The sequence below is a fragment of the Bufo bufo genome, chromosome 1, assembly GCF_905171765.1.
Source record: "Bufo bufo chromosome 1, aBufBuf1.1, whole genome shotgun sequence".
NCBI lineage: Eukaryota > Metazoa > Chordata > Amphibia > Anura > Bufonidae > Bufo > Bufo bufo.
In genome coordinates, this window is record NC_053389.1 from 389763703 (window position 1) to 389907881 (window position 144179).

Consider the following 144179-nt stretch of genomic DNA (forward strand, 5'->3'; position numbering starts at 1 on the left):
CTATATATAGTCGCAATTTCGAATATTCTAGATTTTGTTTTCATTAGTAACCTCCCTTCTTGCTTGTGGGCCAATGAGAAGGCTGAAATGTCTTTGTCTGAGCTTAGCAATATCCCTAGCAACCAATAGGAAAGTTGCCTACCCCTTACTATATAAGAACCTCCCCAGCAGCCCTTGTATGCAGTATTTTGCAGATCTGAGAGAGACAGCAGTGTTATTGCTATGCTCTCTGTTTTCCTGTTTAATTACATTAGTTAGTTAGTTAGTTAGCTTATATACACTCACCTAAATAATTATTAGGAACACCATACTAATACGGTGTTGGACCCCCTTTTGCCTTCAGAACTGCCTTAATTCTACGTGGCATTGATTCAACAAGGTGCTGATAGCATTCTTTAGAAATGTTGGCCCATATTGATAGGATAGCATCTTGCAGTTGATGGAGATTTGAGGGATGCACATCCAGGGCACGAAGCTCCCGTTCCACCACATCCCAAAGATGCTCTATTGGGTTGAGATCTGGTGACTGTGGGGGACATTTTAGTACAGTGAACTCATTGTCATGTTCAAGAAACCAATTTGAAATGATTCCAGCTTTGTGACATGGTGCATTATCCTGCTGGAAGTAGCCATCAGAGGATGGATACATGTTATCATTCTGTTTACGCCAAATTCGGACGCTACCATTTGAATGTCTCAACAGAAATCGAGACTCATCAGACCAGGCAACATTTTTCCAGTCTTCAACAGTCCAATTTTGGTGAGCTTGTGCAAATTGTAGCCTCTTTTTCCTATTTGTAGTGGAGATGAGTGGTACCCGGTGGGGTCTTCTGCTATTGTAGCCCATCCGCCTCAAGGTTGTGCATGTTGTGGCTTCACAAATGCTTTGCTGCATAACTCGGTTGTAACAAGTGGTTATTTCAGTCAACGTTGCTCTTCTATCAGCTTGAATCAGTCGGCCCATTCTCCTCTGACGTCTAGCATCCACAAGGCATTTTTGCCCACAGGACTGCCGCATACTGGATGTTTTTCCCTTTCCACACCATTCTTTGTAAACCCTAGAAATGGTTGTGCGTGAAAATCCCAGTAACTGAGCAGATTGTGAAATACTCAGACCGGCCCGACCGGTGTGTGTGGCCTTCACGTGCCTGTATGACCTCCCTACAACGCCTGTGCATGCTCCTGATGAGGTAGCGGACGGTCTCCTGAGGGATCTCCTCCCAGACCTGGACTAAAGCATCTGCCAACTCCTGGACAGTCTGTGGTGCAACGTGACGTTGGTGGATAGAGCGAGACGTGATGTCCCAGATGTGCTCAATTGGATTCAGGTCTGGGGAACGGGCGGGCCAGTCCATAGCATCAATGCCTTCGTCTTGCAGGAACTGCTGACACACTCCAGCCACATGAGGTCTAGCATTGTCTTGCATTAAGAGGAACCCAGGGCCAACCGCACCAGCATATGGTCTCACAAGGGGTCTGAGGATCTCATCTCGGTACCTAATGGCAGCCAGGCTACCTCTGGCGAGCACATGGAGGGCTGTGCGGCCCTCCAAAGAAATACCACCCCACACCATTACTGACCCAATGCCAAACCGGTCATGCTGGAGGATGTTGCAGGCACCAGAACATTCTCCACGGCGTTTCCAGACTCTGTCACGTCTGTCACATGTGCTCAGTGTGAACCTGCTTTCATCTGTAAAGAGCACAGGGCACCAGTGGCGAATTTCCAATCTTGGTGTTTTCCTGCAAATGCCAAACGTCCTGCACGGTGTTGGGCTGTAAGCACAACCCCCACCTGTGGACGTCAGGCCCTCATATCACCCTCATGGAGTCTGTTTATGACCGTTTGAGCAGACACATGCACATTTGTGGCCTGCTGGAGGTCATTTTGCAGGGCTCTGGCAGTGCTCCTCCTGTTCCTCCTTGCACAAAGGCGGAAGGTAGCGGTCCTGCTGCTGGGTTGTTGCCCTCCTACGGCCTCCTCCACGTCTCCTGATGTACTGGCCTGTCTCCTGGTAGCGCCTCCATGCTCTGGACACTACGCTGACATACACACCAAACCTTCTTGCCACAGCTCGCATTGATGTGCCATCCTGGATAAGCTGCACTACCTGAGCCACTTGTGTGGGTTGTAGACTCCGACTCATGCTACCACTAGAGTGAAAGCACCGCCAGCATTCAAAAGTGACCAAAACATCAGCCAGGAAGCATAGGAACTGAGAAGTGGTCAGGTCACCACCTGCAGAACCACTCCTTTATTGGGGGTGTCTTGCTAATTGCCTATAATTTCCACCTGTTGTCTATCCCATTTGCACAACAGCATGTGAAATTGATTGTCACTCAGTGTTGCTTCCTAAGTGGACAGTTTGATTTCACAGAAGTGTGATTGACTTGGAGTTACATTGTGTTGTTTAAGTGTTCCCTTTATTTTTTTGAGCAGTGTATATATATATATATATATATATATATGATACAGATGGTAAGTTGGAGATAGTCAGTGTAGGTTAGTCAGTGTAGGTTAGATTAGAGATGGCCTTGTAGTTCGACCGGCGGTCGTTACTGGGCAAACTTTACTTGTTCGCGATTCGCCGAACATGCGAATATATGGCGATATTCACACCGCCATATTTTTTTGCATAGCGCCAAACTTTGACCCATGACACATCCATCAGGTGGGACAGGACAGCCAATTGAGATGTTTCAACACATGGACACACCCCTACCCTATAAATAAACCCAATCTGGCAGCCATTTTACATTCTGTTTTTTGCCAGTGTAGGGAGAGGTTGCTGTGTGGAGCAGGGACAGACTGTTAGGGACAGTAAACGCTAACTAATAGGACCACAAAGTCTTTTTAAGGACTGGTATAGGTGTGCTATCAATAGGTGTGAAATACAGAGGGGTGTGATATACTTTTAATATACTTTCTAACATAGAAAGTATATTATAGTGCATTTGTATTGTGCAGCAGTTGTGTGTGGTTCTGCAGCTTAATAGAGGGACAAACGCTATTGGAATAACTAATTGCAACTGGTGACATATACCTGTTGCCCCCCAAAAAACTGATTAAGGGGTGAAATATACCTGCTTCCACAAAATACTGATTGAGGGGTGTGATACACCGACTTCCACAGAATATTGATTGAGGGTTGTGATACATCTGTTTCCACAAAATACTGATAGAGGGGATAGATATACCGGCTTCCACCAAATATTGATTGAGGCCTGCGATACACCAGCTTCCACCAAATATTGATTACGGGGTTTGATATACCAGCTTCCAGCAAATACTCATTAAGGGATTCTATATACCTGTTTCCAATTCTGATAGAGGGGATTTATATACCAGCTTCCACCAAATATTGATTGAGGCCTGCGATACACCAGCTTCCACCAAATATTGATTAATGGGTTTGATATACCAGCTTCCAGCAAATACTCATTAAGGGGTTCTATATACCTGTTTTCATAAAATACTGATAGAGGCTATTGATATACCGGCTTCCACCTAATATTGATTGAGGCGTGCAATATATCTGCTTCCACAAATACTGCTCTTCTATAGGGACTTTGTAACAGGGTCATTTTGAAAATGACAGGCAGAGGAAGAGGCAGGCCATTCCACAGGGATTGTAGGAGTCGGGCAGGTGCACCAGACCGGAGCCTAAGTGGGAAGTTGGAGAAGGTGCGTGCGATTACATCAAAGGGAGCACCAGAGTTGGTTGAGTGGCTCACTCAGCCTTCCGCTTCTGCACCCTCCTCATCCTCTCTATCTGCACCCTCTTCACTCTCTGCTGTGTGCACCCCCAAAGACACCACCACCACCATAGCCCCACCACTCAAGTCAGATGAATTATTTTCCCATCCTTTCCCAGACCTTACTGATGCACAGCCATTCTTGGCATCGGACCAGAAAGAGGAGGTAGCAATAGAGATGTCGCGAACATAAAATTTTCCATTCGCGAACGGCGAACGCGAATTTTCGCAAATGTTCACGAATAGGCGAACCGGGCGAACCGCCATAGACTTCAATAGGCAGGCGAATTTTAAAACTCACAGAGACTCTTTCTGGCCACAATAGTGATGGAAAAGTTGTTTCAAGGGGACTAACACCTGGACTGTGGCATGCCGGAGGGGGATCCATGGCAAAACTCCCATGGAAAATTACATAGTTGATGCAGAGTCTGGTTTTAATCCATAAAGGGCATAAATCACCTAACATTCCTAAATTGTTTGGAATAACGTGCTTTAAAACATCAGGTATGATGTTGTATCGATCAGGTAGTGTAAGGGTTACGCCCGCTTCACAGTGACAGACCAAACTCCCCGTTTAACACACCGCAAACAGTCCATTTGCACAACCGCAAACTCCCCATTTGCACAAGGTTGGATACCAAGCTAGCCATGTCCCGTTCCTTGTTCTCACTGATGTCATTGAAGGTCTCTTCCTCCACCCAGCCATGTACAACACCAAGGGTCCCCGAAAGGTGACAACAAGCCCCCTGGGACGCCTGCTGTGGTTGGTCTTCCACCTCCTCAAAGCTACCTTCCTCATCTGACTTCTCTTCTTCAGACTCCTCTCTCTGCGTTGCCTCTCTCTGCGTTATTATAAGGTGTGTTAAGTAGTACTATTCCTATCAGTTTAATCCCTGTTACGTCCCCTATCAGGGGACGTGTGTATGGCATCGATTTTAAGAACTGGGAGATGGAAAAAGATGCTTGGTCGGTCCTCCTACTTCAAATTTGGGGCACTGCGTGTGCAATCTAATGTGTCACCAGATAGGAGTGGTGTGTTAAGTAGTTCTATTCTTATCAGTTTAATCCCGGTTACGTCCCCTATCAGGGGACGTGTATGGAATAGATTTTAGACAACCGCAAAGAGTTGTCAATAGTTGACACACTCATGAGATAAATTTTATACCTCTATGCGTCAATCTTGGTGTAGTTATGACTGTGCTTGTGCGCACGTTTGGGAGATTGCAGGCGATGAAGGTTTTACAAAGCCTATGGTTGTGCTAAAGTAGTTCAGTGACTGTTAAGTGACCCAAAAAACAATGATTCTGCAGTGTGGGCCCATTGTTGGCCTAATAGGCTTTAATGATCACCTTAGATGATCACAAAGAAAATTATTGTTTTTTGTATGCAAAATTATCCAGCCGATCGCTTTTGGTCTGTTCACAATGAAGCAACGACCTTATCATCTGGGGTGTGCCAACATTGCCATTGCCAACACACTCATAGAGGTGGTCGCTTCATTGTGATACGCAAGCCCCTTCACCGCGACAAGGTAACGATCACGAAGGGGAATTGACTAGGGATGAGCGAACCCGAACTGTATAGTTCGGGTTCGTACCGAATTTTGGGGTGTCCGTGACACGGACCCGAACATTTTTTGTAAAAGTCCGGGTCAGGGTTCGGTGCTTTCTTGGCGCTTTTTGAAAGGCTGCAAAGCAGCCAATCAACAAGCGTCATACTACTTGCCCCAAGAGGCCATCACAGCCATGCCTACTATTGGCATGGCTGTGATTGGCCAGTGCAGCATGTGACCCAGCCTCTATTTAAGCTGGAGTCACGTAGCGCTGCACGTCAGTCTGCTCTGATCAGTGTAGGGAGAGGTTGCAGCTGCTGTTAGGGCCAGATTAGACAGTGGTTAAGGCCTCATGCACACGACCATATTTTTTTGCGGTCCGCAAAAAGGGGTTCAGTTTTTCCGTGATCCGTGACCGTTTTTTCGTCCGTGGGTCTTCCTTGATTTTTGGAGGATCCACGGACAAAAAAGTCGTTTTGGTGTCCGCCTGGCCGTGTGGAGCCAAACGGATCCGTCCTGAATTACAATGCAAGTCAATGGGGACGGATCCGTTTGACGTTGACACAATATGGTGCAATTTCAAACGGATTCCTCCCCGATTGACTTTCAATGTAAAGTCAGGAGTTAATATACCATCGGATCGGAGTTTTCTCCAATCCGATGGTATATTTTAACTTGAAGCGTCCCCATCACCATGGGAACGCCTCTATGTTAGAATATACTGTCGGATTTGAGTTACATTGTGAAACTCAAATCCGACAGTATATTCTAACACAGAGGCGTTCCCATGGTGATGGGGACGCTTCAGGTTAGAATATACTAAAAGAACTGTGTACATGACTGCCCCTGCTGCCTGGCAGGTGCTGCCAGGCAGCAGGGGGCAGCCCCCCCCCTGTAGTTAACACATTGGTGGCCAGTGTGGCCGCCCCCCCTCCCTCCCCTGTAGTTAACTCATTGGTGGCCAGTGCGGCCGGCCCCCCCCTCCCCTGTAGTTAACTTGTTGGTGGCCAGTGGGCCTTCTCCCCTCCCTCCCCCTCCTAATTAAAATCTCACCCCTATCATTGGTAGCAGTGGAGTGTACCGATCGGAGTCCCAGTTTAATCGCTGGGGCTCCGATCGCTAACCATGGCAACCAGGACGCTACTGCAGTCCCGGTTGCCATGGTTACTTAGCAATTTGTAGAACCATTATACTTACCTGCGAGCTGCGATCTCTGCGTCCGGCCGGGAGCTCCTCCTACTGGTAAGTGACATGACCTGTCACTTACCAGTAGGAGGAGCTCCCGGCCGGACCTGTCACTTACCAGTAGGAGGAGCTCCCGACCGGACGCAGAGATCGCAGCTCGCAGGTAAGTATAATGGTTCTACAAATTGCTAAGTAACCATGGCAACCGGGACTGCAGTAGCGTCCTGGTTGCCATGGTTACCGATCGGAGCCCCAGCGATTAAACTGGGACTCCGATCGGTACACTCCGCTGCCACCAATGATAGGGGGGAGATTTTAATTAGGAGGGGGAGGGAGGGGAGAAGGCCCACTGGCCACCAACGAGTTAACTACAGGGGAGGGAGGGGGGGGCCCACTGGCCACCAATGAGTTAACTACAGGGGAGGGGGGGCCCACTGGCCACCAATGAGTTAACTACAGGGGAGGGAGGGGCGGGGGCCGGCCACACTGGCCACCAATGTGTTAACTACAGGGGGGGCTGCCCCCTGCTGCCTGGCAGCAACTTCCAGGCAGCAGGGGGCAGTCATGTACACAGTTCTGTTAGTATATTCTAACCTGAAGCGTCCCCATCACCATGGGAACGCCTCTGTGTTACAATATACTGTCGGTTCAGAGTTTTCACGAAGTGAAAGCTCAGCTATAAAAAAAGCTTTTATGCAGACGGATCTTCGGATCCGTCTCTATAAAAACTAACCTACGGCCACGGATCACGGACACGGATGCCAATCTTGTGTGCATCCGTGTTCTTTCACGAACCCATTGACTTGAATGGGTTCGTGAACCGTTGGCCGTGAAAAAAATAGGACAGGTCATATTTTTTTCACGGCCAGGAAACACGGATCACGGATGCGGCTGCAAAACGGTGCATTTTCCGATTTTTCCACGGACCAATTGAAAGTCAATGGGCCCGCGAAAAAAAACGGAAAACGGCACAACGGCCACGGGTGCACACAACGGTTGTGTGCATGAGGCCTAACTCTGCAAAAACACTTAATTCAGTGATCGATCTACAGCTGTGGATCATTGAACTGCTGCTATTTAATTGCTCACTGGTTTTAGGCTGCCCAGAGCGTTTTTATGTCACTTTTTTCTTGGGTGATCGGCGCCCATTTTGTGTCTTGTGGTGCGCCAGCACAAGCTGCCACCAAGTCCATTTAACCATCAATAGTGTGGTTATTTTTTTGCTATATCCTACATCAGGGGCTTGGCTGTGCTTGCTATTTTATTGAGGGGTAAAATACAATTGCCAGAATAGCAGTCCCCTAAATCTGGTGTTTCAGCTGTGGCTATCCAATTGTAATACTGTCTGCTGTCTGCCGAAGCACTGTTTTTGTTCTGGGTTGAATACAATTCCCAACTTAGCAATTCCCTAAATAATTTTTTTCTGCTGTATCAGGCCAAGTTTAAATTGATCCATAAAAGGGTATATTAGATTTAAGGTGCGGATAGTGTCATCCTCAATAACTTCACACGCTACCGTGCATTTCCAAGTTTAATTCTGTCCGTAAACGTATACCTGTCACCCAGCGCCTAAATAATAGGCCTAGAATTTATATTCAGCTAAATCTGTGTTTATTGCTGAGGCTGGTCAATTCATTTAGTGTCCGCCAAAGCACAGTTTTTGTTCTGGGTTAAATACAATTCCCAAAATAATTTTGTTCTGCTGTATCAGGCCAAGTTTAAATTGATCCATAAAAGGGTATATTAGATTGAAGGTGCGGATAGGGTCATCCTCAATAACTTCACACGCTACCGTGCATTTCCAAGTCTAATTCTGTCCGTAAAAGGGATACCTGTCATCCAGCGCCTAAATACTAGGCCTACAATTTATATTCAGCTAAATCTGTCGTTACTGCTGTGCCTGTATTAGTGTAATACGGTACCTAAATAGATAGCCAGATAGTGTTAGGTGCCTGTAAAAAAAAGGCCTGAATTTGAATTCAATACATTGGGCCAAATAATTTTTTTCTTATTGTGGTGAACGGTAACAATGAGGAAAACATCTAGTAAGGGACGCGGACATGGTCGTGTTAGTGGACCCTCTGGTGCTGGGAGAGGACGTGGCCGTTCTGCCACAGCCACACGTCCTAGTGAACCAACTACCTCAGGTCCCAGTAGCAGCCAGAATTTACTGCGATATTCGGTGGAGCCCAATGCCGTTCTAAGGATGGTAAGGCCTGAGCAGGTACAGGCATTAGTCAATTGGGTGTCCGACAGTGGATCCAGCACGTTCACATTATCTCCCACCCAGTCTTCTGCAGAAAGCGCACAGATGGCGCATGAAAACCAAGCCCATCAGTCTGTCACATCACCCCCATGCATATTAGGGAAACTGTCTGAGCCTCAAGTTATGCAGCAGTCTCTTATGCTGTTTGAAGACTCTGCGGCCAGGGTTTCCCAAGGGCATCCACCTAGCCCTTCCCCAGGGGTGGAAGAGATAGAATGCACTAACGCACAACCACTTATGTTTCCTAATGATGAGGACATGGGAATACCACCTCAGCACGTCTCTGATGATGACGAAACACAGGTGCCAACTGCTGCGTCTTTCTGCAGTGTGCAGACTGAACAGGAGGTCAGGGAGGAAGACTGGGTGAAGACTATGCAGGGGACGATGAGGTCCTAGACCCCACATGGAATGAAGGTCGTGCCACTGACTTTCAGAATTCGGAGGAAGAGACCGAGTCAACAGCGTAGCAAAAGAGGGAGCAGTGGGCAAAAGCAGAACACCCACCACCAAGAGCGTCCGTCTGCTATTGGCCACCGCCATCTGGGACCCAGCACCCCAAAGGCAGCTTCAAGGAGTTCCCTGGCGTGGAAGTTCTTCAAACAATGTGCTGACGACAAGACCCGAGTGGTTTGCACGCTGTGCCATCAGAGCCTGAAGCGAGGCATTAACGCTCTGAACCTTAGCACAACCTGCATGACCAGGCACCTGCATGCAAAGCATGAACTGCAGTGGAGTAAACACCTTAAAAACAAGGAAGTCACTCAGGCTCCCCCTGCTACCTCTTCTGCTGCTGCCGCCTCGGCCTCTTCCTCCGCCTCTGGAGGAACGTTGGCACCTGCCGCCCAGCAAACAGAGGATGTACCACCAACACCACCACCACCTCCGTCACCAAGCATCTCAACCATGTCACACGGCAGCATTCAGCTCTCCATCTCACAAACATTTGAGAGAAAACGTAAATTCCCACCTAGCCACCCTCGATCCCTGGCCCTGAATGCCAGCATTTCTAAACTACTTGCTTATGAAATGCTGTCATTCAGGCTGATGGACACAGACAGCTTCAAACAGCTCATGTCGCTTGCTGTTCCACAGTAGGTTCTTACCAGCCGCCACTACTTCTCCAAAAGAGCCGTGCCTTCCCTGCACAACCAAGTATCCGATAAAATCAAGTGTGCACTGCGCAACGCCATCTGTGGCAAGGTCCACCTAACCACAGATACGTGGACCAGTAAGCACGGCCAGGGACGCTATATCTCCCTAATTGCACACTGGGTAAATGTAGTGGCGGCTGGGCCCCAGGCGAAGAGCTGTTTGGCGCACGTCCTTCCACCGCCAAGGATCGCAGGGCAACATTCTTTGCCTCCTGTTGCCTCCTCCTCCTACTCAGCTTCCTCCTCCTCTTCTTCCACCTGCTCATCCAGTCAGCCACACACCTTCACCACCAACTTCAGCACAGCCCGGGGTAAACGTCAGCAGGCCATTCTGAAACTCATATGTTTGGGGGACAGGCCCCACACCGCACAGGAGTTGTGGCGGGGTATAGAACAACAGACCGACGAGTGGTTGCTGCCGGTGAGCCTCAAGCCTGGCCTGGTGGTGTGCGATAATGGGCGAAATCTCGTTGCAGCTCTGGGACTAGCCGGTTTGACGCACATCCCTTGCCTGGCACATGTGCTGAATTTGGTGGTGCAGAAGTTCATTCACAACTACCCCGACATGTCAGAGCTGCTGCATAAAGTGCGGGCCGTCTGTGCGCGCTTCCGGTGTTCACATCCTGCCGCTGCTCGCCTGTCTGCGCTACAGCGTAACTTCGGCCTTCCCGCTCACCGCCTCATATGCGACGTGCCCACCAGGTGGAACTCCACCTTGCACATGCTGGACAGACTGTGCGAGCAGCAGCAGGCCATAGTGGAGTTTCAGCTGCAGCACGCACGGGTCAGTCGCACTGCGGAACAGCATCACTTCACCACCAATGACTGGGCCTCCATGCGAGACCTGTGTGCCCTGTTGCGCTGTTTCGAGTACTCCACCAACATGGCCAGTGGCGATGACGCCGTTATCAGCGTTACAATACCACTTCTATGTCTCCTTGAGAAAACACTTAGGGCGATGATGGAAGAGGAGGTGGCCCAGGAGGAGGAGGAGGAGGAAGAAGGGTCATTTTTAGCACTTTCAGGCCAGTCTCTTCGAAGTGACTCAGAGGGAGGTTGTTTGCAACAGCAGAGGCCAGGTACAAATGTGGCCAGACAGGGCCCACTACTGGAGGACGAGGAGGACGAGGATGAGGTGGAGGAGGATGAGGATGAAGCATGTTTACAGCGGGGTTGCCACCCTGCTGGATCCCCGGTACAAAGACAATGTGCCCACAACACTTCCTGCACTGGAGCGTGATAGGAAGATGCGCGAGTACAAGCGCACATTGGTAGACGCGCTACTGAGAGCATTCCCAAATGTCACAGGGGAACAAGTGGAAGCCCAAGTCGAAGGCAGAGGAGGAGCAAGAGGTTCTCCTATGAGGGCAGGGTTAGCATGGCAGAGATGTGTAAAAGTTTTGTCAACACGCCACAGCTAACTGCACCACCACCTGATACGGAACGTGTTAGCAGGAGGCAACATTTCACTAACATGGTGGAACAGTACGTGTGCACACCCCTCCACGTACTGACTGATGGTTCGGCCCCATTCAACTTCTGCGTCTCCAAATTGTCCACGTGGCCAGAGCTAGCCTTTTATGCCTTGGAGGTGCTGGCCTTCCCGGCGGCAAGCGTTTTGTCTGAACGTGTATTCAGCACGGCAGGGGGCGTCATTACAGACAAACGCAGCCGCCTGTCTACAGCCAATGTGGACAAGCTGACGTTTATAAAAATTAACCAGGCATGGATCCCACAGGACCTGTCCATCCCTTGTGCAGATTAGACATTAACTACCTCCCCTTAACCATATATTATTGTACTCCAGGGCACTTCCTCATTCAATCCTATTTTTATTTTCATTTTACCATTATATTGCGGGGCAACCCAAAGTTGAATGAACCTCTCCTCTGTCTGGGTGCCGGGGCCTAAAAATATCTGACAGTGGCCTGTTCCAGTGTGGGGTGGCATGAAGCCCGATTCTCTGCTATGACAGGAAGCCTGAATCTCTGCTATTGGACCTCTCTCCTCTGTCTGGGTGCCAGGGCCTAAATATCTGACAATGGACTGTTCCAGTTTTGGGTGACGTGAAGCATGATTCTCTGCTATGACATGAAGCCTGAATCTCTGCTATGGGACCTCTCTCCTCTGTCTGGGTGCCGGGGCCTAAATATATGACAATGGACTGTTCCAGTTTTGGCTGACGTGAAGCCTGATTCTCTGCTATGACATGAAGACTGATTCTCTTCTGACCTGAAGCCTGATTCTCTGCTATGGGACCTCTCTCCAATTGATATTGGTTAATTTTTATTTTATTTTTATTTTTATTTATTTCCCTATCCACATTTGTTTGCAGGGGATTTAACTACATTTTGCTGCCTTTTGCAGCCCTCTAGCCCTTTCCTGGGCTGTTTTACAGCCTTTTTAGTGCCGAAAAGTTCGGGTCCCCATTGACTTCAATGAGGTTCGGGTTCGGGACGAAGTTTGGGTCGGGTTCGGATCCCGAACCCGAACATTTCCGGGAAGTTCGGCCGAACTTCTCGAACCCAAACATTCAGGTGTTCGCTCAACTCTAGAATTGACACATGTATGTGCCTTTTTTTTTGTTTGATTTTGGAAGCCACAGTGCAGCACCAGAGGCCAGAAAATTTTGGCATGTACACATGCCTGAAAAAACAGGTATTGTTTCAGCCGCTGCTGTAGCAGCGGCCAGAAAAATGTATGTTTCCCAGGCAGAAAGTGCCCTAAAACATTGCAGCTTGAACCCTAGTTGGTGGCGGATAAGTCACGCAAGTCATCCGGCATTCAGAGATAAAATACAGCAGCGTGTGGACCATTTTTAGCCCAATCAGCTAATCTCATCAGGCCTTTTTTAGTCGAATATATCGCCCACTGTCAGTCACTTCGGGATCCATCCCTTATTCATCTTAATAAAGGTGAGGTAATCTAGACTTTTTTGACCTAGGCGACTTCTCTTCTCAGTGACAATACCTCCTGCTGCACTGAAGGTTCTTTCTGACAAGACACTTGAAGCGGGGCAGGCCAGAAGTTCTATCGCAAATTGGGATAGCTCAGGCCACAGGTCAAGCCTGCACACCCAGTACTCAAGGGGTTCATCGCTCCTCAGAGTGTCGATATCTGCAGTTAAGGCGAGGTAGTCTGCTATCTGTCGGTCAAGTCGTTCTCTGAGGGTGGACCCCGAAGTGCTGTGGCGATGCGTAGGACTTAAAAAGCTCTGCATGTCCTCCATCAACAACACATCTGTAAATCATCCTGTCCTTGCCGGCGTGGTCGTGGGAGGAGGAGGATTACTTTCACCTCTTCCCCTGTTAGATTCCCGTTGTGCTGTGACAATACCCTTATACGCTGTGTAAAGCATACTTTTTAATTTATTTTGGAACTGCTGTTTCCTTTCCGACTTGCGGTAATTCGGTAACATCTCAGGCACTTTCTGCTTATACCGGGGGTCTAGTAGCGTTGACACCCAGTACAGGTCGTTCTCCTTCAGCCTTTTTATACGAGGGTCCCTCAACAGGCACGACAGCATGAAAGACCCCATTTGCACAAGGTTGGATGCCGAGCTACTCATGTCCCGTTCCTCGTCCTCAGTGATCTCACTGAAGGTATGTTCTTCCCCCCAGCCACGTACAACACCACGGGTACCAGATAGGTTGACTATGAGCACCCTGGGATGCCTGTTGTGGTTGGTCTTCCTCCTCCTCCTTAAAGCCACATTCCTCCTCTGACTCCTCTTCCTCACAATTCTCTTCCAGCATTGCCGCAGGTCCAGCAAGCGAGGCTGTCGCAAATCAAGCGCCTCACTGGCATGTTGTTTCACCGCTGGATATCTGAAAAGTGCACCATGGCCGTGTAGGCAGGGGCAGACTGACCGGTCGGGCACTTCGGACATGGTCCGAGGGCCCGGCCGGGATGGGGGCCCGCCGCAGAATAACATTACGTGTTAATGTTATGCTGGCCTGGTAATGGCAGCGGGGTCCAGTGCAGTCACTGTATTCTATTAAACCGGGCCCCGCTCACTGTAATTCATATGTGAACAACTTGAAATCCTCTGCGATCCTCTGAGCTCTCTGTACTCACAAACTCAGTAGCAGGCCGGGCGGCAGCGCACCTCTTCCTGTGTCCCGCCCTGTATGTCCATATATGGATGCCTGTTGTGGTTGGTCTTCCTCCTCCTCCTCAAAGCCACATTCCTCCTCTGACTCCTCTTCCTCACAATCCTCTTCCAGCATTGCCGCAGGTCCAGCAAGCGAGGCTGTTTCTGGTGGTGATGGGGATTACAACTCTTCCTCTTCACGCTCATCTACGGCCTGATCCAGCACTCTTCGCAGGGCACGCTCCAGGAAGAAAACAAATGGTATGATGTCGCTGATGGTGCCTTCGGTGCGACTGACTAGGTTTGTCACCTCCTCAAAAGGACGCATGAGCCTTCAGGCATTGCGCATGAGCCTTCAGGCATTGCGCATGAGCGTCCAGTAACGTGGCAAAAAATTTTACGACTCCGCAGAGCACCCTGGTCATACAAATTATCGTTAATGGCTTTTTCTTGTTGGAGAGGGCGGTCAAACATTAGGAGTGTTGAATTCCAACGTGTCGGGCTGTCGCAAATCAAGCGCCTCACTGGCATGTTGTTTCACCGCTGGATATCTGAAAAGTGCACCATGGCCGTGTAGGCAGGGGCAGACTGACCGGTCGGGCACTTCGGACATGGTCCGAGGGCCCGGCCTGGATGGGGGCCCGCCGCAGAATAACATTACGTGTTAATGTTATGCTGGCCTGGTAATGGCAGCGGGGTCCAGTGCAGTCACTGTATTCTATTACACCGGGCCCCGCTCACTGTAATTCATATGTGAACAACTTGAAATCCTCTGCGATCCTCTGAGCTCTCTGTACTCACAAACTCAGTAGCAGGCCGGGCGGCAGCGCACCTCTTCCTGTGTCCCGCCCTGTATGTCCATATATGGATGCCTGTTGTGGTTGGTCTTCCTCCTCCTCCTCAAAGCCACATTCCTCCTCTGACTCCTCTTCCTCACAATCCTCTTCCAGCATTGCCGCAGGTCCAGCAAGCGAGGCTGTTTCTGGTGGTGATGGGGATTACAACTCTTCCTCTTCACGCTCATCTACGGCCTGATCCAGCACTCTTCGCAGGGCACGCTCCAGGAAGAAAACAAATGGTATGATGTCGCTGATGGTGCCTTCGGTGCGACTGACTAGGTTTGTCACCTCCTCAAAAGGACGCATGAGCCTTCAGGCATTGCGCATGAGCGTCCAGTAACGTGGCAAAAAATTTTACGACTCCGCAGAGCACCCTGGTCATACAAATTCTCGTTAATGGCTTTTTCTTGTTGGAGAGGGCGGTCAAACATTAGGAGTGTTGAATTCCAACGTGTCGGGCTGTCGCAAATCCAGCGCCTCACTGGCATGTTGTTTCACCGCTGGATATCTGAAAAGTGCACCATGGCCGTGTAGGCAGGGGCAGACTGACCGGTCGGGCACTTCGGACATGGTCCGAGGGCCCGGCCGGGATGGGGGCCCGCTGCAGAATAACATTACGTGTTAATGTTATGCTGGCCTGGTAATGGCAGCGGGGTCCAGTGCAGTCACTGTATTCTATTACACCGGGCCCCGCTCACTGTAATTCATATGTGAACAACTTGAAATCCTCTGCGATCCTCTGAGCTCTCTGTACTCACAAACTCAGTAGCAGGCCGGGCGGCAGCGCACCTCTTCCTGTGTCCCGCCCTGTATGTCCATATATGGAGTCTGTGCTTGTGTATTCTAATTTAGCCTATATTTCAGAAAAGTTTCTGCTGGGATTCGAACCCACGACCTTCTGTATCAGAGGCAAAGCACCTAACCACACGGCCACACTGACTGAAAAAATATGAGACTTCTACTGTTATAGCTGGCTAAGTGTACATCTATACACATGACTGCTGCCCTAACACACCCAGCACTAATATATCTCTATATGACAGCTATGTCCCAGCACACTCATCTCTGCTATATCTCTATATATGATAGTTTCCCACGCACACCCAGCACTGCTACATCTAATACACATGACAGCTGCACCAGCGCACTCAGCTCTACTATATCTCTATATATGACAGCTGCCCCAGCAAACCCAGCTCTGCTACATCTATACACATGACAGCTGCCCAAACACACCCAGCTCTGCTACATCTATACACATGACAGCCTCCCCAGCACACTCAGCTCTGCTATATCTCTATATATCTACTGTATAGCAATACTTAGAGATATATAGATGTAGCAGAGCTGAGTGTGCTGGTGCAGCTGTCATGTGTATTAGATGTAGCAGAGCTGGGTGTGCTGGGGCAGCTATCATATATAGAGATATAGCAGAGCTGAGTGTGCTGGGACAGCTGTCATATAGAGATATAGCAGTGCTGGGTGTGTTTGGGCAGCTGTCATGTGTATAGATGTAGCAGAGCTGGGTGTCCTGGGGCAGCTGTCATATATAGAGATATAGTAGAGCTGAGTGTGCTGGTGCAGCTGTCAAGTGTATTAGATGTAGCAGAGCTGGGTGTGCTGGGGAAGCTATCATATATAGAGATATAGGAAAGCTGAGTGTGCTGGGACAGCTGTCAGAGATATAGCAGTGCTGGGTGTGTTTGGGCAGCTGTCATGTGCATAGATGTAGCAGAGCTGGGTGTGCTGGGGCAGCTGTCATATTGAGATATAGCAGTGCAGGGTGTGTTAGGGCACAGTCATGTGTATAGATGTACACTTAGCCAGCTATAACAGTAGAAGTCTCATATTTTTTCAGTCAGGCATTTTATACTGGTACATTATGGGGGGGCACTAGCAGGAAGGGGGGAGAGGAGCACTATGGGGGAATTTACTGGGGGCACTATATAGGGGTATTTTATACTGGGACATTATGGAGGCACTATGGGGACATTAGCTAAACTGGGGGCATTACAAGGGGGTATTTTTTGCACTGTCACATTAAAAGGAGAATTATTTCTACTAGTGGGGGGGCATTATGCTGGGCTTTATTTTTCCCTTATCGTATGACCCCCTAGTAGCAGTACCAGCCTCACCCTTCTCTGCGACCCCACTGCCCCTTCTCCAAATCCTTATTATGAAATCTTTCTCATTAGGATGAAACACAACATCAAATCCGCCGAGCCCCCGGCCAAAGTGTGGAAGTGGTGTCAGAGATCCCCAAGGGCCAAGCCAAGTAACTGTAAGTTTTCATATGAAATATGTTTATGTTATACACATATAGCCTACACTGTGCCACACAATATACAGTATACCGCTACACTGTGCCCCACAATATACCGCTACACTGTGCCCCACAATATACAATATACCGCTACACTGTGCCCCACAATATACAGTATACCGCTACACTGTGCCCCACAATATACAGTATACCGCTACACTGTGCCCCACAATATACAGTATACCGCTACACTGTGCCCCACAATATACCGCTACACTTTGCCACACAATATACAGTATACCGCTACACTGTGCCACACAATATACAGTATACCTCTACACTGTGCCACACAATATACAGTATACCACTACACTGTGCCACACAATATACAGTATACCACTACACTGTGCCACACAATATACAGTATACCTCTACACTGTGCCACACAATATACAGTATACCGCTACACTGTGCCACACAATATACAGTATACCTCTACACTGTGCCACACAATATACAGTATACCTCTACACTGTGCCACACAATATACAGCATACCTCTACACTGTGCCACACAATATACAGTATACCGCTACACTGTGTAGTATGTTCTATAAGCACCATTGTTTTGTGGTGGTGGACAGAAAATAATCTGGAAGTGCCCCTCCCGAGACCAGGCTCTGACTGCTAGAGGGGGTCTGCTGAGCTAACGGATGCCCCCTATGGCAGCAGCACCACCATAGCCCCCATATATGGCAAAAAAATTATTGCTTCGGGGGGGGGGGGGGGTGACACCATTTTTCTACCGCACCGGGTGACACCAGCCCTAGCAACGCCACTGGCTCCGCCTGCTTCATTCATAAAGTGGGAGGAGCAGGCGCGTGACGTCAGTGAGTTGCGCTGCCACCCAGCCTGCTACTGAGTTTGTGAGTACAGAGAGCTCAGAGGGAGAGGATCGCAGAGGATTTCAAGTTGTTCACATATGAATATTAGTATTACAGTGAGCGGGGCCCGGTGTAATAGAATACAGTGACTACACCGGGCCCCGCTGCCATTACAACACCAGATGCCGGCCCCCAGACCCTGTATAGGGGATCATTCACTCACAGGGACACTGTTATGGGGGGATCTGTGGATGACACATATATAGCATAAGGTGCTATATACACTGCTCAAAAAAATAAAGGGAACACTTAAACAACACAATGTAACTCCAAGTCAATCACACTTCTGTGAAATCAAACTGTCCACTTAGGAAGCAACACTGAGTGACAATCAATTTCACATGCTGTTGTGAAAATGGGATAGACAACAGGTGGAAATTATAGGCAATTAGCAAGACACCCCCAATAAAGGAGTGGTTCTGCAGGTGGTGACCTGACCACTTCTCAGTTCCTATGCTTCCTGGCTGATGTTTTGGTCACTTTTGAATGCTGGCGGTGCTTTCACTCTAGTGGTAGCATGAGACGGAGTCTACAACCCACACAAGTGGCTCAGGTAGTGCAGCTTATCCAGGATGGCACATCAATGCGAGCTGTGGCAAGAAGGTTTGGTGTGTATGTCAGCGTAGTGTCCAGAGCATGGAGGCGCTACCAGGAGACAGGCCAGTACATCAGGAGACGTGGAGGAGGCCGTAGGAGGGCAACAACCCAGCAGCAGGACCGCTACCTCCGCCTTTGTGCAAGGAGGAACAGGAGGAGCACTGCCAGAGCCCTGCAAAATGACCTCCAGCAGGCCACAAATGTGCATGTGTCTGCTCAAACGGTCATAAACAGACTCCATGAGGGTGATATGAGGGCCTGACGTCCACAGGTGGGGGTTGTGCTTACAGCCCAACACCGTGCAGGACGTTTGGCATTTGCAGGAAAACACCAAGATTGGAAATTCGCCACTGGCGCCCTGTGCTCTTCACAGATGAAAGCAGGTTCACACTGAGCACATGTGACAGACGTGACAGAGTCTGGAGACTCCGTGGAGAACGTTCTGGTGCCTGCAACATCCTCCAGCATGACCGGTTTGGCATTGGGTCAGTAATGGTGTGGGGTGGCATTTCTTTGGAGGGCCGCACAGCCCTCCATGTGCTCGCCAGAGGTAGCCTGACTGCCATTAGGTACCGAGATGAGATCCTTAGACCCCTTGTGAGACCATATGCTGGTGCGGTTGGCCCTGGGTTCCTCCTAATGCAAGACAATGCTAGACCTCATGTGGCTGGAGTGTGTCAGCAGTTCCTGCAAGACGAAGGCATTGATGCTATGGACTGGCCCGCCCGTTCCCCAGACCTGAATCCAATTGAGCACATCTGGGACATCACGTCTCGCTCTATCCACCAACGTCACGTTGCACCACAGACTGTCCAGGAGTTGGCAGATGCTTTAGTCCAGGTCTGGGAGGAGATCCCTCAGGAGACCGTCCGCCACCTCATCAGGAGCATGCACAGGCGTTGTAGGGAGGTCATACAGGCACGTGGAGGCCACACACACTACTGAGCCTCATTTTGACTTGTTTTAAAAGGACATTACATCAAAGTTGGATCAGCCTGTAGTTTGTTTTTTCCACTTTAATTTTGAGGGTGACTCCAAATCCAGACCTCCATGGGTTAAAAAATTTGATTTCCATTTTTTTTTTTTTGCTGTAATTTTGTTGTCGGCACATTTAACTATGTAAAGAACAAAGTATTTCAGAAGAATATTTAATTAACTCAGATCTAGGATGTGTTATTTTTGTGTTCCCTTTATTTTTTTGAGCAGTGTATGTGTCACCCACAGATCCCCCCCACAACAGTGCCATCCACAGAGCCCCCACAACAGTGCCATCCACAGAGCCCCCACAACAGTGCCACCCACAGAGCCCCCACAACAGTGCCACCCACAGAGCCCCCACAACAGTGCCACCCACAGAGCCCCCACAACAGTGCCACCCACAGAGCCCCCACAACAGTGCCATCCACAGAGCCCCCACAACAGTGCCATCCACAGAGCCCCCATAACAATGCCACCCACAGAGCCCCCATAACACCTTTTGGTTCAAAATATTTTTTAATTTGGCTATTCCCCACCCCTCTTGTAATTGTTCCGCTACTTGTGGGCTGCGCGGGAATGAGTTCAGTCACTTCGGTGGGCAATCCCGTCCTGCAGCGCGTGATCCCGCAAGACCCGCCGCTATAGGTCACAGGTCTCGCGGGATCACGCGCCGCAGGATGGGATTGCCCACCGAAGTGACTGAACTCATGCCCATGTAGCCCGCAAGTAGCAGATCAGTGGAACAAGTACAAGGTGGGTGGGGGGATGATCTGTGGGGTTGCCCAGACGGCTAGGCCCTTCACAGTAGTTATTAACCCCTTTCAGCAGTCCCCCATTCACTGAAGGGGGGACTGCTGAAAGGGATTAATAACTACTGTGAAGGGGGCACTGCTGAAAGGGATTAATAACTACTGTGAAGGGCCTCCCCCCCTTTCACAGTAGTTATGCCCAGACTGCTTCTAACAGAGGCTCACTAATGGACGCTGAGATTGAATCAATGCTTTCCTATGGGGAAAAATCTGACCCTGGAGGTCAGCATGCAGAGTGTGAGGACGTCCAGCGTCAGATACCAGACCAAAAGTCTGTTTTAATCCAGGAAGCCCTCAGGTGGCTGCCAGCCACTAGAGGCTGACTTATTGCTGGAACGTAAACAATGCAGTTTCTCTAGAACATTGCAGCTCGATTTGCAAAAGGGACACTGTACCCAGACCACATCAATGAGCTGAAGTGGTCTGGGTGCCTTTTGTGTCGCTTTAACTTTGAAATCTTATTAAAGATTGTGTAGGGTGTGGCTGGAGGCGGGACAAGGGTGGGGCTTGCAGAAGAACATGGGTGGGGCCTGTAAGGGGACCCTGAGGGTTCTCAGTCCGCCCCTGCGTGTAGGAACACCTGGAATGGCCACACACCTTCCTGGCCTGCTTCAGGACGTCCTGTAAGCCTGGGTACTTATGCACAAAGCGTTGTACGATCAGATTACACACATGTGTCAACTTGCCCAAATTCAATGCCGCCAAAAAAATGCTTCCGTTGTCACACACCACTTTGCCGATCTCCAGTTGGTGCGGAGTCAGCCACTGATCCACCTGTGCATTCAGGGCGGACAGGAGTGCTGGTCCGGTGTGACTCTCTGCTTTCAGGCAAGTCAACCCCAAGACGGCGTGACACTGCTGTATCCGGGATGTGGAATAGCCCCTGGGGAGCTGGGGGGGTGCCGTTGATGTGGAGCAAAACGCAGCAGCAGAAGAGGACTCAGCCGAGGAGGTTATAGAAGAGGATGGAATAGGAGGAGTAGAGGAGGTGGCAGCAGGCCTGCCTGCAAGTCGTGGCGGTGTCACCAACTCCTCTGCAGAGCCACGCATTCCATGCTTGGCAGCCGTCAGCAGGTTTACCCAATGCGCAGTGTAGGTGATATACCTGCCCTGACCGTGCTTTGCAGACCAGGTATCAGTGGTCAGATGGACCCTTGCCCCAACACTGTGTGCTAGACATGCCATTACTTCCTTTTGCACAATCGAGTACAGGTTGGGGATTGCCTTTTGTGCAAAGAAATTTCGGCCGGGTACCTTCCACTGCGGTGTCCCAATAGCTACAAATTTTTGGAACGCCTCAGACTCCACCAGCTTGTATGGTAAAAGCTCGCGGGCTAAGAGTTCAGACAAGCCAGCTGTCAGACGCCGGGCAAGGGAGTGACTTTGTGACATTGGCTTCTTACGCTCAAACATGTCCTTGACAGACACCTGACTGTGGGCAGATGAGCAGGAACTGCTCAAGGCGAGAGATGGAGTCGCGGATGGTTGAGAGGGGGCAAGGAGGACAGCAGTGGTTGACGTGGCTGAAGATGCTGGACCAGGAGGAGGATGGCGGCTTTGAGTTTGTGTGCTGCTTGTACTCATGTGTTGATCCCAAAGGCATTTGTGATGTGCGATCATGTGCCTTTGCAAAGCAGTTGTACCTAGGTAGGTGTTGGACTTCCCACGACTCAGTTTCTTTTGGCACAGGTTGCAAATTGCATCGATGTTGTCAGAGGCAGACACACAAAAAAAATGCCACACTGCTGAGCTCTGCAATGACGGCATTCTGGTGGTGGCAACATCATGCGTTGATTGGCGTGCTGTCTGGCTGACCTCGGGTGCCGATGCATGCTGTCTGACTGTGCCACTCTCCCTGCTTCCAACTCGTCTCCTCCTCCTCTCTGTCTTCCTATCTGAACTTTCCCCCTGTTCTTCTTCTCTTCTAGCGGGCACCCACGTGACATCCACAGACACATCGTCATTATCAACCGCTTCACTTGTACTGTATCTGACAACTCAGCAAAGGAAACAGCAGCGGGTACAACATCATCATCATCACACTGTACGTCCATGTGTGTAATGCTGCCTGACTGAGACATATCCCTGTTATCTACATACTCTGGCAATAATGGTTGTGCATCACTCATTTCTTCCAACTGATGTGTAAATAACTCCTCTGACAGATCAAGTGAAGCGGCTGTGGTGCTAGTGTTGGTGGTGGTGGCAGGCGGGCGAGTGGTAACTTGAGAGGTGCCCGAAGCTAAGCTGGAGGAGGATGGTGCGTCATGGTTCCGAGCGGAAGCTGTAGAAGATTGGGTGTCCTGTGTTAGCCAGTCAACTATGTCCTCAGAACTTTTCAAGTTCAGGGTACGTGGCCTCTGAACACTGGGCATTATTCTAGGGCCAAAGGGAATCACAGCACCACGACCACGACGGCCCCTGCGGGGTGGCCTGCCTCTGCCTGTCATTTTTTTTTTTAGATTAGTTAAGTTGTACTATGCGTGCAAGCTACTGTGGACACCAGATATGAGTGGCACTGTGCACTGGCAGAAGTTGGCAGAGTAGACGCTGTAGGCCTGACACACACGCTTGCAGACAACTAACTGCTATTCAATCTATTACAGTCAAAATTGTTTTTTTTTTTTAAATGTACACTACTGTTACACCAGATATGAGTTGCACTGGTGTCACACTGTGCCCTGGCAGGCCCTGAAATGCACGTGTGAAGGAAACTGACTGATATTATTTCACAGTCAAAAAAGTTTTTTTCTTTTTTAAATGCAAGCTATTGTGACACCAGATATGACAGGTGGCACTGGGCAAGTGGGCACAGTATACGCTGTGAGCCTGACACACATGCTGGCAGGCAACTGCAATTAGATTACACAGGAAAAAAAAAAAAAAAGCAGACTGATGTTCTAGCCCTAAAAAGGGCCTTTTGGGGTGCTGTCCTTACGGCAGAGATCAGATGAGTCCTTCAGGACTGTAGTGGACACTGAATACACTGGCCTAGCTATTGATTTCCCAGCAGCAGCTACACTGTCCCTCCTCTCACTAAGAATGCAGCTTTCGAATGAATCTAAAATGGATGCTGTCCAGAAGGTGGGAGGTTCTGGGAGGGAGGGTCTGCTGCTGATTGGCTGGAATGTGTCTGCTGACTGTGAGGTACAGGGTCAAAGTTTACTCAATGATGACGATTAGGGGGCGGACCGAACATCGCATATGTTCGCCTGCCGCGGCGAACGCGAACAAGCTATGTTCGCCGGGAACTATTCGCCGGCGAACTATTCAGGACATCTCTAGGTAGCAACGGCCGCCACCCAGCGGTCTGACGACAGTACCCAAATCAGCTCAAGGAGGGAGGTCCCCGCTGTTGCTGCCTACTCCGAGATCTCTAATGTCAGTGGTGGTGAAGGTGACGATGATGACGTGTCTATGGATGTCACGTGGGTGCCCACAAGAGAGGAAGAGGAGGGGAGCAGAGAGAGAGAGAGAGACAGAGCAGCAGATAAGGGGTAGAAGGAGGAGAAGCAGGCAGAACTCGCAGTGCAAAGGATGCAAAAAGCAGACTGCAAATGTATCTGGAACGAGCCATCCACCATGCACAGTCCCATCTGGAGCTCCCAGGATGCCGGCACATGGCTCCGCAGTGTGTTTTTTTTTTTAACGTGTCAGCTGCTGACAATAGTGTTGCCATCTGCAGCCTGTGCTGTCAACGCATAAGTCGCGGTAAGCCCAATGCTCACCTAGGGACGACCACCTTGAGAAGGCACCTGGCCTCCCATCACCGAGCCCAGTGGGAGCAACACCGTCAGAACCCACAAAGCCACACTCCTGGCGCTCCAAGTCCTGCCTCTTCTCCTTTTCCTCTCTCCTCCCATTTGTCCTCCACTCCACCTTCCACCGTGCAGTCGTTGCGTTCATCTGGCAAAAGGCAGGCTTTCGTGGCCCAAATGTTCAAACGCAAAGGATGATGACGCCGGATAACCTTTTTGCTCAACGGCTGATCGCTGACTTGCTAGCCCGCCAACTACTGCCATATAAACTGGTGGACTTGGAGGCCTTTAGAAAATTTGTGGCCATTGGCACACCGCAATGTAAGGTCCCCGGAAGAGAATATTTCTCCCAGAAGGGCATCCCAGAGCTATATGGCCACGTTCAGCGGCAAGTGAATGTATCTTTGGCACACAGTGTCGGTGCCAAAATACATCTGACCACAGACACGTGGTCTAGCAAACATGAGCAGTGAAGGTACATAACTTTTACTGCCCACTTGGTGAACCTTCTGACGGCTATCAAGCATGCAACTCGTGGATTTGGTGTTACCGCCACAGATTGCATGCATGCCTGCCTCTTCTCCTCCTCCTACTCCATCCTCAGTCTCTTCCTCGGCTGACTCCTCCTTTTCCACTGCTACCGCCTCTTCCGCTGCACCCCCCAAGCTCCCCAGAACCTATTCGACGTGCCAGGTGAGACATTGCCATGCTGTGCTGCGGCTGTTGTGCCTGGAAGCCAAGAGCCACACTGGTCCTGCACTCCTTTCAGCTTTGCGGTCACAAGAGTGTGGAGTAGTGATGAGCGGGAGGTGCCATATTCGGTTTCGCGATATTTCGCGAATATTCGCATGAATATTCGTGTTATATTCGTCGAAATCGAATATTCGCAATTATTCCAATTATCGCGAAATTATTTTTTCGCATATTGCGAAAATTTATCTTGATAGTATAAGGCAACGTTCCTATGCTAATGACTATGGCTAGGCTAATATGTGTATTTTACGAAATTTCGTAATATTGCTCTAACTTCGTCTCTTAGAATATTACGAATATTCTAAAAGACGAAGTTAGAGCAATATTAAGAACATTTGCAAAAGTCGAAATTGCGATGCGAGTAATATAACACGAAATAGTCGCATGAAGATTTAAACTTAGCACTGCTATATTCCATATTCTAGCCTAATATGGAATATAGCTGTGTTAAGTTAGCACTGCTATATTCCATATTAGGCTAGAATATGGAATATAGCTGTGCTAAGTTGAAATCTTCATGCGACTATTTCGTGTTATATTACTCGCATCGCAATTTCGACTTTTGCAAATGTTCTTAATATTGCTCTAACTTCGTCTTTTAGAATATTCGTAATATTCTAAAAGATGAAGTTAGAGCAATATTACGAAATTTCGTAAAATACACATAGATTGTATTTAAGCTAATATACTGCTATAGTAATAATTTTTAATAGTGTACATATTTTACAAAACTTAAGTTCTGAAGAGGCAAAAAAAATTACAGGAAAAAAAAGGGATTATAGCACTATATTAGCTAAATTACAATCTATATGTGTATTTTACGAAATTTCGTAATATTGCTCTAACTTCGTCTTTTAGAATATTCGTAATATTCTAAGAGACGAAGTTAGAGCAATATTACGAAATTTCTAAAAGACGAAGTTAGAGCAATATTAAGAACATTTGAAAAAGTCTAAATTGCGATGCGACTAATATAACATGAAATATTCGCATGAAGATTTCAACTTAGCACAGCTATACTCCATATTCTAGCCTAATATGGAATATAGCAGTGCTAACTTAGCACAGCTATATTCCATATTAGGCTAGAATATGGAGTATAGCAGTGCTAAGTTGAAATCTTCATGCGAATATTTCGTGTTATATTACTCGCATCGCAATTGCGACTATTGCGAAATTTCGTAAAATACACATATAGATTAGATTGTAATTTAGCTAATATGGAATATAGCAGTAAGTTGAAAACGCCACTGACTGGAGCAGCCAGGAAGCCAGGAATCCAAAGGACAGGTAAGAACAACTTTAGGGAAGTGGGAAAGAAAAAATATAATAAAAAAAAAAAGAAAAAAAAAGAATATTCTATTTCGCGAATATATAGAACGATATTCTAAATATTCGCGAAATCTCTAAATTGCGATATTCGAGAAAAAAATTCGCAATTCGAATATTCGCGCTCAACACTAGTGTGGAGTTAGAAAAAGGGGGGGGGGGGGGAGGAACAAACTAAAGAGATTAACAAAAAGGTGGATAGGGACTACAGATTCTCCTTTGTAACTAAATTCTGCTCCATGTCCGATAACATTAAGAAAATGGTAAAAAAGAATTGGGGAATTCTAAAGAATGACCCGATATTAGGAAAAACGATACCAACGAATCCCTCCTTTATTTTTAAAAAAGCAGCAAGTATCAGAACAAAACTTGTGCACAGTGCCATCCCCCCAATAAATATTAAGACCCCAAAAAAATGGAGGAAAATTCATCTGGTGCGGATTTTGCGCAGGTTGTAAGAACCGGAATTCGAAAGAACGGCAGAGATACACCAATTCTATAACATCAAAAAAGAATGGGGCTGATTTCCGTATAAGAGGCGATTGCTCGTGCGAAAAAGAGGGTATGGTATACGTGCTGGAGTGCCCTTGTGGGCTCCAGTACGTGGGCAGGACGGACAGGAAACTGAAAGTCAGAATACAAGAACATCTACGTAATATAAAAAAAGGCCTGATGACCCACAGTGTATCAGCACATTTCAAATTAAAGCATGATAAAAATCCGCGAGGTTTAATATTTGTGGGAGTAGAAAGCGTTAAACATCATTGGCGAGGAGGGGATGCTTTGGCACAGATTAATAAGAAAGAGGTGGAGTGGATCTATCTATTAGGGACCCTACAACCAGGAGGGCTTAATATCGAATTTGATTTGAAACCTTGTATACTGTTACTTGTTCCAATTAGCGTAGTCTGGCTCTCCACCACCGCGCCTCCTAAGGACCTGTGGGTGACGTCGTGGGGGTGGAGCGATGATGCCCCAATAGACGCACGCCGGGGGAGGGAGGCGGGGTTGAGGATACCCGGATTACGCTATAGGAGGAATTAGGTGGAGATTTATGGATATAAGATCTAGGAGTGGGCAGTTATATACTTATTTTATGCTTTAGTAGTCTGTCCGCACCCATGGTGGTATCTGTCCTTCTTTTGCTTGGCTTCTCAAGGACCTGTGGGTGACGTCATGGTGGCCGAACCGTTTAATTGGGCGGTGCTGCCACAGGCTATGCACGACAGAGGAGGGAGGCGGGGTAAGGGATACCCGGATGACGCTATCAAGAATGGGTGGGGGACACCAGCATTATGCACTAGGAGTGGGTGGATACAAGGAACGGCAATGTAGATTTTGGGTATGTGATGATATAATTACAATGCGAATAAGGCTGAAACATAATATGTAATGGTGCGGCAACCAAAAGGATATATATGTGGTTTATTTTTGTAATAGAGGGAATTGGTCCCCTATTTTTGATCTATGTTTTTATCTATGTTTTTTATGTATGATTTTATTTATGACTTTTATAAAAGAGGAAGTGATTTTTTCCTTATTTTTACATCTAATGTGTTTGTGAATGCATAAAGGAATGTTAATGACAAAATGATAATGTGAGATGTACAACTGTGTTTTATAAACTGCTGCATGTTCCGGAACCACACCGGCTAACTGATTAAGATCAGCTGGGCTATTTAAGGGCCTGAGTGCAAGCATGCGCAGTAGATGCCCCTGAGGAAGCGAGGCAGCGAAACCCGGGTCGGGCAGGAACCTGACGTTCTGACATTTGTATTATATGCTTTTTGTCTACCAACTCTTGTGAGTATAATAAAACCTTTTAAGAAAAAACTGCAAAGGGTGCTTCACTATTCTGCCTATCCCATTTGAACCCTTAGAGGAGGAGATCTTTTGAAGATTGGATCCTTTGGGTGTTGGGAAAAAGGGGCTCATCCTCTGCTATCCACGTTTATCGGGAGACTCGGTCCAGAGCAGCGCGGTTCCAAAACCCTTCACAAGCCGATCAGTGGCTAACCCCGCTCAATTTGACAGTTGGTAAAGCTGTGTGTGACAACGGTGCCAATCTGCTGAGCGCGCTGAAATGACACACGTGCCGTGCATGGCACACGTCCTGAACTTAGTCACGCAGCGATTCGTTGCCAAATACCCCGGGGTCCAGGACGTCTTGTGGCAGGCCAGGAAGATCAAGCAGTCGAGGAGCAGGAGCTGGAAGATGAGGAAGTCGCAATGCTGAATAAATTCCCAGGGGGCTATTCCATCTGAGACAAGTCAGGAGGAGTCTGAAGACGAGTCAGAGGAGGATGGTGCCTGGGGGAAGGAGGAGGAGGAGGAGGAGCAAGAAGAGCAGGCTTTAAACTTTTTGGGGATCCCTGTTGTTGTCTGTGGCTGGGGGCAAGAGACCGAGGAAGACATTCTCCTGGGTGATGAGCAGGAGCCAGGGCGCTCCACCGCTTTCAATTTAGTGCAAATGGGTGCCTTCATGCTCCAGTGTTTGAAGAGGGACCCCCATATAAAAAGCATAAAGGGCAAGGACTAGTACTGGGTGGCAACGCACTTTGACCCCCGATACAAACACAAAATGGAGGACATGTTACCAGCATCACAGAGGGCTATCAGAATGCAACATTTCCAGGCCTTTCTGCGAGAGATGCTGTATTCTGCTTTTGCAGGCGCTGGCAGAGAAATTTTCACCCAAAGAGAAACAGTTGCGGGTACCAATTCTACCGTGCATGCAAGAAGAGGGCGGTTTGAAGATGTGTTTGTCACTTCGGATAAAAGATCATTCTTGCATACAAACCCATCGACAGCCGCCCTCTCGATTCACCCTCAGAGATTGCCTAGACCGACAGGTGTCCGACTACATCTGGTTAACGAACGATGTGGGCGCTCTGAGAAGCAAGGAACCCCTGGACTACTGGGTATGCAGGCTTGACCTGTGGGCAGACCTGGCACAATTTGCCATGGAACTCTTGGCTTGACCCTCGTCCAGTGTCCTGTCCGAAAGGACGTTTAGCGCAGCAGGGAGGATCGTGACCGATAAGCGCACTCGCATAGCTCACGACTAAAAATGAATGAGGCATGGATCTCGGAGGAATTCAACACCTGTGACGACAACGTTTAATTAAATTTCCTCATGCCAGCCCACACATATCCGCCACTACCCAGAACAAAGAATGGTCCCTGTCTTATCTAAATACAGTCATAAAGGCCTTTTCTGTCTGGTGAATGCCTAATGTTTGGGGCCTGTACTCCACTGGCCTGCAGTAAAATTGATATCCAATCACCGTCTAATATACCTCCAGCCACATAATCACTTGATCTTTTCTGTACAGTGAATGCCTAATTGTTGGGGCCTCGGAGGAATTCAACACCTATGACAACCACGTGTTATCGAATTTCACCTATCATCATTTGGGGTTTATTTAAGAGGGGGGATTTCGTTAGTCATGTGTTTAATACAATTTTATATTTTTAGTTATTTTAAACATATGTATTTGACATGTATTTGCACTGGTCTACAGTAAAATTGTTATCCGATGACCGTCTAATATACCTCCAGCCACATAATCACTTGATCTTTTCTGTCCAGTGAATGCCTATTATTTGGGCCTGTACTCCACTGGCCTGCAGTAAAATTGTTATACAATGACAGACTAATATACCTCAAGTCACATAATCACTTGATCTTTTCTGTACGATGAATGCATAGTTTTTGGGGCATAAAATCTAACTGGCCAACAGTAAAATTGTTATACGGTGACCGCCTAATGTACCTCCAGCCACATAATCACTTGTTCTTTTCTGTACGGTGAATGCCTAATGTTTGGGCCCAGTACTCCACTGGCATGCAGTAAAATTGTTATCCAATGACCGTCTAATATACCTCCAGCCACATAATCACTTGATCTTTTCTGTCTAGTGAATTTCTAATGTTTGGGGCCGGTACTCCACTGGCCTGCAGTAAAATTGTTATACAATCACTGCCTAATATACCTCCAGGCTCCAGCCACATAATCACTTGATCTTTTCTGTCCGGTGAATGCCTAATGTTTGGGGCCTGTACTCCACTGGCCTGCAGTACAATTGATATCCAATGGCTGTCTAATATACCTCCAGCCACATATTCACTTGATCTTTTCGGTACGGAGAATGCCTAATTGTTGGGGCCTCGGAGGAATTAAACACCTGTAGCGACCACGTGTTATCGAATTTTACCTATTATAATTTGGGGTTTATTCAAGAGGGGGGGGATTTCGTTAGCCATGTTTTTAATCCAATTTAATATTTTTAGTTCTTTTAAACATATGTTTTTGACATGTATTTGTACTGGCCTGCAGTAAAATTGATATCCAATGACCGTCTAATATACCTCCAGCAACATAATCACTTGATCTTTTCTATACGGTGAATGCCTAATGTTTGGGGCCTGTACTCCAGTAGGCTACAGTAAAATTGTTATTCAGTGACCGTATAATGTACCTCCAGCCACATAATCACAATTACTTTTATGTCAAGTGAATGCCTAATTTTTAGGCCCGTACTCCCATAGTCTAAAATAAAAAATTTCTAGGCTCCAGCAGGGCACATTTTTGAGAATTAACCTTTAAGACACATAAAAATGGCCCATGATTAAAAGACATATATTTTGTGGGAATTATTGTCATTGATCCCCCTCTAGTATGTCACTGTCCATGTTATGGGACTATTTGTGCACTTCTAGTAAGTAATTGGTGGCTTCAAATATGACCGGAAGTTTTTTTAGGTTCTCCTGCCATTAAAGTGAATGGGGCCCACCGTAAACTTGCAGTTCGCGAACATTTGATCGCGTTCGCGAATCGTCCCGGCCGATGTTCGTCCATAACTAGGATAGATAGCAATATATAGTGCATCTGATAGGTTCTGCTCTCCATACATACATGCTACATATATAGTGCTGTATGTATGTATGCTACATACATACATAGTGCTGTGATGTCACAAGTTCACAACAGACCTGTCACGGATGGTGTTGCAGAAAACAAGAAGTAACAAAGATCCGACTGACTTGATCCCAAACTAAGGAACATATGGGTAAGCCCTATAAAAGCCCTAGAGCTCTCCCTGACTGCTCAGCCCATGCAAAGATCTTTATGATAGAAAATTGCATGTCCACGTACCTAGACTGAGTGACACCTGAAAACCCTATAATAGTGAGGGGACACGACCACCGACTCCCTGTACTTAATACGGAGGGAGTCAGGGTCACCTAGAATCAAGTCAACAGGAAAACACTAATAAAGGAATAGATTTATCTGAGGAACCAGCAGTTGCAGCTTCTAGCAGTAAGCACAATCCAGGAAGTAGTATAAACCGCAAAGTGAGGCAGTATGGGAGGGGATATAAAGGGAGGCAATCACTGCTAATAGATGACAGCTGGGAGAGGAGATGACAAAACGAAACCAAAACAAAAGAACATCATGCAAGAGGTACTGAAGAACGTCTGTCAGAGCTTCTCAGAGATCTGGCGGTGATAGTACCCCTCCCTTTACGAGTGGACTCCGGACACTTAGAGCCCACCTTCTCAGGATGGGACCTATGAAACGCCCTGATAAGACGAGTAGCCTTAATGTCCGCCACTGGGACGCACATCCTCAGGACCATAACCCTCCCAATGAACGAGGTACTGGAGAGAACCACGGATAATACGAGAATCCACAATCCTAGAGACCTGAAATTCAAGATTACCATCAACCACAATCGGAGGAGGAGGCAAAGAGGAGGGTACAGTGGGTTGGACATAAGGTTTTAATAGGGACTTGTGAAAAACATTATGGATCTTCCAAGTCTGAGGAAGATCAAGACGGAAAGCAACGGGATTAATGACAGACAAGATCTTGTAAGGCCCAATAAACTTAGGACCCAACTTCCAGGAGGGAACCTTCAAATTGATATTCTTAGTAGACAACCACACCAGATCACCAACATTCAGGTCCGGACCAGGCACACGTCTCTTATCCGCCACACGCTTATATCTCTCACTCATGCTCTTTAGATTATCCTGAATCTTTTGCCAAATAGATGACAAAGACGAGGAGAATCTGTCCTCATCAGGCAAACCAGAAGACCCCTCTCCAGAGAATGTCCCAAACTGCGGATGAAACCCATATGCACCAAACAATGGTGACTTATCAGAGGACTCCTGACGACGGTTATTTAAAGCAAACTCAGCAAGGGACAAAAAAGAACACCAATCCTCCCGATTCTCTGCCACAAAACAGTGCAGATATGTCTCCAGATCCTGATTGACGCGCTCTGTCTGGCCAATCGACTGCGGGTGGAAAGCAGAAGAGAATGACAACCGAACCCCCAAGCGAGAACAGAAAGCCTTCCAGAATCTGGAAACAAACTGCGTGCCCCTATCAGAGACTATGTCTGAAGGAATGCCATGCAATTTGACAATGTGATCAACAAATGCTTGCGCCAGCGTTTTAGCATTGGGTAACCCAGGAAAGGGAATGAAATGCGCCATTTTGCTAAAACGGTCCACCACCACCAGAATCACAGTCTTCCCCGAGGAACGAGGCAGGTCCGTAATGAAGTCCATGGACAGATGTGTCCAAGGACGGGAAGGAATAGGTAACGGGAGGAGAGGACCCGATGGCCGTGAATGAGGGACTTTGGCACGAGCACAGGTCTCGCAGGCTGCCACAAAAGCCTCAACCGACCTACGAAGAGCCGGCCACCAGAATCTCCGAGCAATGAGATCCACTGTGGCTCTACCCCCCGGGTGCCCAGCAAGGACAGTATCGTGGTGCTCCTTAAAAACCTTGTGTCGTAAAGCGAGAGGCACAAACAACCTCCCAGGAGGACAAAGATCAGGAGCCTCTGCCTGGGCTGCCTGAACCTCTGCCTCCAATTCAGGATAAAGAACAGAGACAACCACCCCTTCAGCCAAAATGGGACCCGGGTCTTCAAAGTTTCCCCCTCCTGGAAAACAACGTGACGGGGCATCCGCCTTCACATTCTTAACCCCAGGGCGGAACGTGACAACAAAATTAAACCTTGAAAAGAACAAAGACCATCTGGCCTGTCTCGGGTTCAGACGCTTGGCTGACTCCAAGTAGGCCAGATTCTTATGGTCGGTAAACACGGTAATAGGGTGTCTGGCTCCCTCTAGCCAATGGCGCCATTCCGCAAAAGCTAACTTGATGGCCAACAACTCCCTATCTCCCACATCGTAATTTCTCTCTGCGGAGGAGAGTTTCTTCGAGAAAAAGGCACACGGTCGCCATTTGGCAGGAGAGGGACCCTGAGACAAGACCGCACCCACACCCACCTCAGAAGCGTCCAACTCAACAATGAAGGGCAGAGAGACATCAGGTTGTACCAAGATGGGAGCGGAAGCAAAACTCTCTTTGATACTAGAAAAGGCCTTACGCGCATTTACCGAACAGGAGGAAAAATCGACCCCCTTTTTAGTCATGTCAGTGAGTGGCTTAAAAGAGGAATAATTCAAAATGAACTTCCTGTAATAACTGGCAAAACCCAAAAAGCGCATCAGCGCCTTCTGATTCTCAGATAGCTCCCAATCAAGCACAGCGCGGACCTTCTCGGGGTCCATGCGAAAACCAGAAGCGGAGAGAAGAAAACCCAGAAAATGAATTTCTGGAACTGCAAACACACATTTTTCCAGTTTATCGTACAATTTATTCTCCCGCAGAATGAGCAAGACCTGACGTAGGTTGTCCCTATGAGTTTTGAAATCAGGAGAAAAAAATCTAAATGTCATCTAGATACACTAGTACAAATTTCCCCATTAAATGATAAAAAATGCTATTCACAAAATGTTGGAAGACGGCTGGAGCATTCATCAAACCAAAAGGCATAATCAAATTCTCAAAATGGCCCTCAGGGGTATTGAAGGCCGTCTTCCATTCGTCCCCTTCCCTGACCCTGACCAGGTTGTATGCCCCTCTTAAATCCAACTTGGAAAAAACTTTATCCCCAACAATCTGGTTAAACAGGTCCGGGATCAGAGGAAGCGGATAAGGGTCACGAATTGTGATACTGTTCAGCTCCCTGAAATCCAGACATGGTCTTAAAGAACCATCTTTTTTCTTAACAAAAAAAAAAAAAAAACAGCGGCAACGGGTGACTTCGACGGTCGTATGTGCCCTTTCTCAGGCTCTCAGAGATATAAGTACGCATAGCGACCCTTTCAGGTTGGGAGAGATTGTATAAATGAGATTTAGGCAGCTTGGCGCCTGGGATGAGATTAATAGGGCAATCGTACTCCCGGTGAGGGGGCAGCTCCTGAACACCACTCTCAGAAAACACATCCAAAAATTCAGAGAGAAAAGATGGTACAGTCTTAGTAGAAACCTCTGAAAGAGACGCCGAGAGGCAATTCTCTCTGCAAAAGTCACTCCAACAATTTATTTGCCTCGCTTGCCAATCAATGGTGGGGTTATGTTTAGTGAGCCAGGGTAGCCCCAACACTAGAGGAGTAGGTAATCCGCTTAGGACGAAACATGACACATCCTCAACATGAGCATCACCCACAGTCAAACAGATATTGTGAACTATGCCCTTTAACGATTTTTGAGAAAGTGGAGCGGAATCAATAGCAAAAACAGGTATGTCCTTTCCCAAAGTGCATACCTGGAAACCATGTGTTATAGCAAATTGATTATCAATGAGATTGACAGCTGCTCCACTATCTACAAAAATCGCACAAACAATGTTCTTGCTCTCTAGCGCCTCCCTGGCAGGTAGGACAAAACGGAAAGTTTTTAGAGGACTTTTTTCTTTTTGTTTCTTTATTACCCTCAAAAACCTCCCTGAATCTCCTAGATGGACAAACATTTGCCAAATGATTTATACCTCCACAACAGAAACAAACCCTCCTCTGAGAGCTGAATCCTCTATTGTTAGAGGCAAGCAAACCCAACTGCATGGGCTCCTGCTCAGAGGGGATTGAGAGAGACTGAGGCTCCTGCGCACAGAATGAGAGCACCCCACTGTCCTTGGACTGGATATGACAGGAAGGAGTGATCTCCCCTCTCTCTCTAAGACGCCTGTCAATACAAACAGCCTAAGACATGGCAGACTCCAAGGAGGTAGGTCTCTCATGAAAGGCAAATGCATCTTTCAATCCCTCTGAAAGACCATGGCAAAATTGACTTCGGAGTGCAGCATCATTCCAACCAGTATCAGCTGCCTATCTCCGAAATTCTGAACAGTATATCTCTGCGGACTGTTTACCCTGGCATAAAAGACGCAGTTTAGATTCAGCCAGAGCAATACGATCCGGGTCATCATATATCTGACTCAGGGCTACAAAAAATTCATCCACCGATCGGAGGGGCCGTGCCCCCACCGGTAGCGAAAAGGCCCAAGACTGAGCGTTATCCCTGAGCAGCAAGATGATGATCCCCACCCTCTGCTCCTCATCACCAGAGGAATGGGGGAGTAGGCGAAAATGGAGTTTGCAAGCCTCTCTAAAACGAACAAAATTCTCACTACCCCTGGAGAACGTATCCGGAAGCAAGATCTTAGGCTCAGAACAAACTCCATGAACGCAAGCAGAACTGGTCACCTGAAACTGAGAGACAGTTTTACGGAGATCTGCTACCTCCAGTGAAAGACCCTGCACGCGGTCAATCAAGGCTGAAACCGGATCCATGCTTAAGACGGTTTTGGCAGTTTATAATGTCACGGATGGTGTTGCAGAAAACAAGAAGTAACAAATAAAGATCCGACTGTCTTGATCCCAAACTAATGAACATATGGGTGAGCCCTATAAAAGCCCTAGAGCTCTCCCTGACTGCTCAGCCCATGCAAAGATCTTTATGATAGAAAATTGCATGTCCACGTACCTAGACTGAGTGACACCTGAAAACCCTATAATAGTGAGGGGACACGACCACCGGCTCCCTGCACTTAATACGGAGGGAGTCAGGGTCACCTAGAATCAAGCCAACAGGAAAACACAAATAAAGGAATAGACTTATCTGAGGAACCAGCAGTGGCAGCTTCTAGCAGTAGGCACAATCCAGGAAGTAGTAAAACCGCAAAGTGAGGCAGTATGGGAGGGGATATAAAGGGAGGCAATCACTGCTAATAGATGACAGCTGGGAGAGGGAGAGGAGATGACAAAACGAAACCAAAACAAAAGAACATCATGCAAGAGGTACTGAAGAACGTCTATCAGAGCTTCTCAGAGATCTGGCGGTGAAAAGACTAGTGATGTCCCGAACTATTCGCCGGCGAACAGTTCACGGCGAACATGGCTTGTTCGCGTTCGCCGCGGCGGGCGAAAGTATGCGATGTTCGGTCCGCCCCCTATACATCATCATTGAGCAAACTTTGACCCTGTACCTCACAGTCAGCAGACACATTCCAGCCAATCAGCAGCAGACCCTACCTCCCAGACCCTCCCACCTCCTGGACAGCGTCCATTTTAGATTCATTCGGAAGCTGCAGTCTTAGTGAGAGGAGGGACAGTGCTGCTGCTGCTGATTTAATAGGGAGAGCGTTAGCTAGGGCAGTGTTCTGTGTCCACAGACTCATCTGCTGTAAGGACAGCGTCCTGACAGCACCCCAAAAAGCCCTTTTTAGGGCTGGTACATCAGTCTGCTTTTTTATATATATATATATATATATATATATATATATATATATATATATATCACACACATACACTGCTCAAAAAAATAAAGGGAACACTTAAACAACACAATGTAACTCCAAGTCAATCACACTTCTGTGAAATCAAACTGTCCACTTAGGAAGCAACACTGAGTGACAATCAATTTCACATGCTGTTGTGCAAATGGGATAGACAACAGGTGGAAATTATAGGCAATTAGCAAGACACCCCCAATAAAGGAGTGGTTCTGCAGGTGGTGACCACAGACCACTTCTCAGTTCCTATGCTTCCTGGCTGATGTTTTGGTCACTTTTGAATGCTGGCGGTGCTTTCACTCTAGTGGTAGCATGAGACGGAGTCTACAACCCACACAAGTGGCTCAGGTAGTGCAGCTTATCCAGGATGGCACATCAATGCGAGCTGTGGCAAGAAGGTTTGCTGTGTCTGTCAGCGTAGTGTCCAGAGCATGAAGGTGCTACCAGGAGACAGGCCAGTAAATCAGGAGACGTGGAGGAGGCCGTAGGAGGGCAACAACCCAGCAGCAGGACAGCTACCTCCGCCTTTGTGCAAGGAGGAACAGGAGGAGCACTGCCAGAGCCCTGCAAAATGACCTCCAGCAGGCCACAAATGTGCATGTGTCTGCTCAAACGGTCAGAAACAGACTCCATGAGGGTGATATCAGGGCCCGACGTCCACAGGTGGGGGTTGTGCTTACAGCCCAACACCGTGCAGGACGTTTGGCATTTGCCAGAGAACACCAAGATTGGCAAATTCGCCACTGGCGCCCTGTGCTCTTCACAGATGAAAGCAGGTTCACACTAAGCACATGTGACAGACGTGACAGAGTCTGGAGACGCCGTGGAGAACGTTCTGCTGCCTGCAACATCCTCCAGCATAATCCGGTTTGGCATTGGGTCAGTAATGGTGTGGGGTGGCATTTCTTTGGAGGGCCGCACAGCCCTCCATGTGCTCGCCAGAGGTAGCCTGACTGCCATTAGATACCGAGATGAGATCCTCAGACCCCTTGTGAGACCATATGCTGGTGCGGTTGGCCCTGGGTTCCTCCTAATGCAAGACAATGCTAGACCTCATGTGGCTGGAGTGTGTCAGCAGTTCCTGCAAGACGAAGGCATTGATGCTATGGACTGGCCCGCCCGTTTCCCAGACCTGAATCCAATTGAGCACATCTGGGACATCATGTCTCGCTCTATCCATCACAAACTGTCCAGGAGTTGGCAGATGCTTTAGTCCAGGTCTGGGAGGAGATCCCTCAGGAGACCGTCCGCCACCTCATCAGGAGCATGCACATGCGTTGTAAAAAGGTCATACAGGCACGTGGAGGCCACACACACACTACTGAGCCTCATTTTGACTTGTTTTAAGGACATTACATCAAAGTTGGATCAGCCTGTAGTGTGTTTTTCCACTTTAATTTTGAGTGTGACTCTAAATCCAGACCTCCATGGGTTGAAAAAATGGATTTCCATATTTTTTTTTTTCTGCGATTTTGTTGTCAGCACTAGGGATGAGCGAACCCGAACTGTACAGTTCGGGTTCGTACCGAATTTTGGGGTGTCCGTGACACGGACCCGAACATTTTCGTAAAAGTCAGTGTTCGGTGTTCGGCGCTTTCTTGGCGCTTTTTGAAAGGCTGCAAAGCAGCCAATCAACAAGCGTCATACTACTTGCCCCAAGAGGCCATCACAGCCTTGCCTACTATTGGCATGGCTGTGATTGGCCAGTGCAGCATGTGACCCAGCCTCTATATAAGCTTGGGTCACGTTACGCTGCACGTCACTCTGCTGATTGAAGCATAGGGAGAGGTTGCAGCTGCGACGTTAGGGCGAGATTAGGCAGTGATTAACTCCTCCAAAAGACTTCATTCTGTGATCGATCTGCAGCTGTGGATCATTGAAGTGCTAATATTGACTTGCTCACTTTTTTGAGGCTGCCCAGAGCGTTTTTAGATCACTTTTTTTCTGGGGTGATCGGCGGCCATTTTGTGACTTGTGGTGCGCCAGCACAAGCTATCACCAAGTGTATTTAACCATCAATAGTGTGGTTATTTTTTGGCCATATACTACATCAGCTGCAGGCTGAGCCTGTGTCACCGAAGTGCATTTAACCATCAACAGTCTGATTATTTTTTGGCCATATACTACATCTGGTGCAGGCTGAGCCTGTGTCACCCAAGTGCATTTAACCATCAACAGTGTGGTTACTTTTTGGCCATATACTACATCAGGGGCAAGTTGAGCCTGTCACCCAGCGCCTAAAAAATAGACCTGACATTTCTATTCAACCAAATCTGTACTGTTTTAGCTGGTCAAGTTATTTGTAGTGACCGTAAAAGCACACTTTTTGTTCTGGGTTGAAAAACTATTCCCAAATTTGCCATTCTCAAAATAACTAGTTTCTGGTATATGAGACCTACTTGAAATCTATCCCAAAAAGGATATCTTACATTGAAGGTACTGATAGTGTCATTCAGAAAAACCTAAGACACACGCTACCGTGCAGATAGAAGTCTGATTCTGAGATTAAACCTTAACCTGTCACACAGTGCAAAAAAAAACAGGTCTCACATTTCTATTCAAGCAAATCTGTACTGTTTTAGCTGGTCAAGTTATTTGTAGTGACCGTAAAAGCACTTTTTTTTTTCTGGGTTGAAAAACTATTCCCAAATTTGCCATTCTCAAAGTTGTGGTGAACGGGAACAATGAGGAAAACATCTAATAAGGGACGCGGACGTGGACATGGTCGTGGTGGTGTTAGTGGACCCTCTGGTGCTGGGAGAGGACGTGGCCGTTCTGCCACAGCCACACATCCTAGTGTACCAACTACCTCAGGTCCCAGTAGCCGCCAGAATTTACAGGGATATTTGGTGGGGCCCAATGCCGTTCTAAGGATGGTAAGGCCTGAGCAGGTACAGGCATTAGTCAATTGGGTGGCCGACAGTGCATCCAGCACGTTCACATTATCTCCCACCCAGTCTTCTGCAGAAAGCGCACAGATGGCGCATGAAAACCAAGCCCATCAGTCTGTCACATCACCCCCATGCATATCAGGGAAACTGTCTGAGCCTCAAGTTATGCAGCAGTCTCTTATGCTGTTTTAAGACTCTGCTGCCAGGGTTTCCCAAGGGCATCCACCTAGCTCTTCACCAGGGGTGGAAGAGATAGAATGCACTAACGCACAACCACTTATGTTTCCTGATGATGAGGACATGGGAATACCACCTCAGCACGTCTCTGATGATGACGAAACACAGGTGCCAACTGCTGCGTCTTTCTGCAGTGTGCAGACTGAACAGGAGGTCAGGGATCAAGACTGGGTGGAAGACGATGCAGGGGACGATGAGGTCCTAGACACCACATGGAATGAAGGTCGTGCCACTGACTTTCACAGTTCGGAGGAAGAGGCAGTGGTGAGACCGAGCCAACAGCGTAGCAAAAGAGGGAGCAGTGGGCAAAATCAGAACACCCGCCGCCAAGAGACTCCGCCTGCTACTGACCGCCGCCATCTGGGACCGAGCACCCCAAAGGCAGCTTCAAGGAGTTCCCTGGCATGGCACTTCTTCAAACAATGTGCTGACGACAAGACCAGAGTGGTTTGCACGCTGTGCCATCAGAGCCTGAAGCGAGGCATTAACGTTCTGAACCTTAGCACAACCTGCATGACCAGGCACCTGCATGCAAAGCATGAACTGCAGTGGAGTAAACACCTTAAAAACAAGGAAGTCACTCAGGCTCCCCCTGCTACCTCTTCTGCTGCCGCCGCCTCGGCCTCTTCTGCTGCTGCTGCCGCCGCCTCGGCCTCTTCCTCTGCCTCTGGAGGAACGTTGGCACCTGCCGCCCAGCAAACATGGGATGTACCACCAACACCACCACCTGCGTCACCAAGCATCTCAACCATGTCACACGGCAGCGTTCAGCTCTCCATCTCACAAACATTTGAGAGAAAGCGTAAATTCCCACCTAGCCACCCTCGATCCCTGGCCCTGAATGCCAGCATTTCTAAACTACTGGCCTATGAAATGCTGTCATTTAGGCTGGTGGACACACACAGCTTCAAACAGCTCATGTCGCTTGCTGTCCCACAGTATGTTGTTCCCAGCCGCCACTACTTCTCCAAGAGAGCCGTGCCTTCCCTGCACAAACAAGTGTCCGATAAAATCAAGTGTGCACTGCGCAACGCCATTTGTGGCAAGGTCCACCTAACCACAGATACGTGGACCAGTAAGCACGGCCAGGGACACTATATCTCCCTAACTGCACACTGGGTAAATGTAGTGGCGGCTGGGCCCCAGGCGGAGAGCTGTTTGGCGCACGTCCTTCCGCCGCCAAGGATCGCAGGGCAACATTCTTTGCCTCCTGTCTCCTCCTCCTACTCAGCTTCCTCCTCCTCTTCTTCCACCTGCTCATCCAGTCAGCCACACACCTTCACCACCAACTTCAGCACAGCACGGGGTAAACGTCAGCAGGCCATTCTGAAACTCATATGTTTAGGGGACAGGCCCCACACCGCACAGGAGTTGTGGCGGGGTATAGAACAACAGACCGACGAGTGGTTGCTGCCGGTGAGTCTCAAGCCCGGCCTGGTGGTGTGCGATAATGGGCGAAATCTCGTTGCAGCTCTGGGACTAGCCGGTTTGACGCACATCCCTTGCCTGGCGCATGTGCTGAATTTGGTGGTGCAGAAGTTCATTCGCAACTACCCCAACATGTCAGAGCTGCTGCATAAAGTGCGGGCCGTCTGTTCGCGCTTCCGGCGTTCACACTCTGCCGCTGCTCGCCTGTCTGCGCTACAGCGTAACTTCGGCCTTCCCGCTCACCGCCTCATATGCGACGTACCCACCAGGTGGAACTCCACCTTACATATGCTGGACAGACTGTGCGAGCAGCAGCAGGCCATAGTGGAGTTTCAGCTGCAGCACGCACGGGTCAGTCGCACTGTGGATCAGACACACTTCACCACCAATGACTGGGCCTCCATGCGAGACCTGTGTGCCCTGTTGCGCTGTTTCGAGTACTCCACCAACATGGCCAGTGGCGATGACGCCGTTATCAGCGTTACAATACCACTTCTATGTCTCCTTGAGAAAACACTTAGGGCGATGATGGAAGAGGAGGTGGCCCAGGAGGAAGAGGAGGAAGAGGGGTCATTTTTAGCACTTTCAGGCCAGTCTCTTCGAAGTGACTCAGAGGGAGGTTTTTTGCAACACCAGAGGCCAGGTACAAATGTGGCCAGACAGGGCCCACTACTGGAGGACGAGGAGGACGAGGAGGAGGAGGATGAGGATGAAGCATGTTCACAGCGGGGTGGCACCTAAAGCAGCTCGGGCCCATCACTGGTGCGTGGCTGGGGGGGAAACGCAGGACGATGATGATACGCCTCCCACAGAGGACAGCTTGTCCTTACCTCTGGGCAGCCTGGCACACATGAGCGACTACATGCTGCAGTGCCTGCGCAACGACAGCAGAGTTGCCCACATTTTAACGTGTGCGGACTACTGGGTTGCCACCCTGCTGGATCCCCGGTACAAAGACAATGTGCCCACCTTACTTCCTACACTGGAGCGTGATAGGAAGATGCGCGAGTACAAGCGCACGTTGGTAGACGCGCTACTGAGAGCATTCCCAAATGTCACAGGGGAACCAGTGGAAGCCCAAGGCGAAGGCAGAGGAGGAGCAAGAGGTCGCCAACGCAGCTGTTTCTCGGCCAGCTCCTCTGAGGGCAGGGTTAGCATGGCAGAGATGTGGAAAAGTTTTGTCACCACGCCACAGCTAACTGCACCACCACCTGATACGGAACGTGTTAGCAGGAGGCAACATTTCACTAACATGGTGGAACAGTACCTGTGCACACCCCTCCACGTACTGACTGATGGTTCGGCCCCATTCAACTTCTGGGTCTCCAAATTGTCCACGTGGCCAGAGCTAGCCTTTTATGCCTTGGAGGTGCTGGCCTGCCCGGCGGCCAGCGTTTTGTCTGAACGTGTATTCAGCACGGCAGGGGGCGTCATTACAGACAAACGCAGCCGCCTGTCTACAGCCAATGTGGACAAGCGGACGTTCATAAAAATGAACCAGGCATGGATCCCACAGTACCTGTCCATCCCATGTGCAGATTAGATATTAACTACCTCCCCTTAACAATATATTATTCTACTCCAGGGCACTTCCTCATTCAATACTATTTTTAATTTCATTTTACCATTATATTGCGGGGCAACCCAAAGTTGAATGAACCTCTCCTCTGTCTGGGTGCCGGGGCCTAAATGTGTGACAGTTCCAGTGGTGGATGACGTGAAGACTGATTCTCTGCTATGACATGAAGACTGATTCTGTGCTGACATGAAGCCAGATTCTCTGCTATGGCATGAAGAGACTGATTCTGTGCTGACATGAAGCCAGATTCTTTGCTATGGCATGAAGAGACTGATTCTCTGCTGACGTGAAGCCAGATTCTCTGCTATGGGACCTCTGTCCAATTGATATTGGTTCATTTTTATTTTTTTAATTTTAATTCATTTCCCTATCCACATTTGTTTGCAGGGGATTTACCTACATGTTGCTGCCTTTTGCAGCCCTCTAGCTCTTTCCTGGGCTGTTTTACAGCCTTTTTAGTGCCGAAAAGTTCGGGTCCCCATTTACTTCAATGGGGTTCGGGTTCGGGACGAAGTTTGGTTCGGGTTCGGATCCCGAACCCGAACATTTCCAGGAATTACGGCCGAACTTCTCGAACCCGAACATCCAGGTGTTCGCTCAACTCTATTTAGCACATTCAACTATGTAAAGAAGAAAGTATTTCAGAAGAATATTTAATTAATTCAGATCTAGGATGTGTTATTTTTGTGTTCCCTTTATTTTTTTGAGCAGTGTGTATATATATATATATATATATATATATATACACACACACACACACACACACACACACCTAAAGAATTATTAGGAACACCTGTTCTATTTCTCATTAATGCAATTATCTAGTCAACCAATCACATGGCAGTTGCTTCAATGCATTTAGGGGGGTGGTCCTGGTCAAGACAATCTCCTGAACTCCAAACTGAATGTCAGAATGGGAAAGAAAGGTGATTTAAGCAATTTTGAGCGTGGCATGGTTGTTTGTGCCAGACACACTGGTCTGAGTATTTTACAATCTGCTCAGTTACTGGGATTTTCACGCACAACCATTTCTAGGGTTTACAAAGAATGGTGTGAAAAGGGAAAAACATCCAGTATGCGGCAGTCCTGTGGGCGAAAATGCCTTGTGGATGCTAGAGGTCAGAGGAGAATGGGCCGACTGATTAAAGCTGATAGAAGAGCAACGTTGACTGAAATAACCACTCATTACAACCGAGGTATGCAGCAAAGCATTTGTGAAGCCACAACACGCACAACCTTGAGGCGGATGGGCTACAACAGCAGAAGACCCCACCGGGTACCACTCATCTCCACTACAAATAGGAAAAAGAGGCTACAATTTGCACGAGCTCACCAAAATTGGACTGTTGAAGACTGGAAAAATGTTGCCTGGTCTGATGAGTCTCGATTTCTGTTGAGACATTCAAATGGTAGCGTCCGGATTTGGCGTAAACAGAATGAGAACATGTATCCATCCTCTGACGGCTACTTCCAGCAGGATAATGCACCATGTCACAAAGCTCAAATCATTTCAAATTGGTTTCTTGAACATGACAATGAGTTCACTGTACTAAAATGGCCCCCACAGTCACCAGATCTCAACCCAATTGAGCATCTTTGGGATGTAGTGTAACGGGAGCTTTGTGCCCTGGATGTGCATCCCTCAAATCTCCATCAACTGCAAGATGCTATCCTATCAATATGGGCCAACATTTCTAAAGAATGCTATCAGCACCTTGTTGAATTAATGCCACGTAGAATTAAGGCAGTTCTGAAGGCAAAAGTGGGTCCAACACCGTATTAGTATGGTGTTCCTAATAATTCTTTAGGTGAGTGTATATTGCAGTTGCCTGCCCGTGTGTGAGAGGCTGCAGGCCCACAGACTGTACTGTGTGCACACCACTCATATAGGGTGTCACAGTACCTTGCAGATAAAAAAAATTCAGATTATAATTTAAAAAAATATATAATCGCAGTTGCCAGACAGTGAGAGGCTGAAGGCTCACAGACTGTACTGTGTGCACACCATTCATACAGGGTGGCACAATACCTTGCAGATAAAACTAAAGTCAATTTAATTTTTCTCTGTAATAAATATAATCGCAGTTGCAAGCCAGTGTGTGTCAGGCCCACACAGACTGTACTGTGCCCACTGCCCACCACTTATATAGGGTGGCACAGTAACTTGCACGCATAGTACCACTTATCTAAAAAAAAATGACAGGCAGAGGCAGGCCACCCTGCAGGGGCCGTCGTGGTCGTGGTGCTGTCATTTCCACTGGCCCTGGAATAATGCCCAGTGTTTAGAGGCCACGTACCCTGAACCTGAAAAATTCTGAGGACATAGTTGACTGGCTTACACAGGACACCCAATCTTCAACAGCTTCCGCTAAGAACCTTGACGCACCATCCTCCTCCAGCTCAGCTTCGGTCACCTGCTCTCAAGTTACCACTCTCCCGCCCACCGCCACCACCACCACTACAGCCACCACAGCCACCACAGCCGCTTCACTTGATCCGTCAGAGGAGTTATTTACACATCAGTTGGATGAAATTAGTGATGCGCAACCATTATTGCCAGAGGATGTAGATAACAGGGATATGTCTCAGTCAGGCAGGATTACACACATGGACGTACAGTGTGATGATGATGATGATGTTGTACCAGCTGCTGCTTCCTTTGCTGAGGTGTCAGATACAAGTGAAGTGGTTGGTGATGACGATGTTTCCGTGGATGCCACGTGGGTACCTGCTCGAAGAGAAGAAGAAGAGGGGGAAAGTTCAGAAGGGGAGACAGAGAGAAGGAGGAGACGAGTTGGAAGCAGGGGGAGGTCGTCGCAAGGAGCTAGTGGCACAGTCAGACAGCATGTATCGGCACCCGGGGTCAGCCAGACAGCACGCCAATCAACACATGCTGTTGCCACCACCAGAATGCCGTCATTGCAAAGCTCAGCAGTGTGGCATTTTATTTGTGTGTCTGCCTCTGATAACAGCAATGCCATTTGCAACCTGTGCCAAAAGAAACTGAGTCGTGGGAAGTCCAACACCCACCTCGGTACAACTGTTTTGCGAAGGCACATGATCTCACATCACAAACGCCAATGGGATCAACACATGAGTACAAGCAGCACACAAACTCAAAGCCATCATACTCCTCCTGGTCCAGCATCTTCAGCCACGTCAACCACTGCTGTCCTCCTTGCCCCCTCTCAACCACCCGCCACTCCGCCTCTCACCTTCAGCAGTTCCATCTCATCTGCCCACAGTCAGGTGTCTGTCAAGGAAATGTTTGAGCGTAAGAAGCCAATGTCACAGAGTCACCCCTTTGCCCTGCGTCTGACATCTGGTTTGACGGAACTCTTAGCCCGCCAGCTTTTACCTTACCAGCTGGTGGAGTCTGAGGACTTCAAAAAATTTGTCGCTATTGGGACACCACAGTGGAAGGTACACGGACGAATTTTTTTTTAAAAAAAAAGGCAATCCAAAAACCTCTACGCTGTTATTGAAAAGGAAGTCATGGCATCTCTGGCATACAGTGTTGGGGCAAGGGTCCATCTGATACCTGGTCTGCAAAGCACGGTCAGGGCAGGTATATCACGTACACTGCGCATTGGGTCAACCTGCAGCAGAGTTGGTGACACCGCCACGACTTGCAGGCAGGCCTACTGCCACCTCCTCTACTCCGGCTACTCCATCCTCTTCGATAACCTCCTCAGCTGAGTCCTCTTCTGCTGTGGCGTCTGGCTGCACTTCAACTGAATCCCCCCAGCTCCCCAGGAGCTATTCCACATCCAGATATGACAGTGTCACGCTGTCTTGGGGTTGACTTGCCTGAAAGCAGAGAGCCACACCGGATCAGCACTCCTGTCCGCCCTGAACGCACAGGTGGATCAGTGGCTGACCCCGCACCAACTGGAGATCGGCAGAGTGGTGTGTGACAATGGAAGCAATTTGTTGGCGGCATTGAATTTGGGCAAGTTGTCACATGTGCCGTGCATGTGTGTCTAAGTAGCCAGGCTTACAGGACGTCCTCAAGCAGGCCAGGAAGGTGTGTGGCCATTTAAGGCGTTCCTACACGGCCATGGCGCACTTTTCTGATATCCAGCGGCGAAACAACATGCCAGTGAGGCGCTTGATTTCCGACAGCCCGACACGTTGGAATTCAACACTCCTAATGTTTGACCGCCTGCTCCAACAAGAAAAAGCTGTCAACGAGTATTTGTATGACCGGGGTGCTAGGACAGCCTCTGCGGAGCTGGGAATTTTTTTTGCTACGTTACTGGACGCTCATGCGCAATGCCTGTAGGCTCATGCGTTCTTTTGAGGAGGTGACAAACCTAGTCAGTCGCACCGAAGGCACCATCAGCAACCTCATCCCATTTGTTTTCTTCCTGGAGCGTGCCCTGCGAAGAGTGCTGGATCAGGATGTAGATGAGCGTGAAGAGGAAGAAGAGTTGTGGTCACCATCACCACCAGAAACAGCCTTGTCATTATCGCTTGCCGGACCTGCGGCAACGCTGGAAGAGGAGTATGAGGAAGAGGAGTCAGAGGAGGAATGTGGCCTTGAGGAGGAGTAAGACCAACCACAGCAGGCATCCCAGGGTGCTCATTGTTGTCACCTATCTGGGACCCATGGTGTTGTACGTGGCTGGGGGGAAGAACAGACCGTCAATGACATCAGTGAGGAGGAGGAACGGGAAATGAGTAGCTCGGCATCCAACCTTGTGCAAATGGGGTCTTTCATGCTGTCATGTCTGTTGAGGCACCCTCGTATAAAAAGGATGAAGGAGAACGACCTGTACTGGGTGGCCACGCTACTAGACCCCCGATATAAGCAGAAAGTGGCGGAAATGTTACCAACTTACCGAAAGTCAGAAAGGATGCAGCAGTTCAAAACCAAACTAAAAAATATGCTTTACACAGCTTATAAGGGGGATGTCACAGGACAACGGGAATCTAACTGGGGAAGAGGTGAAAGTAATCCTCCTCCTACCACGACCACGGTGGCAAGGACAGGACGCTTTACAGATGTGTTGTTGATGTGACATGCGGAACTTTTTCTGTCCTACACATCGCCACAGCCCTTCGGGATCCAGCCTTAGAGAACGACTCGACCGACAGGTAGCAGACTACCTCGCCTTAACTGCAGATATCGACACTCTGAGGAGCGATGAACCCCTTGACTACTGGGTGTGCAGGCTTGACCTGTGGCCTGAGCTATCCCAGTTTGCGATAGAACTTCTGGCCTGCCCCGCTTCAAGTGTCCTGTCAGAAAGGACCTTCAGTGCAGCAGGAGGCATTGTCACTGACAAGAGTAGTCGCCTCGGTCAAAAAAGTGTTGATTACCTCACCTTCATTAAGATGAATGAGGCATGGATCCTGAAGGGACTGACAGTGGGGGATACGTTTGACTAACAAAAGGCCTGATGACATGCCTTGGCCTCAAAATGGTCCCCACGCTGCTGTATTTAATGTCTGCATACCGGATGACTTTCGTGAATTCTCCGCCACCAACTAGGGTTCAAGCCGCAATGTTTTAGTCACCTTTCTGCCTGGAAAACATCAATTTTTCTGGCCGCTGCTACAACAGCGGCTGCAACAATACCATTGTTTTTCAGGCATGTGTACATGCCTAATTTTTCTGTCCTCTGGTGCTGCACTGTGGCTGCAAAAACAAAACAAAAAAAGTCACATACAAGTGTCAATTCCCCTTCGTGATCGTTAGCTTGTTGTGGTGAAGGGGCTTGCGTATCACAATAAAGCGATCATCACCTCTATGAGTGTGTTGGCAATGCTGCTACACCCCAGATGATAAGGCCGTTGCTTCATTATAATCAGACCAAAAGCGATCGGCTGGATAATTTTTCATAGAAAAAATATTAATTTTCTTTTTTTATATATATTTTTTTAAGTTGTATGGGTTTACATAAGATAAAAAAATCATAATAAAGTCTCTTAATAGTTTATTAAAAATAATGCAGACAATTTAAAAAATCCCCATCAATTCCAATACAAAGCAAGTACAGAGCTCAGAACTAAATTATTTCAGGATGTCGTAATGGTTCGTTAATTCGACAATGGTTAATCAATTTGACACACGTCCCCAGATAGGGGACGTAACAGGGATTAAACTGATAGGAATAGTACTAGTTAAGATACCACTCATATAGGGTGTCACAGCACATTGCTCTGTGCACACGCAGTGCCCCAACTTGGGAATAAGAAGACCGACCAAGCTGCTTTTTCCATCTCCCGGTTCCTAAAATCAATTCAGTTTGGTGTATCAGAGTTTGGTCTGTCACTGTGAAGGCAGTCAAAGGTACCCGGCCAAATTTTTTTTTCACAAAAGGCATATCCTGATATGGGACGTAACAGGGATTAAACTGATAAGAATAGTACTAGTTAAAACACCACTCATACCGTGTGGCAGAGTACATTGCACGGCGCACGCGCCGTGCCCCAAATTGGAAGTAACAAGAAGGATGCACACAGATAAATCACATTTCTGCAAGGAGTTTGTCAACTTTTGACAACTGTTTGCGGTTGTCTAAAATCCATTCAATACATGTCCTGATAGGGGACGTAACAGGGATTAAACTGATGAGAATAGTACTACAGAAAATACCACTCATATCGGGTGTGAGAGTAAATTGCACGGCGTAGACGCAGTGACCGTGGATTCAAACAAAGGGGAGGGAGCCAGCGTTTTTTTTAACCCATCTCCCCGTTTGAAAAATCAATTCAATTCACCTTTCGGGGACCATTGGTGTTGTACGTGGCTGGGTGGAGGAAGAAACCTTCAATGACATAAAGGGACATGGCTAGCTTGGTATCCAACCTTGTGCAAATGGGGAGTTTGCGGTTGTGCAAATGGACTGTTTGCGGTTGTTTGCGGTGTGTTAAACGGGGAGTTTGGTATGTCACTGTGAAGCGGGCGTAACCCTTACACTACCTGATCGATACAACATCATACCTGATGTTTTAAAGCACGTTATTCCAAACAATTTAGGAATGTTAGGTGATTTATGCCCTTTATGGATTAAAACCAGACTCTGCATCAACTATGTAATTTTCCATGGGAGTTTTGCCATGGATCCCCCTCCGGCATGCCACAGTCCAGGTGTTAGTCCCCTTGAAACAACTTTTCCATCACTACTGTGGCTAGAAAGAGTCTCTGTGGGTTTTAAAATTCGCCTGCCTATTGAAGTCTATGGCGGTTCGCGAACATTTGAGGAAATTCGCGTTCGCCGTTCGCGAACTGAAAATTTTATGTTCGCAACATCTCTAGACAAAACCTGTTAAAATGTGAAGTTGCATGTATTACGCCAAAATATTCGCATCATTAGTGCCGATTTCGCAATAGCGAATATATTGGAGCACTCTATCTGCATATAAAGTTATTGTAATGTTCTGCCGTGCCAACTATTTTCTCCAGTCTCAGGAAACTTCTAGCAGCTTGAAAAATGTAGCTATAGTGACCCACTCCTGTATTTCGCGCGTATTACGCCAATATTACATTGGCAATTTTTCATGATCAAGAACATAATCTTGAATTTGCGAATATATGACGAATATTCTACCAAATATTCGCAAAATATTGCAAATTCGAATATTGCCCCTGCCGCTCATCACTACTCCCGAGCATCAGTCTCCGCTCAGTCACGTTCTTCGGGCTATCTAGCCGAAATATATTTCTCTTCAGCCAGGAGCTGGTCAAACTTCTTCTGTTTCTGCTCTAGGTTAGACATAATTTGCTTCTGGTGGTCCAGGTCCACCATCAGATCATCCAATTCTCGCTGAAATTTGTTCCTGGTTTTCTCCAACTTTTTGTATGTCAGACCCTTTTTCTCCAGGCGCTGAACCATTAACTCCATGTTTTTCAACAGTTTCTTCTCAGCTTTTCGCACAAGCTTGTGGGAAGCTCCCTGCTTTTGGGCCTCCGGTTCCAGCTGCTCCTCGCTCGGCTCTGCTGCAGCAGATATAGGAGTATCACCATTCTCTTTCTCAGCTGACCCTTCTGAAGCCTTCTTCAGTTGCTCTGTGAACAAAGCTAGTCCCTTCGCTAACATTTCTAGGGACCGTGTGGAGAGAGAGATCATCCTCCTGTTTGCAGCTGTACTGTCCTGTCAGGTCATCTACAACTGTCTGGATATGGGCTTCAGACACTAGGCTGACATCACCTGACTTAACTCTCATCTCATCAGAAATAACTGTCACCTGGTCTCTACTAGTAACCACCTTAGTTTCGCAGGACCTTGACATGGTAGCTTAACTCTCTGAGATGCTATCACAGCACATACGTCACATATACCACTCATGTCATTATTAATTCTGACCTCTAGGGGCACTGATGAGCTAATCCCCACCTGGGACACTTCCTTAGTAACCATAAAACACTGTGGAGACTGCATATCCACCTCTGGTACGTGCGGTACACCCTCTAGCACTACCATATTTTCCTGCATATTCACCAAACGCTGAGTTGGAGCAGTGCTTCGCTCCACACTACTTATATGCAATTCTTCAAATCTCTTGATCAAGTCATATACTTCTTAATGAAAAATAGCAGATGAAGAAAATAAAGCTTCATCATCATTTACATTTTTACCACCAGGGGCTGCTTCTCCTCTGACCATAACCTGCAACGGAAAAGGCATGTTATCAACATCACATATTTCACATGACATCCCACTTTCATTATGCAACTCGGCACAATTACCTTGCACCATATCCGCACATCTATCATTTGCGGCGCAGTCTCCAGTCCTGGTGTCTCAACACCTCCCAGCTCGGCTGATAGCAACTGCTGCCGGTTCACACCAGAGTTCACAGCTTCTGAAGCCCCAGGGCACTGGTCAGCAACCTGCCCAGTCTCCATAGCCGTGCTCACTGTCACTTTGTCTTTTACACAAGAAAACGGAAGTCTTACCCACAGACGTCACTGCTTCAGCAGTCCCAGGCGATGAGGGAGTGCCAGGAACATCTTCCCCGAGGTCACCGTCCTTCTCCAGCCTTTGATTCCTGGTGACCTGACTCCTGACCATAGGACAATCAGGTGCACACTTTGTGACTTGACGGCATCTCCAGTAGCACTCTTTTTGTTACAGGACAGCTGCCTGCCATCGTGGTTGGTTGCACCTAGCAACCGCATCATGTCTTCTCCGCACATACTCTCTAGGATTCTGTACACCCGAGCCGTAAACACTTGAACTCGAGAGCCGCACCACTCTCCACCCCTTTCTTCCCAACGGTTGCCCTTGGCAACGGCACATATAACCTTTTTGTCTGGTTTTCCAGCCGCATCACCAACACTTTGGACTTTTAAAAATTGTCCACTCAGCTTTGCAGGCTTTTTCTCTAGGGCCCACTGCAAATGCGCCCTCAAAGCCTCAGCACAGCTGTTACCCTGGGAAGTACTTTGGGTTAGGAGTTCTCTTTGTCTTTCATAATCCTCCATGAGTTTTTTATGCTCCTGCTGCCATTTCAGGTGCCTTTGTTTAGCCTCCAGGTTGGCCTGCCTCAGCTGCTCGTTAGATTCTCCATTTACCCCATAGCAACAGACAGCCCAGGCACCAGAAAAAGTCCACTTTATAACAGAAACCCCGGCATGTCTCACTCTCTAGAGACAGTTTCAGCATTTACAGTCTCTTTTGCATCGCAGACATCACAGTTTCTTTCACAAGGCTGCTGGCCCTTTAAATCCACACAGCTTTTGCTTGCAGCACAGCAGTATTCAGAAACACCTGCTCTTCCCGTTGACCCTAGCAATAATTTGTCTTTTTCATTCTGTGGTATCCTTTCAGCATGGATGCAGCACGCATCCTCCACCAATTGTGAGGGTGTAGCTCTATCTCCGGGGTCTCAGTCACAGAATTCTCGCTGACAACCGTGTTGATTGTCCAAACAGTGCATTTATTTTGACACCAGCACCAAGAAACACAGTACAAAATGAAAACCTGCCAGTCTGGGCTCTACCTAAACATATAACATAATTCCCTGACTCACCTATACAGAGCGCAGTTCACACAATCTCTCTGGTGCATCTTTCTCTGGTGCCAGTAGTCCACCAGGCTGTAGCATGGCCAGTCCAGAATATCTCCCAGCCTCGTGGTCTCTCAGTCTTGCCCAGCTGAGACCACATTCACAGAGCCTCACCAGGCCTCTGTTTGCCCACCCCTCCTAACTGACACCCTGGGAGGATCTTTATCCCAGTTTGATTATCGCAGACCTCACCTACGATCCTCTCTGGTTCAAGGGAACACCCGTGCTGGACGGGTGTGGATTGGCAGTTTCCCTCCCAATCCTATCTGCCAATCCCAATAAAATCCGGCCAAGACTACAACAACAAGAACCTTGTCTCAACAACCTACATGCTGCTGAGACTATTACATCCCGGACTTTAGCTATCCCACCCAGCTGAGGTATCTCAGTAGAATATACACCTCTATATCACACAGTACATTTCCATGGGATAACTAAACGGGACTTATGGTGGAAATTGTACCTGCCATCTGCACTTGTTTTGTTGGGAGTTTAGTGCAGGAGCAGTGTGTGTGAACAGAGGAGACATCACATGGAGGTGATTTGCCTGGTCACATGACCCTTCATCAGCAGCCATCTTATGGACAGGACCTCTGTGTTGACAGCACAGCTAACAAAAAATATACCTTATGAAATATAGAAAACTGTGCAGAGTATGAACAAGGGCAATATTAGTAAGTGCCATATAATCATTTCACATACTCATTGGTCAACAATAACCAGAAAGTAGCCAAACCCTTTAAGTGATGATGTGGTCTGTAAAGCACTGTGGTATATGTCAGTGCTATATAAGTAAAACAAAAAAAAAAAAAAACATTGTTCACCCTCACCATTCCCTTGTGGTTGCTGTTCTGATTATCACTTGGTTTCTGCAGGTCTCAGCCAGTGATTGACTGAGTGGGAATCTCTGACCATTTGCTGCATTTCAAGCCTGGAACAGCAAGAGGAGGCCAGCAGGAACGGGATGAGAGTCAGGACATCAGAAGCAGGATATTGGTGTAGGAGAATAATGCTGGACTGTTTTAAACCCATTCGGAGCCTTACTTAATAAAGTTATTCCACTGGACCACCCTGGTGATTACATGTCATGTCAGTGTAAAAATGAATGTACAAAAATGTATTTGGAGTTGTAGTTTCACAATAGCTGGAGTGCGTAAGGTTCCTACCCCTGGTCTATTCTGTCAGTACTAAAAACTAGACATCCCTGTAATAATAAAACAGGATTCAGTATTTTGTATTCCCTACAGTTACCCTTGCTGAATTTCTAAATAAGCTAAGTACTATCTTTCCCTCACATAGCACATATGCATTGCAAAACAACTCTGTCATACAAGATAGAGCTGCTTGTTGATTTCTTCATGTGAAATTTTAAAAATAGAAATGTATTATCTGCCGAATATTTCTGCAAGTAAAGATTATCCTCATATACATAATTAAATGTACATTTATTCTCGGAGAAACAAATATTTGTGTTAAAACTTTGACCAAACCAGCATAATGTGCCCATTATTTTAACTATTGTAATTGGGAAAGGCAAAGATGCACTCACAGAACTAACTACTCAAGTGTGAAGAATCTTGAAGTCCAACACTGTCCCCTAGTGGTGCAGTTGGTAATAGCATGTGAAGGATTTGCAAGGTCAAAATATTTTATGTACTGTATGTATTTATACCCTAAAATGGCAACGATCATGCTATAATGGTGGTGTAATTTATTATCATATCATTCACCAGTCAAAATGCCAGAAAAATAGAAGGCTAAATGCCTTTTTCTATTTCTCTTGCTCAATCTTTCTATTTTGTAACACTGTGGTAAAGGCAGAGTTTTCATCTCTCATTGAGTGGTTTGGGGAAAATGAGCTGCTAATAACTAGCAATTATCTATGTATGGTCCAGTTCTTCATGTGTTTTTGCTACATGTGTATATGCATCGCTAAACAGGTACTGTATTACTTACTGAACTACTGAATATACTGTAGATATACAGAAAATAACTACAGTATATAGGTCATTAGTGAAATAAAAACTAAGGACTTAAAGGGGTTGTCTCACTTCAGCAAATGACATTTATCATGAAATTAATACAGACCACTTACAAATGTATTGTGATTGCCCATATTGCTTCCTTTGCTGGCTTGATTCATTTTTCCATCACATTATACACTGCTCGTTTCTAGTGGTTACAACCACCCTACAATCCAACAGTGGTGGTCATGCTTTTACACCATAGGAAAAGTTGTGGGCCTCTCGAGTGGCCCGGACCATGGCAGCGTACATAGGAACGCACACCCAGCAATTTCCATCCTAGACACCTCGTATCTGCACTGCAGTGGTGGTCATAACTAGAGTTGAGCGAACACCTGGATGTTCGGGTTCGAGAAGTTCGGCCGAAGTCAATGGGGACCCGAGCTTTTCGGCACTAAAAAGGCTGTAAAACAGCCCAGGAAAGGGCTAGAGGGCTGCAAAAGGCAGCAAAATGTAGTTAAATCCCCTGCAAACAAATGTGGATAGGTAAATGAATTAAAATAAAAATAAAATAAATAAAAATTAACCAATATCAATTGGAGAGAGGTCCCATAGCAGAGAATCTGGCTTCATGTCAGCAGAGAATCAGTCTTCATGTCATAGCAGAGAATCAGGCTTCACGTCACCCACCACTGTAACAGTCCATTGTCAGATATTTAGGCCCCGGCACCCAGGCAGAGGAGAGAGGTCCCATAACATAGAATCTGGCTTCATGTCAGCAGAGAATCAGTTTTCATGTCATAGCAGAGAATCAGGCTTCATGTCACCCAACACTGGAACAGGCCACTGTCAGATATTTAGGCCCCGGCACCCAGGCAGAGGAGAGAGGTCCCATAACAGAGAATCTGGCTTCATGTCAGCAGAGAATCAGGCTTCACATCACCCACCACTGGAACAGTCCATTGTCAGATATTTAGGCCCAGGCACCCAGGCAGAGGAGAGAGGTCCCATAGCAGAGATTCAGGCTTCATGTCAGTAGAGAATCAGTCTTCATGTCATAGCAGAGAATCATGCCTCACGTCACCCACCACTGGAACAGTCCATTGTCAGATATTTAGGCCCCGGCACCCAGACAGAGGAGAGAGGTCCCATAACATAGAATCTGGCTTCATGTCAGCGACTCAGCAGAGAATCAGTCTTCATGTCATAGCAGAGAATCAGGCTTCATGTCACCCACCACTGGAACAGGCCACTGTCAGATATTTTTAGGCCCCTGCACCCAGAAAGAGGAGAGAGGTCCCATAACATAGAATCTGGCTTCATGTCAGCAGAGAATCAGTCTTCATGTCATAGCAGAGAATCATGCTTCACGTCACCCAACATTGGAACAGTCCATTGTCATATAATTTAGGCCCCGGCACCCAGACAGAGGAGAGAGGTCCCATAACAGAGATTCAGGCTTCATGTCAGCGACTCAGCAGAGAATCAGTTTTCATGTCATAGCAGAGAATCAGGCTTCACGTCACCCACCACTGGAACAGGCCACTGTCAGATATTTTTAGGCCCCGGCACCCAGACAGAGGAGAGGTTCATTCAACTTTGGGTTGCCCCGCAATATAATGGTAAAATGAAAATAAAAATAGGATTGAATGAGGAAGTGCCCTGGAGTACAATAATATATGGTTAAGGGGAGGTAGTTAATGTCTAATCTGCACAAGGGATGGACAGGTCCTGTGGGATCCATGCCTGGTTCATTTTTATGAACGTCAGCTTGTCCACATTGGCTGTAGACAGGCGGCTGCGTTTGTCTGTAATGACGCCCCCTGCCGTGCTGAATACACGTTCAGACAAAATGCTGGCCGCCGGGCAGGCCAGCACCTCCAAGGCATAAAAGGCTAGCTCTGGCCACGTGGACAATTTGGAGACCCAGAAGTTGGATGGGGCCGAACCATCAGTCAGTACGTGGAGGGGTGTGCACAGGTACTGTTCCACCATGTTAGTGAAATGTTGCCTCCTGCTAACACGTTCCGTATCAGGTGGTGGTGCAGTTAGCTGTGGCGTGGTGACAAAACTTTTCCACATCTCTGCCATGCTAACCCTGCCCTCAGAGGAGCTGGCCGTGACACAGCTGCGTTGGCGACCTCTTGCTCCTCCTCTGCCTTTGCTTTGGGCTTCCACTTGTTCCCCTGTGACATTTGGGAAGGCTCTCAGTAGCGCGTCTACCAACGTGCGCTTGTACTCGCGCATCTTCCTATCACGCTCCAGTGCAGGAAGCAAGGTGGGCACATTGTCTTTGTACCGTGGATCCGGCGGGGTGGCAACCCAGTAGTCCGCACACGTTAAAATGTGGGCAACTCTGCTGTCGTTGCGCAGGCACTGCAGCATGTAGTCGCTCATGTGTGCCAGGCTGCCCAGAGGTAAGGACAAGCTGTCCTCTGTGGGAGGCGTATCGTCATCGTCCTGCGTTTCCCCCCAGCCACGCACCAGTGATGGATCCGAGCTGCGTTGGGTGCCACCCCGCTGTGAACATGCTTCATCCTCATCCTCTTCCACCTCCTCCTCATCCTCGTCCTCCTCGTCCTCCAGTAGTGGGCCCTGTCTGGCCACATTTGTACCTGACCTCTGCTGTTGGAAAAAACCTCCCTCTGAGTCACTTCGAAGAGACTAGCCTGAAAGTGCTAAAAATGACCCCTCTTCCTCCTCCCCCTCCTCCTCCTCCTGGGCCACCTCCTCTTCCATCATCGCCCTAAGTGTTTTCTCAAGGAGACATAGAAGTGGTATTGTAACGCTGATAACGGCGTCATCGCCAGTGGCCATGTTGGTGGAGTACTCGAAACAGCGCAACAGTTCACACAGGTCTCGCATGGAGGCTCAGTCATTGGTGGTGAAGTGGGGCTGTTCCGCAGTGAGACTGACCCGTGCGTGCTGCAGCTGAAACTCCACTATGGCCTGCTGCTGCTCGCACAGTCTGTCCAGCATGTGCAAGGTGGAGTTCCACCTAATGGGCACGTCGCATATGAGGCGGTGAGCGGGAAGGCCGAAGTTACGCTGTAGCGCAGACAGGCGAGCAACGGCAGGATGTGAACGCCGGAAGCGCGAACAGACGGCCCGCACTTTATGCAGCAGCTCTGACAAGTCGGGGTAGTTGTGAATGAACTCCTGCATCACCAAATTCAGCACATGCGCCAGGCAAGGGATGTGCGTCAAACCGGCTAGTCCCCGAGCTGCAACGAGATTTCGCCCATTATCGCACACCACCAGGCCGGGCTTGAGGCTCACCGGCAGCAACCACTCGTCGGTCTGTTGTTCTATACCCCGCCACAACTCCTGTGCGGTGTGGGGCCTGTCCCCCAAACATATGAGTTTCAGAATGGCCTGCTGACGTTTACCCCGGGCTGTGCTGAAGTTGGTGGTGAAGGTATGTGGCTGACTGGATGAGCAGGTGGAATAAGAGGAGGAGGAAGCCGAGTAGGAGGAGGAGGCGACAGGAGGCAAAGAATGTTGCCCTGCGATCCTTGGCGGCGGAAGGACGTGTGCCAAACAGCTCTTCGCCTGGGGCCCAGCCGCCACTACATTTACCCAGTGTGCAGTTAGGGAGATATAGCGTCCCTGGCCGTGCTTACTGGTCCACGTATCTGTGGTTAGGTGGACCTTGCCACAGATGGCGTTGTTCAGTGCACACTTGATTTTATCGGATACTTGGTTGTGCAGGGAAGGCACTTCTCTCTTGGAGAAGTAGTTCCGGCTGGGAACAACATACTGTGGGACAGCAAGCGACATGAGCTGTTTGAAGCTGTCTGTGTCCACCAGCCTGAATGACAGCATTTCATAGGCCAGTAGTTTAGAAATGCTGGCATTCAGGGCCAGGGATCGAGGGTGGCTAGGTGGGAATTTACGCTTTCTCTCAAATGTTTGTGAGATGGAGAGCTGAACGCTGCCGTGTGACATGGTTGAGATGCTTGGTGACGGAGGTGGTGGTGGTGTTGGTGGTACATCCTCTGTTTGCTGGGCGGCAGGTGCCAACGTTCCTCCAGAGGCGGAGGAAGAGGCCGAGGCGGCAGCAGCAGAAGAGGTAGCAGGGGGAGCCTGAGTGAGTTCCTTGTTTTTAAGGTGTTTACTCCACTGCAGTTCATGCTTTGCATGCAGGTGCCTGGTCATGCAGGTTGTGCTAAGGTTCAGAACGTTAATGCCTCGCTTCAGGCTCTTATGGCACAGCGTGCAAACCACTCGGGTCTTGTCATCAGCACATTGTTTAAAGAAGTGCCATGCCAGGGAACTCCTTGAAGCTGCCTTTGGGGTGCTCGGTCCCAGATGGCGGCGGTCAGTAGCAGGCGGAGTCTCTTGGCGGCGGGTGTTCTGATTTTGCCCACTGCTCCCTCTTTGTCTTTTGCTACGCTGTTGGCTCGGTCTCACCACTGCCTCTTCCTCCGAATTCTGAAAGTCAGTGGCACGACCTTCATTCCATGTGGGGTCTAGGACCTCATCGTCCCCTGCATCGTCTTCCACCCAGTCTTCCTCCCTGACCTCCTGTTCAGTCTGCACACTGCAGAAAGACGCAGCAGTTGGCACCTGTGTTTCGTCATCATCAGAGACGTGCTGAGGTGGTATTCCCATGTCCTCATCATCAGGAAACATAAGTGGTTGTGCGTTAGTGCATTCTATCTCTTCCACCCCTGGGGAAGGGCTAGGTGGATGCCCTTGGGAATCCCTGGCAGCAGAGTCTTCAAACTGCATAAGAGACTGCTGCATAACTTGAGGCTCAGACAGTTTCCCTGATATGCATGGGGGTGATGTGACAGACTGATGGGCTTGGTTTTCATGCGCCATCTGTGCGCTTTCTGCAGAAGACTAGGTGGGAGATAATGTGAACGTGCTGGATCCACTGTCGGCCACCCAATTGACTAATGCCTGTACCTGCTCAGGCCTTACCATCCTTAGAACGGCATTGGGCTCCACCGAATATCGCAGTAAATTCTGGCTGCTACTGGGACCTGAGGTAGTTGGTTCACTAGGACGTGTGGCTGTGGCAGAACGGCCACGTCCTCTCCCAGCACCAGAGGGTCCACTAACACCACCACGACCATGTCCGCGTCCCTTACTAGATGTTTTCCTCATTGTTACCGTTCACCACAATAAGAAAAAAATTATTTGGCCCAATGTATTGAATTCAAATTCAGGCCTTTTTTTACAGGCACCTAACACTATCTGGCTATCTATTTAGGTACCGTATTACACTAATACAGGCACAACAGTAACGACAGATTTAGCTGAATATAAATTGTAGGCCTAGTATTTAGGCGCTGGGTGACAGGTATACGTTTACGGACAGAATTAGACTTGGATATGCACAGTAGCGTGTGTGTGAAGTTATTGAGAATGACCCTATCAGCACCTTGAATCTAATATACCCTTTTAGGGATATATTTAAAGTAGGCCTGATACAGCAGAAACCACTAATTTAGAAAATTGATAGGTTGGGAATTGTATTTCAACCCAGAACAAAAACTGTGCTTTGACGGACACAAAATAACTTGAGCAGCTACAGCAATAGCCACAGATTTAACTGAATATAAATTTGAGGCCTATTATTTAGGCGCTGGGTAACAGGTATACGTTTACGGACAGAATTAAACTTGGATATGTACAGTAGCGTGTGTGTGAAGTTATTGAGAATGACCCTATCAGCACCTTGAATCTAGTATACCCTTTTAGGGATAGATTTAAATAACCTCACTATTGATGGTTAAATGGACTTGGTGGCAGCTTGCCCCTGATGTAGGATATAGCCAAAAAATAACCACACTATTGATGGTTAAATGGACTTGGTGGCAGCTTGCCCCTGATGTAGGATATAGTCAAAAAATAACCACACTATTGATGGTTAAATGGACTTGGTGGCAGCTTGCCCTTGATGTAGGATATAGCCAAAAAATAACCACACTATTGATGGTTAAATGGACTTGGTGACAGCTTGCCCCTGATGTAGGATATAGCAAAAAATAACACCACTATTGATGGTTAAATGGACTTGGTGGCAGCTTGTGCTGGCGCACCACAAGCCACAAAATGGCCGCCGATCACCCCAGAAAAAAAGTGACAGAAAAACGCTCTGGGCAGCCTAAAAACACTGAGCAATTGAATAGCAGCAGTTCAATGATCCACAGCTGTAGATCGATCACTGTCTTAAGTGTTTTGGAGGAGTTAATCACTGCCTAATCTCGCCCTAACGTCGCAGCTGCAACCTCTCCCTACACTTGTAACTGCAGAGTGACGTGCAGCGCTACGTGACCCAAGCTTATATAGAGGCTGGGTCACATGCTGCACTGGCCAATCACAGCCATGCCAATAGTAGGCATGGCTGTGATGGCCTCTTGGGGCAAGTAGTAAGACGCTTGTTGATTGGCTGCTTTGCAGCCTTTCAAAAAGCGCCAAGAAAGCGCCAAACACCGAACCCGAACCCGGACTTTTATGAAAATGTTCGGGTTAGGGTCCGTGTCACGGACACCCCAAAATTCGGTACGAACCCGAACTATACAGTTCGGGTTCTCTCATCCCTAGTCATAACCCCTGGAAACAAGCAATGTGTAATGAGATGGAAAAATGAATCCAGCAAGCAAAGGAGGCAATATGGACAACCACAATACATTAGTAAGTGCCTTGTAGTAACTTTCTATACAAGAAAAATACCATTTGCTGAAGTGAGAAACCCCTTTAACCAGGATTGTAGCTAGAACTGACTGGGCCCCACAGCAAACATTTGCCCCCCACAACTTTTTCACAACCCTCCAGTTACAGATGAGCAAAGTTGTCAAAAATTCTATTCAGCTGGTTTACCGAATTTTCGGAAAAATTTTTGTTCGATCCGAATTTATTTGTGGTAAATCGCATTAAAAAAACAGCTATTTCCTGGCTGCAGAGAGCCTTTATAGTGGTTTAGAACACTGTGCCTTGCAGTAACACGCATAGGGAGTCTGCTATTGTAGTGAAACAATACTGTGAGTCACTATGACATGTACAGTGCCTTGCAAAAGTATTCACCTCCCTTGACTTTTTTTTGTGTTTAGTTACATTACAGCCTTAAGTTCAATGTTTTGTTAATCTGAATTTTATGTGATGGATCAGAACACAAAAGTCTTAGTTGGTGAAGTGAAATGAGAAAAAATATATAAATAAAACTATTGTTTAGAAATAGAAAACAAAAAATTGGCATGTGCATATGTAGTCACCCCCTTTGTTAAGAAGCCCATAAAAAGCTCTGTTGCAACCAATTGCCGGACCGTGGTATGGTTACACAGACGCTAAATTATGCAGTGGGTCAGGATATGTGTATAATAGTCTATTGTTTGTTCGTGATGCCAATTGCAGCGTGCGCAGGGTACAGTTGCAGGGCCCTTTAAGGTGTTGTAACTCACGTACCAAGTTAGGAATACCAGAGTGGTGCAATGTCTCTGTATGGTAGTAGTAATGATGTTAATGGTGTCTCCTACCTGTGTACGGCTGGACTCCTGGATCCTGGCTCACTTGCAAAAAAATGAGTGTGGTGCTAGTAGAAGTAATTGAGGAACTTGCAGCAGTAATTGAGATCCAGACTTTGAATAAAGTTCAAACTTGTCTTTACTAGATGCATCTTTCATTCAAGTGAGATACAGCATTAGTCTTTGGTCCCAGCAGGTATTGGCAATGTGTGGTAGGAATCTGGCTTCTGCTCCATCATGTGCCTGGAGCTTTTGCAGGAAAAGACGTCTGCTTGTTGCTCTGTAATGTGGCAGGAATTTGGCTTCTGCACTGACTATCTTCTGTCTGGGGACTGACTAGCTGAGGAGGAATTTGGCTTCTCCTGGGGTCTCTGGACGGTACTCACAGTAATCTTCACAGAGTATGCTTCTTCCTGAAGTTCTGGAATTTGTCTGCTTGCTTCTACCAGCTGAGGCTGCAAGGCTCAGGCTGGGGATGATGATCAATTGTCTCAGCCGAGACAGGATCCTGGCTTTGGATCCCTATATCTGGGAGCTCCTACACGCACAGCCTTCCCCTAGCCGGGGTGGCTGGCACACTAACCTAACTTCCTTCTCTCCCCATGAGGCAGGATATGGGCAAGCCCACTTTACTCATAGAGGGGGAGACTGAACTGGAATGTACTATTCCAGCTCAAAAACACTAAACTGGCTCTAAGTCCCTGCTAACACATTGCTGCCACCTGCTGGTGAACAAGGAAATTACAGCAATATACATTTACAAGGCTTAGAATGCACATATGTGAGAAAATTACGTGAAATTACACAAGATGACAATGTTAATGCCCTTAACAGGTTGTAGCGGGGTAAAAGAGTTTAGTAACACAACTTTGGGGTGTTACATTATTACCTTTTGAAGTCACATAATTAGTGAAATGATGTCCACCTATGTGCAATCTAAGTGTCACATGATCTGTCATTACATATACACACCTTTTCTTGAAAGGTCTCAGAGGCTGCAACACCTAAGCAAGAGGCATCACTAACCAAACACTGCCATGTACAGGTGAAACTCGAAAAATTAGAATATCGTGCAAAGTTCATTTATTTCAGTAATGCAACTTAAAAGGTGAAACTAACATATGAGATAGACACATTACATGCAAAGCAAGATATTTCAAGCCTTTATTTGTTATAATTTGGATGATTATGGCTTACCGCTTATGAAACCCCAAAGTCTCAATTTTGAGGTACCCTTTGCTCAGGGGGTATGGATTCATTAGCTGACTAGATTGTGACACTTTGAGCCTTGAATATTGAACCTTTTCATAAAATTTATATTTTAAGCTGCATTAATGCAATTCCTTTTAATTTGCATTACTGAAATAAATGGACTTTTGCACAATATTCAAATTTTTCGAGTTTTACCTGTAGACCAAGAAACTCTCTAAACAAGTAAGGGACAATGTTGTGGAGAAGTACAAGTCAGGGTTAGGTTATAAAAAAAATATCCAAATCTTTGATGATCCCCAGGAGCACCATCAAATCTATCATAACCAAATGGAAAGAACATGGCAAACAGCAAACCTACCAAGAGACGGCCGCCCACCAAAACTCATGGACCGGGCAAGGAGGGCATTAATCAGAGAGGCAGCACAGATACCTAAGGTAACCCTGGAGGAGCTGCAGAGTTCCATAGCAGAGACTAGAGTATCTGTACATAGGACGACAATAAGCCGTACGCTCCATAGAGTTGGGCCTTATGGCAGAGTGGCCAGAAGAAAGCCATTTCTTTCAGCTAAAAACAATAAGGCATATTGTAAGTTTGCAAAAAGGCATGTGGGAGACCAGGGCCGGCCTTAGGTGTTCAGGCGCCCTGTGCGAGCTAACCTTGTGGCGCCCCCCCCCCCCCCCAAAAAAAAAAAAAAAAAAACACTGCTTGTTGCTGGCATCATGGCATAGGCTGGCTGACTATCCAACCAAGTAGTTACCAGCCCGCACACCCCAAAGGCCGGTGTAATGTTATACTTCCCTACTTCGTGAGATTTCCCTACCTTCGTCACTTCCGGTCGCACCGGACATGACGTGAGGAGGTGTGCAGTGCCGCGCAGGCGCACAACGACAGGTTAGGGAAATTTCACAGCAGAGTGCGCATGCGCCAGGAGCCTCACCGGCAGTTAGGGTAGGGAAAAACTATGGGCCAGTGCGCAGGCGCAGTGATCGGATGGATGTTCTCAGCTGGACACCGGCCGACACTGCGCATGCACCGGGAGCCTCACCAGCGGTTAGGGAAGGGAAAAATTACGTACGGGCCAGTGCTTTTTCCCTACCCTAACCGCTGGTGAGGCTCCCAGCGCATGCGCAGTGTTGGCCGGTGTCCAACTGAGAACATCCATCCGATCACTGCACCTGTGCACTGGCCCATAATTTTTCCCTACCCTAACCGCCGGCGAGGCTCCCAGCGCATGCGCACTCTGCTGTGAAATTTCCCTAACCCGTCGTTGTGCGCAGTGCGCCCCCCCAATATAATAAACATTGGTGGCGCAGTGCGCCCCCCCAACACCCCAGTATGATAAACATTGGTGGCGCAGTGGGCCCCCCAATATAATAAACATTGGTGGCGCAGTGCGCCCCCCCAACACCCCAGTATAATAAACATTGGTGGCGCAGTGCGCCCCCCCAATATAATAAACATTGGCGCAGTGCGCCCCCCCAATATAATAAACATTGGTGGCGCAGTGCGCCCCCCCAACACCCCAGTATAATAAACATTGGTGGCGCAGTGCGCCCCCCCAACACCCCAGTATAATAAACATTGGTGGCGCAGTGCGCCCCCCCTCAATATAATAAACATTGGTGGCGCAGTGGGCAGTGCCAATGAGGGTTAAAAAATAAAAAAAATAATTAACTCACCTCCTCCAATTGATCGTCTCCTGTTCTTTCTTCACGACCTGTCAAAAGACCTGTGGTGACATCACTGTGCTCATCACATGATACATCACATGATCCATCACCATGGTAATGGATCATGTGATGAGCTCAGTGACGTCACCACAGGTCCTGAAGAAAGTACAGGAGACCGGCAGCTACGCGATCAACTGGAGGAGGTGAGTTAATTTTTTTAATTATTTTTTAACCCTCATTGGCACTTCCCACTGAGCCACCAATGTTTCTTATACTGGGGGGGGGGCGCACTGTGCCACCAACGTTTCTTATACAAATACAGGAGGCGGGTGCCGGAATCAAATAGCCGGCACCCGACCTTTGTGACAGGGAGCTGCGATCAGCGGCAGTTAACCCCTCAGGTACCGCACCTGAAGGGTTAACTCAACTGCAGCTGATCGCAGCTCCCTGTCACAAAGCTCGGGTGCCGGCTATTTGATTCCGGCACCCGCCTCCTGTATTTGTATTACAGGTCAGTTATCTTCATTGGTGGCGCTGTGGCCACAGCCCCTCCCCTCCTCCTCCTGTCTCTCTTCTTATTGGCAGCGGCGGGGGCAGCAGGCAAGTCAGACACAGGGGAGGAGGAATCAGGTCAGACAGGGGAGATGGAGGGGGCGCCCCGAGGGAGAACACAACCTGCCGCATATTACATTGCGAGCTGTTGGCCGCCCAGCGCCCCTGTTGCTATGGCGCCCTGTGCGGCCGCACAGCCCGCACACCCCAAAGGCCGGCCCTGTGGGAGACTCCCAAAATGTATGGAGGAAGGTGCTCTGGTCTGATGAGACTAAAATTTAACTTTTCGGCCATCAAACAAAACTCTATGTCTGGCGCAAACCCAACATATCACATCATCCAAAGAACACCATCCCCACAGCCGGACTTGGAAACTGGTCAGAGTTGAGGGGAAGATGGATGGTGCTAAATACAGGGATATTCTTGAGCAAAACTTGTGCCACTCTGTGCGTGATTTGAGGCTAGGATGGAGGTTCACCTTCCAGCAGGACAATGACCCCAAACACACTGCTAAAGCAACACTTGAGTGGTTTAAGGGGAAACATGTAAATGTGTTGGAATGGCCTAGTCAAAGCCGAGATCTTAATTCAATAGAAAATCTGGGGTCAGACTTAAAGATTGCTGTTCACAAGCGTAAACCATCCAACTTGAAGGATCTGGAGCAGTTTTGCAAGGAGGAATGGGCAAAAATCCCAGTGGTAAGATGTGGCAAGCTCATAGAGACTTATCCAAAGCGACTTGGAGCTGTGATTGCCGCAAAAAGGTGGCTCTATAAAGTATTGACTTTAGGGGGGTGAATAGTTATGCACATTGACTTTTTGTGTTATTTTGTCCTCTTTGTGGTTTGCAGAAATAAGATAATAATACACTTAGTAAAGTAGATGCAAGCATTATATATGGACAAAGTCCTCACTCTGATATGATAAAATCTGAGACACTTAGCCAATATATTTTGATCAAAACACATCTGATCCCGCCTACCAAGCGCCAAGGTGGTCTCAGGTCAGGCGGGTCCTACGCTAAACCTACCTAAGCCATTGCTTGAGGGAGTGGCACCTTCAAGTGTGAATGCGCACCTGCTTTATCTTGTGAGTAGCATTCCTCTGCACTTTTGCCCTTCCTATCCAATAGGGCGCCTTGAATAGGTGGTACATATAGGTGTGCTTGCTCCTCATCCCATTGGTTGCTTGATGCACATGGAGGTGACTAGGAGCAGCACACCATATGTGCGGCGTCTGCGCTCCTGAAAATAGAAGCCCAATGGCTTAGGTAGGTTTAGCGTAGGACCCGCCTGACCTGAGACCACCTTGGCGCTTCGTAGGGGGGCTCAGATGTGTTTTGATCAAAATATATTGGCTAAGTGTCTCAGATTTTATCATATCAGAGTGAGGACTTTGTCCATATATAATGCTTGCATCTACTTTACTAAGTGCATTATTATCTTATTTCTGTGATTTTCTTCAATAATATGGCAGTGACATCCGCAGATTTGTATATCACACCGTGCAGGATGATTTTATCTTAGTTTTTTCTGTGATTTTTTTCTCTTTGTTGTTTGCTTCACAATAAAAAAAAAAAAAACATCTTCAAAGTTGTGGGCATGTTCTGTAAATTAAATGATGCAATTCCTCAAACAATCCATGTGTCACAAGCAGACAGCTGAGAAGCTCTGACAGGAGCCGTTCAGATCCTCCCCCTTGAGTTTCTTTGTTTTGGTTTCTGTTCCTCACCTCGTTAGGCTATCTCAGCTGTCATGCAGTCAGACTCATTACCTCCCTTTATATTCTCCCCCATAAGGTAGTTGGGTGTGGCTGATACTACTTCCTGGAATGAGTGTGCATGCTGACTTCAGCTCCCAGCTCCCAGCTCCCAGTTCTCAGTTCACAGTCGTCTTCAGATAAGTGCTGTTTTGTATTTATGATTTTCTGTTGTCTGGATCCAGGTGACCCTGACTCCCTCCGTGTCTGTGTAGGGAGCCGGTGGTCGTGTCCCCTCACTATTGTAGGGCCTTCAGGTTAAGATAGCCGAGGTACGTGGATATGCGCCCATTCACCTTTAGAGTGGTCGCATAGGCTGAGCATTAAGGGAGAGCGGCAGGTCGATTGCAGGGGTCTCCCTTTATGTTCCTTAGTTGTGGATCCAGTGAGTCATCATTTGTTATTTGTATCATCTTGTTTCCTGTACACCATCCGTGACATTATCAGCCACCAAAACCGTCTCAAGCATGGATCCGGTTTCACTTTTGGCTGAACGCTTCCAGGGTCTTTCATTGGAGGTAGCTGATCTCCGTAAGACTTTTTCTCAGTTTCAAGTGACCGGTTCAGCTTGCGTTCATGGAGTTTGTGCTGAGCCTAAGATTTCGCTCCCGGATACGTTTTCCGGGGGTAGTGAGAATTTTGTACGTTTTAGAGAGGCTTGCAAACTCCATTTTCGCCTTCTTCCCCATTCTTCCGGTGATGAAGAACGGAGGGTGGGGATCATTATATCGCTGCTCAGGGGTAATGCTCAGTCCTGGGCCTTTTCCCTGCCGGAGGGGGCACAACCCCTCCGTTCAGTGGATGAATTCTTTTTAGCCCTGGGTCAGATATATGATGATCCGGATCGTATTGCTCTGGCTGAGTCTAGACTACGTCTGTTATGCCAGGGTAAACAATCCGCAGAGATATACTGCTCAGAATTTCGGAGATGGGCAGCAGATACGGGTTGGAATGATGCTGCACTCCGAAGTCAATTTTGCTATGGTCTTTCTGAGGGATTGAAAGATGCATTTGCCTTTCATGAAAGACCTACCTCCTTGAATTCTGCTATGTCTCAGGCTGTTCGTATTGACAGGCGTCTTAGAGAAAGAGGAGAGATTTCTCCTTCTTGTCATGCTCAGTCCCGGGACAGTGCACCGGTGTCATTCTGTGCACAGGGGTCTCAGTCGCTGTCAGCCCCTTCTGAGCAGGAGCCCATGCAGCTGGGGTTGATTGCCTCTGACAATAGAGGATTCAGCCCGCAGGGGAGGGTTTGCTTTTGTTGTGGAGGTATAAATCATCTGGCAAATGTTTGTCCCTCTAGGAGATTCAGGCAGTTTTCTGGAAGTAATAAAGAGACAAAAAGGAGGAAATCTTTTAAGAATATTCCGTCTGTTACTATTGGCAGGGTTGAGGCGGAAATTGAAGAATTGTCTTTTGCTTGTAGTTCCCGTTTTGTCCTGCCTGCTAGGGTGGCGCTAGAGAGCAAGAGCATTTTTTGTGAGATTTTTGTGGATAGTGGAGCAGCTGTCAACCTCATTGATAACCAATTTGCAATAACTCATGGTTTCCAGGTTTGCACTTTGCGAAAAAATATTCCTGTTTTTTCTATTGATTCAGCTCCACTTTCTCAGAAATCATTAAAGGGCATAGTTCACAATATCCGTTTAATTGTGAATGATACTCATGTTGAGGATGTGTCATGTTTCGTCCTTAGCGGTTTGCCTACTCCTCTAGTGTTGGGGCTACCCTGGCTCTCTAAACATAACCCCACCATTGATTGGCCAGCGAGGCAAATAAATGGTTGGAGTGACTTTTGCAGAGAGAATTGCCTCATAACATCTATTTCTGAGGTTTCTACTAAAACTGTACCACCTTTCCTCTCTGAATTTTTGGATGTTTTCTCTGAGAGTGGAGTTCAGGATTTGCCTCCGCACAGGGAGTATGATTGCCCTATTGATCTCATCCCAGGTGCCAAGCTGCCTAAATCTCGTTTATACAATCTTTCCCAACCTGAGAGGGTCGCGATGCGTGCTTATATCTCTGAGAGTCTGAGAAAAGGACACATACGACCCTCAAAGTCACCTGTTGCCGCTGGTTTTTTCTTTGTTAAGAAAAAAGATGGTTCTTTAAGACCTTGTCTGGATTTCAGGGAGCTGAACAGTATCACTATTCGTGATCCGTATCCGCTTCCTTTAATCCCAGATTTGTTTAACCAGGTTGTTGGGGCGAAAGTCTTTTCCAAATTAGACCTAAGAGGGGCATACAACCTGGTTAGGGTCAGAGAAGGAGACGAATGGAAGACGGCTTTCAATACCCCTGAGGGCCATTTTGAGAATTTAGTTATGCCTTTTGGTTTGATGAATGCCCCAGCCGTTTTTCAGCATTTCGTCAACAGCATTTTTTATCATTTAATGGGAAAATTTGTATTAGTGTATTTGGATGACATTTTGATTTTTTCTCCTGATTTCAAAACTCATAAGGAACACTTATGTCAGGTCTTACTCATCCTGCGGGAGAATAAATTATACGCGAAACTGGAAAAATGTGTGTTTGCGGTTCCAGAGATCCAATTTCTGGGGTTTCTTGTCTCCGCTTCTGGTTTTCGCATGGACCCCGAGAAGGTCCGCGCTGTGCTTGAGTGGGAGCTTCCTGAGAATCAGAAGGCGCTGATGCGTTTTTTGGGCTTTGCTAATTATTACAGGAAATTTATTTTGAATTATTCCTCTGTTGTTAAACCACTCACGGATATGACCAGAAAGGGGGTAGATTTTTCTTCCTGGTCGGTAGAGGCGCGTAAGGCCTTTTCTGATATCAAGGAGAGTTTTGCTTCCGCTCCCATCCTAGTACAACCTGATGTTTCCTTACCCTTCATAGTTGAGGTTGATGCTTCTGAGGTGGGGGTGGGGGCGGTCTTGTCTCAGGGTTCCTCTCCTGCCAAATGGCAACCGTGTGCCTTTTTCTCAAAGAAGCTCTCCTCCGCAGAGAGAAATTATGATGTGGGAGATAGGGAATTGTTGGCCATCAAGTTGGCTTTTGAGGAATGGCGCCATTGGCTAGAGGGAGCCAGACACCCTATTACCGTGTTTACTGACCATAAAAATCTGGCCTACTTGGAGTCAGCCAAGCGTCTGAACCCGAGACAGGCCAGATGGTCTTTGTTCTTTTCAAGGTTTAATTTTGTTGTTACGTTCCGCCCTGGGGTTAAGAATGTGAAGGCAGATGCCCTGTCACGTTGTTTCCCGGGAGGTGGGAATTTTGAAGACCCGGGTCCCATTTTAGCTGAAGGTGTGGTGGTCTCTGCTCTTTTTCCTGAATTGGAGGCAGAGGTGCAGGCAGCCCAGTCAGAAGCTCCTGATCTTTGTCCTCCTGGGAGGTTGTTTGTGCCTCTCGCTTTGAGACACAAGATTTTTAAAGAACACCATGATACGGTCCTTGCTGGGCACCCGGGGACAAGAGCCACACTGGATCTCATTGCTCGGAGATTCTGGTGGCCTGCGCTTCGTAAGTCAGTTGAGGGTTTTGTGGCAGCTTGCGAGACTTGCGCTCGTGCCAAGGTCCCTCACTCACGGCCATCAGGTCCTCTCCTTCCTTTGCCCATTCCTTCCCGTCCTTGGACACATCTGTCCATGGACTTCATAACGGACTTGCCTCGTTCCTCGGGGAAGTCTGTGATTCTGGTGGTGGTGGACCGTTTTAGCAAAATGGTGCACTTTATCCCTTTTCCCGGTTTGCCCAATGCTAAGACGCTGGCGCAGGCATTTGTTGACCACATTGTCAAATTGCATGGGATTCCTTCTGACATAGTCTCTGATAGGGGCACGCAGTTTGTTTCCAGATTCTGGAAGGCTTTCTGTTCTCGCTTGGGGGTTCGCTTGTCATTCTCTTCTGCTTTCCATCCGCAGTCGAATGGCCAGACAGAGCGTGTCAATCAGAATCTGGAGACATATCTGCGCTGTTTTGTGGCGGAGAATCAGGAGGATTGGTGTTCGTTTTTGTCCCTTGCTGAGTTTGCTTTAAATAACCGTCGTCAGGAGTCCTCTGATAAGTCACCATTTTTTGGTGCATATGGGTTTCATCCGCAGTTTGGGACGTTCTCTGGAGAGGGCTCTTCTGGTTTGCCTGATGAGGACAGATTCTCCTCGTCTTTGTCATCAATTTGGCAAAATATTCAGGATAATCTAAAGAATATGAGTGAGAGATATAAGCGTGTGGCGGATAAGAGACGTATGCCTGGTCCGGACCTGAATGTTGGTGATTTGGTGTGGCTGTCTACCAAGAATATCAAATTGAAGGTTCCCTCCTGGAAGTTGGGTCCTAGGTTTATTGGGCCTTACAAGATCCTGTCTGTCATCAATCCTGTTGCCTACCGTCTTGATCTTCCTCAGACTTGGAAGATCCATAATGTTTTCCATAAGTCCTTATTGAAACCTTATGTTCAACCTATTGTACCTTCTCCTTTGCCTCCTCCTCCGATTATGGTTGATGGGAATCTTGAATTTCAGGTCTCTAGGATTGTGGATTCTCGTCTTGTCCGCGGTTCCCTCCAGTACCTCGTTCATTGGGAGGGTTATGGTCCTGAGGAGAGGATGTGGCTCCCAGTGACGGACATTAAGGCCTCTCGCCTCATCAGGGCTTTCCATAGGTCCCATCCTGAGAAGGTGGGCCCTGAGTGTCCGGAGTCCACTCCTAGAGGGAGGGGTACTGTCACAAGCAGACAGCTGAGAAGCTCTGACAGGAGCCGTTCAGATCCTCCCCCTTGAGTTTCTTTGTTTTGGTTTCTGTTCCTCACCTCGTTAGGCTATCTCAGCTGTCATGCAGTCAGACTCATTACCTCCCTTTATATTCTCCCCCATAAGGTAGTTGGGTGTGGCTGATACTACTTCCTGGAATGAGTGTGCATGCTGACTTCAGCTCCCAGCTCCCAGCTCCCAGTTCTCAGTTCACAGTCGTCTTCAGATAAGTGCTGTTTTGTATTTATGATTTTCTGTTGTCTGGATCCAGGTGACCCTGACTCCCTCCGTGTCTGTGTATGGAGCCGGTGGTCGTGTCCCCTCACTATTGTAGGGCCTTCAGGTTAAGATAGCCGAGGTACGTGGATATGCGCCCATTCACCTTTAGAGTGGTCGCATAGGCTGAGCATTAAGGGAGAGCGGCAGGTCGATTGCAGGGGTCTCCCTTTATGTTCCTTAGTTGTGGATCCAGTGAGTCATCATTTGTTATTTGTATCATCTTGTTTCCTGTACACCATCCGTGACACCATGTTAATTCCAGGTTGTGAGGCACCAAAACATGAAAAAAGTCAAGGGGGGTGAATACTTTTGCAAATCACTGTAGATGACAGGAGTCACTCTTAGAATTACTGCACACTTCACTTATTTGGGCAGTTACGGGACCAAAACTGACCAAATAACTCAAGTGTGAACTGAGCCTTACAGGTCAATGTTAGCACCAGGTATAAAAAACCGTGCAGAGGCCCAAGATCCTACTATAGCGTGAAAGAGTGCACTCCTTTTACACCAATTCACCGATTCCACATAGATTTCTGCAGAACCTGTTCTATTAAACGATTATACAAGTAGATCCGATTATACAAGACAGATCATAAGAAGGGTCAAATAAATGATGAAGTCAGCCAGGCCGAAAAGGCAAAATAGTGGACCAGTCATGAAGTGGGGAGGGTGAGAGAAGTCAACAAGTAGCCCTATGACATAGTGGTGAGGTGGAAGCAGCATGAGGAGACCACAGATTGGCCCAATGACAGAGTGTGAAGGTGGCAGCAGCATCAGGAGGAGGCCATAGAGTGGGACAATGGCAGTATGGAGGTGGCAGCATCAGGAGGCCACAGAGTGGCACAATGACAGAGTGAGGAGGTGGCAGCAGCATTAGGAGGAGGCCACAGGGTGGCCCAATGACAGAGTGTGAAGGTGGCAGCAGCATCAGGAGGAGGCCATAGAGTGGGACAATCGCAGTGTGGAGGTGGCAGCATCAGGAGGCCACAGAGTGGCACAATGACAGAGTGTGGAGGTGGCAGCAACAGCATCAGGAGACCCGAGTGGTGAGGTGGCAGCAGCATCAGCAGACCACAGAGTGACCCGTTGACAGAGTGGAGAGATGGGTGGCAATACCAGTACCAGCTGAAGATGGGTGAAAGAAGGAGCTCTTGGCATCAAATGTGTGGCATCAGGCAGGTGGCAGCATCAGAATAGTAGCTGAGGCAGGTAGCCAGAATAAACCTGTCTCTTTTGTCAAAGTGTTGGTGTTGCACCATGGATGATCTAGTCTTATGCATCAGGCCTTAGTGGATGGAAATCCTGGATGATCCACACCTGATTCATTTTGACAAAGCTCAGTCTCTCCACATTTTTGGTGGACAGGCGAGTTCTTCTTGGAATAACTATGGCCCCCGTCGCACTAAACACCTGCTCTGATGCCACACTACTGGCCGGGCAGGACAGCTTTTCCAGGGCAAACTCTGACAGTTACGGCCACAAATCCAGTTTGGCTGCCCAGTAGTCCAGCAGATTTTCATTGTGGGGTGGCAGAGTGCTGTCCAAGTATGCCACCCCTGCTGGTTCAGGTCCTGCTTCAGGTCTAGCTGCTGCTGGTGAGTAGTTTCTTCACTAAGCAGGTGAAGAAAGCTGCTCATCAGCGACTCTAGACTCAAGTTGCTGCTGATGGAGTTGGTACTGCTCCTACCCCACCACTCTGCCACAGCAGCCATGGCAGAGGAATGTGAGCGCAGAGGGCCCCCCCAGTCAGACCTGCAAGAGGATGGACGATGGCGCAGATAGGCAGCAGCCAACTGACTACATAGGATGTCTTTATAGTAGTTCAGTTTGTCCTCCATCTCAGCGGGTGTAAAAAATGCCCCCATTTTGGACCGGTAGTGAGGGTCCAACAAGGTGGAGAACCAGAAGTCATCCCTTTGCCAAATGGTGACAATTCGGCTGTCACTACGCAAGAAAATGAGCATGCATTGGGCCATTTGTGCAAGTGTCTCAGAGGGACTCCCTGCCTCCATCTCCACTGCATGCCTGGTCCCTCTGCCTCGTCTTCCTCATTGCTCTGTAGCTCCTCTGGCTGCTCCTCCTCTCCTGTCACCTGTGTAGAAAAACCACCCATTTCGCTACATATTGCTTGTGCTTCAACGTCCTTCTCCTCCTCCTCCAGTTCAGCCCCCATAAGGCTCATGTGGCCTTGATATCTAGGCGCCACTTCTCCAGTCCCCTGACCAGCTTCTCCAGGACAAGTGAAATGGTTTAGTTCATGCCGTAGTCCTGGCGACTGACAAATAAAGTGGCCTCCTCAAAGGGCATGAACAAACGGCAGGTGTCACGCATGAGTTGCCACTGGCTGACATCGAAGTTACACAAGGGAGTACTCCTGTCCGCTTGGATCATCAAAAAATCGTTTATGGCCTTTCTCTGTTCGTATAGTTGGTCCAACATATTGAGGGTGGAAACGTCGCATATCAGCCAATGTTGGGGGATGCCGTTCTGACTTTGCAGCTCAAGGAGGGTGTGCTTTGCGGTGTACGAGTAGCTAAAGTTAGTGATGATCGAGCACCAAAGTATTCAGGTGTTCGGCCCGAACACATTGCTATATTCGTGTGCTCGGCCGAGCACCCGAGTATGATGGAAGTCAATGAGAGACAACCAGGCACCCCCTGCTCTGAAGAGGGGAGGGTGCATGGTCCATTTGAAAAGGTCAGAAAGTGACAGAAACACCACAAAATTGGATCGGGAACACCATGGGGACGATGTCTGGATGCATCTTGGACTCCCAGGTTCCTGCTGGGAACCATGTTGTCCGAGTTGTACGCCACTTTTACAGACTGACAAAAATACGCACAAAACCCCCTAAAAAATTTATTTTACAGGAAAAATTGTTAGGAAATAATCTTTCCTGTATATTCAATTGTATATAAAGTGCATGTGCTGCAAAAAATTACAAGGAAGAGGCACTCCGAAACAGCCTGTATATCACATAAAGGAAGGCCTCATTCACATTGTGGTACAATTGTTCAGGTAGTGGGACTCCTACACTGATAAAACCTATGCACTAAGTGAAAGGGCTGCCAAAAATTACAAGGAATCGGCACTCCAAAACAAACTTTGTTACACATAAAGAAGGGCATCATACACACCCTTGAAAAATTATGATTGATGGCCTGCTGGCGACCCTCAAAAACATTTGGAGCAAGGGCCTGCTGATCTGACCATCTAAAACCTTCGGGTCGAGGGCCTGCTGCTGCACTGGTGGCTCTAGATAACCTCTGGGCGATTGCACGTCCCCGGGAAAGCGACGATCCATTTGGATGTCTGCCCTATCAGCTTTCGATGTTCTTTTCTGCGCATACCATGTTGATCACGGGTAACGGGGAATCAGGGTTTGATGCCGGAGAGGGAGCTTGAAAAAGGGATACCACATTCAAGAAAGATCAATGGCTGAAATCTGATTGGCTATTGTTGCCTTGTTGTCCCTTTTGTTTTCTAATTGTGAACCACCCAGAGAGGGTGCGTCAAGTTATTAAAGCAGAAACATCCAAGGAAGGCAGCAGGCGCACAGCAATTACCCACTCCCGACTCGGGGAGGTAGTGACTAGAGTTGAGCGAACACCTGGATGTTCGGGTTCGAGAAGTTCGGCCGAACTTCCCGGAAATGTTCGGGATCCGAACCCGACCCGAACTTCGTCCCGAACCCGAACCCCATTGAAGTCAATGGGGACCCGAACTTTTCGGCACTAAAAAGGCTGTAAAACAGCCCAGGAAAGAGCTAGAGGGCTGCAAAAGGCAGCAACATGTAGGTAAATCCCCTGCAAACAAATGTGGATAGGGAAATGAATTAAAATAAAATAAAAAATAATAATAATTAACCAATATCAATTGGACAGAGGTCCCATAGCAGAGAATCTGGCTTCACGTCAGCAGAGAATCAGTCTCTTCATGCCATAGCAGAGAATCTGGCTTCATGTCAGCAGAGAATCAGTCTTCATGTCATAGCAGAGAATCAGGCTTCACATCACCCACCACTGGAACAGGCCACTGTCACATATTTAGGCCCAGGCACCCAGGCAGAGGAGAGAGGTCCCGTAACAGAGAATCTGGCCTTATGTCAGCACAGAATCAGTCTTCATGTCATAGCAGAGAATCAGGCTTCACATCACCCACCACTGGAACAGGCCACTGTCACATATTTAGGCCCAGGCACCCAGGCAGAGGAGAGAGGTCCCGTAACAGAGAATCTGGCCTTATGTCAGCGCAGAATCAGTCTTCATGTCATAGCAGAGAATCAGGCTTCACGTCACCCACCACTGGAACAGGCCACTGTCACATATTTAGGCCCCGGCACCCAGACAGAGGAGAGAGGTCCCGTAACAGAGAATCTGACTTCATGTCAGCACAGAATCAGTCTTCATGTCATTGCAGAGAATCAGGCTTCACGTCACCCACCACTGGAACAGGCCACTGTCACATATTTAGGCCCAGGCACCCAGGCAGAGGAGAGAGGTCCCGTAACAGAGAATCTGGCTTTATGTCAGCACAGAATCAGTCTTCATGTCATAGCAGAGAATCAGGCTTCACGTCACCCACCACTGGAACAGGCCACTGTCACATATTTAGGCCCCAGCACCCAGACAGAGGAGAGAGGTCCCGTAACAGAGAATCTGGCTTCATGTCAGCACAGAATCAGTCTTCATGTCATAGCAGAGAATCAGGCTTCACGTCACCCACCACTGGAACAGGCCACTGTCACATATTTAGGCCCAGGCACCCAGGCAGAGGAGAGAGGTCCCGTAACAGAGAATCTGGCTTCATGTCAGCACAGAATCAGTCTTTATGTTATAGCAGAGAATCAGGCTTCACGTCACCCACCACTGGAACAGGCCACTGTCACATATTTAGGCCCCGGCACCCAGACAGAGGAGAGAGGTCCCGTAACAGAGAATCTGGCTTCATGTCAGCACAGAATCAGTCATGTCAGCACAGAATCAGTCTTCATGTCATAGCAGAGAATCAGGCTTCACGTCACCCACCACTGGAACAGGCCACTGTCACATATTTACGCCCCGGCACCCAGACAGAGGAGAGAGGTCCCGTAACAGAGAATCTGGCTTCATGTCAGCAGAGAATCAGTCTTCATGTCATAGCAGAGAATCAGGCTTCACGTCACCCACCACTGGAACAGGCCACTGTCACATATTTAGGCCCAGGCACCCAGACAGAGGAGAGAGGTCCCGTAACAGAGAATCTGGCTTCATGTCAGCACAGAATCAGTCTTCATGTCATAGCAGAGAATCAGGCTTCACGTCACCCACCACTGGAACAGGCCACTGTCACATATTTAGACCCAGGCACCCAGGCAGAGGAGAGAGGTCCCGTAACAGAGAATCTGGCTTCATGTCAGCACAGAATCAGTCTTCATGTGCAGCGTACTCAAGTTAGGTGTAGAAATGTTCCTGGGTGTTGTAGTGCAATTGTGACACTAACCTGAGACAGCTGACTCTCTGCAAGGGCAGGTGATGGTAAGTAATGTTCGTGACGCCAGTGCCAATTAAACGGTGGCACGCCGTTTGCTGATAGCAGGAATAACTGAGGAACCACGTGATGTTAAAACAGAACTCAAACTTTAGTAGTCATCATACATGGACATAGATGGAAGCGCAGTTCCTTTGCAGACAGTTGGTTGCAGTACATTTGATGCAGGCAATATATATAGCAAGGTGACTTCAGAGTGTTAAACACAGGACTTGCAGTACAGGCGGCTTGCACTCTATTCCTGACTGATCCTGGAACATAGAAACTCTTCTCCAAGGCCCGATGCCCTAGCTCTGGCGTATATCCTTGGTTTTATAATTATCAAGTACCTCCTCTGTTGTCTTTAGTACCTCTTGCTTTTCTGGACTTGCCTCTGTCTCTCCCAGCACTGACTCTAGAAACGTCTGAACTTTCCTTCCTAGGCTAGGCCCTGCCTATTTATACTGAACTGGGAGCTCCCTCTGCTGACTGGAACAGGGATTGCCTGCAACAGGCCTAACTGGCTTAAAGGGAAATACACATACAACCTAGCAGTGTCGGGTAACCTACCCGTATGCTGCACACCCCCAGACTTTAACGTGAGTAAGGCCTCGTACTCACACACACCTTCCTGAACCGGCATAACATGGTACATACTTAAGCATTACATCATGAATATAATAGATAATTATTTCACACAGAAAAACATAACATTAATAACTTCATGACCAAATGACGCAAGGGAAAGGGGCGTCTTCTTAGTTCTTAGTCACGGCCGCTGACCTGGCACAGCGGACTTAAGGTGAACTAGGTTAGTCCATTTTTCTTTGGTTGCAGTGTAGTAACGGACCTACCCAGGGGTTTCCTGTGGGTGTATCACAGGCAAGGGCTCACGTGGAGGAGTCCATTCTTGCGCACAAATGTCAAGTAAAGTATTACCAGTAGCAACTGCTCGAGAGGAGACACCACCAGCATAGTCAAAGTCTCCTAAACGGACTGGCGGACGTCCCCTGGTCATCCGGGTGGACCTTCTCAATACAGGGGTCTCCTCCTCCCTTAGCAACAAGGTAGAAGAGAGAGGAGCAACAGGAGGGTCTCCATCAGTGAGACCTTGGTCAGGAACAACAGGAACAACTAGATCCACTAGAGGGGAAACTGGATCCGGGGCATCTTGAACCGGCTCTTCTGGAGGTGAAGATACAGTAGGTGCCGGAGCAGGCACCAGCAAGTTCAACCATGGTGTCAGAAGCCAATGCATGGGATCAGCGTCAAACCTCAGATTACTGACAGCCTGCATAGGATCCTCGGGCGGTATTGATGACTCTGACACAGGGAATTCAGATCCAGAACTCTCGGCACTAGGTTCTGGTGTCAGGCAGAGCTTTAACCGGTTTCGGTGTACAATTTGGGATCCCTTGCCTTCCCGGGTGATCTCATAAGTGTGAGTTCCAACATTTGGAATTGCAGTGACAACATAGGGACTTCGCTCCCATTTACTGTCCAGTTTACTGGTACGGCGGTTATTTTTTAACCATACTACAGCCCCTATTGCTTGATCATAGTCTCTCTGCTGTCGGTCCCTAGCATAGTCCATACGTTCCTGCAAAATGGCTTTGGCTGTATTCAATCGCCTTTGATGTTCAGCAACCCAGTCGGTGTTAGGTAATGGGTTAATGCAATCAGGTACGTGTATGTCCAATGAATGATCAGCAGGCAATGTCCCTTGGCGCCCAAACATCAAATAAAAGGGGGTATACCCGGTGGAACAATGTATGGTATGATTGTATGTGAACATGAGCTGTGGCAACAGATTAGGCCAATCTCCTCTGGTTTCAGGAGGCACGGCCCTCAGCATCTCTATCAAGGTCTGATTCATTTTTTCACATAATCCATTACCTTGAGGATGGTAAGCCGTTGTCCGGATCTTCTTACAGTTGTGTAGGCGGCACAGTTCATGGAACAGATGGGACTCAAAAGCAGGTCCTTGATCGGTGAGGATCTTTTCTGGACATCCGTAGGGCAGGAGGAAGTGCTTCCAGAACAGTTCGGCTGTAGTCTTGGCTGTCTGGTCTCTCACAGGCACCGCTACAACAAACTTAGTGAAATGGTCAATAATAGTCATGGCATAAGCATACCCTGAGCGACTAGGCTCCAGTTTCACATGGTCGATGGCGACAAGTTCAAGAGGACGAGTACTTACAATGGGTCTCAGTGGTGCCCTCTGATCATGGTGCTCACTTCGTTTTAAGGCACAGGCTACACACTCCCGACACCACTTCTCCATGTCTTCTCTCATGCCCACCCAGTAAAACCGCTGGCGGATATTAGCCTCAGTCTTTTGGACCCCAAAGTGACCGGATTGATTGTGGTACATCTCCAACACCATACCTGCATCTCGTCGGGGTATGAGAATCTGGTGTACTCTTTCGTTGGACACTGGGTCTAGGCTTCTCCGTAGCAATAGGCCCTTTTGTATGAAGAGTTGATGGCGCTGTCTCCACAGTTTGATGAGCTCAGGATCTGCACTCTTACGCCGAATCCTCTCAGGGGCTCTGCCACTAGTAATGAAGTCCAACAACTCACCCAGCACTCTACTTTCAGACTGTAGTTTCACCCACCTTTCTTCTTTAGGATCAGGCCTACTGGAGGGTGAAGGAACTGCAGCTCTGTCATTGGTAGCTCGAGCCTGATCCTGTTGAGCAAATTTGTTATAGAAAGCCGGCATCTCTACATCTTCCCAAGCATCTCGCACATCATCAGGAGCTGTCTCTGTGGGAAGCCTGGATAAAGCATCAGCATTATCATTAGTACGTCCAGCACGATATTTTACAGAGAAATCATAGTTGGCGAGGCGAGAGGCCCATCTCTGCTCCAAGGCCCCTAATTTAGCTGTATTTAGATGTGCCAGAGGGTTATTGTCAGTGAATGCAATGAACGGGGTGGCGGCTAGATAATCTTTGAATTTTTCCGTCACTGCCCACACTAATGCCAGGAACTCTAGTTTGAAGGAACTATAATTCTGGTCATTTTTCTCAGCTCCTTTCAGGGAGCGGCTTGCATAAGCTATCACTCTTTCTTTTCCCTCTTGGATCTGGGCTAACACAGCTCCCAGGCCTCGCTTGCTAGCATCAGTATACAGATGGAAGGGCTTGCTGTAGTCTGGATAACCTAACACAGGAGGCTCGGTCAGTTTCTTTTTTAACAATTGGAACGCTATCTCTCTTTCCTCATTCCACTCAATGGGCACAGGAGTTCTAGGACTTTTCTTGGGTTGCCCCCTCAAGAGCTCCTGGATAGGATCAGCTATTTGAGCAAAATGGGGGATAAAACGTCTATAGTAGCCGGCAAAACCAAGGAAACCCCTCACCTCTTTGACGGTAGTGGGGACCGGCCAATTACGGACAGCCGCTAACTTATCAGGGTCAGGTTGCACGCCCTCTCCGCTTACCACATGCCCCAGGTATTTTACTGCAGGTTTGAGCAAGTGACACTTGGATGGCTTCACCTTCAGGCCATATTTGATAAGGATTTCAAATACTTCTGCTAAATGTTTCAGATGGTCTTCATATGATTTTGAGTACACAATGACGTCATCTAGATACAGCAGCACTGTTTCGAAGTTTTTGTGACCCAAACACCGCTCCATTAGTCTCTGGAAAGTTCCTGGGGCATTACACAGCCCGAACGGCGTACAATTGAATTCGAACAGGCCCATGGGAGTAGTGAAAGCAGTCTTTTCCCTATCTGCAGGGGCCATGGGTACTTGCCAGTAGCCACTGGTCAAGTCCAATGTGGAGAAATAGGCAGAGGAGCCCAGAGCAGTTAGTGACTCCTCAATGCGGGGCAGTGGGTATGCATCTTTGTGGGTTATTTGATTAATTTTCCTATAATCCACACAGAAACGGATAGCACCATCCTTTTTCTTTACAAGGACCAGGGGTGCAGCCCACGGACTACGGCTGTCCCGGATTACATTAGAGTCTTTCATCTCTTGGATCATTTCTTTTACAGTCTGATATGAAGTAGGCGGTAAGGGTCTGTATCTCTCCTTGATAGGAGGATGAGAGCCAGTAGGTATGGTGTGTTGTATGGCCCTCACCTCTCCATAATCAGTAGCATGCTTACTGAAGGCCTGGTGGTACTCTTTGACCAGCTGTAGGATCCCTTCTTGTTGATGTTGGGGGGTAGTCTCGTCCCCTACATGGAGCTCTTCCCACCAGGGCACTTGTGGCTGGGTCACTGACGGGCGTCCACTGCCTGCAGCTGGCGGCTTTTCTGTCACTGGAAGACGAATGATGTCTTGGAAGGACACCTGAGAAAGCTGGGCAACACGGCAATGCTTAGTAAGCGCCACAGGATGATCAATCAGGTTAATCAGACGGACAGGTACTTTACCTTGGGAGACGTTCACCAGGCACTTGGCAGCTCTCACATAAGGGTAATCCTCCATCTGGATTGGTTCCACCAGGGCTGGATAATCTCGGCCTTGGACTCCCAGGACAGCACGACACCATAAAAGAGTTTGAGAATTAGGAGGCAAAGTCACAGGCTTAATATCACTAATCCTGGCAGTACAAATTTCTCCTTTCCCATTAGCAAACCTCTGCTGGGCACTTAACACAGTAATAGTCTTTTGAATCACCCTCTTGGATGCAGAGGAAGCAGTGGGCAAAGTCTGGTGTAATACGGCAAGTATTTCTGAATAACAGTTTTTGAAGACATTGGTGCCTAGAATGACAGGATGTCCTCCTCTGTCGCCGGCCTGTACTACTATCACCCCCTGTTGCGGTAAGGTTACTTCTCCCACCTGCAGGGTGGGTTCCCAGTATCCATGAATCTTTACTGGTTTGCCATTGCTGGCGATAATTTCCACCCAGGATTCAGGCGGCTGGGTCAATTGGTTGGTGTCCCAGAATCTTTCAAAGGCGGGCAGCTGAATAGTAGTGACCTGAGACCCAGTGTCTAATAGGGCTTCAAAGGAGACCCCGTTGATCTCTATGTTGATTTTAGGATGGGATCCTACATACCGTGGCATCCAATTTGGATCCTTTGGACCTAGTGTTCTACCTCCCGAGGGGTGGTCCTCAGCCTCAGGGGTTGCCCGTTTAACTGCCAGCACGTGGATTCTGTGTGTCCCAGCTTTTTGCAGTATGTACACACGGGCCTCTTGCGACCTCTATTACGCCTCCCAGGATCCCTGGGGTGAGTCTCTTGGTATGGAGGTGGGAACGGCCTAGGAGGTGACAGGAACTCTTCTTCTGACATTATGGGTTTTTCCCATTCCTCTATTTTTCTGCACACTCTCTCTAGACTTTTAGTGAGGTGATTTACTTGCTCTGTCAGCATGGCGATAGTATCGGTAGCTGAAGCTTGAACAGCTTGACCGGCCTGAGCTTGGTTAGTGATAAGCGGTTTTGGCCTGCATGCTGGTGATTCAGGTAGGGTGCTCAACTCCGGAGATACTGCTGACCCCAGAATTTTTATAGCCAGTTCTTTAAAGTCCAGAAAGGTACTGTTAGGGTGCTGGGCGGACAGCATCTTTAGTTGGGTCCTTATTTGCTCACTAGACACCCCGTTGATAAATTGTTCCCTCAAGGTCTGGTCCTGATTATCAGCCTCTTTGGGATCTATCTGGATTACAGCCCCTAAAGCGTCCTGAAGTGATAGGGCATAGTCACGGAGGGACTCACCGGGCTTCTGTTTCTTGCCAAAGAAGTGCATCTTTATCTCTGAGGCAGTCGTAGTTTCAAAAGTGGCCCTGAGGCGGGTGAATATCTGTTCTAGAGTACTCCGCTCAGTAGCAGGCCAGGATAATACCTCCCTGCGGGCAGCTCCCTCCAGTTGCGCTAGCAGGATTTCCATTTGCTGATCGGCATTTATGGGGTACAGTTTGAATAATGCCAGCAACTTTTCTTTAAAGTCTCGTAGGGTATGGGTCTCTCCTTTATAGCGGGGAAACCATGGGGCCCCGAAATAGTAAGGCATGGTAAAGGGCATCATGCTGGGGGCTATAGAATGATTAGGAGCCGCAAGCTCTCCCGGGGCCGGCTGCTCGGGAACTCCCGGTTCCGACATGTTAGCTTATTGCGATGTGGCCGCTGGTGACTAAAGGGGCCGGAACAATCCCCTTCCCTCCGGTTACAAGTTCTTACCGGTATCGCCGGGCTTGCGCAGGCCAAGTCTCGAGAGATTCCGAACGTCCTGAGTACGCGATGACGTAGAAGAAACCGGGCCGCGGCGGTGCGATGATGACGAGGGGCGGGATTTTCTGTGTCTTTGAAGGGATCCGCCCACGAAGGTCCTCAGCAGCGCGGGAAACTTTACTCCAGGCGGCCGGTGGCCATCTTTTAGCAAGAAACGCTGTCTATTCACTGACAGCAAGCAGGATGGTAAAAAGTCCATAAAACCACACTCCGATGTGGCGATTTCCTTCCTCTTGATAGCGCAACACTGCACAGCGCTTTTTGGAGGTTTTAAGGACACTTTTGGTATGCTTTTCAGTCCACAAAGTCCATTTTAATAAAACAGGCAATTTGTCACTTTGGTCACAGGGCAACTGTATAAGGCACAAAGTTCACGCTTCTTGCACTAGAAAGCGTGCGCATCCTGTTCGTGACGCCAAAAGAGAGGTGCAGCGTACTCAAGTTAGGTGTAGAAATGTTCCTGGGTGTTGTAGTGCAATTGTGACACTAACCTGAGACAGCTGACTCTCTGCAAGGGCAGGTGATGGTAAGTAATGTTCGTGACTCCAGTGCCAATTAAACGGTGGCACGCCGTTTGCTGATAGCAGGAATAACTGAGGAACCACGTGATGTTAAAACAGAACTCAAACTTTAGTAGTCATCATACATGGACATAGATGGAAGCGCAGTTCCTTTGCAGACAGTTGGTTGCAGTACATTTGATGCAGGCAATATATATAGCAAGGTGACTTCAGAGTGTTAAACACAGGACTTGCAGTACAGGCGGCTTGCACTCTATTCCTGACTGATCCTGGAACATAGAAACTCTTCTCCAAGGCCCGATGCCCTAGCTCTGGCGTATATCCTTGGTTTTATAATTATCAAGTACCTCCTCTGTTGTCTTTAGTACCTCTTGCTTTTCTGGACTTGCCTCTGTCTCTCCCAGCACTGACTCTAGAAACTTCTGAACTTTCCTTCCTAGGCTAGGCCCTGCCTATTTATACTGAACTGGGAGCTCCCTCTGCTGACTGGAACAGGGATTGCCTGCAACAGGCCTAACTGGCTTAAAGGGAAATACACATACAACCTAGCAGTGTCGGGTAACCTACCCGTATGCTGCACATGTCATAGCAGAGAATCAGGCTTCACGTCACCCACCACTGGAACAGGCCACTGTCACATATTTAGGCCCAGGCACCCAGGCAGAGGAGAGAGGTCCCGTAACAGAGAATCTGGCTTCATGTCAGCACAGAATCAGTCTTCATGTCATAGCAGAGAATCAGGCTTCACGTCACCCACCACTGGAACAGGCCACTGTCACATATTTAGGCCCAGGCACCCAGGCAGAGGAGAGAGGTCCCGTAACAGAGAATCTGGCTTCATGTCAGCACAGACTCAGTCTTCATGTTATAGCAGAGAATCAGGCTTCACGTCACCCACCACTGGAACAGGCCACTGTCACATATTTAGGCCCCGACACCCAGACAGAGGAGAGAGGTCCCGTAACAGAGAATCTGGCTTCATGTCAGCAGAGAATCAGTCTTCATGTCATAGCAGAGAATCAGGCTTCACGTCACCCACCACTGGAACAGGCCACTGTCACATATTTAGGCCCAGGCACCCAGGCAGAGGAGAGAGGTCCCGTAACAGAGAATCTGGCTTCATGTCAGCACAGAATCAGTCTTCATGTTATAGCAGAGAATCAGGCTTCACGTCACCCACCACTGGAACAGGCCACTGTCACATATTTAGGCCCGGGCACCCAGACAGAGGAGAGGTTCATTTAACTTTGGGTTGCCCCGATATATATTGGTAAAATGAAAATAAAAATAGGATTGAATGAGGAAGTGCCCTGGAGTACAATAATATATTGTTAAGGGGAGGTAGGTAATGTCTAATCTGCACAAGGGATGGACAGGTCCTGTGGGATCCATGCTTGGTTCATTTTTATGAACGTCACCTTGTCCACATTGGCTGTAGACAGGCGGCTGCGTTTGTCTGTAATGACGCCCCCTGCCGTGCTGAATACACGTTCAGACAAAACGCTGGCCGCCGGGCAGGCCAGCACCTCCAAGGCATAAAAGGCTAGCTCTGGCCACGTGGACAATTTGGAGACCCAGAAGTTGAATGGGGCCGAACCATCAGTCAGTACGTGGAGGGGTGTGCACAGGTACTGTTCCACCATGTTAGTGAAATGTTGCCTCCTGCTAACACGTTCCGTATCAGGTGGTGGTGCAGTTAGCTGTGGCGTGGTGACAAAACTTTTCCACATCTCTGCCATGCTAACCCTGCCCTCAGAGGAGCTGGCCGTGACACAGCTGCGTTGGCGACCTCTTGCTCCTCCTCTGCCTTCGCCTTGGGCTTCCACTGGTTCCCCTGTGACATTTGGGAATGCTCTCAGTAGCGCGTCTACCAATGTGCGCTTGTACTCGCACATCTTCCTATTACGCTCCAGTGTAGGAAGTAAGGTGGGCACATTGTCTTTGTACCGGGGATCCAGCAGGGTGGCAACCCAGTAGTCCGCACACGTTAAAATGTGGGCAACTCTGCTGTCGTTGCGCAGGCACTGCAGCATGTAGTCGCTCATGTGTGCCAGGCTGCCCAGAGGTAAGGACAAGCTGTCCTCTGTGGGAGGCGTATCGTCATCGTCCTGTGTTTCCCCCCAGCCATGCACCAGTGATGGGCCCGAGCTGCGTTGGGTGCCAGCCCGCTGTGAACCTGCTTCATCCTCATCCTCCTCCACCTCCACCTCCTCCTCATCCTCGTCCTCCAGTAGTGGGCCCTGTCTGGCCACATTTGTACCTGGCCTCTGCTGTTGCAAAAAACCTCCCTCTGAGTCACTTCGAAGAGACTGGCCTGAAAGTGCTAAAAATGACCCCTCTTCCTCCTCTTCCTCCTGGGCCACATCCTCTTCCATCATCGCCCTAAGTGTTTTCTCAAGGAGACATAGAAGTGGTATTGTAACGCTGATAACAGCGTCATCGCCACTGGCCATGTTGGTGGAGTACTCGAAACAGCGCAACAGGGCACACAGGTCTCGCATGGAGGCCCAGTCATTGGTGGTGAAGTGGGGCTGTACCGCAGTGCGACTGACCCGTGCGTGCTGCAGCTGAAACTCCACAATGGCCTGCTGCTGCTCGCACAGTCTGTCCAGCATGTGCAAGGTGGAGTTCCACCTGGTGGGCACGTCGCATATGAGGCGGTGAGCGGAAAGGCCGAAGTTACGCTGTAGCGCAGACGGGCGAGCAGCGGCAGGATGTGAACGCCGGAAGCGCGCACAGACGGCCCGCACTTTATGCAGCAGCTCTGACATGTCGGGGTAGTTGCGAATGAACTTCTGCACCACCAAATTCAGCACATGCGCCAGGCAAGGGATGTACGTCAAACCGGCTAGTCCCAGAGTTGCAACGAGATTTCTCCCATTATCGCACACCACCAGGCCGGGCTTGAGGCTCACCGGCAGCAACCACTCGTCGGTCTGTTGTTCTATACCCCGCCACAACAGGTGTGGGGCCTGTCCCCCAAACATATGAGTTTCAGATCGGCCTGCTGATGTTTACCCCGGGCTGTGCTGAAGTTGGTGGTGAAGGTGTGTGGCTGACTGGATGAGCAGGTGGAAGAAGAGGAGGAGGAAGCTGAGTAGGAGGAGGAGGAGACAGGAGGCAAATAATGTTGCCCTGCGATCCTTGGCGGCGGAAGGACGTGCGCCAAACAGCTCTCCGCCTGGGGCCCAGCCGCCACTACATTTACCCAGTGTGTAGTTAGGGAGATATAGCGTCCCTGGCCGTGCTTACTGGTCCACGTATGTGTTAAGCAATGAAGGCATTGCTGGGTTTGTGCTAGGGGAGGCGGGGCCACACAGGGTTAAAAAGGCAGCCGAAGGTACCTGCTGCCGCACGTTCACCGGCACGTCTGAGGCAGAGCACTTCCCGGTCGTTCAGGTTCAGGTCGGGCAGCGCATGCAGGTCGCGTCATCGCGACTCCAAGTAAGACAAGGGCGACGGCACTCTGGTGGGACGCAGAATGGGGGGGGGGCAGAGACCGGCGGCTGCCGGCAGGCGCCGGCAGAGGCACGCTCCGGTCTGCTGGCTGGTGGACGGTGTGCGGCGCAGATCGCATTCCTTGGCCGCACGGCTCAGCGGCTGGTCTTGATTTGCTCGGCGCCGCCTGGTGGCCACTGGCGGCTACGATCGGGGGGGGGGGGGGGGGTTCAGCGGCAGGCCGGAGATATGGCATCTGGGTCAGGCGGCTGCAAGTTAACCCCCCTCTGTGGCTTGTGAACGTCGCCATAAGCACCGCAGGTTCTGTGGGGTGGCATGCTTAGAATAAAACGAATTACTACGTACAAAGGTGTTCACTATTGCGGCATAATCAGTCCTACTATGGTATTTTGGCATCCGTACATGACTGCACCACAATATAACTACACTGGGTTACCCACCCTCATCTAAGCTGTATCTTATTACGTGTGTGGGCCATAAAAAAAAAAAAAAAAAAATGGTACATAAGAGACTTTGTCGGCACCTGTGCGTCATGGATGGCATTCAGGAGGGGTTCTGCAGTAGGTGCTTCTTAAAGACGGAAAGGTTCATCCAATAAATTCAGCAGCCTCTCAATTCCCAGGCCGTCGCATCCACGCTCCAGGTCTTCAGGCGACTGCACAATCAGGGCACATACAATTTACCATGGCCTTACTAGGCAGCGGCCTGGGGTGAGTTCCGTTGGCAGTCCCGGTCACCAACCATTCCTTCTGGACGGGGGGGGTCAGAGTCTAGGTGCGGGTTTAATAAAAAAAATAAAATAAAATATTTGATAATATAAATAAAAAATAACCCATGTTCATGTTTTCACAGTTCGGGTAACATTGTGTGCCACCATTGGCATTTACAGAAGACAAGGTATGTATTATGTTCCGACGTAGCACAAACAGTTAGTCATCCATGGCGTTAGGTCCACGGTGGAGGGTTTACCCACGTTAAAAAAAAAAAAAAAAAGTCTGTCACGACCTCAGACTCACATAAGTCCTGTCACGACCACGGGCAGTCAAACGCGTCTGTCACGTCTTCAGACTTGCGATACAATCCTGTCACGACTACAGGCATTCGATAAAAGAAAGGAAAAAAAAAATAATAAAAAATAATAAAAAACCCTGTCACGACTACAGGCATTCGATAAAAAGAAAAAAAAAAAAAAAAAAAACCCTGTCACGACTACAGGTGTTCGTGTCACAACGTCTGTCACGTCCACAGACTCGCTATAAAGTCCTGTCACGTCCACAGGCAGCCTTGTCATACACTACGCGCACGTCCACAGGCTGGTCGAAGTCCTGTCACGCCTATAGGCACACCACTGCTTATTCAAACATCAGCACAAAGTCCTGTCACGACCACAGGCACACGTACCGGGACGTCTTCTCAGTCATGGTCACTCCACAGGTGCCACCTGGGATATTCCGACACTGGCCAGGGCCTGTCCCGTCTTCGGGCCTCACAGCCCGGAGACCACTGGGTGCTATAACACAGGTGGCAGTAGCACGCTTGTCAGCCACGGCACCCACAGGGTGGACAGGCCCCTCAGTGGCCAGGCACACGGACACGAGCTCATACTTCGCAGCCTGGCAAAAAGGGGGGTTCTAATAAGCTCTCAATTAATAACCAATAGGAAGATGTCGCAAGAACTCACACCTGGAGGATCTTCCGCATCACGGGATAGTGGGGACACCCAGTCGGAGCAAAGCGTGGGACCCTCTTTACGTTCCTGGACCATACCGAAATTGTCCTCCGAGCTGCGCCGAAGGGGCATCCCATTTCCGGCATCAGCAAGAAAAGCCGAGTTGTATCGTCTTCTGATGTCTGATGTACCACCAGTGCGGCACCCACAGGGTGGACAGGCCCCTCAGTGGCCAGGCACACGGACACGAGCTCATACTTCGCAGCCTGGCAAAAAGGGGGGTTCTAATAAGCTCTCAATTAATAACCAATAGGAAGATGTCGCAAGAACTCACACCTGGAGGATCTTCCGCATCGCGGGATAGTGGGGACACCCAGTCGGAGCAAAGCGTGGGACCCTCTTTACGTTCCTGGACCATACCGAAATTGTCCTCCGAGCTGCGCCGAAGGGGCATCCCATTTCCGGCATCAGCAAGAAAAGCCGAGTTGTATCGTCTTCTGATGTCTGATGTACCACCAGTGAGTCAGGATGAGGTTTCCATGGGTACCATTCAGACGTCGCTCACCCAACTACACGCCATGATCAACAGTATGGCGTCATCCATGTCAGACCTTCAGGCCAGAATGGAATCGGTGGAAGCCAGGTCTGCGACGGCAGCATCAGCGACACCAACACCGGCGGAACCTGTGGCAGGGCCATCCGGCGCTTCGGGTGGGTCATTCCACTTTCCCTCAATCGCCCCATCCCACTTCATTCCGGACAGTATCAGGCAGGACATATTGGAGGGCAAAGACGTCAACCTGGCGTCCCTGCTCATTGCGACACATGAGGCCCCGGACAATAGAACCATTGCCTGTGGGGAAGTCTCGGTAATCCTGAAGTCTAAGGATGCTAGGCTTAACAGGAAATTGAACGCCATGGAATTCGTTCTGGCGTTCAGTTTATATCGGGACGTGATTTGCTCAGTCAACCCGCATAGGAGGGCCGAGCTAGATCTGTATATGTATAAAGTGGTGGAATTAGCTTACAAATATGGCGGCTCGGCATTCTTCGAATATCACCGGTCATTCTCAGCCAAGGCAGCAGCTGCCCTTGTTCAGTGTCAGCGCGTGCTGGATTGGTCTGACATAGACACAGAATTGTTCTGCCGCCATTTTGCTGGGCTCAAAGCTCCAACCTGCACGGTCTGCAACTCGTACTCCCATACTACGGGTTGGTGTTCTCAGACGGGCCACATAGCAGATCCAGCACTACCTTATTCTGCCCCAGGTCCATCAAACACCAAGCCAGCTTTCGGGGTTGATAAGTTAGGTCGTCCCATTAAATACCTTTGCAGGAGCCAGATATGTAACAATTATAACTACGCCATTTGTCACTACAACCAGTGCAGGTTGCTGCACCTGTGTGCGACTTGTTTTAGGGCCCATCCACGCGCAGCGTGCCCTCAAAGGAATCAAGGCCCATCGTGACTAAGCATGGTCAACGTGGATCTGCTGGCGGTATTCTTGGCTGAACATCCTCACCCAGCCTGGGTCCAGTTCGTCATCCACGGCTTGACACACGGTTTTCATACAGGGCTTCTGGCGCTTCCTCAAACCACATTCGAATGTGACAATTTGCAGTCCGCAGCCAGAGACCCAGAGGCGGTCACTCAGTTGATCCACACTGAGCTAGACCGGGGGTACTTGATAGGGCCGTTCAACCATCCTCCTTTCGCATGCTGGAGAGTTAATCCAGTAGGCATCGTGACCGGCAAATTCAATAATAAAAAACGCCTAATCTATGACTTGTCCGCCCCACATTCTTTACACATACCAAGCTTGAACTCTCTGATTCCATCCGAGGAATTCACTATGAGATACGCATCTATAGACGAAGCCATACAGGTTATAATCAGATTAGGCAGAGGCACCTGGCTGTCAAAAGCAGACATCACCGATGCCTTCAAGTTACTTCCCATTATGGCAGTGGCATGGCATGAAATGGCAGGGTGCTTATTATTTTGCCAGTAAACTGACCTTCGGGTCAAAGTCCAGCCCCTGGTTATTCGACCAGCTGGCCAGCGCGCTGCATTGGGTGTTGACCAACACCTTCAGGGCGAACCACGTCATCCACTACCTAGATGATTTTCTCCTGATAGAATCCCCAGATCAAGCACCGCAAGATTTACAAGTCCTGCGCACTGCGTTTTCAGACCTGAGTATTCCATTGGCCCCACATAAGGTGGAGGGACCCAGCACTGAGATCACTTTTCTAGGCATCCGCTTGAACACAGTGGACATGAAGGCCAGTCTTCCTCTGGATAAGCTGGGCAGAATCAAGACTGTCGTTCATAGACTAGCACAAGTGAGGGTAACCACCAGGGCAGATCTGCAGTCACTCCTTGGAATGTTGAATTTTGCCATGCGCATTATGCCGCAGGGCAGGTCCTTCATTTCAAGGCTCCTGGCACTCCTCCCGCTAGTACCCTGCCAAGACAGTCCAGTCCAGCTGGACCAAGACGCCATTGCTGACTTGTTAATGTGGGACAACTTCCTCTCCCAATGGAATGGGGTTTCCCTCTTCATCCCGGTGGCATCCAGTAATTCCCCAGTGATCCATACAGACGCCTCGCCTCTCACTCTTTGAGATTTATCCCATAGTAGCAGCGGCCGTCACCTGGGGGGCACAGTGGAGCAACCAAACAGTCCTGTTTTTGACCGACAATGAGGCTCTCGCTGACATCCTAATGAAGGGCAGGTCAGCATCCAGGCACGTCATGGCGTTTGTACGGAAGCTGGTGTGGCTGGCTCTGCAAAACAATTTTAATTTTATATGCACACACATAAGTGGCCAGCGTAATGTTGCAGCCGATGCTCTATCTCGGTTTAACTTTCCCCTCTTCTTTCAGGTCTTTCCAGAGGCAGATCTCTCCCAAACACCAACCCCGCCTCATGGCCAGCTATTGTTGGAGTAGCACCTTTTCTCCAGATGGCTAAGAACCTCATGTCCGATTCTCTGTCCAGCAACACACGAAAGGCGTACAGAACGGCCTGGCGTTTGTTTAACAGGTTCAAATTCTCTTACCCTCCGGCCGGGGAAGGTCCTATCAGGAAAAAGCCGGCCAGGCAACCTTTCACCGGCAACATGGTTAGGACAGTTTCGGACGCTCTGGCCAATGAACCTTTCGGCCGATATATTAGCTCACTCGTCAGGGCGGCATTGTATCTGGCCTTCTACGGGTTCCTCAGGCCAGGTGAGTTCACCTGTGTACGATCATCAAACAAATTCTTGCGGAGGAACCAACTGGTTTGGGATGGTACGCACCTCATCCTCAGTTTGGACTCCAGCAAGACGGGCCGACCTGGGGAATCCGTGCAGGTCAGGTACTTCGTCACTAACAATAAGTGGTGCCCAGTGACTGTACTACGCGAGTGGTTGCGGTATACCGGGAACATGCCCGCGGAGGCCCCCCTGTTCCTGCTGGATGGGTTTCCCTTGAACATTCAGACCTTCCTCAGATACGTTCGCCTTTTGGTTTCCTCGTCAGGGGGCAACCCGTTAGCCATCACCGGGCATTCATTTCGTATAGGTGCCGCCTCCGCGGCCTCCAAAAATAATGTTGGCACACGACATTCAGAAATTAGGCAGGTGGAAATCTGCATGCTACGCTCGTTATGTTCCTGATCCTCAACAGAAAATGTCACTTGCATTCAATTATTTGTTGTTGTAATTTCACTTAGAATACACAGATCCTAACCTTTCCTGCATCCGTGTGGTTTTTGGCCCCTTCAGGCTACCCTCAATACAGCAGTTCCGGCATAACTCTACTGCTTCAGGTAGGTACAGGTACATAATTCCCAGCCAGCCGATCCTGGCACAAGTGTTAAGCAATGAAGGCATTGCTGGGTTTGTGCTAGGGGAGGCGGGGCCACACAGGGTTAAAAAGGCAGCCGAAGGTACCTGCTGCCGCACGTTCACCGGCACGTCTGCCCACCCAACCCTCCCTTTTTCAACACATAATCCACACTGGGGTAGCCCCCTTCAGGCTACCCTCAATACAGCAGTTCCGGCATAACTCTACTGCTTCAGGTAGGAACAGGTACATAGTTCCCAGCCAGCCGATCCTGGCACAACTGTGGTTAGGTGGACCTTGCCACAGATGGCGTTGCACAGTGCACACTTGATTTTATCGGACACTTGGTTGTGCAGGGAAGGCACGGCTCTCTTGGAGAAGCAGTGCCGGCTGGGAACAACATACTGTGGGACAGCAAGCGACATGAGCTGTTTGAAGCTGTCTGTGTCCACCAGCCTAAATGACAGCATTTCATAGGCCAGTAGTTTAGAAATGCTGGCATTCAGGGCCAGGGATCGAGGGTGGGTAGGTGGGAATTTACGCTTTCTCTCAAATGTTTGTGAGATGGAGAGCTGAACGCTGCCGTGTGACATGGTTGAGATGCTTGGTGACGCAGGTGGTGGTGTTGGTGGTACATCCCATGTTTGCTGGGCGGCAGGTGCCAACGTTCCTCCAGAGGCGGAGGAAAAGGCTGAGGCAGCAGAAGCAGAAGAGGCCGAGGCGGCAGCAGCAGAAGAGGTAGCAGGGGGAGCCTCAGTGACTTCCTTGTTTTTAAGGTGTTTACTCCACTGCAGTTCATGCTTTGCATGCAGGTGCCTGGTCATGCAGGTTGTGCTAAGGTTCAGAACGTTAATGCCTCGCTTCAGGCTCTGATGGCACAGCGTGCAAACCACTCGGGTCTTGTCGTCAGCACATTGTTTGAAGAAGTGCCATGCCAGGGAACTCCTTGAAGCTGCCTTTGGGGTGCTCGGTCCCAGATGGCGGTGGTCAGTAGCAGGCGGAGTCTCTTGGCGGAGGGTGTTCTGATTTTGCCCACTGCTCCCTCTTTTGCTACGCTGTTGGCTCGGTCTCACCACTGCCTCTTCCTCTGAACTGTGAAAGTCAGTGGCACGACCTTCATTCCATGTGGGGTCTAGGACCTCATCGTCCCCTGCATCGTCTTCAACCCAGTCTTGACCCCTGACCTCCTGTTCAGTCTGCACACTGCAGAAAGACGCAGCAGTTGACACCTGTGTTTCGTCATCATCATCAGAGACGTGCTGAGGTGGTATTTCCATGTCCTCATCATCAGGAAACATAAGTGGTTGTGCGTTAGTGCATTCTATCTCTTTCACCCCTGGGGAAGGGCTAGGTGGATGCCCTTGGGAAACCCTGCCAGCAGAGTCTTCAAACAGCATAAGAGACTGCTGCATAACTTGAGGCTCAGACAGTTTCCCTGATATGCATGGGGGTGATGTGACAGACTGATGGGCTTGGTTTTCATGCGCCATCTGTGCGCTTTCTGCAGAAGACTGGGTGGGAGATAATGTGAACGTGCTGGATGCACTGTCGGCCACCCAATTGACTAATGCCTGTACCTGCTCAGGCCTTACCATCCTTAGAACGGCATTTGGCCCCACCAGATATCCCTGTAAATTCTGGCGGCTACTGGGACCTGAGGTAGTTGGTACACTAGGACGTGTGGCTGTGGCAGAACGGCCACGTCCTCTCCCAGCACCAGAGGGTCCACTAACACCACCACGACCATGTCCACGTCCGCGTCCCTTACTAGATATTTTCTTCATTGTTCCCGTTCACCACAAGAAGAAAAATATTATTCGGGCCAATGTATTGAATTAAAATTCAGGCCTTTTTTTACAGACACCTAACACTGTCTGTCTATCTATTTAGGTACCGTATTACACTAATACAGGCACACCAGTAATGACAGATTTAGCTGAATATAAATGTCAGGCCTATTTTTTAGTGTGTGTGTTAAGTTTTTCAGAATGACCCTATCAGCACCTTGAATCTAATATACCCTTTTTGGGATAGATTTAAAGTAGGCCTGATATAGCAGAAACTACTAATTTTGAGAATGGAAAATTTGGGAATTGTTTTTCAACCCAGAACAAAAACTGTGCTTTTACGGTCACTAAAAATTACTTGACCAGCTAAAACAGTACTGATTTGGAGGAATATAAATGTCAGGCCTATACGTATAATAACAACTGCACCGAAATAGGTGAGGTTTTACTCAAATACTGGGGAATATTGCGTGGAGATCCACAGCTGGGACCGACAATATCGGCCGGTCCACGCTTAACTTTTAGACGGTCTAAAAATCTTAAAGACCACCTGGTACGAAGCCATCATATGGTGAGACAACCTGGACTCCAAGGACCCCAGATGGGGCAATAAACCAGGTGGGAAGTGTGTTGCCTGCTGTAATATGGATAAGGTAGACATCTTCTGGGACACTGCACACAGAAAGGAATATAGGATCACTTATCCAATTGACTGTGCCACCACTGGGGTGGTATACTAGGCTTTATGCCCATGTGAAAAGATTTATGTGGGGTTAACGACACGCCAATTCAAAAACGTATTCGTGAACATGTACTGGCAATTACAGCTGCAGCTGATATCACGGATGATGATCTTCTCACAACGATACCAAGACACTTTAAGGAAGTACATGGCTGCAATGGTTCCTTGCTGAGGTTTAGGGGTATTGACCATGTCAAAATTTCCCCTAAGGGTGGGAACTGGAAAAGGATTCTTGCTCAACGCGAATCCCGGTGGATTTTCACCTTCAATTCCCTTGCACCACAAGGACTTAATGATCATAATAGTTTTGTGCCTTTCTTGTAGACTCCCTCGTGCTCCGCTTGCTGTGATCCGGACATTCACTAGGTGAGTTTTGGGTTTTAGCAGTATATGGTTTTTATTATTTATTTGTCTGCTTAATATGTTTTTACCATTACTAGTGTTTTGTCTGGTTACCTACCCATGACCCTAAACCTTTGTCTGTTTAGTTACTTTTAGACCCTGCGGATTGTGTGGTGTGGCTCTCAAAAAGCACCATGGGTTGACGCTGCCTCAGCAACGGTGTGCCTGTGCAGAGATATAACCATTTATGGACACTTAATTCCTACCTGCACATCATGAATCCATCCATATTGCATTTTTCAGTTGTTATGTAATTTATCCTCATGGTTGGCCAGGGCATCTGCGGACATGCATAAAGTGCATAGAGCAAAGAGTCGTATATACAAAGTTTACCTGATGGGATAATGGAATTGCGCTACTACCATTGGAGTGATATGGAATGTGGAGTTATGCATTAGATGTTTAGGGCTGTATTCCAGGCATTAGGCCTTTTTGTTTTAGAACGTACAAACACTGTACTGGATGTATAAGTGTCTGCAACAACTTTCCTGCACATATATTACATTTGTGTTACTGCACTTGCACTTTCGCACTGCGCACTTGCCCCTGCACTTTTTTGTTGTTTTTTTGCACAGTTTCTCATTCATATTTATTATTTTCTATACTGATTCTCATTAATATGGGTATTCTTATCCTCTTATGGTTTTTATTTATGTATAAGGCTAATCATGTGATGACACATTAAATATAATCACCATGTATTTATCATTAATTCATGGTTCATATGTTAAATCATGTATTGTCATATTAAGCTGAATTACTGATATAATCACTTTGTATTTATTATTATTCTCATCCTTATGATTTATATTTATATTTATTTTAATGTATAGATAAGGATAAAGCACTTTATTATTCTCCCATTAAAGGTGGGCTGCCCGACTTGTAATTATTTGGGATTATATGTGCGGACTTTAGTGAGCATAGGAACGACAGACATATGGGAGATCGGTTCCACTCACCTGCTGGTCAGGTGATTTCTGTTGCTGTGTTACTGCAGACGCTACGTTCCGATCATGTGATGTGCGGCGCCGCGTCACCCTTACTTCCGGTTATGAGGTCATATCCGGTCTGCCAGGCAGCGCCGATGCGGCGTGGTGCTGGGGTGGGTTAGCTAGTTTCTGTGACTAGTGTGACATCACCGCCGCGCATGCGCACTCTACAGCACCTGACACCAGCCGGACGCATGCAATAGGATAGAGGGCAGCATTTTTTCAGGTGTATAGTGTTAGTAAATCAATGGCCGCACCTTATTGGTTTAGGCAGATATTTAGGGTATAAAAGGGAGGGTCATATGGCAGGTTCATTGTGCCCTGTGAAAAAGCCAGCGTGCGAAACAGACGTCGGGCCGCCCCCCCTGCCAGGTTCAGTATTGTTGCATTTGTTATATACTTTATATGCCTATATTGCTGCCTATTGGTGTCACCGGGTATACGCTGTTCTGTGCATAGCGGTATGCTCATCAGTCATCTCAATCCACCCAGGCCTGGCTGCTGCAGCTTGTGGTGAGGTTGTGCACTAATCGAGATGACTGATATTGGAGCACATTGACCATCTTATTTTGACTTATACAGTGTCCGGTGCACTACACAGGCAGCGGCAATTTGATACAAGTATGATACATTGATATATGTACTGGTCTTGGGGGGTTTTCATCCACACTTTCCTGTATTTCCCTACTGGGTTTTTATTATGTATTATTTATTCATGTTGTCAGTATGCATATATGTTTAATAAAGATTTTGTATGAACATTACCGCTGGTGTGTTTTGCAATTATAGGAGTTTAATACTTTGTGGCCGTGCGGTATACACTCACCTAAAGAATTATTAGGAACACCTGTTCTATTTCTCATTAATGCAATTATCTAGTCAACCAATCACATGGCAGTTGCTTCAATGCATTTAGGGGTGTGGTCCTGGTCAAGACAATCTCCTGAACTCCAAACTGAATGTCAGAATGGGAAAGAAAGGTGATTTAAGCAATTTTGAGCGTGGCATGGTTGTTGGTGCCAGACGGGCCGGTCTGAGTATTTCACAATCTGCTCAGTTACTGGGATTTTCACGCACAACCATTTCTAGGGTTTACAAAGAATGGTGTGAAAAGAGAAAAACATCAAGTATGCGGCAGTCCCGTGGGCAAAAATGCCTTGTCGATGTTAGAGGTCAGAGGAGAATGGGTCGACTGCTTCAATCTGATAGAAGAGCAACGTTGACTGAAATAACCACTCACTACAACCGAGGTATGCAGCAAAGCATTTGTGAAGCCACAACATGCACAACCTTGAGGCGGATGGGCTACAACAGCAGAAGACCCCACCGGGTACCACTCATCTCCACTACAAATAGGAGAAAGAGGCTACAATTTGCACAAGCTCACCAAAATTGGACTGTTGAAGACTGGAAAAATGTTGCCTGGTCTGATGAATCTCGTTGAGACATTCAAATGGTAGCGTCCAAATTGTTGGCGTAAACAGAATGAGAACATGTGTGGCGAAACCAACCTCGCCACTGGGTTTTGGAGGGGCCTGGCTGCTGGCCTCTTGCCCCAGGATTATGTGCCCTCTCATCAGCCAGGCCTCATTTGTTCACAAAGGACTTGAACTAACTTGAACTCCTGGTCTAATTCGTGCCATTGTGAGATGTTAAATGTCTGTGTATTGAAAAGGGTTGTGACATTGTATGTTTAAATGGTGATTTCTGTCTGTTGTCCCCACATGTGTATTGGTGATTTCTCTTTGTCTTGAGAGATAATTGGATTACTCCTCGGGTGTCTCCAGGGCAGAGAGGAGGAAACCATGATGCATTGTGGGGATGTATTGTCTCAGTGTATCCTGCAGTGCTGCATATCTGTCCTGTGTCTTCCTTCTGGTCCCCTAGGGGCGTGTACACCAGATGGGATTGGTTGTTTTATACCTCCCTGTGGGCGGACCTGTATTTGCAACAACTGTAATAAAAACCAGGCTGGGTGTTACAGCACCTCAGACCACTGCTTGATCCTCAACACGGAGCCTTGTCTCGTTATTGGGGGGATCCACTGTATGCTGTTAGAGACTGATTGCCAGGAGTGTAAGCTGATTCCTGTTCGTCTGCTAGCAGCTATTCGTGAGGTTCCAGTTTGGAGTGCTATTTTGTATCCAGTTCGGGAGTTTGGTGTTCTGCAGTAGCTGTGCCTGTCTCTCAGAAAGGGGCCTAAAGGATTTTAACCCCTTGTCTGCTGAAACGGTCCGTTACATTGGTGGCAAGCAGCGGGATCGTTCCTACAGCCAGAAGGACAGCTACAGGAGACACCATTTCTTTGGATTTTACAACTTAAGGGCAACGCATGTCTCAGTACAGCGACCCTAAAAGCACCAGGATGGAACCAGTGGTGGAGTACAGATACTCTGTTGAGGAATTTGACCGTATGATGTGGTTGCGGCTGAACTTCTTCGGACCCAATCCAGCTGAGAAATCCGTGAAGTTCGTGAAGAGTCTAGTGTTCAAGACCCTACTATACCGGGCAGAAGGTGACGGTCAGCTGCCACATTGGGTGGACCTCCATCGGAAGTTACAGTTGCGGGACAGAGAGAGCTCAGTCTCCCCTCCCCAGCGGCAGAGTGTCCAGCAGGGAATTGGGAGCCCAGTCTCCATTCCCCAGCGGCAGTGTGAATTGCAGGGAATTGGGAGCTCAGTCTCCATTCCCCAGCGGCAGGCTGAGTTACAGGGGGCAGAGGTAGTTGTTCCTGCCCCCCAGTAGCAGAGTGATATGCCGGGAAGGCAGTGTGAAGTGCAGGGAGAGGAGAGCAGCGTCCTCCCTCCCCAGCGGCAGGCTGAGTTACAGGGGGCAGAGGTAGTTGTTCCTGCCCCCCAGCAGCAGGGTGATATGCCGGGAAGGCAGTGTGAAGTGCAGGGAGAGGAGAGCAGCGTCCTCCCTCCCCAGTGGCAGGCTGAGTTACAGGGGGCAGAGGTAGTTGTTCCTGCCCCCCAGCAGCAGGGTGATATGCCGGGAAGGCAGTGTGAAATGCAGGGAGAGGAGAGCAGCGTCCTCCCTCCCCAACGGCAGGCTGAGTTACAGGGGACAGAGGTAGTTGTTCCTGCCCCCCAGCAGCAGCATGATTTTTTGGGAATTGGGAGCCCAGTCTCCATTCCCCAGCGGCCGAGTGATGTACAGGGAATTGGGAGCCCAGTCTCCATTCCCCAGTGTCCGTGTGATTTATTGGGAATTGGGAGCCCAGTCTCCATTCCCCAGCGGCAGGCGGAGTTACAGGGAGCAGAGACAGTCGGTCCTGTCCCCCAGCGGCAGAGTGTCCAGCAGGGAATAGAGAGCCCAATCTCCTTTCCCCAGCAGCAGGACACTGTATTGGGAGCGGAGATGGTCGGTCGCCCTCCCCAGCGGCTGGAAGTATGTATGGGAGAGGAGCTCGTTACCCCCTCTCCCCAGCGGCAGCTTAAGGCACCAGGGGGAGACAGTAAGCCCCACAACAGTGCAGATGGGACCGTGGTCTCTGCACTTACAGCACAGGGGGTAGAGACAGTCGGTCTCCCCCTCCAACAACCAGGGCAGAGTTCCGCTGATACCTGCCCACAAAGCAACCTCCACCCCAAGCCAGGGAGCAACACAGAGACCGGGAGTACCAGCTACCAACATAACCTTGGTGGACTCACTGGACAGAGACAGGCTACCAAATCCAACAGGTCCAGTATTGGGTTGTGGGTGGACTGCCAGACTAACTCAGGTACCTGGTTAGTCTTCCCTGGGAGGGGGAGATGTGTGGCGAAACCAACCTCACCACTGGGTTTTGGAGGGGCCTGGCTGCTGGCCTCTTGCCCCAGGATTATGGGCCCTCTCATCAGCCAGGGCTCATTTGTTCACAAAGGACTTGAACTAACTTGAACTCCTGGTCTAATTTGTGCCATTGTGAGATGTTAAATGTCTGTGTATTGAAAAGGGTTGTGACATTGTATGTTTAAATGGTGATTTCTGTCTGTTGTCCCCACATGTGTATTGGTGATTTCTCTTTGTCTTGAGAGATAATTTGATTACTCCTTGGGTGTATCCAGGGCAGAGAGGAGGAAACCATGATGCATTGTGGGGATGTATTGTCTCAGTGTATCCTGCAGTGCTGCATATCTGTCCTGTGTCCCAGTCTTCCTTCTGGTCCCCTAGGGGCGTGTACACCAGATGGGCTTGGTTGTTTTATACCTCCCTGTGGGCGGACCTGTATTTGCAACAACTGTAATAAAAACCAGGCTGGGTGTTACAGCACCTCAGACCACTGCTTGACCCTCAACACGGAGCCTTGTCTCGTTATTGGGGGGATCCACTGTATGCTGTTAGAGACTGATTGCCACGAGTGTAAGCTGATTCCTGTTCGTCTGCTAGCAGCTATTCGTGAGGTTCCAGTTTGGAGTGCTATTTTGTATCCAGTCGGGAGTTTGGTGTTCTGCAGTAGCTGTGCCTGTCTCTCAGAAAGGGGCATATCGCCTAAACGAATTTTAACCCCTTGTCTGCTGAAACGGTCCGTTACATGTATCCATCCTCTGATGGCTACTTCCAGCAGGATAATGCACCATGTCACAAAGCTCGAATCATTTCAAATTGGTTTCTTGAACATGACAATGAGTTCACTGTACTAAAATGGCCCCCACAGTCACCAGATCTCAACCCAATAGAGCATCTTTGGGATGTGGTGGAATGGGAGCTTCGTGCCCTGGATGTGCATCCCTCAAATCTCCATCAACTGCAAGATGCTATCCTATCAATATGGGCCAACATTTCTAAAGAATGCTCTCAGCACCTTGTTGATTCAATGCCACGTAGAATTAAGGCAGTTCTGAAGGCAAAAGGGGGTCCAACACCGTATTAGTATGGTGTTCCTAATAATTCTTTAGGTGAGTGTATATGGTGGCTGTTTTCAGCTTTCTTTTGGTATATTACTTCAATGCAAGGCAGCATGAGTTGCGGGCCTGCAGGTGAGCTGACCCTGTAAAGGATTTGATTTGCGGGCCTGCTTGTGAACTGACCCTGTAAAACATTATATGCGAGGGCCAGCAGCTGAGCTGACCCTCTAAAAAGTTCTATGCGAGGGCCTGCATGTGAGCTGACCCTGTAAAAGATTTCAGTAGCAGGCCTGCAGGTGAGCTGACCCAGTAAAATATTTTAGGTGCGGGCCTGCTGGTGAGCTGAGGTGGAACGGACAAACCCAACTTGATTTTGATGGCTACATTAATCTGCAGGTGACCGTTATACAGCTCCACAGATTGTTTCCATCTGCATCTTTCTAAACAATCTGTGGCCTTAGTCTTTTATCCAGACTCAGTCATTGTGCCACTATGTCGCCTCCTCATGCTGCATCTCCATACCATGTCACTGTCACGATGCAGAGTGGGGGAAACCCACCGTATTATGCAGGCTGTTACAAAGCCTGGACACAGGGAAAAGACGCAGGTCACCTCCTACAGTTGCCCTAATCCTTACCCTGATTTCCTGACCGTATGAGCGCCCCCTAAAGGTGGGAGGGCTCATACACTGGAACCTACATACTGCTGACCCTAATGGTCCTTTGCATAGGGGTCAGGAATAGGAGACAACCGGTTCCTCAAGGACACAGACGAACCGGAGTCTCTAGTGGCCTAGTAACAGAAGGGAGAAGATAGATAGAGCTGCAACTGAACGGCAGGTAAGCACCAGGTAAGACAACAGCAAACCAGAACAACAAACACTTACCTGCCGCAGCAAAGATGGAACAACGGCAACCAAACAACCTGGAACCTCCTGCGAACACCAGGCAAGGCTGCTCCTAAGCTTTAAGTTCACCCCTCCGGGAAACCAATGGGGCCCCCTTCTGGAGGCATAGACAGACAAGAGGATGTCTAGCAACCATGCCAGGCATAACACCAAACATGCCAGGCTTAACACCAAACAAGACATCACCACACACCCATAAAATAAACCCACACCAAACACAACAGGTAAGGGTAGGGGATAGAACATAGAAACAAGGGGGTGACATAGATGTTCAACTAGGATGGCCCTAAGACTGGACAGATGGAATCCGGGAACATCCATACTCCAACACACACACAAAGGCTGGAGACAAAACAAGAACTCAAAGCACAAGGATAAATAGAGCCTAGAGACAACACCCAGTTCCACACCAAGGAAGACAAATCTTAACCCCGAACACACCAGTATAGGAAGGGACACACAACTTAAAGGGGAAGTGTCAAAACATGCAAAACAACAACATGTTGCAACCAGCAACAAGCATGCACGGCAAAAGTGTCATGGTCCACTACACCAGACCATGACACAGCCGTGAAAGTCACCTTGCCACTAATTTTTATCACCATGCTGCTGCTGATGCAGCTTAAAAGGGCTTAAAGTGATCACCAGGCCCACAATTTAATTATGGTTTTGTAATCGATAAACCCAACTTGATTTTGTGGGCTGCATCAGTGGCGTAGCTAGAAATGACTGGAACCCACAGCAAATTTTTGAATGGGACTCCATCCCACAGTAAGTTTTTTAGCGACCGCTTCCTTTCATGCCGCCCCCATTCCTGTGGCTAGTAAAGATCGCTCTCTCATACCAGGGCCGGCAGCTGTTTCATCAGTTTTAGACACTATCTATACTATCACTGTATATAATTTCATTGTGTAATACTTGTGGTAAGGTGTACAGTGCTGGAAGGCTTGTTGTCCCACTCGGGTACCTCAGATGGGTGAGACAGATAAAATCCAGAGAGTGGCAGTGGTCTCAGCAAAAGCATAGTTTGCTGAGACAGTTTTGTAAACATTTTCTGGGCTGGATTTTACTTGGACTGGCAGTTAGGCTTGGTAGAGGGAGCTGCCAGTCCACACCCTTCCGGCACGGGTATTCCCTTTTGCCTGAGGTGATCGCAGGTGATGCCTGCTCTAATCAGGCTGCGACAAAGCACCTCCCAGTGTGTTATCTGAGACCAGAGACCTGCAGAGGTTTGGAGTGGTCTCAGCCGTGGAGGCTGAGGGGCCACGAGGCTAGGTGATAGCCTGGACTTTGGGGGACGCAGTGACGCCTGGGACAGTAGGGTCACTAGGTCAGAGTCAGGAGGACTGCTAGACCCCTACACCCAAAGTTACTGGACTTGATACTACCTGAGAGGCTGGAAAAGCTGCATGTTGGTTAACAGGCTGTGAATGGTGCTTTAGCTGAGGTAGGCAAATTATTTGCTTAGTGAGAGCCTAGAAGGGCAGGTGTTCATTTGTATTGTTTTGTGTGTGCTGGTGTTAAAATAAATACACTGTTTGGACACGAGAATCTGTTGTCTGGCAAGGTATCTGTGAGAATGACCCTGGAAAAGAGCTAATCCCCCACATACTGTTGAGGCTGCCCTGATAAAATCCTTTAGTCCTCCTCCTCCTGGATGGGCCACTTCTGGGTCAGGGCCCAAAAGGTGCATTTTCTCCTGCTTCCCCTATAGCTACGGCCCTGGTCTGCATTAATCTGCAGGTGACCGTGATACAGCTTCAGGGATTGTTTAGAAAGATGCAGATGGAAACAATCTGTGGCCTCAGTCTTTTATCCAGACTCTGTCATTGTGCCACTATGTGGCCTCCTCATGCTGCCATCTCCACACCATGTCACCTTCCCACTCATTTTTATCGCCATGCTGCTGCTGATGCAGCATAAAAGGGCTTAAAGGGATCACCAGGCCCACAATCTAATTTAGGTTTTACGCACAAAACCAAAGTAAAAAATCGATTTTATAGGAAAAATTGATTTGAAAACATTCTTTCCTGTATATTGACTTGTATATAAAGTGCAAGTGCTGCCAAAAATTACAAGGAAGAGGCGGAGCTAGCTGCAGAGCTGACCAGATGCAGCTTGTGTGAGCTCTGGAGGAAAAGTGGCTATAAATCGCCATAACTTGGTTGAAACTGGTTTTATTACTCAGAAAATACCATATTCTGAACCAGGACACTGCCTGGAACACCGGGATAACTTTATTTCTGAAAACGGTGACAGAAAGAAGTTGCGGCCTACAACACCCTGGCAAGCACCGGACTATATTAGAACGCCAATCAGGGTCGCAGGAGCCGTACCCCGCGGCTTAAGTGCCGTTTCCACGGATTCCAGCAAAGATCCTCAGCTCCCACTTGGATCATCTGAGGGAGCAAAGATAAAGAGCTGAAGTTCCTGCGAACTATCCCTGCGAACTGATAGTGCCTCCAGCTCCGGACGTGGCTATACTAAAAGACCGGCGAAAATAGATCCGGCCGTGACTCGCGGCTGGCCTGAAAGAAATCGTCCAGAAATATCTCAAATCTGAGACTTCTCTACAGGCTGTCGTAGGAGCGGTGAGTGCCCTGAGCTGTTACCCTGCATCCGGCAGTTAAATTGAAGGTTTCAGTGGGACTATTGCCTACTCCATTAAGTGACACCAGTATAGTGCAGACAGGACCTGGCAGCCGCTTTAACAATGATATCCATCCGCCGGCCCTGAAACAGGCGCGAAATTTGAAATAGTTTGCATTCACAGTCCTGGTAGCACTGAACCATCTGAAGTTAATTGGATTAAAGTGCTCAAAAGAACCCAGAAGTACTGTCATCCAGATATACCCCAGTCAGCACATGAGCTTACTGTGAAGCGTTATTATTATAAAGTCTGCCGGCAGTGAAATAATCTAAAGGCACAGCAGTGCAATATTTTATTTTATTAGGGCACATAATCCCTTAAAGGTGTCTGAAGAGGGGGGCATGGCTTGGCCGCTGAGAGGAATGACCGCTTAATCTCACTGCTCCTGCACCTCAGCGACTACAGTAAAGCTCCCAGGGCTACAGATACTACCACCTCTGCACATTTAGCGGCAACAAGCCTGGACACACTTCAAGACGCAATGGGGAAGTCTAAACGGCAGCTTCATAGGCTACAAAGCGGCAACCTGGACGGCTTCTTTGAACGGGGCCCGACTAGAGAAGGCGCGAACTCCCGTGCCGGAATGAGTGCCTCATCTCCCCAGGGCAGCACATCGCCGAAAAGCACCTCCAGATCCCCGTCACCCCCACTGGGGCCCGAAGCTTTTTCCTTGACGGAAGCAGAGTTCCCCTCGTTCCCACCGACTCCCAGTGACCTAGAGACTTCAGGGACCACAGGCACAGAAAATGGCGCCGCCGCTAAACTTGCTGGGCTCTCACCTTCCTGCAGTCCTCAGAAGCAGAAACCGCGCCTGGACTCGCCATGCTTTCCGGAGGTCAGTAAGGGGACATGGGCACAAGCAGTGGAGACTCCCGCAGTAATCCCTATCATTGCATACCAGACCTCAGATAAGCCCTTGTGTGAGGATTCCATTAAAAACATGCTCTTGGCTCTGCATCAATCCCTACGTCAGGATATGGCAGGGTTAATTAACCCTTTGGCAGCCAAAATTAAAGAAAACACGGATAAAATCCTACATGTTGAGAACAAAATGGCAGATTTTGCCACTTCACAAAATAACGTCATAGATGCCCATAATGATATGGCGGATGAATTGGAGACCATTAAAAGCAAACTAGCAGATCTGGAGGATCGTTCCAGAAGGAACAATGTTAAATTCAGGGGCATCCCAGAAGACATAGCACCCCGAGATCTACAGTCTTATCTTAAGAGCCTCATCAAACCACTACTACCAAAAATTCCTGTCCCTGATATGATAATCGACAGGGCTCATAGGATTCCAAAGCCATCGCACCTCAATGCGGATATCCCAAGGGACACACTAGCTAGGATCCATTTTTTCCACACTAAAGAGGCTTTAATGCTGGCAGCTAGGAACTGTGACAAACTCCCTGCTCCTTTCCAAACAGTCAGGCTTTTCTCTGATCTTTCCATGGCAACTCTGAGGCAAAGAAGGGAATTACAGCTGCAGCGTACTCAAGTTGTGTGCAATAAGTGTTTCTGGGTGATGTGGTGCAATATACACTAACCTGGTACGGCTGACTCTCTGCAAGGGCAGGTATAGGTAGAAATAGTTCGTGACGCCAGTGCCAAGTAAACGGTGGCACGCCGTTTGCGGATGCAGGAATAAATTGAGGAAACGTAGTATTAAAACAGAACTCCAACTTTAGTAGTTTTCAAGCAGAGACAATATTGGAATCGCAGTTCCTTGGCATACAGTCGATTTTGCAATTCGGTCGATGCAGGCAATTCAGTTACAGCAAGGTGATTACAGAGTGTTGAACACAGGACTTGCAGCACAGGAGCTTGCACTCTAATTCTGTCTGATCCTGGAATATAGCATATCTTCACCAAGGCCCATTAACCTAGTTCTGGCTTTATATCCTTGGCTATAGCTTTAATAAGTACCTCCTCTGTCTTTCTGAGTACCTCTTGCTTTCCTGATCTTTGCCTCTGTCTCTCTCAGCTTCTGGAAACTTCCTCAGGCTCTTGAGCTAACATATTCCTGTTTCTGCATATGGGAATTCAGGAGGGAATCTTCTCCTGGACAGCAGGCTTCAGGCCTGGACTTGTCTCAGACATTGTCTAATCTCCAACTGTAGATTACAGACACTAGACTCCGTCTGCCTTCTACTTCCCTGTCTGGGCCTTATATAAACTAGGGCTCCCTAGCTCCCTCTAATGACTAGAAGCTGGAATGACACCCCTAGCAGGCCTGTACATGCAAGTGTCATAGTAACAGGGAAACACATAGCATTGCATTACATGACATTTTATAAAACTGACATATAACAACTTCCCCATAATTAGGAGGGACGACAGCACACCAAGTGACACTTTGGTAGTGACGGGTATTACAGTTCCCGTACACTACACAGCCGATCACCCTTGCTCTCAGGGAAAATGATATTCAATATAAATGGGGTTACCCGCAAAAGCTGCTGATTCGGAAAGATGGAAAAACCCACGTGGTGAAATCAGTTGCAGAAGGGCGAGAAATACTACTAGCATGGGACATTCCTCTCCAGCCGGAAAAAAGAGAGAAGCATAGACGAGATGATCAAATTCCTGCATCTGGTACCTAAGATGGTTAATCTACTTGATGGGTCTAATGTAGATACAGGTGGAAGATAAAGGAGTTACCACGTGTGCCTTGCCTTAGATCATCAGAGGTTCAGAGGAGTGGTGACACTTTTGCGTTGCTTTTATGCGGTCTGTTGTCTAACCTTTTATGTTTAGGTGCGGTCTTTATGCTTCCATATTATTATTACAGTTAAGACTCCTCTCAGCCTCACCAGTGGACTTACGCCACCTATATTGCTCAGACGGATTTGATCGTCTGGAGTTGTACTTCTTTTCTTTTCTTTTCTTTGTTGTTTTCCTCACTCATCTAGACTCCTCATTAATCTGCTGTCTAGATTATCTATCTACAGATATTTGTGCATTTTGTTCACTGTTTGGCAGTTGCCTACTGTTACTGAAGTTGATCTGATAATCCTTGATTGTCTGTCTGTCCACACAAGACTTGGTTCCTCCCCTCACTCATATGGGACTTAAAATATGATCACTGAATGCTAAAGGGCTTAATTGTCCACAGAAAAGATCATATGTTTGGCGGGAGGCAGCCAAAGCAGGAGCGGACCTTATTTGCATCCAAGAGACCCACTTGATACAGGAGGATCCTAAGCGAATTCATAACCGTTCTTTTCCTCACATATTGCACTCTCATTTTAGCAAGAAATCCAGAGGGGTGCTTATAGCCGTCAAGAGCTCGGTGGCCTTCACTACCATTTCTTCAAAAGTGGTCTCCAGCGGCCGATACATCATCCTGGTATGTTCAATCAACAACATCACCTACACCATAGTTAATGTCTATGCACCCAATGAACACCAAGTCTCTTTCCTGTGAAAATTACTGAAACAACTAAATTTACTGAAACAAGGGAAGGTGAATGTGTGTGGGGATTTTAACTTGGTGATGGATCGGTCGCTGGACTCCACTAGCCTAACCCGGCGTTCAGGAGGTGATGTTACCTCTCTGTTGCATGCAGAGGGTCTCATTGATGTGTGGAGAGCTCAACACAATACGGAAAGAGACTATACCTTTTTTTCCACCCCCTATCTCTCATACTCACGCATTGATATGTTTCTTGTAGATCAAGCTACCTTGCTACATACAATATCTTCTGACATTGGCCTTATTCAGTGGTCTGACCATGCCCCGATAACATTAACCCTAGAAGATTTATACCAATTCCCACGAGCTCCCATCTGGCGTAATGACCCATATTTATTTTCCAAACCAGAAACTGTTAGGGAGATATCAGCCGAATTAAAGGAGTTTTTCACCTTCAATGATGGATCTGTCACGGATAAATATGTCCTATGGCAGACCCATAAGGCGTTCATTCGGGGCTCCCTGATCAGATTAAAATGCAAATTAAGAAAAATTTAAGAAAAGGAAATTTCTCAGTTGCTTAAATCCATAGCAGATCTCGAGAATCGGAATAAAACGTCCCCTACTGCTCAAACATCTTCCCTACTGAAAGCAGAGAGGGACAAATTGTGTAGCCTACTGTCACATAATTATTCTAAATCTTTACTTAGATTAAAATCAAGGTATTATGCCCAAGGGAATAGGGCCGGTAAACTACTGGCTAACCAACTTAAGTCTCAGCAAACCAAATCAAAGATCCCATTCCTCATCCACCCGTCATCTAAAGCAAAACTACTAGATCCTAGAGATATCGCGGAACAATTCCACTCCTACTACCACAACCTATATAATCTTAAAGACACGGTTGTCTTACCAGATAGCTACCCCGAATTGGTGGAGAATTTTCTAACTCAATCTGATCTACCTACCCTCTCTCCTGATCAACTCCATTCATTGAATGTCCCTCTTACATCCAAAGAATTCCAAAAGCTAATAACAACCCTCCCATTGGGCAAATCTCCAGGCCCGGACGGCTTGTCTAATGAGTACTATAAAACTTTCCTTTCTATATTGTCCCCCTATATTCTCGATATTTTTAACCGCGCCTTTGAAGGAACCCCATTCCCACCTGAAATGCTTACAGCCCTTATAGTTACTTTACCAAAACCCGGGAAACCCCCTGATGTTCCTCAAAATTTTAGGCCAATTTCGCTTCTAAATTCGGACATCAAAATTTTCGCTAAGATAATAGCCAGTAGATTGTCAGCTATACTCCCATCTCTGATCAATGACGACCAAACGGGGTTTGTTAAGGGCCGTATAGCACCAGACAATACCAGAAGATTGATCAACTTGTTCGACTATGCTGAACAAAATAACCTCCCTATGTTGGCAGTAACATTAGACGCCGAGAAGGCGTTTAACCGCCTACACTGGTCGTTCGCATTCTCAGTCCTGGGTAGAATGGGCTTTCAAGGTAACATATTGAACGCCTTTTATAGCTTGTATACCTCTCCCACAGCTAAGGTATGGGTCAACGGAGTGCTATCTGCTCCCTTCCAGATCGCCAATGGTTCACGTCAAGGTTGCCCTCTGTCACCCCTCCTGTTCATCCTAGCTTTGGAACCTTTGGCCCAACACATTAGGAAGGCTCCTCTCATTCATGCTGTAGACATTGGTGGGAGAGACCATAGAATATCGTTATACGCTGACGATATTATCCTCACCCTATCAAGCCCCCTTCAATCACTTAGTTCGGCTTTTGACATACTAACATACTTTGGCACACTTTCTTATTACAAAATCAATAATTCCAAATCCCAAGCCCTAATGCTCAATATCCCTCAGGATGATGTTGGAGCGTTAAAGTCTCGATTCCCCCTAGACTGGCAGGAGCTGAAACTCCCATACTTGGGAATTAAACAGACGTACCCTTGCTCTCACCTGTATGAACAGAACTATGAACCCCTCCTCGGGACCATGTCGTCTGATTTCTCTCAGTACTCCATGAAGGAGATATCATGGGTTGGCAGGGTAGCAACGTTTCAGATGATGACACTGCCTAAATTGATTTACATATTTAGAGCTCTCCCTATTCCGATCCCTGACATATTTTTTCGAAAGGCACAGACAATATTGTCCAAATATGTTTGGAAATCGCTTAAACCTAGGATTACCCAAAAACAGCTTTTCTTACGAAAGAAAGCAGGAGGGCTGGGACTACCTTGCATCAGTGACTATCATAGAGCCATAAGCCTGTCACTTGCTAGGGAATGGTGGGACAAAGATTGTAATAAAGCTTGGCACCAAATTGAATCCCACTCAATTAAAGAGGATTACTTAAGGGACTTATTGATTGGCATATTATGGAGCGGGAAAGTTCCTGACATTTCCCTGCGGACCGTAAAGCATGTAGGGAAGCTATGGTTGCAATTTCACAATACATACGCAAACTCTACCGACACCTTGTTCTCCCATTTATATGTTCGCTCCCTGGAATGGATCTTGAGAGACATCAGTCTTCAGTGTTGGCGGGATCAGGGGATCAAGAAGGTCTCTCAGCTTGTTTGCTCAGAGGGAGTCCTTCAGTTCACCACTGCCCAACAGATGTTCCAGCTTCTAACTAGTGAAATATTCAACTATCTTAGGGTTAAGCATTTACTGACATCTATTATTACTAAGCCCCCTCATATACATACAGAGATCCTTCAACTTTATTGTTCCCGGAACTTGTTGAAAAAAGGAGTGACAGGACGTATATATTATTATATTGGTGATAAATCTAAATTTGTCAAATCCAAAACAATCCAGAAATGGGAAAGGGAGTTGAATAACACATTTTCTGAGGTTAAATGGTCCTTCGCAATAGGTTTTTTAGCCTCTAACTTTAAATGTGTCACACATTATGAGGCTGGTGTTAAGACGCTTTTAAACTGGTACTTTACGCCCAAAAGATTACCCATCATTTACCCCACATCCTCTCCCTTATGTTGGAGGGAATGTGGAAACATGGGATCCTTGCTCCATGTTTTGTGGGCATGCCCAGTTGTCACTAGCTTCTGGAGGCAAGTGTTTACTTTGCTGCGGGAACTGTCTGGTCAAGACATCCATCTCTCTCCAGAAATCGCTCTTCTATTTCTTGGCATAGAGCGTTTACATCCATCGTATAGACCCATGGTGGGGCATGTCTTACTGATCGCCAAACTAGTCATAACCCGCCACTGGAAAAAAGTGACTCCACCAGATTTCTCAGAAGTGGTAGCTGAACTGAATAACACATGTCGTTATAAGAGAATGATTCCGTCCTCAATGCTCTCCCCTGTGAAATATAGACGTATATGGAACCCCTAGATGGCTCACCCGAAATTCTCCCAGTAAATAGCCCTCACAGCTCTGGCCCATTATGAAAAGTAGTGGTCAGATATATCCTTTTTAAGTCCCTATTCTATAGGTCCCTCTTGTAGCTAAGCATCCTGATTGGACAGACCTGTGTTCAAAATTTGTTACCTATGGTTTTTGTGTTTAATTGAAGATCCTTAATACCTAATAAAACAGAAAAAATATTTCACTCTGATCATAACTGGTAAAGCTGTGAATACTCTAGGCAGTATAAGGATAACAAAGATAATAAATCTGACGCGAATACGGCTTACTGTATGGGTAATATGTTGTTAAAATTACCAGTTCAGGTCCTAATCCGCGATATACCTATGTCACTGTTAAATCATGTCTTCAATAGTAATGAAAGATTATTATTAATGGAACTACACCTATTATCGGTGGCTGCGTCCACCCCAAACTGTTTATGTAATGTCATGCCTTGCTGATCTTTAAACAAAAAATTTTCAATAAAAATGTTGAACTCTAAAAATTACAAGGAAGAGGCACTCTGATACAACCTGTATATCACATAAATGAGGGCCTCATTCACATTGAGTTGCGGGCCTGCAGGTGAGCTGACCCTGTAAAAGATTTTAGGTTTGGGCCTGCAGGTGAGCTGACCCTGTAAAAGATTTGAGTTGCGTACCTGCGGGTGAGCGGACCCTCTACAAAATTAGATGTGAGGGCCTGCAGGTGAGCAGACCCTGTAAAAAATTAGATGTGAGGGCCTGCTGGTGAGTGGACCCTTTAAAAAATTTGATATGAGGGCTTGCTGGTGAGCGGACCCTCTAAAAAATTTGATCTGAGGGCCTGCTTGTGAGCGGACCCTCTAAAAAATTGTATGTGAGGGCCTGCTGGTGAGTGAACCCTCTAAATAGTTTGATCTGAGAGCCTGCTGGTGAGCGGACCGTCTGAGAAATTATATCTGAGGGCCCGCTGGTGAGCGGATCCTCTAAAAAATTATATACGAAGGCCATATATGCGAGGGCATTATATGTGACGAATAAGCAATGCATGTTGATATGACGGAAGAGGAGGAGGAGGCTGAGAAAAGGAAGATTCAACCATATACCCTTGTTTGTGGTGGAAGGGGTGCATGGGAATACAGTCTATTAACTACATTAAAAACAACAACTGTAAAGTGCCTTTATGTTTATCAGCATTCCTCTGGTGGAGTCGAGAAGTCATGGTCAATCCAGGCCTTGTTCATTTTTATATGAGTCAACCTGTCAGCATTTTCAGTTGACAGGCGGATACGCTTATCTATTATAATGCCACCAGCAGCACTAAATACACGCTCAGACAAGACACTGGCAGCAGGGCAGGCCAGCACCTCCAAAGCGTAGAGCGCCATTTCGTGCCTCGTGTCCATCTTGGACACCCAGTAGTTGTAAGGCACTGAGGGATCATTGAGGACGCTGACACGGTCTGCTATATACTTCTTTACCATCTTCCAAAATTTTTCTCTCCTTGTGGCAGGCCGCACATCAGGGTGAGGGTGCTGGCTGGGTGTCATGAAACTGTCCCAGGCTTTGGAGAGTGTTGCTCTGCCTCTGTTCGAACTGCTGTGTGTTCCCCTTGTCTCCCCTCCTCGGTTGGTCACAGAAGTAAGGACTCTGCCGCCAGCGTTGTCAGATGGAAAATTTTGGAGCAATTTACCAACAAGGATCTTCTGGTATTGCACCATTTTGATCGTCCTCTCCACCAGAGGAATGGGAGATTAGAAGTTATTTTTGTAGCTGGAGTCGAGAAGGGTGAACCTCCAGTAATCCGTGTTATCTAAAATTCGTATAACGAGACGGTCGCTGGAAAGGCAGCCTAACATAAAGTCAGCCATGTGTGCCAGAGTACCAACAGGCAAGACGTCAATATCAACATCAGGATGACTCTCCATCTCCTCATCCTCCTCATCCTCTTCTGCCCATCCACGCTGAACAGATGGAATTAAAGTTCCATGGGTACTACCCTCTGTATCAGAGGCAACTGTCTCCAGCTCCTTCTTCTTCTCCTCGTCCTCTTCATGGTCCAATTTGCGCTGAGAAGATGATCTGAGGGTGGGCTGGCTATCACCCTATGTAATGTCCTTCCCTATTTCCTTGTCTGCCACATTGTTTGAGTAAACACAGCAGTGGGATGGTTACGCTGATAATAGCATTATCGCCACTAACAATCTGTGGATTCATTAATGTTTTTTGAAACCTCACAGAGGTCTGACATCAATGCCCACTCCTCGCTTGTGAATAGTGGCAGTTGACTCGAAAGGCGACTACCATGTTGCAGCTGGTATTCCACACCTACCCTCTGCTGCTCACAAAGCCTGGCCAACATGTGGAAAGCAGTGTTCCATTGCGTGCTCACGTCGTACAACAGTTGGTGAGCTGGGAGCCGCAAGCGCTGCTGCAGGGTTGACAGACCGGCTGAAGCTGTGGATGACTTGCAGAAATGGGCACACATGCTGCGCGCCTTCACTAGTAGCTCTGGCAAATTGGGGTAGGTTTTGATAAACCGCTGAACCACTAAGTTTAAGACGTGGACTAGGCATGGGATGTGTGTCAGGTTGCCGAGCTCCAAAGCCGCCACCAAGTTAAGGCCATTGTCAGACACAACCATGCCTGGTTGTAGGTTGAGTGGCGAGAGACACAGCTCGGTCTAGTCCCTTATACCCTGTCACAGCTCGGCGGTGGTGTGCTGTTTGTCCCCTAAGCAGATCAGCTTTAGCATGGCCTGCTGACGCTTACCCACAGCAGTGCTACACTGCTTCCAGCTAGCAACTGATGGCTTACTGCTGCTGGAGGTGGAGGCAGCAGAGGAGGAGAAGTGGGGGTTGGAGCCAGTAACATAGCTGCTGGTGGAGACCCTGATGGATGTATGGCCCGCAATCCTGGGCGTGGGTAGCACCTGTGCCATCCCAGGGTACAACTCACTCCTGGTCTCCACAACATTCACCCAGTGTGCGGTCAGGGAAATATAGCATCCCTTGCCACCAGTACTTGTCCATGTGTCCTTGGCGAAGTGGACCTTCCCAGTAACTGCGTTGGTCAGGGAAAGGGTGATGTTCTGGGACACATACTGGTGTAAGGCGGGCACGGCACACCGTGAAAAATAGTAACGGCTGGGGACTGCGTACCGAGGGACGGTCGCCGACATCAGGCTGCGGAAGGCCTCAGTGTCCACAAGCCTAAATAGCAACATTTCAAGGGCCAGTAATTTCAAAAGTTGCACATTTAGTGCTATGGCCTGTTTGGGTATTTGCGCTTGCGTTTAAATGACTGTGTTATGGACATTTGGACGCTGCGTTGGGACAGGGAAGTGGATGTTGTTGCTGATGGTTCATGCAAAGGTCCAGGTGCAGGGCGAGGGGCATCCGGGCCTGCACCTTCGACAGGGGATTAGCCAGCAGTGCGTAACACAAGAGGAGGACCCAGGCCTTCGGCCTACTTATTAGGGTGCTTGAATGCCATGTGGCGGATCATGCTGTTGGTGGTGAGGTTGCTAGTGTTCACGCCCTGGCTCATTTTGGTATGGCACAGGTTGCAAACTACCACTCTTTTGTCGTCTGCACTTTCCTCAAAAAAGCACCATACTGCGGAACACCTACCCCTTGGCAAGGTAGATTTATGCATGGGGGTGCTTCGTGTAACGGTTGCGGGCCTGTTTGCTATGGCCCGACATCTCCCTTTTGCAACCCCACTGCCTCTTCCAGCCTGTTGCGGTGCTGCGGATCCCTCCCCCTCTGTACTGCTGTCCTCGCTCGGCTTTTCACCTTCCCATGTTGGGTCAGTGACCTCATCGTCAACCACCTCCTCTTCCACTTCCTCACTCTGCTCAGCCTTCTGACTTGACCTAACCACAACCTCAGTGATTGACAACTGTGTCACATCATCATCCACATTGTGAACAAATGATTGCCATTCACCACCGTCATCTTCTTGAGACTGTGAAGGCTCAAGAGTTTGGGAATCAGGGCACAATATCTCAGGTCCCTCTGAAAGCATGCTGGGCGTGAGGGCCAAATGTAATAGTGGCGCTGGAAAGAGCTCCTCGGAATATCCGAGTGTGGGATCACTCGTTTGGCAAGACTCTCTATGGTGGGAGGAAGGATGATCATAGTGAGGATTTGGTTGACCAGACTCTTGGCTACAGAGACTGGACTTGGTGGAAAAGAGGGTGGTGCTTAACCGACTGGAAGCATTATCTAAAGCAATCCAACCGACCAATTGTTTGCATTGGTCCGACTTGGACAGTGTTGTCCTGCGCCGCCAAGCTAAGTTGGACATGAAGCAGGCACAATTTTATTGCGCCCAGGGCCACGGCCTCTGCGTGCACCATCAGCATCACGCCCCCACTTCCCCGTCTCTTAGTGCTCGCCTTCTTCATATTAATTGTTTTGTCACTAGATGTGGCGCAGATTTTTTTTACTGTACGCTAAAGACACAGTTTTCTGATGCAGGACAGTATATGTCACAGAAACCCACAGAATATGGACACTATATTAGGCCCAGATTATTGGAATTTGCCCTAAAGAAACAGTTTTCAGATGCAGGACAGTATATGTCACAGAAACACACAGAATATGGACACTATATTCCCTATATCTGGGGCTGACAATTACACAAGGTGTTGAAGTGGAGATCACACAATTCACGGATTACACAGTTGACAGTAAAAATGTGGATAGATTATGGGAAAAAAATAGTTTCCTGTAATATAATTTTTCCCTATATCTGGGCCTGACAACCACACAAGGTATTGAAGTGCGGATCACACAATTCATGAATTACACCGTTGACAGCAAAAAAGTGGATTATGGGAAAAAAATTATTGTTTTCACTAATATTCCTCCTATCTCTGCCCCTGACACACAGAAGGTATTGGTGCACAGATGTCACAAGTCACTGTGACACCTTCTATATAGCAAAAGAATCGCTTTGCACAATTAAATTGCTGCCACCACACACAATAGTCCTTAAAAGGACATTTGGGTCTTTGAAACGTTATTCACTGGAATAAATCGCGATCACAATCTCCCTACACTATCTGTCACTTTCTAAGCGCAGCTCTCCCTGACTCGCAATGAGCCGAACCCGGAGACGCGTTTCGGCCAGCCAATCACTGTAATGCCAGCAGTCAACATGGCTACTGGCATTACATTGATGGCAGTACTTACCTGCACATTTTATTGGCTGCTTAGCAGCCACGAAATGTGCGTGCAGGAGACTCGAGCATGCCACACGAGCACATGTGGTACTCGGCCGAGTACCGCTATGTGCCGAGCCTAGCGATGCTCATGCCGAACAGGTATTCGGCTGAGCATGCTCACTCATCACTAGCTAAAGTGCATGCAAAGTTTCCTGCCAATCTTGGAGATGGGTGGAAGACTTCAAAAACCGCTTGACAACCAGATTGAACATGTGTGCCATGCAGGGCGCATGGCTCAGCCCTCCTTGTCTCAGCGCTGACACCATGTTCTTCCCGTTGTCAGTCACCATGGATCCGATTTTGAGTTGTCGCAGAGAAAGCCAAGATTCGGTTTCTTGATGAAGGACACGGAGCAGTTCCTACCCTGTGTGACTCAGTTCGCTCAGGCAAACGAGGTGCAGAACAGCGTGACATGTGGTATGCTGGAAGGGTACTGTGAATTGTCCCTGCAGTGAAGGCTGAGGACATGGTGGAGGATGAGGAGGCAGAGGCGGACGTTGTCGCAGGACCAACGGCGTGACAAAGTGGAGACGGAAGCAGCGTCACCTAGCCAAGTTGCCGGTGTGGCTGTGCAGGAACCACATTCACCCATTGGGCCAAAAAGGACAGGCTCAAGGACTGGCCCACATACTGTTCTACATACGTGTGCAGGGCTGGTACTGCCTTTTTGGCAAAGAAATGATGGCTTAGGACTATTTACCTCAGCTCAGAACAAGCCATCAGTTTTCTGATAGGTGCAGAGTCCACCACTTGGAAAGGGGGGGACTGCAGCCCCAGCAACTTGACCAGGAGCAAATTCAGCTACTGCGCCGTTGGATGAGTTGGATGAGTGCACACATACTGTTGTCTCTTGGCAATCGCTTCGGTGAACAATTGCTGACGGAAAGACTGATGACGAGTAGGAGGAGGAGCAGGAGCATCAGGACCAGCAGATGATGGTAAGGACAGACAGCTCCCTTGGGCTGAGGTGGTGGAGCCTTGACTGACTGAAATCGGGTGCGTGCCACTGGGTGATGCAGGCTGGACTACCACATCAGAGCTACGGTTCTCCCAGGCCACTTTATGGTGATGCTGCAAATGTTGATGCAGGGCCGTAGTGCCAACATTGGCACCTTGGCCACGTTTCACCTTCTGCCCACAGATTCTACAAATAGCCTTGTTCACCTCCTCTGGCGGGTTAACAAAATAATGCCACACCGCCGAGTAGCTGATTTTACCACCAACACTCCGCACTGACCAACTGCTACCACCGCTGCTTCCGTAAACCCCTGCACCACTACTTTCTGGGCAGGTAGGTTCCTGCAAAAGGGTGGTCTACCCCGGGCACGTTTGGCTTCTGACCTCCCACTCCTGCCACCCTGCTGACTCCCGGCCACACTAGCGACTTGCTGGCTCCGCCGCTGCTTCACGGGCAAGCTGCCACCCTCTTCTCCTGATGATGATGATGAAGCCCCTAATAAGCTACATCATCATCATCATCAAGTACTTTCTACACGTCACTGATGTCCTCCTCAACGGTCTCTGGGTCAGGAGCCTGACCGCTCGCAACAACAGCTCCCATGCCACTCTCCTCATCACTAGAGATGGCCTTGCGGTTCGCCTGGCTGTCATTTTGCGGCAAACTTTGCTTGTTCGCGGTTCGCCGAACGGGCGAACATATGGCGATGTCCGCCGGCACCATATTCTTTTACATTGTGAAGAACTTTGATCCATGACACATCCATTATGTGGTACAGGATAGCCAATTTAGATGTTTCAGCACATGGACATATCCCCTACCTTATAAATAAACCCGATCTGGCCACCATTTTATATTCAGTCTTTTGCCAGTGTAGGGAGAGGTTGCTGTGTGGAGCAGGGACAGACTGTTAGGGACACCAAACGCAAGCTAATAGGGCCACAAAAGTCCTTTTAAGGACTGGTGTAGGTGTGCTATCGATAGGTGTGACTTACTGAGGGTTGTGATATACTTATAAAATACTTTCTAACATAGAAAGTATATTATCGTGCATTTGTATTGGGCAACAGTTGTGTGCGGTTCTGCTGCGATACTGCAGCTAGATAGAGGGACAAATGCTATTGGAATAACTAATTGCAACTTGTGTGATATACCTGTTGCCCCCCCCCCCCCCCCCCCACCTAAAAAAATGAGTGCCAAATGCTATTGGAAAAAATAATTTCTACTGGTGTGGTATACCAGTTGCCCCCCCAAAAAACTGATTGAAGCAGGGGTGTTATATACTAATGAAATACTTTCTATATAGTTCATTTGGGTAGTGCAGCATTTGTTTGCGGTTTTGCTGCGTTATCGCAGCTACACAGAGTGATAAACGTGATAAACGCTATTGGAACAAATAATTTCTACTGGTGTGATATACCAGTTGCCCCCCCAAAAAGTGATTGAGGCAGGGGTGTTATATAACAATAATATACTTTCTATATAGTGCATTTAGGTAGTGCAGAATTTGTTTGCGGATTTGCTGCTTTACCGCAGCTACACGGAGTGACAAACGCTATTGGAAAAAATCATTTCTACTGATGTGATATACCAGTTGTCCCCCCAAAAAACTGATTGAGGCAGGGGTGTGATATACCTTCTTCCACAAATACTGCTCTTCTATATGGACTTTTGTCACAGGGTAATTTTGAAAATGACAGGGAGAGTAAGAGGCAGGCCATTCCGCAGCGGTGGTAGGGGTCATGCAGGTGCACCAGGCCAGTGCCTAAGTGGGAAGTTACAGAAGGTGCGTGCGATTACTTCAAAGGACGCACCAGACTTGGTTGAGTGGCTCACTCAGCCTTCCGCTTCTACACCTTCCTCATCCTCTCTATCTGCACACTCTTTATTTTCTGCCGTGTGCATCCCCAAAGACGACACCACCACCACTATATCCCCTCCGCTCAAGTCAGAGGAATTATTATCCCATCAATTCCAAGACCTTACTGTTGCGCAGCCATTCTTGGCATCGGATCAGGAAGAGGAGGTATTAAAGGTCGCCAGCAGTCTGACGACAGTACCCAGATCAGCCTAAGGAGGGTGGTCCCCGCTGTTGCTGTCTACTCCAAGATCTCTAATGTCAGTGGTGGTGAAGGTGATGATGACGATGATGACGTGTCGATGAACGTCACGTGGGTGCCCACAAGAGAGGAAGAGACGGAGCAGCAGATAGAGAGAAGGAGAAGAAGCAGGCAGAACTTACAGTGTACAGGAGGCAAAAAGCAGACTGCTAATGTATCTGGAACGAGCCATCCACCATGCACGGTCACATCTGGCACTCCCAGGACGCCGAAACATGGCTCCGCAGTGTGGGCCTTTTTTAACGTGTCAGTTGCTGACAATAGTGTTGTCATCTGCAGCCTGTGCTGTCAGCGCATAAGCCACGGTAAGCCCAACACTCACCTAGGGACGACCGCCTTAAGAAGGCACCTGGCCTCTGATCACCGAGCCCAGTGGGAGCAACACCATTAGAACCCACAAAGCCACACTCCCGGCTCTCCACTTACTGCCTCCTCTCCTTCTCCTCTCTCCTGCCATTTGTCCTCCACTCCACCTTCCACCATGCCGTCGTCGTGTTCATCTGGCAAAAGGCAGGCTTCCGTGGCCCAAATATTCGAGCATAAAAAGATGATGACGCCGGATAACCCACTTGCCCAACGGCTGACCGCTGGCTTGTCGGAACTGCAAGCCCGCCAACTACTGCCATATAAACTGGTGGACTCGAAAACCTTTAGAAAATGTGTGGCCATTGGCACACCGCAATGAAAGGTCCCCGGAAGGAAATATTTCTCCCAGAAGGGCATCCCGGAGCTATATGGCCACGTTCAGCGGCAAGTGAATGTATCTCTGGCACACAGTGTGGGTGCCAAGATAGATCTGACCACAGACACGTGGTCTAGCAAACAGGCACAGGGAAGGTACATAACTTTTACTGCCCACTGGGTGAATCTTCTGACGCCGTCAAGCATGCAACCCATGGCACCCGTGTGGATTTGGTGTTACCACCACGGATTGCATGCAGGCCTGCCTCTTCTTCTCCTCGTGTACTCCATCCTCCGCCTCCTCCTTGCCAGGTGAGAAGTTGCCATGCTGTGCTGTGGCTGTTGTGCCTGGAAGCCAAGAGCCACAGCGGTCCTGCACTCCTTTCAGCTTTGCGGTCACAGGCCGTCAGTGGCTAACCTTGCTCAATTTGACAGTTGGTAAAGTGGTGTGCGACAATGGTGCCAATCTGCTGAGTGCGCTGAAACATGGCAAAATTACACATGTGCCGAGCATGGCACACGTCCTGAACTTAGTCGTGCAGCGATTCATTGCCTATCAGACATCTTATTTGTGACTGGCCGACGTGATGGAACTCCAACTTGTATATGCTTTATAGGCTGCTCCAGCAGAAATGTGCAGTTAACGACTACCTGTACAAACATTGCAGTAGGACAGGTCCTGGGGAGCTTGTTTTTTTTTCACTGCGCCAGTGGCTGCTCATGCATGACGCATGCAGACCTCTGCGGCCATTTGGTGAGATTACTAAACTGGTCAGTCGAAGCCAGGGCACCATCAATGACATTGTACCTTACGCCTTCTTTCTTGAGCGTGCATTGCGTTGTGTCATTGATCAAGACGATGAGGAGCAGGAGCCGGAAGATGAGGAAGTCGCAATGCTGGATGAATTCCCAGGAGGGGCTACTCCATCTGAGACAAGTCAACAGGAGTTTGAAGAGGAGTCAGAGGAGGATGGTGCCGGGGCAGAGGAGGAGCAATAAGAGCATGCTTTAAACTTTTCTGGAATCCCTGGTGTTGTCCGTGGCTGGGGGGAGGAGACCGAGGATGACATTATCCAGGACGATGAGCAGGAGCCAGGCCACTCCACGGCTTCCAGTTTAGTGAAAATGGAGGCCTTCATGCTCCAGTGTTTGAAGAGGGACCCTGTATAAAAAGCATAAAGGGCAAGGACTAGTACTGGGTGACAATGTACTTAGACCCCCGGTACAAACACAAAATGGCAGACATGTTACCAGCATCACAGGGGGCTGTCAGAATGCAGCACTTCTAGGCCTTTCTTCGAGAAATGCTGCATTCTGCTTTTGCGGGCACTGGCAGAGAAATTTCCACTCACAGAGAAATGTTGTGGGTACCAATCCAGCAGCGCATGCAAGAAGAAGGCGGTTTGAAGATGTGTTGGTCACTTCAGATATGAGATCATTCTTGCAGCCAAGCTATCGACAGCCGCCCTCCGGATCCAGCCTCAGCGAATGCCTAGATCAACAGGTGTCAGTTAACAGCCGATGTGGAACTCTGACAAGCGATGAACCCCTGGACTACTGGGTGTGCAGGCTTGACCTGTGGCCAGAGCTGGCAAAATTTGCCATGGAACTCTTGCCTTTTCCCTCGTCCAGTGTCCTGTCCGAAAGGACGTTCAGCGCAGAAGGGGGGATCGTGACCAATAAGCACACTCGCCTATCCCATGACAGTGTGGACTGCCTCGCATTTTAAAAATGAATGAGGCATGGATCTCGTAGAAATTCAACACGTGTGACGAGTCGACCACGTTTAATTGAATTCCCTCTCGACAGCCCACAATTATCCGCCACCACGCAGAACAAATAATGGTCCCTGTCTTAGGTAAATACAGTGGCATAAAAGGCCTTTTTTGTCCGTTGAATGCCTAATGTTTTGGGCCTCGGAGGAATTCAACACGTGTGACGACCACGTGTATTATGATTAGGTTTTTTTTCAAGAGGGGGGATTTTGTTAGCCATGTTTTTAATCCAATTTTATATATTTAGTTATTTTAAACATATGTATTTGACCTGTATTTGTACTGGCCTTCAGTAAAATTGATATCCATTGACCATGTAATAGCCCTCCAGCCACATAATCACTTGTTCTTTTCTGTACGCTGAATGCATAATTTTTGGGGCCTGTAATACACTGGCCTGCAGTAAAATTGATATCCAATGACCATGTAATCTATCACAAGCCACATACTTACTTGTCCTTGTTCTTTTCCGTACGCTGAATGCATAATTTATGGGCCTGTAGCCCCCTGGTCTGCTGTAAAATTGATATCCAATGACTATGTAATCTACCTCCAGCCACATACCTACTTGTTTTTTTCTGTATGGTAAATGAATAATTATTGTGGCCTCGGAGGAATTCAACAGTGACGACCACGTGTTATCGAATTTCAACTATTATCATTAGTTTTTTTTCAAGAGGGGAGAATTCGTTAGCCATGTTTTTATTCCAATTTAATATTTTTAGTTTCTTTAAACATACAGTCAGGTCCATAAATATTGGGACATCGACACAATTGTAACATGTTTGGCTCTATACACCACCACAATGGATTTGAAATGAAACGAACAAAATGTGCTTTAACTGCAGACTGTTAGCTTTAATTTGAGGGTATTTACATCCAAATCAGGTGAACGGTGTAGGAATTACAACAGTTTGCATATGTGCCTCCCACTTGTTAAGGGACTAAAAGTAATGGGACATAATAATAATCATACATCAAACTTTCACTTTTTAATACTTGGTTGCAAATCCTTTGCAGTCAATTACAGCCTGAAGTCTGGAACGCAAATACCTTACCAGACGCTGGGTTTCATCCCTGGTGATGCTCTGCCAGGCCTCTACTGCAACTGTCTTCCTGTTCCTGCTTGTTCTTGGGGCATTTTCCCTTCAGTCTTGTTTTCAGCAAGTGAAATGCATGCTCAATCGGATTCAGGTCAGGTGATTGACTTGGCCATTGCATAGCATTCTACTTATTTCCCTTAAAAAACTCTTTGGTTGCTTTTGCAGTATGCTTTGGGTCATTGTCCATCTGCACTGTGAAGCGCCGTCCAATGAGTTCTGAAGCATTTGGCTGAATATGAGCAGATAATATTGCCCGAAACATTTCAGAATTCATCCTGCTGCATTTGTCAGCAGTCACATCATCAATAAATACAAGAGAACCAGTTCCATTGGCAGCCATACATGCCTACGCCATGACACTACCACCACCAGGCTTCACTGATGAGGTGGTATGCTTAGGATCATGAGCAGTTCCTTTCCTTCTCCATACTCTTCTCTTCCCATCACTCTGGTACAAGTTGATCTTGGTCTCATCTGTCCATAGGATGTTGTTCCAGAACTGTGAAGGATTTTTTAGATGTCGTTTAGCATTTCTAATCTGGCCTTCCTGTTTTTGAGGCTCACTAATGGTTTACATCTTGTGGTGAACCCTGTGTAATCAGTCTGGTGAAGTCTTCTCTTGATTGTTGACTTTGACACACATACAACTACCTCCTGGAGAGTGTTCTTGATCTGGCCAACTGTTGTGAAGGGTGTTTTCTTCACCAGGGAAAGAATTCTTCGGTCATCCACCACAGTTGTTTTCCGTGGTCTTCTGGGTATTTTGGTGTTGCTGAGCTCACCGGTGCGTTCCTTCATTTTAAGAATGTTCCAAACAGTTGTTTTGGCCATGCCTAATGTTTTTACTATCTCTCTGATGGGTTTGTTTTGTTTTTTCAGCCTAATGATGGCTTGCTTCACTGATAGTGACAGCTCTTTGGATTTCATCTTGAGAGTTGACAGCAACAGATTCCAAATGCAAATAGCACACTTGAAATGAACTCTGAACCTTTTATCTGCTCATTGTAATTGGGATAATGAGGGAATAACACACACCTGGCCATGGAACAGCTGATAAGCCAATTGTCCCTTTACTTTTGGTCCCTTAACAAGTGGGAGGCACATATGCAAACTGTTGTAATTCCTACACCGTTCTCCTGATTTGGATGTAAATACCCTCAAATTAAAGCTGACCATCTGCAGTTAAAGTACATCTTGTTTGTTTCATTTCAAATCCATTGGGGGTGGTGTATAGAGCCAAAAATGTTAGAATTGTGTTGATGTCCCAATATTTATGGACCTGACTGTATGTATTTGACCTGTATTTGTACTGGCCTGCAGTAAAATTGATATCCATTGACCGTGTAATGTACCTCCGGCCACATAATCACTTGATCTTTTCTGTCCGGTGAACGCCTAATGTTTGGGGCCTGTAGTCCAGTGGCCTGCAGTAAAATTTTTATCCATTGACCGCATATTGTACAGTCGTGGCCAAAAGTGTTGAGAATGACACAAATATTAGTTTTCACAAAGTTTGCTGCTAAACTGCTTTTAGATCTTTGTTTCAGTTGTTTCTGTGATGTAGTGAAATATAATTACACGCACTTCATATGTTTCAAAGGCTTTTATCGACAATTACATGACATTTATGCAAAGAGTCAGTATTTGCAGTGTTGGCCCTTCTTTTTCAGGACCTCTGCAATTCGACTGGGCATGCTCTCAATCAACTTTTGGGCCAATTCCTGACTGATAGCAACCCATTCTTTCATAATCACTTCTTGGAGTTTGTCAGAATTAGTGGGTTTTTGTTTGTCCACCCGCCTCTTGAGGATTGACCACAAGTTCTCAATGGGATTAAGATCTGGGGAGTTTCCAGGCCATGGACCCAAAATGTCCACGTTTTGGTCCCCGAGCCACTTAGTTATCACTTTTGCCTTATGGCACGGTGCTCCATCATGCTGGAAAATGCATTGTTCTTCACCAAACTGTTGTTGGATTGTTGGAAGAAGTTGCTGTTGGAGGGTGTTTTGGTACCATTCTTTATTCATCGCTGTGTTTTTGGGCAAAATTGTGAGTGCGCCCACTCCCTTGGATGAGAAGCAACCCCACACATGAATGGACTCAGGATGCTTTACTGTTGGCATGACACAGGACTGATGGTAGCGCTCACCTTTTCTTCTCCGGACAAGCCTTTTTCTAGATGCCCCAAACAATCGGAAAGAGGATTCATCGGAGAATATGACTTTGCCCCAGTCCTCAGCAGTCCATTCACCATACTTTCTGCAGAAGATCAATCTGTCCCTGATGTTTTTTTTGGAGAGAAGTGGCTTCTTTGCTGCCCTTCTTGACACCAGGCCATTTCCAAAAGTCTTCGCCTCACTGTGCATGCAGATGCGCTCACACCTGCCTGCTGCCATTCCTGAGCAAGCTCTGCACTGGTGGCACTCCGATCCCGCAGCTGAATCCTCTTTAGGAGACGATCCTGGCGCTTGCTGGACTTTCTTGGATGCCCTGAAGCCTTCTTAACAAGAATTTAACCTCTTTCCTTGAAGTTCTTAATGATCCTATAAATTGTTGATTGAGGTGCAATCTTAGTAGCCACAAAATGGCCTGTGAAGCCATTTTTATGCAACGCAATGATGGCTGCACGCGTTTCTTTGCAGGTCACCATGGTTAACAATGGAAGAACAATGATTTCAAGCTTCACCCTCCTTTTAACATGTCAAGTCTGCCATTTTAACCCAATCAGCCTTACATAATGATCTCCAGCCTTGTGCTCGTCAACATTCTCACCTGAGTTAACAAGACGATTACTGAAATGATCTCAGCAGGTCCTTTAATGACAGCAATGAAATGCAGTGGAAAGGTTTTTTTGGGATTAAGTTAATTTTCATGGCAAAGAAGGACAATACAATTCATCTGATCACTCTTCATAACATTCTGGAGTATATGCAAATTGCTATCATAAAAACTTAAGCAGCAACTTTTCCAATTTCCAATATTTATGTAATTCTCAAAACTTTTGGCCACGACTGTACATCGAGCCACATAATCAGAATTTCTTTTATGTCAGGGGAATGCCTAATTTTTAAGGTCCGTACTCCCGTGGCCTAAAATAAAAATTTCAGGGCACATTTCAGAGAATTTCCCTTTAAGACGCATAAAAATGTCCCCTGATTAAGCCACATATTTTTTGTTGGAATTTTTGTCATTGATCCCCCTCTAGTATGTCACTGTCTATGTTGTGGGACCATTTGTGCACTTCTACTAAGTATTTGGTGGCTGCAAATATGAATTGAAAGTTTTTCAGGTTCGCCTGCCATTAAAGTGAACTTGCAGTTCGTGAACATTTGATCGCGTTCTCGCGATCTCGTTCGCAAACCGTCCCGGCTGATGTTCGTCCATCACTACTCATCACTACTTGCCCGCCTACCGGAGGAAGTGACGGATGTCTCCTTCACATCTTGGCTGGCCAGTCGCTTCTGACTGTCCTCTAGTAGCTCATCCTCGCTGTATATTGGAGCTGAGCCTACAGCATATAATACTTGTCAGGCTGAGGGAACAGAAAAGGACAGAGGCAGGTTGAGGAGAGGTGAGGGCACAGGTCCTGCTCCCAGGCTATGCCAACTAAGGGTTGTGTCTGAATCCACTGACTCTTGGCTAGGGGTGTGTGATGTCACTTGGGACGAAGTGGATGCCCGAGTCAACCATTCAAGAACCCCTGGGTTGCTGGTCAAGACACCACCACTAGATGACACCGGGAGCTCAGGCCTCTCGCTGCGACTCCTGCTGCCATGCCCCCTTTCTCTGCTGCAACCTGTGCCTGTGCCAGAAACATTTAGGCCTCTGCCAATCCACTGTGCAGGGCCTGGCACTTCTCTGTCTGACATACTGTTAGATTAAATACCGTATTTTTCGCCCTGTAAGACGCCGTTTTTTCCTCCCCAAAGTGGAGGGAAATGCCCCTGCGTCTTATGAGGCGAATGCTAATGAGCGCTTCCATTATGGAAGAGCTCATTAGCAAAGGAGGACCGGGAAGCGGTGAAGGCTCTGTACTCACTGCTTCCTGGTCCTCCGCTCAGCTGTCGGCTATGCAGTGGCTGCGCACAGCGTGAGGCGCATCAGATGACAGGTGTCATCTGATGCGCCTCAGATGACACCTGGCAGTGAGGACGGATGCGGCGGTATGCTGGCGGGCGCCTGCATCTCCTACAAGATCTCCATACAGATCTAAACGCCAGTGAAAGAGAAGCTGGTTTAACCTATCGCGAGATTACGCGAATTCTGCAGAGTGCTTCCTGGACGGTGACACGCAAAGAGGAAACCACGTGGAACGCCGAGACCAGGGAGCAGCAAGCAGGAATCCTAAAGTATCGGATCCCGTGTGCTACCCCGGGAGACACGAAGGAACCCAGCTATCACTGGAGCAGCAACCTTATAAAGGACAGTCACTTTAAAGGGCAACGTAAGAAGGTTTGTAAATAGGGGGACGCCCCAGTTACAAAACCCGACCACCTTTCATATTTTAACGTATATATCTTACCCAACCCTGATTGTGGACTCATAATATCAACAGAGTATTTGCTTTGATCTATATTGCTACAATAGTGCTACATTGGATGGACACAGTTTCAATATTTTTACACAAGAAGTTATTAGGTTTCTACAAGATTCCTTTCACAGGACACTTCTACACAGGATATTTTATCTTATTTTTTCACAGGACACTTATATATATTTTTTTTTCACAGACACTCATTGTGTTATCCGAATTGTTTTATTTTGATTTCATTTACAGGATATCGGACTTTATTTGTATCACAAGTTATTTGTATGCACATTATAACACAAATTGTTTTCGGATAGGATACTCATTTATTTAATCATATATTGTAAAGAGCACTATATCCATCCTGATAGCTATATATATAGTGAATGGGAATCGACCTATATGTACCAATACTAGTGATCTCAGTGCATATTGATTTTATGCTACATTGTATTTTATGTATATTTTATTTTATGTGTGATTTTACTATATAAAGATACCAACTATAGACATACCAGCTGGTGAGTGCCTGTTTTTATTTTTTATTTTATTATATTTGTTATATAGGATGAATAGGTGAATCATCCAAAAAACAGAGCACCTTAACCATATTAACAGATACGGGTGAGCCACGATATATATATATCTGATGTCTGATTAACATTGGAAGTCTGATTGTTGGTCTGACCTAAGGTCTAATGACATTTTTTTTATTTATTATTATTTCTCACCTGTAAAACCTAGGTGTGTATTATGGGCCAGCGCGTCTTATAGGGTGACAAATACTGTAAATAAAAAATAAAATAAAAAAGCACCTCAAAAAAGTCTGTAATTTTCTCACTTCACCACACAACGGCTGGTAAGCCCTTTTTTTCCACTAGTACATGCCAAAGAAGGTTTTAGAACATATAACTGTACCGCTGAACGGCAAATAGGCCCTTACTTTTTAGCACTTATACACGCCACAAAAGGCTTTAGAACATATAACGGCACCGCAGAACAGCAAATAATATAAATTTTTTCACCACTAATACACGCCACAACAGATTTTAGAATATATAACTGCACCGCTGAATGGCAAATAGGCCCTTACTTTTTTCCACTAATACACAGCAAAAAGGGGTTTTGAACATATAACTGCACCGCTGAATGGCAAATAGGCCCTTATTTTTTTCCACTTATTTATGCCACAAAAGGCTTTAGAACATATAACTGCACCGCTGAGGCGCATGCGCAAGGCTTGCCGAGAAGACATGTCTTGGTGAGCTCCGCTCCGCTCGCCGGAGAAATCCCACAATAGCGCCGTCTTCACGGCTCCACCAGCTTACAAAACCGAATGCAGGGGACACCGAAGATGACCCGCAACAAGGGGAGGAACAAAATACCGAATACCCCTGCCCCGTCGCAGACATTACCGGAGATGTTCCGGCAGTCCAGAGAGACCATCATGGCGGACCCCTCCTCACCTCCGGCCAGTCCGGCTTCATCCTCAGAGGGAGGACAACCACCGATTGCAAGCCTCACTGATTCAGGTCAGGCTACTTTATATAAAAACATAGCCTCCCTGTTTAAAGCAGAACTTTCACAAGCGGTAGAAGAATTTTCCCGCCAAATACAGGACCTGGGGAACCGGGTCTCTGAGTTAGAGTCCCGGACTGATGACATATCAGACGCCATTAGCGCTGACCGGGAGGACATTAACTCGCACGCAGCTCAATTGGCAGCCCTGGAACTTAAAGTAGAAGACCTGGACAACAGATCCAGAAGGGGGAATCTGCGGGTCACAGGCCTCCCTGAATCGTTCCAGGAGCTACAGGCCACCATGACTACGATATTTGGGGCTCTTTTACCCCAGGTTGAACCGTCACAGCTGCGGATGGACAGGGTTCATAGGGCCCTGGGTAAACCCAGAACAGCAGACCTGCCAAGGGACATTGTTCTTAAGTTTCACTACCCTGAGGTGAGAGATCAGGTGCTAGCGGCTGCACGCAATCGACCTGAATTGCCGGGTTTACCCTCGTCAGTTCACCTATATGCGGACTTAGCTCCATCCACTCTCCGCAAGCGCAGAGAAATGCGACCAATAACGGCTGCTCTGCAAAATGCTCAGATTCGCTATAGGTGGGGTTTTCCTTTCAATCTGACTTTCCAATTAAACTCCCGTTCACATATGGTTTTTACCCCAGAGGAAGGAATAGATGTTCTGCAATGGGCGGGAATCTCGATTGAACGTTCTGAAATCACAGCCGCCCCACCGAGACCACAAAGGCCAGCCAGAGTCTGGACCAAGGTGCCATCCTCTTCACCTCGAGCGACCAGGTCGGCGGTCAATTAAGATCGTGTGCCTAGGAAACGATTCCTTCATTACAAGGAAATGGGCTAAAGTTCTGGACACAAGTTCCACCCTCCATCTAGTAACCACTTGGAGACTCTTCGGACCTGTACTTCACTACAGGGATTCGGCGTAACGGACTTCCATGTTGCCCACTCCTTTTAGGCTGATTGGAATTGAGCTGTCTGCCCCTCTAGGGCGCCGTCTTACTTCCACTTGCCTACCTCTATTTGCTGGCCACGTTAGGCTCAGCCATTTTGTTTATTATGTTGTGCTCGTAAGCACTTTATTAAGGTTCTCTGAACCAATAGTTATTCATGGAAGCATTCACTGTTGCTTTTATAATCCTCAGCATTGTCAGTGCAAATGTAATCAACCATATATGATTATTTTATGTGTAAGCTACTAACCCATAATGTGCGGGGATTCAATTCCCCCAGGAAACGTAAGACAGCCTTCATCACATATTTTAAACAACTACCAGATGCTATATGTCTACAGGAATCACATTTTACACCGTCATCGCATCCAAAATATTTCCACCGACACTACACTAGGTATTTTTCCTCTACCTATCATACCAAAAGTAGGGGGGTGATCACCTTGCTTAAAAACTCCTTCCCATTTGCGCCGACCCAGACCATCACTGATCCTGATGGGAGATATGTAATATTAGTGGGCACATATAAGGGAGAAACCCTTTGTATAGTCAATGTGTACGCTCCAACAACAGACCCCATTGCCTTCTTTCAAGACATAGGACACATTATTGAATCTCTCTCCTATCATAAACTCCTATGGTGCGGAGACTTCAACTTTGTTATTAACCCCATACTAGACCGCTCCTCCCCACCTAACCAACCACGCTCTTATACCAACTCCACCAAGATTCAATAAGTTCTGGAATCTTTATCAGTGGCTGATTCTTGGAGGGAGCATAATGGTTCACAGAGAAGCTATACTTATTATTCCCCTGCTCATAGAGTATATACCCGCATCGACATGATATTGGTGTCTACTAATTACATTCCTCATATCTCCTACTCCAGGCACATTATTTCATCTTGGTCTGACCATGATATGGTATTGGTGGAAATTTTATCCTCAAACAAACTCAGCATTCCATATTCATGGAGACTGAACGAATCCTTACTAACACGACCGGCTGTACATGATCAGCTCCAAGATGATCTGAGACACTTCTTTATTGAGAATGCTACGCCTGATATTGACCCCATGACGTTGTGGCTAACGCACAAAGCTTACATGCGAGGGAGACTATTAGGGATTGCCTCTAGGCTGAAAAAGGAAAGGAACTCAACACTACTTGCTTTAGAGGCTAAATTGACGAGGTTGGTTCGAGCTCATCAACAAAACCCCTCACTTTACCTTCTGAAAGCGATAAGGATGTTAAGGCTCAAATGAATGTGCTACTCTCCAATAACACAGAGAAGGCCCTACGCTGGACAGCCTCTTATTATTACAAATACGCCAACAAACCAGATAAGATGTTGGCCAGCCAGCTTAAGGCTAGACAGAGAATTAATCAGGTTTTCCAAATCCGTACTAGCTCAGGTCAGACCACCTCAAACCCGGACCTTATTTACGATACATTTCACTCTTTTTACAAAAAACTTTATTCCAACTCTAGGGAAGCCCACGACCCCACAGGGGAAGACTTTTTGTCTTCTATCCCACTCCCAAAACTCACCCCAGAAGCAGCAGCAGAGATAGGGGTAGACGTCTCAGGGGATGAAGTAGAATATACGATCAAGAATCTGAAAATAGGTAAAGCCCCGGGTCCTGACGGATTCTCTGCCCTTTATTATAAGAAATTTGCGACTTCATTAATCCCTCATATTACTAAGTATTGTAATGGCCTACTACAGGGCTCTAGGCCTCCGCCAGAGTTTCTATCGGCTAAAATTACAGTATTGCCCAAACCAAATAAAGACCCTCTATCACCTTCCAATTACAGACCTGTCTCCCTCTTAAATCTAGACAACAAAATATTTACCTCCACTCTAGCGCATCGACTCAACGGGCTACTCCCCGACCTTATACATAAGGATCAGACGGGGTTTATACCTGGGAGGGAAGCCCCGGATAATATCAGGAAAGTCCTAAACTTAATTCAGAAGGCCAACAAATCTAACACTCCTTTGGCGGTACTGACACTGGATATAGAGAAGGCCTTCGACACTGTGACATGGCAATATCTACATAAAGTGCTCTCCACTATGGGTTTCAGAGGTCCTTTTATAGCAGCTATACAGTCCTTGTATTCTTCACCTGAAGCCAGCCCTAAACTGCCTGCTTCTAGTTACTCACCTATTCAAATCCATAGAGGTACCAGACAAGGTTGCCCTTTATCCCCGGCACTATTTGCACTTGCTATGGAACCATTGGCCTCCCACATAAGAGCACATCCTGATATCACTGGCATCTCGGTTGGAGGGAAAGAATATAAATTGAGCCTTTTTGCAGATGATATATTGTTGACTATTACAAACCCGGTTATATCCCTCCCCTCACTAATGAAGATGCTGGACTCCTTTTCATTAGTATCGGGACTTAAAATGAACCACGCCAAATCAGAGCTCCTATTATGTAATGTTAAACCCCACATGAAATCTCTTATTCTAGAAAACTTCCCGTTTCAACACAGGCCTCACCATATCCCATACCTAGGGATACAATTACCCACTTCAATTGAATTGGTCTATAAAACCAACTTTGTCCCACTGTACCGTAAACTTAAAGCCGATCTTATGTCTTGGAATACATTACCTGTGTCTTGGGTCGGTAGGATTAATATCATAAGAATGGTGGTCCTTCCCAGACTCCTTTATCTATTTCGGTCACTCCCAGCTCCAGTTATTAGCAGGGATCTAAGAGCTCTCCAGGCTGTCATTATGAAATTCATTTGGGCTAACAAACGCTTCCGAATTGCTAGGGCGACGATGTGCCCCCACAAATCCCAAGGAGGTCTTTCGGTACCAGATCTTATAAAATATTATAAGGCAGCCAGGCTGGCGCAATTGTTCTTAACTCATTTAGACCCTAAAACACATCCGCTGTGGATCCCATTAGAACAGTCTTTGATAGCCCCATACACCTGGAGAGCTCTGACCTGGTCCAACCTTCTACTACCGGGTACCATTCGCACTAATTCCATACTAACACACTATTCCCTTATTTTATGGAGGTCAGTTCGATTTAAGTTCTTACTACAGTCCAAAATCCCACCGCCAACATATTTAGTAGGTAATCCTGCTTTCCTCCCAGGCATCCAAACACCCTCCATGGATTGGTGGGTCTCTAACAAGCTGTGCTCCCTTTACAGGTTTCTGACTAGGGGTAAATTACTTTCTATGTCAGACTTTGAGGGCAAATACTCCTCCCCCCCCCTGTTCGGGAAAGGTTTTTAACCAGGCAGATTTTCTCCTTCCTGCAATCACTTTGTACAAATAACCAGTCTGTCGATTTTACCCAGTTCGAGCGATTTGTTACCTACTCAATGTGTAAACAAGGCTTATTATCTCAGATTTATGGAATACTTAACGCACCCCAGGAGGTAGTTAAGCTGCCTTACATGAGGGCTTGGGAGGAGGATATGAACGAGAGTTACTTTACATCCAGATGGCACCAGCGTTCACAAACACTTACTAAAGGGTCATGGCAAACAACATTAGCAGAAACCTCCATAAAAATTTTACACAGAACCTACCTAGTCCCATCCAGACTACATCATATCTACCCTGAAGTCTCTCCCAGATGCTTTAGGGGATGTTAAGATATTGGTACAATGTTCCACATCTGGTGGACTTGTCCAGTAGTCAGGAGATTTTGGAGTAAGATTAGCAATCTTTTATCCTCCACTCTAGGATGTACTTATCCGACATCTCTTCAGCTATGCCTACTAGGTGATAAACCTACTTGGCTTCTATACTCCAACTTTAAGCTATCACAGTTTATACTATTAGCGGCTAGAATACATATAGCTTATAAATGGAGATCACCTGATTTCAGTTATCAAGCGGTACTAGATAGGGTCAACAGGATCTTATTAAATGAAAGATTATCGGCCATCCGGATGGATACTTTCTCCACCTTCGAAAAATTCTGGGAACCTTGGCTTTCATCCTCTCATTCCTCAGACATACGTTACTGTATTACTTTATGATTGGTAGTGACATGCCGAGATGTATATCATTAACTCACTGTCTGACTTTGTACCCTGTCTTTATTTTATAAGCTACAGATATTGCACTAACTACGCTAAATTGTGTACTGCAATAGGAATGTCAACATGTACTGTTATTTCATATGAAGTATATTCAAGTTTAATACCTGAATTATTCTGTATTGAAATGTTATAAAAAAAAATTATGCTTTCATCAATAAATACCCCATTGAAACATAACTGCACCGCTGGACAGCAAATATAATTTTTTTTGCCACTAATACACGCCAGAAAGGGCTTTAATTTTTTTACTTCACCACACAAAGGCAAATACTATTTTGTGCCACTAATACATGACAAAAATGTCTTTAGAACATATAACTGCACCCTAGAACGGCAAATAATATATATATTTTTTCCACTAATACACACCAAAAAGGGCTGTAGAACATATAACTGCACTGCTAAACGGCAAATAATACATATTTTTGTGCCAGTAATACTCGCCAAAAAGGGCTTTAGAACATACAACTGCACAACTGAACGGCAAATAATATATATTTTTGCCACTAATACACCCAAAAAGGGCTGTAATTTTCTTACTTCAACACACAACGGTTAATAAGCCCTTTTTTCCCACTAATACAAGCCAAAAAATGCTTTAGAACATATAACTGCACTGCACAAGGGCAAATAAGACGTAGAAATATTTCCTTGTAATAAACCCTGTTAATGACTGTATCAAAAAGCACTTGCACCCCAATAATAACAGTTAGCTGGAATTAGAGAGCTGTATAATGGCAATTTGGATCCACAGTCAGTGCAACCAGGTGTAATAGGATTGTTCTTATTACCCAGGCTGTAAACTCCCCTACTGAACCATGTTCTGCTTCAATACTGTGGAATTATTCCTCCCTATCCTTTCCCTGAACGTCTATACAGCAAAATAAAAGTTTTAAAGTCTTTTCTACCACTGTACCTAGTGCCTGCTGACGTCTCTCCCTGCACTAAGTACACTGAAAAATGGCTGAATCCAAGATGTGTACAGGGTGGGCCATTTATATGGATACACCTTAATAAAATGGGAATGGTTGGTGATATTAACTTCCTGTTTGTGGCACATTAGTATATGTGAGGGGGGAAACTTTTCAGGTGCTGCACATCTCGTATCTTCACAGCATAGACGATTGCCTTCAGATGATACGAGATGTGCAGCACCTGAAACTACGGATACTGGAAGCCTGTGCTAGCATTTCTCCTGCGGTGTTGCTATCAGTGTGTGAAGAGTGGGAGAAGAGGGTTGCATTGACAATCCAACACAATGGGCAGCACATTAAACACATTTTATAAGTGGTCAGAAACTTGTAAATAACTCATGGAAGAATAAAGTTACGTTAAAACCAAGCACACCATTGTTTTTCTTTCCAATAAGTTTGATGTGTCACATGACCCTCTTCCTATTGAAAATACAAAAGTTGGATTCAAAATGGCCGACTTCAAAATGGCCGCCATGTTACCACCCATCTTGAAAAGTTTCCCCCCTCACATATACTAATGTACCACAAACAGGAAGTTAATATCACCAACCATTCCCATTTTATTAAGGTGTATCCATATAAATGGCCCATCCTGTATAACAGTTAGTTTGTCCAGCTCACCTGTTGGACTCCGTGCACACGGGACAACCAGCATATTCCTGGATAGATCAAAGAAGCAAAGAAAACGGTTCCGGCACTGCAATTTTTTTATTTATTTTTTCCCAATAAAATCTTTCTCTTTATTTCCGTAACAATATCAAAATGCGGACAAGTTCAAAAACAAGCAACTGTTTACGCGTTTCGGAGACCTCCTTAGTTGTAACAATGTGGGTTTGAGAAATTTAAAGACCCATGTACCCTCCCCCAACAAGTGGGTGGTGGTAACATGACATCACAACCTAATCAACCCACAGACACACACCTGTTGTCTCATACTTAGTGAACATGTTGAATTAAAATATCCCCACATGATGAGTTCCACATAACCTTGGGCTGGGTCTGACTACATCATTATGGCTAGCGATAAGCCTATAGACATTGGAGGCCCAGCTCAAAATGAAAGAAAACGCATTCATATGAATTGGGACAAGTACAGTATACCAATTAAAAGAAAAACAAGACAATAGAAATCTCTACATGCAAAAGATATCATGGCCACATATATCTTATTGTTAATATTAATATCATATCCCCAGCCTCGGGACCATCTTGAGAAACAGAAACAGGAAACTGGTACAAATATAGTTTGTGGTGGCTCTCCCTCCTTTGCAGAATTGGTGAAGGTGCTCTGTGTTGTGTGACTCACCCCATCACAAAATATGTATAAGATAAAAACAAAAAGGCAATACAGGCACACACCATCTGGGACCAAATAGTACAATAAAAGATTGCTAGTTTCTAAAAACAAAGTATTAAAGATAAGTATTGCTAAAATATAAGTGGGTAGTACAAATAGACAATAAATATATTGTGTGTAAAAGGTGGATATATGAAAAAGTGACGAGGTAAAAAATAATATAAAAAATATCAGTTGTAGATTTGAAGATAAAAATAAAAATAATGAGGAGTCTCTTGTTTCGTTAGTACAAAATGGATTCCAAAAAAGTTGGGACACTATACAAATCGTGAATAAAAACTGAATGCAATGATGTGGAGGTGCCAACTTCTAATATTTTATTCAGAATAGAACATAAATCACGGAACAAAAGTTTAAACTGAGAAAATGTAATATTTTAAGGATAAAATATGTTGAATCAGAATTTCATGGTGTCAACAAATCCCCAAAAAGTTGGGACAAGGCCATTTTCACCACTGTGTGGCATCTCCCCTTCTTCTTACAACACTCAACAGATGTCTGGGGACCGAGGAGACCAGTTTCTCAAGTTTAGAAATAGGAATGCTCTCCCATTCTTGTCTAATACAGGCCTCTAACTGTTCAATCGTCTTGGGCCTTCTTTGTTGCACCTTCCTCTTTATGATGCGCCAAATGTTCTCTATAGGTGAAAGATCTGGACTGCAGACTGGCCATTTCAGTACCCGGATCCTTCTCCTACGCAGCCATGATGTTGTGATTGATGCAGAATGTGGTCTGGCATTATCTTGTTGAAAAATGCAGGGTCTTCCCTGAAAGAGATGACGTCTGGATGGGAGCATGTGTTCTAGAACCTGAATATATTTTTCTGCATTGATGGTGCCTTTCCAGACATGCAAGCTGCCCAAAGAGTCAGTATTTGCAGTGTTGGCCCTTCTTTTTCAGGACCTCTGCAATTCGACTGGGCATGCTCTCAATCAACTTCTGGGCCAATTCCTGACTGATAGCAACCCATTCTTTCATAATCACTTCTTGGAGTTTGTCAGAGTTAGTGGGTTTTTGTTTGTCCACCTGCCTCTTGAGGATTGACCACAAGTTCTCAATGGGATTAAGATCTGGGGAGTTTCCAGGCCATGGACCCAAAATGTCAACGTTTTGGTCCCCGAGCCACTTAGTTATCACTTTTGCCTTATGGCACTGTGCTCCATCGTGCTGGAAAATGCATTGTTCTTCACCAAACTGTTGTTGGATTGTTGGAAGAAGTTGCTGTTGGAGGCTGTTTTGGTACCATTCTTTATTCATGACTGTGTTTTTGGGCAAAATTGTGAGTGAGCCAACTCCCTTGCATGAGAAGCAACCACACACATGAATGGTCTCAAGATGCTTTACTGTTGGCATGACACAGGACTGATGGTAGCGCTCACCTTTTCTTCTCCGGACAAGCCTTTTTCCAGATGCCCCAAACAATCGGAAAGAGGCTTCCTCAGAGAATTTGACTTTGCCCCAGTCCTCAGCAGTCCATTCACCATACTTTCTGCAGAAGATCAATCTGTCCCTGATGTTTTTTTTGGAGAGAAGTGGCTTCTTTGCTGCCCTTCTTGACACCAGGCCATCTTCCAAAAGTCTTCGCCTCACTGTGCGTGCAGATGCGTTCACACCTGCCTGCTGCCATTCCTGAGCAAGCTCTGCACTGGTGGCACTCTGATCCCGCAACTGAATCCTCTTTATGAGACGATCCTGGCGCTTGCTGGACTTTCTTGGATGCCCTGAAGCCTTCTTAACAAGAATTTAACCTCTTTCCTTGAAGTTCTTGATTTTAACCCAATCAGCCTGACATAATGATCTCCAGCCTTGTGCTCGTCAACATTCTCACCTGAGTTAACAAGACGATTACTGAAATGATCTCAGCAGGTCCTTTAATGACAGCAATGAAATGCAGTGGAAAGGTTTTTTTGGGATTAAGTTAATTTTCATGGCAAAGAAGGACTATGCAATTCATCTGATCACTCTTCATAACATTCTGGAGTATATGCAAATTGCTATTATAAAAACTTAAGTAGCAACTTTTCCAATTTCCAATATTTATGTAATTCTCAAAACTTTTGGCCACAACTGTACATGAAAATACCCAACAATGTGAACAACAAAACATAATAGACAATGAAAAACAAGATGTCTATAATAGAAATAGAAATATTTCAAAAACAAATAATTCCTATAATGTTCCGGTATCAAACAGATATGAAACGCTCGCCAATCCCCTTTTTTTAGATGGAACACCGGCACAGACTGAAAAACACAACATCACAGAATCAAAACACGACAAGTAAGGAAACAAACACAAGAACAAAGACCTCACCAAATACCATCGGTAGAACACGAATACAACTTAAGACACAGAGAAAGAAACCAGGAGGAACAATGGAATGCTTATCCACAGAAAACATACTACGGGAGGGACACCCAACAGAATCAAAGGAGAACAAACTCCTACACTCCCAATCCCCATCAACATTACTCACACTATCCACAGGAAACAAGAAGAAGAGAACAAGAAGAGGTCAGGGAGGAGAGAGGAAAAATTTTAACTTACAGAAACAAGTAGAAAATACAGAGAATGACTTAATAATACATTTAAGTTCTACCTTACTTACCCCAGCACAAATAACCTTGCTCAATAAGGGCTTAAAATTTGCCCCAACCATCAAATCAAATAAATTTGATGTATTTATTGGAGTTGAAAAATTTGTCAGAAAATGATATCTTAAAAAGTACTTTATGAAAAATCCAATAATCCAGAATTATAATATAGAAAGCAGTTATGTACATACTGACCTTAAACAAAAGTCGACCACATATCCCAGACAAGAAATAGGTCAGGAAATAGCAGCCTTCAAAAAAAACTTAGAAAGAGACGTACGGAAATTAACCTCTTAAGGACTCAGCCCTATTTCACCTAAAGGACTTGGCCATTTTTTGCAAATCTGACCAGTGTCACTTTATGTGGTGATAACTTTAAAACGCTTTTAATTATTCAGGCCATTCTGAGATTATTTTTTCGTCACATATTGTACTTCATAACACTGGTAAAATGGAGTAAAAAAAAATCATTTTTATTTATATAAAAATACCAAATTTACCAAAATTTTTGAAAAATTTGCAAATTTCCAAGTTTCAATTTCTCCACTTCTATAATAAATAGTAATACCTCCAAAAATAGCTATTAGTTTACATTCCCCATATGTCTACTTCATGTTTGGATCATTTTGGGAATGCCATTTTATTTTTTGGGGACGTTACAAGGCTTAGAAGTTTAACCCACTTTTTATTGACCAGTTCAGGTCTGAAGTCACTTTGTGAGGCTTACATAATAGAAACCACCCAAAAGTGATCCCATTCTAGAAACTTCACCCCTCAAGGTATTCAAAACTGATTTTACAAACATTATTAACCCTTTAGGTGTTCCCCAAGAGTTGATAGCAAATGGAGATGAAATTTCAGAATTTCAATTTTTTGCCAAATTTTCCATTTTAATCCATTTTTTCCACTAACAAAGCAAGGGTTAACAGCCAAACAAAACTCTATATTTTTTGCCCTGACTCTGCAGTTTACAGAAACACCCGATATGTGGTCGTACACCACTCTGCGGCCCCACGTCAGGGCATAGAGGGAAAGGAACGCCGTGTGTTTTTTTGTGGCAGTTTTTTTGGTGCTATTTTAGGGTACATATGATTTTTGGTTGCTCTATATTACACTTTTGTGAAGCAAAGTAACAAAAAATAGAAATTCTGAAATTTCATCTCCATTTGCCATTGACTCTTGTGGAACACTTAAAGGGTTAACAAAGTTTGTAAAATCAGTTTTGAATACCTTGAGGGGTGTAGTTTCTTAAATGGGGTCACTTTTTGGAGTTTCTATTTTAGGGGTGAATCAGGGACATGGTGTCAAAAAACAAGTCCAGCAAAAACTGCCTTTCAAAATCCATATGGCATTCATTTCCTTCTGCGCCCTGCCGTGTGCCCGTACAGCAGTTTACGACTACATATGGGGTGTTTCTGTAAACTAAAGAATCAGGGCAATAAATATTGAGTTTTGTTTGGCTGTCAACCCTTGCTTTGTTACGGGAAAAAATGGATTAAAATGGAAAATTTGCCAAAAAATACCTGTTTTGGCACAGTTTTTATTTTTTATTATTTACAACGTTCATCTGACAGATTATATTATGTGCTATTTTTATAGAGCAGATTGTTACGGACGCATGGATACCTAATATGTTTGCCTTTTTAAATGTATTTAAGTTTTACACACTAATATCATTTTTGAAACCCAAAAAACTTTTCTTAGTGTCTCCATAGTCTGAGAGCCATAGTTTTTTAATTTTTTGGGCCATTGTCTCATGTAGGGGCTCATTTTTTGCGGGATGAGACGATGGTTTGAATGGTACTATTTTGGCGGCCATACAACTTTTATGATCACTTTTATTACATTTTTTGGGAAGTAACGTGGGCAAAATTTCAATTTCATCATAGTTTTTATTTTTTATGGCGTTCACCGTGCAGGGAATGTAACATTACCGTTTTATAGATCAGGTCGTTACGGACGCGGTGATATATAACATGTGTAGGGAATTAAATTTTTTTCATTTTTAATCAGGGATAAATGTGTTTTTTTATTTTCACTTTAACATTTTTTTTTTACCCAGACCCACTTGGTTCTTGAAGATCCAGTGGGTCTGATGTCTGTATAATACAGTACAGTACACTATATAGTGTACTGCACTGTATTTCACTCACACTTTGTCTGAACAGATCTCTGCCTTTAGCACAGATCTGTTCAGCACCATGGACAGCAGGATGCCACAACTGAGCAGACGGGGAAGGGGAGGGAGGAGGGCTAACTCCCTCTGTCACCCCATTCTATCCGGGGGCTGAAAAGGCACAGCAGCCCCCCGATGGGAGAGGGAGGGAGCTCCCTCCCTCTTCACCTCTTCCATACAGCGATCCCTATGGACCGCGGCATGGAAGAGGTTAAAACGGCTGACATCTGCACAGATGTCAGCCGTTTGAATCAGAGTGTCAGCAATGAGCTGACACTCTGATTCAACCACTCGGTCATCCTGAGAATAAACGGGGGCGGGCGGAAGATCGACGCACCCGCCCCCCACACTGCCGCCTCCCACACTGCCGACCCCCACACTGCTCGCCTCCGCCCGCCACCCGCAGCATAAGCGCTACAAACCGCATGTCTGAATTGACCTGCGGTTTGTAGCGATTGGCAATGTGGGGGGGTAACAGGACCCCCCTAGGCATTGTCACAGGGTGCCTGCTGAATGATTTCAACAGGCACCCTGTTCTGATCACTGCCGGCCGTGCGACAGTGATCAAAACTTCACAGGACGTACAGGTACGCACTGGGTCCTTAACCACCTCCCGACCGCCTAACGCAGGGATGCGTCCTGCGGGCGGCCGGGTTATTCCTCTTGGACGCATCGGCGCATCATCTCGCGAGAGATCACAGGATCGGAAGGTAAACAAACTGATCTACAGCCTGCCAGCGGCGATCATTCACTGGCAGGCTGTAGATGTGATTTTTTTAACCCCTGAAAGGCATATCAGACGCTGTTTTGTTAACAGCGTCTGATATACCTGCTACCTGGTCCTCTGGTGGTCCCTTTTGCTTGGATCGACCACCAGAGGACACAAGCAGCTCTGCAAGTAGCACCAATCACCACACTACACTACACCCCCTCCTGTCACTTATTAACCCCTTATTAACCCCTGATCACCCCATATAGACTCCCTAATCACCCCCCTGTCATTGATCACCCCCCTGTAAGGCTCCATTCAGACGTCCGTATGTGTTTTGCAGATCCGCGGATCCGCAAA